General features: G+C 41.6%; 1 protein-coding gene across 1 annotated transcript; it reads left to right on the top strand.

Annotated features, from left to right (window-relative positions):
- The first annotated feature begins 38,476 nt into the window (after positions 1 to 38,476).
- meis1b (Meis homeobox 1 b) lies at positions 38,477 to 117,707 on the top strand. The gene is made up of 13 exons (XM_079362478.1): positions 38,477 to 39,207; positions 40,916 to 41,136; positions 42,147 to 42,288; positions 42,578 to 42,628; positions 43,153 to 43,203; positions 44,439 to 44,585; positions 53,479 to 53,590; positions 75,505 to 75,650; positions 93,349 to 93,425; positions 107,891 to 107,953; positions 109,639 to 109,724; positions 110,523 to 110,620; positions 115,844 to 117,707. The coding sequence occupies exons 1-12, from the start codon at positions 39,196 to 39,198 to the stop codon at positions 110,579 to 110,581; spliced, it is 1,167 nt and encodes a 388-aa protein (XP_079218604.1). The 5' UTR covers positions 38,477 to 39,195; the 3' UTR covers positions 110,582 to 110,620; positions 115,844 to 117,707.
- Positions 117,708 to 128,546: the final 10,839 nt, after the last annotated feature.

Genomic DNA, 128,546 nt, shown 5'->3' on the forward strand with positions numbered 1-128,546 from the left:
TCCTCCCGTCCACCATCTCCAGACATCATTAAAGCCCGGCTTTAGCCCCGGGCTGCACATGAACCCGTTCTTCAAACTGTACACTTTATCCATAATTCAGCCATCTTCCCTGAATTATTCAAGCAAATAGTGGGGAAAATAATGGAGTTCACCGAATCTTACTTACACATAAAACTATTTTAATGTTGATTTGAATTTTTGAGGCGCTCTGATGCGGTAAGGGAGAGGGCTTAAGTAGCACACATGGCCTCCTTTGCCTCAGTCCTGATATGGGGAAGGGGAGGGTGTGCTAGCTTGTAAACACATTAGCCAAGGCCTTGTGGTATAAATAAATGCACATTTGCAATTGCATATATATGCATATGCATCAATAAATACAGATCAAATACATATAGAACTTTTAAATTTTATTTTTGTATGAGCAACATTTTTAAAATGCTGCAGTTTCTGACTGATAATATATTAATTAAAAAAAACTTCCCTTCCTCACAAGCTGACATACCATCTTCAGATCTAAATATTTACTGCTTGTGATGACATGTTGCGTGACACGGCAGGGCTCCCTCATTTCTGCCCCTGTATAGCCTCTCCACATATTAAAAGGGGACAGGAGGGTAAATGTATCAAAGCCCCTACTTGATACCATATCAGAAAAAGGCTGAATTAACATTAGCTGCTTGCTTACCATACAGTGAGCCTTGGTATTAAATCATTTACTCCCTTTTGAGTGGGTTAGGCCATGCAACTTTTATCACGGGAAAAGAATCAGAATTCCCGGGATAGCAGAAGGGTGGCTCATGCATAAATAAAGCATACAGTACATGTTAGCACTATAACCTTGCTCAGGGGTTTGGCTGGAAGCACAGAGCACATTACTGAGAGGTTTTATATGGTATCACATAAAGGCTGTGAGCCTATATGCTTTATAACTGGGTCTGTGGGGGAAAATGCAACTGAGGCAAACATGGGAACTTGGGAGGACACACGGGAGAATGTCCTCTGGTCATACACACCAAAACACTCCGGCGTATGCCGCCTTCTGTTTACCCTCTCTCATAATCTTCGCTATCTTTTTTCCCCCCTCCATCAATAACACATACTAAAGCACACAAACAGACACGCAAACTGTAGGCTAGCCCCACCAGTGAGAGAATCTGGTATCATTTGATTTTCATACTTTTTCTATAGCTTTATCAAAGTGACAATGCAAAATTAAACACATGAAAGTCATCTCTAAAATATTCTGTATTGTGCTCTGTAAACAAGCACCAATTACAGATGGCTCTTTGCAATCCTGTTATCCTGAATTCAAGTTTTTTGGAACTAAATGTAATTTATTTCAAAGCATATTGCCATCTAGATTGTGCTGTTAATTAACATGGGACACAAAATCTATCTATCTGGACATTATACACTGCCTTTCAAAACTGCCATTTAAATGTTGACACTTACAAAACTTCTGTCAACAGTATTTAATTTGTCACCTCTAGCATTTACTTGAAGAACAAACAAAGATAACACTTACTGGCTGTCTAAAAAATGCAACTAAATCTAGGCATGAATGTCCTTGCTCAGAATATACTTTGAATCAAACATACTTTGTTTGTTTGTTTGTTTGTTGGTCAGTGATTAGAAATTCATCTCTTTTGTCCATTTCACACATGCACTAAGATCCCAAATGTATCTGTGACTTAATGAGACACATTTTTCACCCTGATCTCATCCGCACTTTTTCCCAGCCCGACCCCCTGATAAAATTTCCACAAGAGGTCAGGGGTGATATAGTGGGAATGCAGCAAGTAGTAAACCGTTACATCAACTTTGAGCGAGTGGATGATAATGTTTATACTGTACTACAGCAGAGAAACCAATTCTTTATGAATGCAATCTGCTGCTTCATACTCTTTTATTCTTCTCAGTGGGTTCTTTTTCACTCTTGTTTTTGTAATCTGTCCCAAAGGAGACATTCTGCAGATGCTTCAAGGTTCCCTCACTAGACTTGACCAAGTAGAAGGTATCAACATGACGACTGTGAGCCATGCACATTTTTTGATCAATGTTGAGACACAATTTACAGTATGCCAGCTGATAAGATAAACATGTTTTAGTGGATGGATGCAAGTAGAACATTAACCCACTAGATAACTTGTAGATTGTTTTGTAAGTGATGTATTAGATCACATTGAAGAAAGTCTAATACTGTACAGTAGTTACCTGCTGAAAAGGAGCGTGTCCCCACATACTGTAGTGGCTGTAGTGGAGTGGGCCATAGTTTAGTCCATAAATCGATTAAATTCAATTAAAAGTCCTAATCCAGCTATAACTGTTCTCGAGTTAACTGAGACTTTGGTACCGCTTGATTCATGTCATGCCCTGCCTCCTGAGATGATAAAATGAAAAACACACAACAGAAGTTCTGATTTAGTTGGCATGCAGACAAGAAAATTATCCTTTTTATTGTTTGACAGTGAACTGTGGTGACCTTGCATCCCCTTCAGTATCTCTTTTTCCTGTTTTTTTTTTTATCATTTAAGCTAATCCTTCTCTAGCTAAGTATGGATGTATAGGAGGAGCGAGAACTGAGGGACAGGGTCACAGGAAGTATGGAGCAACCTATGTGGGAGCATGGATGGATGGATTGACTGTGGGGTGTAAAGAGCAGTGGAGAGAAGGGAGCAAAGGATCACAGTAAGGTGGAGAGGAATGAGGCCCAGACGTGAGAACTAATTTGACACATTTGCCCAGAATTCCAGCACCGTCTGCCACTATCAACACATTTACCCTCTTTGTCTTGTTATCAAGGGAAATGAGGCCTCCAAGGTCTAGCATAGGTCGAAGAAGGCAGATCAAAGAAGGGGCTTCTTCAATAGAGGCAGTCTTCCAAACGCATAGCCTTTCTGACTCTTCATTCGTGTGGAGAAGAAAGAGAGATAAGCTCAAAGAAAAGTGAGACTGACAGTCATTTTCCTGTACTTGGCAGGGGGTCGAATGTGAGTTCATTGTATTTCAAAATATTAGAAGCATATGAGTTTAGATCATGGTGTGTCTATTTCAAGCTGATTTTTCCAACTTTCTGAATGTCTGTATGTCACTGTAAGAATGGCTTCTAGACTCCATTTAAAGGAGACATTATACCAATATCTCTTTCCCTCTTTATTATCACTCCTAGCTTCAGTTTTAAACGGTTCAGGAGAGTGCAGTGTATTGAGTCCCCTTAAAAGTCCCTTTGAAGAAAGATAATCACTGATATACTGTATGTTTAACCATCAGACTTCTGCTCAGATTTTTACATGTAGTCAGCTTGGACAACAACAGACTTAAACTCTGTGCTGTCTAACTGAATAACATTTACCTGCAAAACAGACTTTAAAACTCAGTGTCTACACTGATGGCGTACACTTAACTCTTTCAAAAGAAAACCCTTCATCATGAGGTCTTTTGGGTCAAACAGGCTAGGCTAGCAAAAATGTATAAATGTATGCTTAAAATGTAAAGAAACTAAACGTCTCAACCCATTTATAGCAGCCTGTTACTTGTTGTCAAGCCTTTTTGTTTTTATTTTGTATTGCTGTTAGGTAAAATCACAATGGTCAAACCAACAGCAAATAATATTCAAGTGAAACACCAATAATGGATGCACCAAAGTTTGCATAGCTTTTAAAGTTAAACAGCAGCCAAGATTTCGTCAAGCAAAGAGATTTAAGACAGGACTCATACACAAAGGCACTATTTTTTTATTGAAATTTGGCAGAAGAATTCAGAATCAAATGATCAATACTTTATTCACAGTCTCATACCCAGCCTCTGGGGGTTAAAACAATTTCCCTATTGGACAAGTTAACTATGTTTGTAGGGAACATTAAGCTAGTACATTACCAGCCGCTTCTGTGTGACTGTAATGCTGGCCATTTGAGGAATATAAACTTTGATGTAACAATGGTGCTAGATAAAGTGTTTGGGCTTCATTCACTAATATCTTCTTAAGATGTTTCTTGAGCCTATGTCAGATTCATGATGTGCACCTCAACAGTGGAGTTGTACACATCTGTACTCTTAAACTGAAAAAGGCAATGTCTTTGTAAACTGGAAGCTTGTGCGCGTCTTTCTTAGTAGGATGGCAAACAACCATTTATGCCCATATAAGGGTATGAGACCGCAGGGCTGTGTACACATTGTACTCACAGAGATGCCATGTCTGATATTTTTTTCTAAATGAATAAGTTTTGACTGAAGCTTGCATTGATTCTAAATGCTGACACTATAAAATGATAAAAAAAAATGTTACACATTTGTCATTTATCAAATTAAGCTGTATGAGTGAAGGTAGGTTTTTCTGTGAGTAAGTGTTTTATTACTAAATTGTAAGTACTAAGTTTATGTCATAATTAAACATTTTTCACTTAAGAACCAACATTGCATGATTAAAAACAGTTGACATGTATTGATGCATGTTATGTCATAATACAACTCCACAATGAGATATAATTTTTACACTAGGGCTTAAAAGTGCAAAAGAGTGCACTCGAGTACTCTAAGATTTTGCTCTTGGCTACAAATAGCTAAGAGCAAATAACACCAACCTGTAGTTGTTGGGTTATTTCAGTGTGGACAGACTGACCAACGTTACCATCTACAGAGCTGCTAGCATAGCTAAAAACAGACTGCTACCACAGAGTGGATGTTCACAGAAGCAATATAAAGATTTATCAAGACTTGTTAAAAGATTTTTTATCATCATGATAAAATGATTGACGGTTTAAAAATCTAAACAATATACCATATTTTTTTTCCTGCGAGCATTACACGGTTGAATTATTAAGGAACATAAGCACATACAGTTCTACGCAGCTACTGGTGAATTCCATGATTGATTCCAGACTTAAACTAGGGGGGGCTTTCTTTGTGGCTTCACATTTTTTCACTAGCCGAGCCTCCATTAGCAACCTTTGTCTGCCGTAATGAGATATTCACTGTGAAATGTTAATTACTAAACAGGGGGGCGAGTGGCTTCCAGTACTGACCCCATTCTGATTGAACTTAATAACAATTACTGTAGTTCTCAGCAAAAGTGGGTTAGGAGAAAATTAGGTTGTACATCAAGAAGTAACTTAACTATTGAAACAAAGGAAACCCCTCCATTGTGTAAGTAACATAAGAACCTGAATCATTCAAAAGAGTAAATCAGTTGTGGTTGTGTATTTTTTTATGCACTGAATTTGTTTTGAGAGAATTTAGAGACATTGTTTCTTTTTATTCTAATTGCCTAAAGAAAAAAAAATGTATGTGTGTTGGAGATAGAGGATGTGTGTTTGCTTCCACACATATAGGTCTTAGTGAAGTTGTGTATTTACCACCAGTGGATGAGCGACAGCTATTTTCTCCTGTTTGTATGCCTCTAAATCCACACGTATCTGCATGAATCCGGCCCTGTGTGCTTCTTAATGGCAAAGACCTTCTCTGTTGGCTCAGCTATGAATAACAGTAATTGTTCAGCCCCACTCCCCATCTATTCCCTTTGTGCCCCTGCCAGCTGGCATCTGGTGCCCGTCGACAGTAATATTCACCCTCAGACACTTACACACACACACTTATGCCCACAAACACACCCAGTATCACAGCAATGCACCCTGCTATACGTTTTCAGTCACATGACCCTCCAGCTGTGTCCACACAATTCCTCAGTAACAGCATTAGCAAAGAAGAAACTTAGCTAATGCATACACACACACAAGCATACGAACGTTTACACACCAACACGATCTATATACAATCATGTTCTGTAAACACGTACACACACAAACAGATACCATAAAGCGTTTTTCTTAGGCTCGATTGTCACAGTAGAACACCTGTAAATACACAGACTCATGCATACAAACACACTGATTTCTGTAGACACACACAACTTTAACACAATTCACTCATGCATGCATACACACAGACCTCCCCTCCTGTTCTCTCAACCCCCAGTCCAACGTTTTCCAAATGATCTCATCAGATTAGCCCCAGATTGCTACCTATTACAGCCTCACTACTTATTTAGCAATTTAGCTCGGGGGGAAAATTGCCCCCGCTTGATGGCTAATTTTCAGAGGTGACACTTTGCCACATTGGGCTGCAATGCTGAGGGGCCTGTTGTTGGACAGACAGGGGGTCCGATTGTGGTGTAGCCATTAGGTCTAAATGATCCCCCCTGACTTGATTTACTGACAGAAGGATCCACATTGTGCAGTGTGAGAGATGAGGGAGCTGAGTAGTGATGGTTGTCGATGATGTGCTGTTTGTAACGGAACATGTGTCTCTCATGTTTTTATCCTGTGATGGGATGATGTTACTGCCACATAAAAACATTTCCCTATAGTGAAGTAACAAATCAGATGTAGAGAAGTTTTAACATGTAACACTCATGGATAGCATCATATAGTTTTACAACTTATCATAAAACATGAGATTGCTGATAACAGTTTTGAATAAATAAAAAGTTCAGTTTCCCCTTTTTGGAATGAACATTACAGACAACCGCTGCTTGCTGCATGCAAAGTTATTTCCTCGCACGCGTGCGCAGAATGTGCGTCGTGGTTGGTTGCAGTCTTTGCGGTGTGTCAAATTCCAACTTTTTTGCCAAGGCAACGCGAGGCGACGCTACAGTCGGCCTACATCGCCACTAGTTCTTGGCAGTCTGCGTGGTGTGTCAGGGCTTGAAGTCAACAAATGCAAAACGTTTTGTTTGGCATGGAGAACAATAAAAAAGACTCTTATAAAGGGATTATGCAAAAGTAAGGGGCAACGTTCTATCATTTACCTGTTTTATGTGTCCTTTGTCTTATGTAGTAGTGATATTATTTACTTTTATTCTATGTGCATCTGTGACAAGACACAATTTTTTATGAATATCATGTATTCAATTGAACAGTCCTGTATCACTGGTGCCCTGTTTCTTTTCCCTGACTGTCATTTAAGTACCAATGCTGCCAGTTTTTAATGATTTGATAGGCCCACTCTGAGAATATATTTAATACTGTAAGATGCATTGGCTAATAGCATCTGCTGCACCAAATGGGATATGTAATGCTGATGTGAAAGTGCATCAATAATCCCTGGTGAGTTATGAACTGACCATGATTATGGCCCTTCAACTGCAGGAAATCTGTGCTGGGCTGTAAAATAAAAAAACATGACATTATAAATATGCAGGCAGTTAAAAACATCCAGCTGACATTGCCAAAAATAACCCTGACACATTGTAGAAATATGGATTATCGCCTAATGCAACACAATTCTCTTTATATCTGTCATGATCTGGAATACTCCCTCTGCGCTCATTTGTATTGAATGGACAGACCTTTTGTACAGTTGGTTTTATGCTATTCTGATTATGTCCATGGAGGATGGCTTTATTCTGTATGTGTTTTTCTCTTTTGTCTTGGATTCCATTTTTTAATAGGGATGAAAGTTAAAATGATGGTTAAAAAAAAACTATAGTTTGAGGCCAAACAAATAAAACAACCACACCAACATTGCCGCACATCTGTGCACTTCTTTTAACCCTGCATGATTTAGTTGTCACACTTGTGTTTATTACAAAATGCAGTCAACAGCGAACGCTTAAAAGAAAACTCTGCACCGCCACCAGATATTGTCACTCCCTTGGTGGTCAAGAAGACAAAGACATAAAATTTTATATTGTGAGTATGATTTGTTTTATATGCAAGATCCAGTTGGTGCAATTGTTTAGTTTTATTAAAGGTACTCATACCCTGTTTCGAAGTCAAATAAATAATGTTCCATGGATTTGTTCTTGCAATATTATAATATTGTGAGATTTCAATATCATACCATCCCTTGATGTCAACATATTGTAATGCTTAACACTGGGTTCTGTTCTGATCAATCAGTCTGCTTAAGTTTTAGCCCCCAATACTGCTTAGCAATCAAGGTTTTGAAAAGCAGTATATAATATTATAGATAAGGGAAACTTTAAAGGAACAAATCAAATTCAATTTAGACACATTGTGTGTTTTCAGTCAGTTAAAAGTACGCCAACTGAAAGTTTTGGTGTATAACTAGTCTGCTAGATGGATGTCCCAGGTTTATTTTTACCAGTTTATTCACCCAAAACACATGTTTCTGTTGCAATTTGTCTATTTAGTCAAGGCCCTTTGAATTCATGTAATCTTTGCTCCATAAATACTATGGCCTTCAGGCATCACCAGTTTCATGTACGTTTAATTTGTTCCACCACAAAGAGATGTATGCAAATAGTTAAGTAGAACCCTTCTACAACATAACTAGGCTGCCAATGATAAAAGTAATCTAAAGAGTGGACGAAACCTGAATCCACTGGTTCAGAACATTGATTGTATGAAATACAGACATAGTCTCAATGACGTGACCAATTGGTTTCTAAAGAGGCGTTATGAAGTCCAATGATGGCGACATACCAGAAATCCAATGATGGCGGCTTACGTTTTTCTTTAAAAGTCAGAAATGTCAAATTTTACTCACACACTTAATCTTTTGCCTTTGTATGGGCTCAGTCATATTCGGCACATTTTAAATATAAAGTTATACAAACTGCAGACAAAGGTGGGTAATCTTTTACTTTTCTGAGGTCTTATGTCTAGGAATTAAGGCAATGAAAGACTGAAAAACAGAGACAGTAGCATCCTTTTTGCACATTGATGAGCTGCACTGAGGCATTAGTTGAAGCAAAATAACAGCATTATGGCCCTAATGATGACCAATTTTAGGACCCCTGAGGACTCCAGCTGTGTCCAGGGCCTGATGTATTGGCCCCTGATGGGCTAAACTAAGCCTATTTACCCTTGCTCCCTCCGTTCTGCCTGTAACAGCCAGCCACACACAAACACATATGCATAATGGAGAAATAATGGAATCTTCTAATAATTTGTTTTGGAAAGTGGAGGGATGGAGAGTCAGAGGCTGGCTTTCTAAATGACATGCCCCTGTGGCCTAACACGATTAGAATTTAAACTATGAGACCGCTGAGCCCTTCTTCAGGGGTCCAGATGAAATATTGAGATTGCTGCGGTGGCTTTTGCTCTCTTCTCAGCTCCCTGCGACATTCCCTCACTCTGACACTTGTCTGCCAATCAAAGTGATGGACAGCTTACACGGACAGAACAAAGATGAGGTCTGCTGAGCCAGTTTGTTTTAGTTGGTTTGGGGGTGAAGGAGGTTGAGTGACATCTGGACGCACAGAGATACAGTTCCTTACTAAAGTGTTGTTCTGCAGTTTGTTTAGAGGCAATATCATGTGAAGAAAGACATTAACAGCCTAAGTGTTGACGGCCAAGGGCGACTGACCACCATATGTACGAGAGAGAGCAATAAAATAGATCTTCTAGTCTATTCTGTTCTATTCTATTCTACACTCTAGTGTCTGTAATAGTATGACATTAAATCTGTGTTGTCGCAATTATGACAGTGTAACAGATTTACAAAAAATATGTAATAATAATAATATAAACAAAATAAGCAAAGATATTGTCAGTATAAACGTATATACAGTACTAGATTCGATAATGGTGTCAATAAAGTAAAAATTTATAAAAAAAGATCTTAAAAGATAGATAGATAGATAGATAGATAGATAGATAGATAGATAGATAGATAGATAGATAGATAGATAGATAGATAGATAGATAGATAGACTTATATTACGTTTTGTTTTCTTAAAGTTAATTAGTGTTTAAACTCTCACAGAATGACGATACAGCGACTCATGACTGCGGACGCTGCACAAATCCTGTCATACAGGGACCGGACAGCCCTTAGCAAAGGGCCCCGGACTACATCCCCAGTTGAGGTCAGCAGCTCCTCATATTCACAGGGTAAACAATGCTTCCCACTCCTGAGGCGACGGACGGTTTGCCAGAATTTCTTCAAGAGCATCCAAAAGTCCTCCTCCATATCCTCCCCGAAGTCCTCTCAGGCCTGAGTTTTTGCCTCCACAACAGCCTGGGCCACGGCACACCTGGCCTGCTGGTATCTGTCAGCTGTCTCAGGAGTCCTATGAACTAGCAACACCCGATCGAACGCCTTCTTCAGCTTGACAGTCTCCCTTACCTCCGGTGTCCACCACCTGGTTCGGGGATTGCCGTCACGACAGGCACCAGAGACCGTTCGACCACAGCTCAGAGCAGCAGCTTCAACAGTGGGAGTGGAGACCATGGTCCACTCGGACTCAATGTCTTCAGCCTCCCCAGGGATCTGTGAGAAGTTTTTCCAGAGGTGGGAGTTGAAGACCTCACTAACAGAGGGTTCTGCCAGACGTTCCCAGCAGACCCTCACGACAGGTTTGGGCTTGCAGAGTCTGACCGGCTTCCTCCCCTGCCAGCGCATCGAACTCATCACCAGGTGGTGATCAGTTGACAACTCAGCCCCTCTCTTCACCTGAGACACACGGCATGAAGTCAGATGATATGACCTTAAAGTCTATCATCGACCTCCAGCCTAGGGTGTCCTGGTGCCACGTGCACTCATGGACATCCCTGTGCTTGAACATGGTGTTCGTTAAGCACAGAAGTCTAATAACAAAACACCGCTCGGGTTCAGATTGGGGAGGCCGCTCAGCCCAATCACCCCCCTCCAAGTCTCACTGTTGTTGCCCGTGTTGACAGTTCAGCCCGGCCCGGCCGCCAGGCCCTCTCCTACGGGCCCAAACCTCAGGCCTGACTCCAGGGTGGGGCCCTGGCTGCACCATGCTGGGCAACGTCACAGTCCTTGTTGTTTTTCTTTTCTTCATAGAGGTTTTTGAAAAACTTTTGGTCTGACCCGTCACCTAGGACCTGTTTGCCTTGGGTGACCCTACTGGGGGCATAAAGTCCCCGACAACATAACTATAGGCTCATTCAGGGACTCAAACTCCCCCACCACAATAAGGTAGCAATTCAGGGGGGAATTAATGCAATTTTAAAATATATATGGACAAACTAATGTCAAAAATAGAAGAGGATAAGGTGCTCTCTTTCCTTTCTCTCTCTCTCTCTTTCTTTCCTTTCTCTCTCTCTCTCTCTCTCTCTCTCTCTCTCTCTCTCTCTCTCTCTCTCTCTCTCTCAGTATGAAACACATAAATAGTGTTTGGCACAGAAGCAGAAGCTCATAATTATTTGAATATTTTCTCCCTCATGAATAATACAAAATATTGCCTGCTTGCTGGACTGGGTGTGTGTTTGTGTGTGTGTTAGGGGTGGGAGGGGTGGTGTGTGTGTGTGGGGGGGGGGGGTGTGCTTGTGAGACTGCATTCACTGTTTGTGTGGTCTGTGGTTATGCATTTTCACCTGTACTTAAGCATGCACAAGAAATCAAGAGTATATGTTTATGCATGTGCATACTTACTTTTGCATCCAGTTTGCCCATGTGTTTGTGTGTTATAATAAATATATAGATTAGCGCGTGTGAGTGTGCAAAGGTTAAAAGGTTGCCAGCCACCATCCTCCAGGGTTCCAGGCTGCCAGTGAACATATGTTTATCTCTGTGATCTCTTGGCCCAGCAGCCTTACACTCTCACAGTGTGTGTCCCCTCAGACGCTGCACCTGCCAGCAGAGCAAACATGTAGATGCAAGGTCTGAGTGAAGACCAAGAGAGGCTGTTGAAGCTTCTTGGTTACATGGAAGCTCGAGTTTGTTGCTGTACAACATGAACTTAATCAGGATGCTCTGCATTAAAATTGTGGGAAATGTGTAATGCATAAAATCCAGATATTTTTTATTGATTATAATTGGATGTGTTCATAGCCTTTGATTGCAATATAGTCCTCAGATTGTTGGACAGATTGCTGCTTTACACAGTTGGGTGGGTCAGGCTTTGACAAGTCATCAGCATGGTATTTCACCCTGGTTTGAACTTTTTTGATGGAAAAAAGGTGCAATTTGACCTTAAGAGTCAGCTCACATTAAAATGGATATAGCATGCTATGTTCAACAGCTGACATTTGTGCTTGTCTGGAAAAGTAAAGTTATCATTGCCTGCCATGTCTCTGCAATGGTTGGTTGGATCTTGACATCTGTACTCTGAAGGCTAATGTAAAGCTGACTGTGACAATGTCAGGCTCTTCTGAAATCTGAAAATGGTATAACAATTGAAACTCATCCTGTCCAAAAAAAGCTGAACTTATTGAATTTAAAAGTACTTTAGGTTTTGTAAATTCTGTACATTACCTTTCTGCTTTTCGATTGCATCCACAGTACAACATTGGTAGCCAATGGACATTTTTCTATGAAGATAGCAAATGTGAAAAATTCAGCAACTATAATTCAGAAATCCATAATCATGATATGGAGGCGACAGGTCGCAAGTTTATTTAAACATCCCAGTGCATGCACAAGACTCAAAATGCTTTACAATGTGTACAAAAATAGACTTACATTAACATATTTTAAGGCTAAATTATACTTTGCACATTCAAATTGTTCCTTGAGATGAATGTTTTTTACTTCTTGTTTTACTGCTTAGGAGATGTTAGAGATCAAACTATAGCTATAGCAGAGTTGTAGCAGTGGGCAAGACTTTTAAATGCAAAAAAGTTTTGTTTTTTTAAATGTAACAAAATAAGTACCTGTATACAATGTTTGCCTTTGTGTGCTGGCTTTTAATTGCTTCAAAGCAGACAGCTGTACAAGAAAGTAAAGGAGTACAAGGAGGTTTGGTGGTGTCTTTAAACCATTGAAACTTCTTCCAATATTTTTAAAGTCACATAACACTTTCGACTATAGCCACAAGATGATAATCAGTGTATGTGCTGGGATTTCTCGTGTTGTATGATCCTTCTTGACAAACTAACTGCTCATTTTCTGTTCATCATGCTGCTCTTATTACTCTGTAAAAACTGCTGATCAACACTTGCTTTCCCATAATATGATGGCTCTGTGGTGTAAGAGGTTATTAGATTTATTTTTATATGGTTAGAAATACTTCAACAGAGATTTCTGTTCTTAACCGCCCTACAAGAGAACGCTTGGGTAGTTTAGTTGACCACTTACTGAAATGTGGTCAAAAAACAATCCAAACTTGCTTAAGACAGGAAATAAACCCCACCAACATTTTGTAAGTTAGCTTAAAAGACCTAGTTGTTGTTTTTACATCAACATCAGCATGGTTATTATAGATGAGTTTACTATAGTCACAAAAGAACTCTGATATGAAGTAACAACAGTTTTCCTCTCCCAGAACTCCTTCCAAACTAAGGCCGTCGCCCACTCCAGAGAACTGCTTTCAGTAAAAATCACGTCACATATGTGCTAAATTGGTCTCAATATGATTAAAGAAGGGCGGGGAGGAATGGAGGCCTCAAGGAAGAGAATGATGGAGGGATGGCAAAAAGACAAGTAAGAAGGAGTTGTTCCTTATTAATCTGATTCTAATTTTGATGTATATTGCAGGCTGATGTCACAGCAAAGCGGTGTGTTTGTGGATAATTGCAATGGAATCCAATCCCCAAAAAATACTGCTGGACAGGTGCTCAACAGAGCCTTCGTTTTTTTCTGCTCATCTATCTCCCACACAACAGAACATGCAGAGGTGCTTAGTGCCACTCGATCACTGTAATACAACATTCACTTCAATCTGAAAGTCAGGCGTTATGGTCAGCTGTTACAGAAAAAAGCTTTTTTCTTTTCTTTCTTCTTCACTGCCATCCTTTCAACCAAATAGCCCCACTTCTTGGCTTTCACGAAGTTTCACACAGTCAATGTGCATTAACAAACAATAACCAGCAGCCAATGTACATGCAGGGCCGAGACATAAATGTTGATGCGTTGTTTCCGGCTTGGAAAATAGTCAGACATTTCTTTCCCGCCGCACATTCCTCCATCCTGTCCCTTACTTGATGATGTCAATGGATTTTGGGTTCCTGGGGGCAGCATATAAGTAACTGCAAGAGCCCTCAGTAATCCCTCTGTTCAGGATGGGGCCCGCTGGGGCCCAATGTAAGATGTAATAGGATCCTTCTGTGTGCCGACTTGCCCTGCAGGGTTAGAGATTAACACTAGTGTCGTATTCAGCCCTGTCTGCCAGGGCTGGACCTCTCTGTCACACTCACTAACAAGCCTAAACATTTCACAGGCTTTAGACCGAACATATACATAGATTATTGTACAGTTCATACAGGATTTTTAATGATTAAAGTAATTTCATAGCGACAAACCTATAACACAAGAGTTTGGGCATAAACATAGAACACACCAACTTATATTTTTGACTTGTATTTTTTTTGTATTTGAGTGTGCAGTTGCATCAGTTAGAGTATCTTGAAAAGATTTACTGAAATTTAGAGAGATTCAATATGGTACTTTCCAAAACAGTAACCACCAAAACCAAAAGCTTCCCTTCTGTATCTACATTATTAATCCAAGTCTGCCTTCTCAGAGAGCGAACAAGGGGCCTCAGGCATCATTTCCTTCAGGCTGATGACGTCTGTGGAAAACCTACAGAACAAATGTTGAAGAGAAAGGCGGTGGTCAACGTTGGCTGAAGCTGTGTCAAATCCCAGAAAGAAACACGTCACAAGGCCGAAAATGGAGGATGGATTAACGCAACGTTCAAACTATCAGTTAGTCGGGAAGCGTGTGAGGGGTTGCAGTTCAATATTTAAGATTCCACTGACTTACAGACGCCGGCATGAGGAGAAATAAAAAAATAAGGAGACACAAGGCTGCCAGCAGTCACTGCCAGCAGTTCTGGAGCCACTAAAACATCCAGCTCTGAACAGTTTCAGTAAGCAGCAATGACAGAGAGAGGGAGAGCTGTGGCTTCTGAGTAGAAACCCAGTCTGCTGCAGTTTGGCAAACCCCTGGCCCTTTACAGTGTGTGTGTGTGTGTGTGTGTGTGTGTGTGTGTGTGTGTGTGTGTGTGTGTGTATATGTGTGGAGTCTCCAGAGTTGGAAAGGCTTCAGAGAAAATTGAAAGTGTGTGTGTGTTTGTGTGTGTGTATATTAGGGCATTGCCACAGTAGTCTGGCAAACCAAACGTGCAACGTGCACATGGGGACTTTGCGATGGGAAAAGTCCTCTAATACGCACACAAGCATACACACACACACACACACACACACAGGCATGCACACACACACAGTCAGGAGTCAGCTGTCTACCCCTGCTTCTCAGCTCATTAAACCAAATCCCAGAGACTGGACTGAAGAATTTAAATGAGACCTTTGAAGTGTTGCCCCTTTCAGCTCATCGTATAGCCGTAGTTGCACTTCAAACCTCTTACAGGTACAACACGCCTACTTTGTCATTGATCTGTGCCCCTTCCTGTGGGTCTGCGTGTGGCCTCTCCTGCACCTTTGGGCGTCACACTGGCAGCCTAAGCCAACACTGATGGCCCCTTTTTACTTGGGCTCCGACCTTGGGGAGGGGGAACTAGGTTTTAAACCCTGAAATTGAATATATGTGTAAATCCGACAAAAATCCCCCTCGCCCAACACTCCCACCAAGCCCACGTTTGTCTGTGCCTTGTAGCTTTAGGTCCCCACAGAAACTGGATAACAGCAGTGTTTAGAGGAGTATTTGGGATAACAGGGCTCTACTGACAGGCCGAGGGACTGGCCATGGTCTCTTGCAACAGTAACCAGAGAGACAGGGGTGAACGAGAGAGCAGATTAAGGAGTTTGAATGGAAGGACTTGAGGCAACTGTTTTAGAAAAGAGGCTGATTCTCTTGTTTTCCTCACTGCCTCTATCCCTGAGACTAAAAACTGCACACAGAACTGAAGTGCTTAATTTATTTGGGGAGTTGGAGTGCATTTCATTACCCTTGGGGTAGCAGAAACCTGTTCACACCACTTCATCCTGTTTAGAAATGTAATCGAAGTCAACAGAAAATGATGTAGAACATTCAGAAATGGGTCATACAAATGGATTTTCTTGTAATTTTAAAGTCTGTATAAATGTGCTTTGGTGATGGTGATGTTTTGATAGCTGTAAAAGTTAGCTGTTTTATTCAAATGTTTAGAAAGACCCTTGCTCGTTTACCTATGCATCACAAAATGGGACACTTTTCCTGTCAGACAGAAGAGGGGGTCTCTTGAGGCAAGCCAGGATGTAGAAACAAGAATGTGGAACTAAAAAAAAAAAGCATCAAAATTCAACGTTATGATGACATATTTAGCCTTCAAATCACTGCTTTATACAGTTCAACGTATTCACAATATCAAGAAATCCTCATTTAAAAACCGTCTCACTTAAACCCACAGCTGTCTCAAAACGTACATCTCTATCTGAGTTTTTTTTTTCTTCCCCATGAACTTCCTAAGACATCTATTCCCCCTCCCTTTCACCTGACCTCCAACAGAACCATCATTCTCCCTTTTTTACTGTTTGCCAAATTTTTTTTCTTTTGGAAGAAACCATCCCTGGCTGTTTCTCTATGGAATATCCTTCTATCCCCGCTCAACCCCCCCCTCAACTCAGCATCATCCAGCAGCCCTCGCTCTGTGTATCAGCTTTTTTGTCAAGGATTTGCCTCCTCAATCCCACAAATCAACAGAGGATAGATGCCTATTGTGCCTAATCAAAGCACTTCCTCCTGGGGTAATCCCTCAATTTGAGCAGGAAGAAAAGCCTAGTGAAGGGGGGAATGTTCTGGATCAATCCTATGAAGGGCCCATAATATACACTCTTATTTAGATTTCACCAAAGAGACACAGCATGCCAGCAGTCTTAATTCCCCCACCACCACCACCTCCAACTGCTCTCCTTTTCTGTTAGTGTTTATCTTTATTTTACTCCCTTTTTTTCTCTTTATTAATCTGTTTTTCCTTCGCTGTGATTGTCAGCAAGTGTCCTGGCGTTCAGGGTGGTAAGCACGTGGCAGCTCTGTCAGCGCTGCTTGTTTACCAGACGAAGGTTGTGGATGATTGACTTGTTGCCAGTGGAAGCTTGTTCGTACATTGGATAAAGGATGACGGAATCATCCATCTAGATGTTACTGTCAGCCAGGACACAAAAGCCTAGCCAGCTTTCATCTAAGAGGTTGAGATGCAAAGACATTGTCAGGTTAGCTTTTCGAGGAACTTAGGATATGTCATTTTGGTCATTCATGCTCAGATAGAAGATATTGTTGGATTGGTACCATTTTGGATGGTTGTTTACTCCCTTTCTAAACACATGAAGGATTTTTACCATTTCATATGTGTGGGGAAAATGTGACCTGAAATCTGTATTCCACAAACGTGGTTGACACTTTTCCCATTAGTGCAATCATTAAGATGCAACCATGTTAAGATGTCCCAAACACTGATTGAGGAATTCAATTCAACCAATATGTCACTGAAGTTTGCACAATCATTAGCATCCAGTGGAGAGCTTGCTGTAATAATGAGACCGAAACAGACAACATCTACATGACAGTGTGCACACTGGGTATTTATGGATCAAATCAGTGATGCTTGCTGTTTTTTCTTTCAGGTAATAGTTAGTGGGAAGGACTGCCTCAGATCAAACAAAAATCATAAAATATATTATGTTTAATAACGCTTTTTTAACTTGAAATGTTGCTTACCAGTCAACCACCAAAATGAATCCCTGAGAATAAGTGTCACTTCTTAGAATGTGTCCTTTTAATGGTACAGTGAGGCTTAACACTGTCTTCAGAGGAAATATACTCAACAAAAATATAAACGCAACACTTTTGTTTTTGCTCCCATTTGTCATGAGATGGACTCAAAGATCTAAAATTCATTCCAGATACACAATATTACCATTTCTCTCAAACATTGTTCATAAATCTGTCTAAATGTGTGATAGTGAGCACTTTTGCTTTGCTGAGACAATCCATCCCACCTCACAGGTGTGCCACATCAAGATGCTCATCAGACACCATGATTAGTGCACAGGTGTACCTTATACTGCCCACAATAAAAGGCCACTCTGAAATGTGCAGTTTTGTCTCACAGCAAAATGCCACAGATGGCGCAAGCATTGAGGGAGCGTGCAATTGGCATGCTGACAGCAGGAATGTCAACCAGATCTGTTGCTCGGGCATTGAATGTTCATTTCTCCACCATAAGCCGTCTCCAAAGGCGTTTCAGAGAATATGGCAGTACATCCAACCGGCCTCACAACCGCAGACCACGTGTAACCACACCAGCCCAGGACCTCCACATCCAGCAGGTTCACCTCCAAGATCGTCTGAGACCAGCTACTCAGACAGCTGCTGAAACAATTGGTTTGCATAACCAAAGAATTTCTGCACAAACTGTCAGAAACCGTCTCAGGGAAGCTCAACTGCATGCTCGTCGTCCTCATCGGGGTCTTAACCTGACTCCAGATCGTCGCCGTAACAGACTTGAGTGGGCAAATGCTCACATTCGATGGCGTCTGGCACGTTGGAGAGGTGTTCTCTTCACGGATGAATCTCGGTTTACATTGTTCAGGGCAGATGGCAGACAGCGTGTGTGGCGTCGTGTGGGTGAGCGCTTTGCTGATGTCAATGTTGTGGATCGAGTGGCCCATGGTGGTGGTGGGGTTATGGTATGGGCAGGCATCTGTTATGGACGAAGAACACAGGTGCATTTTATTGATGGCATTTTGAATGCACAGAGATACCGTGATGAGATCCTGAGGCCCATTGTTGTGCCATACATCCATGAACATCACCTCATGTTTCAGCAAGATAATGCACGGCCCCATGTTGCAAGGATCTGTACACAATTCTTGGAAGCTGAAAATGTCCCAGTTCTTGCATGGCCAGCATACTCACCGGACATGTCACCCATTGAGCATGTTTGGGATGTGCTTGACCGGCGTATACGACAGCGCGTACCAGTTCCCACTAATATCCAGCAACTTCGCACAGCCATTGAAGAGGAGTGGACCAACATTCCACAGGCCACAATTGACAATCTGATAAACTCTATGCGAAGAAGATGTGTTGCACTGCATGAGGCAAATGGTGGTCACACCAGATACTGACTGGTTCTGAGTCCCCAGACCCTCAATAAAGCAAAAACTGCACATTTCAGGGTGGCCTTTTATTGTGGACAGTCTAAGGTACACCTATGCACTAATCATGGTGTCTGATGAGCATCTTGATGTGGCACACCTGTGAGGTGGGATGGATTGTCTCAGCAAAGCAAAAGTGCTCACTATCACACATTTAGACAGATTTATGAACAATGTTTGAGAGAAATGGTAATATTGTGTATCTGGAATGAATTTTAGATCTTTGAGTCCATCTCATGACAAATGGGAGCAAAAACAAAAGTGTTGCGTTTATATTTTTGTTGAGTGTATATACAAAAAATGCCTTTTATGAACTGGAATAAGGCCCTTCCTAAATTACTGTCCAACTGATGAAAAGTGCTGCTAATATAAATAACATTAACATGCAGCTACTTTAATTGTCAGGGTAGCTGCTGCAACCATGCCCTTCTCAAAGCACTCCTTCATGTGTTGCTTTGTCTGGGCACCAACTGATGTCTGTTTTGTCTGTTAGATCTTTAAGTAGTTGTTGTGTTAAGTCTTAAAGACAGCTGCTGTTGGCTTCTGCCTTGATAAAAAAAGGTGTCTACATCCTGAGTTGGACCAACCAGGCTATGTTTAAGGTACACATTTAAGATACCTACTACCAACTATAAATTGCTTATTATGACATTTCTCTGATTTTGAACGTCTTTGATGTTGAAATCTTGTTACTGTGGAATGCCTCTTTTCTCCACTCATTTGATGCTGTGTAACCAAAACTCAGGGTTTTGTTCATAGGAGCTGCATCAATAGAAGTCATTGAGCAGAGCTGACAGAACATGACCTTTACCGGAGTTCTGAGGTTACCGTTCTCAAGCAGAGGAAGTCAAAATAGACGAGTGGATTAAGTGAGAGTCGGCGTCCCCGGAGACTCATTAGAATGGGAGAGGAATAAAGAGACAGAGAGAGAAAAGGACTGATCCCAGCTGGACCAACTTCCCCTCACATCTGAATCCATCACCAGGAAAGACGTCATGGTTGTCCATCTGGTCAGAAAGTTGAAGAAGTATGTGTTTCATACTGTAAAATCATCATTTTTTATTTAAGTTTAAAGGCTTTATACACATTAACATTAAATATAATTTAATACTGAATATAATTTTGTTCATTACAGTTTCACTTTATCTCAAACTGATATCAAAATCTTAGTTTGGTGCTAAGAGGTCAGCCACTGAAACTACTATCAAGTCTGAATGACACCAATCATTTTTTGAATTTAATTAAATTCATGCTATTTTTTGCCAGAGCACACTGTAATCATGCATCAAGCTGGACAGAACATAATGACCCACACAGGAAGTCAGACAAGGAAACGCAGTGAGCATCTGTCAATTTCAAAATATAACCCAATGTGCGGACTCTTCAATTGCATTATTATCATTAAGCCAAAACAAGAACCACATGAACCAGAAATCAACCTCAGAAAGACTAAACAAAATGTTGATTTCATGTTTCCAGGTAAGGTTGGATGTAGTTTTAGCCTCTTCATTCTCAACTGTCATCATTTTAATCACTTTATAAAAGACACAGATTTGTGAAAAAATGTGTCTAGTGTTTGCACCAGCAAAGTAATTATTTAATTAGCTAACTGACTAAGAAGAGCTGTCTTTGATGTTACTGTTCACTTCTACTTCATGTAAGTTAAGTTCATAAGTACAATGTCTACATTACAGTACGTGCAGATGCTGGTGGTTTTACCTTCAACATCATGGACAAAAGCCTCTATCCAGTTGCTTTTTCCTTTTCTTAAATCCTTTTTGGGAAGCCCGTTTGATGATTAGGTTAAATGAAAGTGCTGGTTTGTGAGTAAGGTTTTTTCTCCATTTAAACATTTTCACATAGACTTCAATAGACACTTGCTCAAACGTCCCGCCCTGAGTACGACATCATCAGAAAATGGCCGCAGCGTAATGCCAATGTTCTGAGAATTTAATTTAATTTCAATTGCCCATGAACATGCTCGGCCTTCACACATTCACACATGGGAGCTCATGTAGACTGTGGAACCACAAACCAACTACTTTTGGCAACTGTGCAGCTCTAATTTTAATTAACTCTGAGTCAGTTCAGCAGTGACTTTCCTTTCTGTAGGTTCAAGAGCAAATAAGGACAAGTCTCTTCAAAGACTGGATGTAAAGACGTATATCTGTGGTCCTTTTTCTGTTAATCTTCAGTGTGCAGCAGTTGTCTGGTGTGAGATGGCAGCCATGTGTGGCCCATATTGTGATGATGTGATGGACGATGTGAGTAATTCTCATTAACTGGGAAATGGCACATTAACATTTATTACTTTTGAAAGGGGCATGATTACCTGAAGTAGCAGCCCTGCGTGCAGGCACTTCAATTCCCAGATTACGCTATCCTCATATATGCGCCTTGTGAAACAGAACACACGGCTGCTTTATTTTCCTGCTTGCTGGCACTTACGGAAACTGCTGTAAATTTACAGTCCAACTTCACTCTTTACTGCAACTTCTTTCATTTGGAAGTGTGCATGTTTTCTGCACCAGCAACAGAATCTAACCTCTATTTTCTGTCTGTCTGCCGCTACATGTTGTGCTCTGTGAGTATGACTTTCTCTGCTTTCTTAGGCCCAGGAGTGTCCCAGCCCCTTTCTCCGGCCTTGCTTTCTAACCTAGATCAAATGTTAGGGTTTAAAAAGCTAAAGTTTGATGTGGATGAGCAACTGCCTATGAAACACTTTAATCCGCAGTGCTGTAATGTATTTAATTTCACACCCTCTGATGGTGTTGCCCCTTCTTAGGATTACCCAAGGGAAGAAGGGGGGGCCTTGAGGGCAGCCACTGAAGCCCTCCGTGCAGAGAACAAGACTAAAGATCAGAGAGTAAGAGCATAGACAGAGAAATAAAAATACAAACAAATATACAAAGGTGGAGGGTGAGAGAAAACAACATAAACAAATTAAAGGAAGAAGATAGAGAAATGTATGTAATGTGACAGAATCAGATGTAGAGAAAATAGCGAGAATGGGGGAAAAAAAGGAGTGATAAGTAAGGGTAAAAACCATTTTAAATGTGAGGAGAAAACTGGCCACGGACTCGACTTCACAGAGAAAAAGAAGAATGCCACTTTACAATATTGAATGCTTGTATTCAAATAGGAGGTCGCAGCTTTGGAGCCAGAAGAATGCAGTTATATCTGCATTGTCACACCCCCTCTCCCCACTCCTGCTTGGATAAGGGGAAAAGACACCCTGGCAAATCTCATTGTAGAGCTTGGGAGCTTCATAAAAGTTAAGGAGCGATGGATATAGTCTTGGTCTCCTTATGAGATGAGGATCTATCTGGCCTGGCTTTCGGAAGCCGAGACGCATACGCAGGGATATTGGAGGCAATAATTCCCCGGGACGGGAGCACACACAGGCTCCTTTATATCGCCCCCTAATATCCAATTTACGGGCTCAGGCCCTCCGCCAGAGCAGCCCCCGAGAACTTAGAATGCACAAACGCCAGCGTGAGATGGAATTAGGGCCAAGTTCTCTTTTCTTCTGTTTGCCAAAAGTTTGAGGCTTACAGAAATATGAAACTGTTTTTTTCTCTCCCTCCCTCCCTTCCTTCCCCCGCATCCCTCTCCCACCCCCATTCCTGTCCGTTAACCCAATTCACCCAGTAAATAGACAAGGAACTGAAAGCAGTAAATAATTGTGGCAGGGGATGGAAAATAACTTGATATTGTGGGTTATGTTTAACATACGAAAAGCTTTTCCAACACAGTGTAGGAAATGGTGTAATGAAAAAGCTATTCTGATTGGATATTAAGATAGTCGAAAAATCTTTTGGTTTTCTGTAAAATTATCAGACGTGTATTTATTCTGTTAAATAAAAGTTGTTTGATTATTTCGAGGCTCTACAGAGGGGTAAGCGGGAGTCTATCATGCTAAGATGAGCGAGGGATTTATTTAGGTTTTGAGTAAAAAAAGGTGAAAGTTAGAAAGTGTATACAAGCTTAAGAGGCGTGATATTCCCCCTCTGCTGATCTCCTTATCCTCTCCTTAGCCTCCCTAAGCGCTATGTGGAGCAGAGCAGACGCACTAACACACACGCATACAGACGCGCTGACATTCCCTCTACTATTGCTGGATGAATCTCCCATGAACCTTGCCAGGCTGCCTTGCCTGTGGATGTATTTACTCATAACAAGGGCTTAGGCCAATAAGAATATATGGTGATTTATACTGTGACCAGCAGGGGATTGTGTATCGCTGATGCTTTAAGTATTTTACACTTTGCTAAACTCTCTGACACCTCCATGGAGAAAATCCCCCATTTGTACAAGCCCCATCTCCGCCTGAACACAAGTCTGCAACAAAGCCGCAACAAAACAAAGCTGTGATTGAATCTCCAATAAACAGGGTTGCAAGAGACAGCTCACAAACCGATTACACTGGTTTCGAGTTAGGTGTCCAGGAAATAATGAAACATGTGCATTCAAACACTATATATATATATGCAACAGCATGAGTAAAATGCAGTTTCACCTCATGATCGATTCACTCCAACGTCTTCAAAAACAACAACCTAAATAATTTTTCTTTTTTATACGTTCAAGTGACAAGGCCCCCTTGTGGCTGACATATTAAAAACCATGTTAAGACACAAGTCAAGTGAAGCAAATTAACGAGCTATAAAGGGTATCCCTGGGACATCACAGTACAAGTTAGATCGCAGCAGTTACAGCTATAGCACCTGCTATTACATTGAGCTACTGTGTATTGAAGTTTTAGAGCTGAACTACGTGTAGTTGAAACATTGCAACAAAAAAAAAAGGAACAAAAAGGTAACAACAGTTTAACAAGCATTCAAATTGAGCTGGATTTTATTTAAAAGTATGCCTGTGTATTTTGAACTTACTTTGAATACACCCTCATTTTGTGCTTTTGACAGATCCGAACAGATTCAACCAACACAGCGCCGATCTTTACAGACCACCGAAAGTAAAGTAAAAAAAAAGTTGAAGTTCTGCTGAAATATGGAGAAATAACTGATCCAAAACTCTAAAAAATAAAAAAATTAAGTTTGACCTCACTGATCAAACCAGGCTTATGTGTGGCTTTAGGCTATCATTGTGTACTTTCCTGGTTTTGAAATCTGGCACATAAAAATGTCATGAAACCTGATTCCTGGCCATAATTCCATTGTCTACTTCGTCTTCAGTGAACCTAAATGATCTCTGTCAAGTTCACACCTCCTTGAAGTGAGTGGACACTATTGCAGTGCCCGTTCAGAATGTGCTTATTGGTCATGTGTTTGGTCAGAACCTGGCTGGTCAAGAATAGCTATAGGTGCAATGTGTAGTGTTGTGCTCAGTGAAACAACTTCACAGGCGATATAGTACATCTTTAGGCGCTGGAAAAAAAACCCTGCCATGACAGTTGTCTGTTCTAGCAATAGTGAAGGCTATTTTTCCTGGCAGCACAGATGATTGGGGTTGCTAAGAGTTAGGTGCAGTGACAAAACAACAACCTTAAGACAGCCTTAAGACAGAACTCTGTCCCACTCTGAACACTAAAGGCTGGTTCACATGGCAGGTTTTTAAAATTGTCGGCCGATTTCCAAAACTTTAGAGACCACACACATGATCACATGTGTGTGGTCACAGATTGGAGCGGTCCCGACATTCTTCCAACCAGACGAGAGCAGTCTTAACACACCACACACGGCAGGATGATCGTATAAGATTATTTTATGATGATCGGGGCGTCCTTAAGATTATCAGAAGGGGAGAATCGGGGCCAAAATCGGCGTAATTATCCTGCCGTGTGAACCAGGCTTAACATTTAACATTCAAAGGAAAAATGGGACAGTATTTATAGTCAAACAGAAAATCGGAGAGTATGTAGTGAAGACAGTGTCCATTTAGAACTTTAAACTTCCATATAAGATAAGTTGAACCGTCGTTGCCTCTGTGTCTTTTCCAGTCAACTCAGTGACACATACAACACTGACCAATTGTCTCGGGGAACAAATCTTTTGTACAAATCTTTTACTGAACTGAATATAATGACTCAGTACACTGACAAGAACTGCTTTGCCTTCCACTGCTCTCAGCGCGTGTAGTTTCCGCTCCTCTGGTCTTTCCGGTGTGATATGCTTCAGTGGGATTTCGCCATAGTAAAACTATAAAAATATTGTCGCCATAAATCTGAGCTCATCTTAACTTCACAATCAGCACTGCACTTTCTTGGGTCCTCAGCAACAGACAAGTTAAGTGCGCAGTCTATCGGATGAGCGGTTGTCAAGAAACTCGACAAACACACACCTACACACACACACACACACACACCTACACACACACACACTCCAGTCTTCATTGTTCGCCCAAGCTGAATGCAGCCGTGTCTCAGAATGTTTTGACACACTTCAGTCTGTAGAAAAGAGAATTCAATACATATCCTCTGTCCAGAGAAAAGAGGTCACAGGTCAACAAAGTGTTACGATTTAACACAGTAGAGCACTGACCTTAAATTGTTTGAATGACGGTGCCTTGCTCTAAAGAGAGCAAAGGTCTGCCTATCCCTAACGAAACAGTCATGTCTGTCCAAACCACCATTCACTGTTCAAAGTGATTTTCTCCTGACATTCAGAGCATCGAATTCATTCTAAAGGGACCAACTATTTGTAGTTTAAAATGTTTTGTTGTGTAACTGCAACACGTGACTCTGTATATAACAATAATGGACAGTAAATTTAGAACTGTTTTACAAGTTTACCAAACAGGAATGGTCTTTTTTAGTGCATTTACTTTTGACAATTAACCCCATGAAAGCTGTTTCTACATGGCCATAAATAAGTTTTGTAAAAGACTAAATATTCAATCTCTGTCTCGAACCTGAGCTGTAGCTCCCCTCATTCTCTGATGCTAAGGCTATTCATCTCCATCTTATTATCTGTCTTAATCTACCAGCTCATTCTAGCCGAATGGCATCTCATCGCGAGCCTGCTGCTATCATCAATCCACCTTCAGCAAAAGGTCAAGAAGAGTGTGCTGGAGTCATAAAGCCCCTCGTCTCATTATTTGAGCATTTCTTTGGCCGGTGGCAGGGGTGCAGTGCAGGGGAAATGGAATGATGTATCGGAGCTGGTCAATAGTCGATCTATAATGACTGTGTTGTTGGGCTTTCACTTTAAAATAATTTATATCTGGGCTGATCAATAACTAATCTTGGGCATAGTCAGCGCTGAAATAAAGAGGAGAATGATGATGGTAAGGGTGTGTGTGTGTGTTTGTGTGGGGAGGTCTTCTAGAATGTGATGTGTGGGAAACTTCTGCCCCTTACACACACACACACACACACACACACACACACACACACACACACACACACACACACACACACACACACACACACGCACAGACAGTTTCTGCTCCACCAGGACAGAAAGTAGATAATCACAAGGCTTCATAGTGTGCTTTTTTGGGGGCATGCTATTAATTTAGTGTCAAACTGTAATGGTTCAGTTTGACATAAAAGTCAGGCTTTCATTGAGTCTTTTTCTGCAAGGTCATACACATATGTTTCCTTGCGTGGAGGCGCATGAAAGTGTAAATGTCATTGTTGTATACAAGACTAAATTTTACACCTGTTTTGTGTGTGCGTGTGTTGGCCTGTGGAGCTGAGGGGGCTGAACCCTCTGCCCTCAGATTAGCCCCTTCTTGATAGGATTAGGCTCTAATGACTGGGACTTGGAAGACAAAGGGAGTTTCTGCAAAGAGGCTTAGATATGGAAGAATTAGCAGCAACCTTCCATTGCTCTTTCTTTCTCTCTTTTTGTGCCTTTCTGCTGCCTTCTTCACCCCCTTTTCTCTGCCTCTCTTCTTCTCTTTATGACCTTTCCTCTCATTGTCTCGTGCATAGACATTGTCTTGGAATCTCTTGTAACACTCGAGCGCTTTCTTCTGTTTTCTCCTACAGTCATCTGACCAATGTGTGTGTTTAAACACCTGTCAAATATACCCATCATATTTGTTCATAAGTAAACAGTCTCAATAAGTGGCCATGGTATTTCGGGAACAACCTTGAAGAAGAGAAATGTGCTGACTCTTTACCTCACTGCTTCTTGCTGCAAGCGGCAGTCACATTTTTCAATGTGGATATCAATCAGGGGCTTGCAAACTCGTGTGTGTCTGTATTTTGCAATTTTTTCCCAGTTTGGTTCATGATAAAAAAAAGGATTTTATTTTTAATGTATGCATTTTTACAGCTGGTTTTGTGGCCATTTCTCAAAACGAATTGTTACAGAATAAAGTGCCATGGGCAAAAATACTGTTCTTTTAAAGGATACTTAAATAAAGTGAATTGATTGAATTAATTTTAAGTCAGAGAAGATTCCTAATTTCATTCCAGAAAACAACCCAAACGTACGCTCTCCCAGGGAGGCATCAAACATCCTAAAACTTTCAAAACCATTCTGTTCAACCTTCAATACCAAAAAGTGCCGCAGTGCCAACTGTTTGGGGTTTCTCCATTGCCACCCTTATTAGCCTCTATGCTAAATGGTCTGATGCCCAAAGGCCCCGCTCAGGTTCTAATTGTCTCGGTCTCAGATGCTCCTGGAGAGCGGGCACCACCCGAGACGCAGCACAACAACGGCAAGAAAGAGAGGGATTTAAGAGATTTTCTGCCAGCTTACATAAGAAGAACAAGAAGCTGCGTGTGTGTTTATGCTGTAAAGATAAAAGCATTGGCGGATGAAACTATTAGAAGAGTACTGCTCAATAAGCCTTGGTATTTTAATTTGGAGCAGAGGGGGTGTATCTGTTTGCAGAGCAGAGCTCAGTATGCACGAAAATGTGAAAAACAGCTGGGGAAGAATTACAGAGGAGGCTAAAATAAAGACAGGACAGGATTGGATTTAGAGATTTGTTGGGGAAACGGTGTACGCTGGGTGTGAGTCAGAGGGCCGAGTGTTGGTTTACTGAGCCCCAGCTGGGCTCTAATCCGGCTGACGTTCATAAACCTGACCGGGCAGAGCAGAAAAACTAGAGGCTTTTGCACGAAGGAAGCACTGTGTGGTTGTCCACAAGCCAATGTCCTGTCAGTCTTAATCTAGTTATTGAGCTTTTTGTAAAGTTGAGTTTCACGCCAAAATGATCATCTAAAGATCATGATTTAAAACACACAGAGGTATTAACGTGTTACATTCGTATAAGCGAAGCCATCTTCTATCCTGTGAAAAATGGAACATGTCCAATTCAGCAAATTTTTTTTTTGCTTTGCTGTCGCCTTTTTCTTTCATTTGGAAGCAAAACTTTCCTTTGATTTTTGTGAACTAGTATGAAAACACACACACTAAATGACTGCATTGATTAGATGTGTGAATACCCTGCTTTGACTCACAGTAAAAAATACAAAGCTTGGATGTGGAGGTAAAATCTGTTGATCAGCCTCGGGACATTTGTCTGGGGCCGCCACGTTCACAAATCCTGAAAGCCGAATCAACTGCGTTTAAGGAGTAATAACGGTGACATCATACCATTTTCCTAACTATCCACGAGTTATGCTGAGTCCAATTTGCCCTAAAATGCTTTCATACATACACACTCTCTCACTCACAGACACACACACAGACATACACATCCACACACACACACAAAGTGGAGTGCATGAACACACACACTTTCCTCCCCTGCATTGTACACTCTCAGTCTGTCTGCTTTTATCTTGCCCTGGGCTCTAGATGAGGACCATATGCAGCCTCAGTGCGATTATAGAGTGCTGAATTGGTAGAACAACAAGAAGGCGTATTAACCGAGCAGTAAACGCAGGTAAGGGTCTTTGTTAAGCCGGATCAGGTTGCACTGATGTTGTCAGCCATAGACTGGCTCTCTGATGGGCTGTATTTGTTTGTAGGTGTTTGTGCATTTGCATGCAGGCTTATTTCGTGCACATTCTTCGATAGACCTAGTGCACTGAAAATCAGGAGAGATGTATAGCTGTCTTACTTTTTTTGCAGATACAATGTGACTCCAGCATAAGAGGCACAATTAAGCTGTCTTAATGTCTGAAGGAACTAACATGTAATCTATAATGATTTTGGACATGTCACCCCCTCAGACTCCATTTTTGTCAAGCCTCATAGGTTAAAGGTCAATCTCTAAAATGTTTATGCAGAGCTCTGTGATGTTGACTTCCTCAGGAGTCTCAGATAAACCCACACTGCTCCTAAATCACAGACAGGTTTTGTATTTACACTGGTAGAAACAAACAGATGTTCGAGGCACAGGTCAAAAATAATGAAACTTTTTTTTTTTTTTTTTTTAAGTACTCTACCTAGATTTCTGTCTGAGTCGCTACAAATGTCCAGTGACTTGAAAATACTGACATCATTAGCTTATTTAAAAAAATAATGTCAACACGCCATTTTTCTGTCGTGCACGTTGAAGTTTGCACAAAATCAATCGAGTTGACACTGAAAATATTTTTTACAAGAACTATTGTCTATGGAGCCCCTGACGTCCCTAAAAGGGCTACGCAATGATCATAGGTGTTTATTCTTTACATTTTATAATGTTAACCTGGGGTCACTTTTCATACTGGTGGCTGATTAAATCTATCATACACAACCAAATGTGCTTTGCACTGCAGATTTTTTGAGATTATCCTTTAAATTTAGTGTATTTATTTCAGGTTTTTTTTTTGACTTACAGTATCTTATACTTCATCTAAAACAAAAGCAGAGAAATATCTTCACAATAGCCACAGGTGTATCCACTGCTACCTGTCAAATGTGGTACCACAAAAGTCAAGGGGTGAGATTATGACTACACGGAGAAAATCAGAGTGCAGGTCATATTCCAGGAGTTATAGAAAATAACTAAGCAGTTGGAGCCGTGTTGTAGTGGAAGCTCTGGCGGCTTTGGTGGTGAGGACAAAAACCTGGGACAATATAATCACTGCTAACATGTCAGTCCACACTTATTAGCTCTGTCACTGTTTCTACACGCAAATCCTGTTTTTCCCCTCTCAGAAAGCTCAAGTGGTCAGCCACTGTCACTCGGTTTCTGCCCTTTTTTCTACAGTCGTCTTCCTGTTTGGTTCAGTCCTTCCGAAAAAAGAAAAAAAAAGAATTAATAAATTAAAAAACAAGCAAAAAAACTGAAGTAAAAAAACCCACTTTACTTAACTTTCTTCAGTGACACTGAGAAAAAGAGTTTTATAGCAAAGTATTGTCCTTTTTATAATTCATTTTCTAAATGTAGTTTTGGAGCCTTTTTGCCTTTATTTGATAAGACAACTGAAGAGAGACATGAAATGTTAGGAACAGAAAGTAGGGGATGTCAGATTCCAACCCACAGCCGCTGCAATGAGTCTACTGCCTCTGTACATATCGCCATGGCGACATAACCACTAGGCCACCAGCAGACTGTTTTTAATTTCTGAGATCAAGAATTTTCTTAACCTTCGATACAAATCATGACTCACACAATGTAGAGCTCAACATTTGCAGTAACAGTAGCTTTTTTTCACAGTGTCACTGTACAGGTAACATAATTTGTCCAGTTTCAACTGTTTGTTGTCATAATATTTCAAACACTTCTGATCGTTTAGTAACAAACAACTCATGAATTGAGAAAGAGTTATAGATTAAATAAATTAAACATGCAGGAAAGTACATCCAGAACAAAACAGATCATCTGCATTTGTGCAAGTAAAGCTCCCCAATATATATTTATTTTTTTTACGATAATTTAATGACATTTTATCACCCCCAAAAGGTTGGGCCCCAGCAGGTGCCTCTTTGGAAAGAGAAATCTTTCAATTCACAAGTTGTGGGTGCATTCAGGAAATCAAGGACTAAGCACAAAAAGTGTGAGGGAAGAATAATTATGCCAGACAGGTGTGGTATAATGTGTGATAAACAAAGGAAGGAAGAAAGAGCGACAGAATAAAAGGTATAAAGATAGAAGTGTCAAATGTTAGCGTGCGTGCCGGTCGTCTGTTGTTTTCTTTTGATGGTTTTGACACTTGTGATAATTAACAAAAGCTAAGTGGAATAAATTTACAAATAATCGTGTTGCCTTGATTCTTGTGACAGTTAGCGTGTGGGCTTTAGAAGAACTTTTCATGGAAAACAAGTTTGTGTCTCATTGTTTGAAAATCCTTCAAGGATTTTTTTTTTTGTTACACAGCAGCAGTAGAATAATTGCTTCCATTTATTGCAGCAGAGCCACAGTTAGCGTCGTCTCTGCCCTCCACCGTGCCTCTGACATTTACTGTTATGACAGGAATTCATGCTTTGAAAGCTTCTTTATAGGATACCGCAGGGTCGTCGAGCATTTAAGAGATCTTAGATGAGATGATTTGACCGCTGACCCCTTTATGAACTTCAGTAAAGATAACTTTGTTTAGGAGAGATGACTGCAGGTTCAGTGGTGGCCGCTGTAGTCAATCAGTGTGTTTGGTAATCTGATTCTGCTGCTTGGACGGACGGACGGACGGCTGCCCCTCAGCTGAACCTCTGATATCCAATCTCATATATATGTGTACAGATATCTTTTATTTTGAAACCTCCAACTTAACAAAAAAAGAGTCTGGGATTCTCGAACGAAAACCTTAGCCATGTTTGGACTGACTGACAATTATCAAAACTGCTGACCAGCACTATTGCAATCTTTTTTGAGATTTTGGTTTTCAAGTCAGAAGCAGACGTGACGTAACCAAGAGTCCTTCTTAAGTTTCTTCCACAAGCTGAGAGTAAAACCAGAATGAAGTAAAGTACAGGCTCTCCACTTCTTCTTCAGCAAGCCAAAACACACAAAGGCACCTGAATCTGATGGTATATCAGTGAAAGCACGTCTTTTGAATTTTTCTGTCATATTGCAGTCCTTTATAATCCCTTAAAGCACTGCATTATTATTGGTACATTATTTTTTTTTAAATTAGATTATTGAACGTTAACAGAACATGATATCACTTGAAGGATAAAGTCTGAGAATCCAACACCCTGCACTCCTTCAATTATCAGTTATCTCAAAAGAAAACGTGATTGTATAAGAATACTTGAATAATAAATGTTGTTTCAACAGAGGGAGTTTATATTTTCATATTTGTACTTCAGTTAAAGTTTTCATGTTTTATTACCTGATTTCATAAACATTTATAGAGACATACTGTAAGAGTCCTTTAAAAAAAAGCTGAACGTGATACCTGGAAAGATCAAGGCCCAAGTCCGTCACAGTGAATTGAAACTTTTCCTCTCTCTCTTTTTAAGTGCAGTTTAGTTTTTCATAACAGAAGGACTCAATCAAAAAATCCTCTGAAAAGCTTGATCTTTAAGTCACCTCATCATCTACATATCACTGAGCTGTGTGTGTGTGTGTGTGTGTGTTGCACCATACTATACCATATGTTTATGGTAGGCAGGATGATTTGGTTCAGCCACAAGACATTTGCTGGTCATGGTTTAGCTTTTTACAATCTACTAATAGCCCGGTTAAAAGAAACCTGCCATCGTCATCATGTGGAAGAATGATTCTCTCATAATTAGAAAGAGGTCAATGTGGCACAGTTTGTTTTTAGAGCCTGTACAAAAAAAGACACAAACAATATTTCTTTTGACTTGTTTTAATTACAGAAGCGTCTAAATTAAGGGACTGAAAAGACAACATTGTATACATTCTAGATTGTAAATTAAAGTTCTTCTGACCTTTAAGAAAAAATCTGGATAATATTACCCAACTTTAAGGTTTTTTAATTTTGACAGTAAGTAAGTCTTAGAGTCATCACCTCCAATTTAAATTAGTGTATTAATTTATCAAATAAGGCTTATAGATATCAGATAGTTTGTCTGTCTTATGAATAATTATCAACCTGTTAGAATAATACAATTCTTCATATATTTATTTTTAATAAACCTTATGAGATGCAGTCTTGTAACTCTTCTGTATCTGAGGACGTTTTTGAATTATTGAATGAAATGTGAATCAAACCCCTTTATATTTCTTTTTTGTATTATTTTTCTTTTGTCTCCGGCGGGTTTTGCTGTGTTATTACCGCCCGACCTCCCTGGCCACGCTGCACTCCAGCCCTAACTCACACCCATCCAGGAACAGATGAGTCTTCACACCTCCTCTTCATTCTTCCCGTTTCTTCCCCCTCCTGGTTTTATAGCTGGGCTCTGACACCCAGTTTCTCTCGTCATCGTCATCCTTCATCTCTCCCTTTTTCTCACTTTCCCTCCCTCGCTCCCTCTCTCTTTTTTTTCTCTCTCTCTAAGGTGCTGATCAATTCACAGTCTCCCTAGGAGGTGTGAGAACCCCCACTCCTCTCCTCATCCTCACCCATCCACCCACTGCCATCCATACCCCTCCATGGTTGGCATCCCCTTTACCCTTTCCTCACCCAAAACTCCCATAACCCTGGATATTTGGTGGAGGGGGGAGAGAGAGAGGAGTTTATCTAATGATGATGAAACTCCTTTCCTTCTGTCCTTTTTTCAGTCCTTCTTTTTTCACTCCATCTACTCTCTTCCCCCGTCAGCTAAAGTGTCTGTAACACCATTAGCACACCTGAAATAATAGCAGTGGTGACAAATGCTGCTGTAAGGGGAGGGCGAGAGACTATGAGAGAGAAGGGGGGAGAGAGAGAGAGAGGTGTGTGTGATTTATCTATCTGTGGGGTTAATTCAGACTCAGCAGCCTTTCAGAGTAAAAGTGTGGTTGCTGACCCGGTGGCCGGTGGCACAATGTGAAAATTGACTGGCAGCATTCAGCCCAAGCTATAATCACAGGCCTCTGCTTTGTGCGTGTGTGTGTGTGTGAGTGTGAGAAAGACAGGGAGATTCAATGTACACATTTATGCCTCTATATGTGTGCATCTAATTTCACACACTTCTCACCATATAGGAGAGCAGCTGTTCATCACATACGTATCTATAGGTGTGATGCAGCGACGTCAGTGTGACTGTCACATCCCAGCAGCTCCTGGATCTGCTCGGGTTCAACCATTAGCAGTTCTTTATCATCAGTCCACATGTTCACATTAATGCTGCAGCTTAGAGTGAAAAAGCAGTGAGGTTATACTCAAAGGTCAACAACAGAGTGATTTAAATAACATTTTTCTTAAAAAGACGAGGATTTTATTATTTTACTCAAAACAATGTCAAGAAAGGATATATTATTTAGATGGCTGTTGCTTGAGGATTATTTAAATCCTCCATCTTTTGAGCTTACTACTACGTCTTTATCTTGAAATGTCTTTTCATTTGATCTCAAGAAACGTATTCTCAGTTTGTGTGTTACATTTATTTATAGTTTCACATCAGTCTTCAAATGTAAGAAAACCATAAGACCATAAAACACCGGAAGTTTGCATTAACAAGAAAAAGATAACTGGCTATATGTTTACATTTGGTTATTATGGCATAAACAAAATAAACAAAGATTAAGAAAAATAAATTAATACAACAAACTATCAAATCAAACCGTATGTTCTGTATTTTGTGCATCATATTGAACAAAATAAAGGTGAAACAAATACCACTGACTGATGCAAGAAAAAATCACTCAGCATTTACATTTCACGTTTGATACTTTTTAAAATCCCAATTACCTGAACAAGATCTCTTCCTCTGCCTCTCTGAGGCTCGTGTAATTCCCATCCGCTCCGGTAGAAGGCGCACATGATTAAGCATTAATGTGTGTGAGAGTGGAGAGCAGCTCACACAGCAACACTTGGGCCGAACTGCAGCACCCAGCAAAAAAGAAAGTTCCCAGAGGAAAGAGTTACACTGATTTCTTTACAAAAAAATGAAGAAGCTCCAACTGATTTCAAATTAACACTACGATACTTTACATTATTTACATGATACTAAAGCTGGGCCTTTACTCAACTAACAAGGAAAACCCAAGATGTTGTATTTGCCATGGAGTTCTCGGTGCCGTAATGACACTCCCAAGATAGAAAAGTAATTTTGAATGATCATTTACACAATCGACTGTTATCCCCTGTAAAAAAAATAAAAATAATACCGTGTTAATAATAATTTCAGACAAACTTAAAAGTCTACTTTCTACTACATTTTATTTGTAAACGATGATGGCGAATCATTGTATATACTGTACAATGTAAAATACATTTTTGACGTGACGTTTCAGGCCAATCGCTAACTTCTGAAAACATTTCTCCAAGGAGACAGAAATCCCTTGCTTGTACAAAGTCAAACATCCTTTTCTGACTGAATAATTTCAGTGTGAATCTCACAGCCTCCTAACGCACCTTAATGAATCTGGCTGGTTATCCTAACAGGCGATAATATACTTAGTAGTAGTTCTTTATAATTAGATAAGCTGTGAAAACATTGCAGCAGGTCTCTATCGTTCTGCCTGTGCGCTGCAACACTGACACAAAGCAGAGAGACTCGGAGGGGCTCAGTGGCCTCTGCAGATCCCAACACGTTTGCGCGCAGAGCTGCGGGGCTGCAAAAAGTTTGACCTCCGTTTGACTTCTCGAGCTGCCAGTTGCTCCTTGTTTCTTCAAACACCAACAGGCAGGCAGAGATAGACTGTCACAGACGATAATATAGCTTCTCCTCCCTGGAGTTAATTATGTTAAACCAACTTTCGCGTCAAAATGAATATTCAAATAGAAATTAGTTGATATTTTTTCTTAGGATAACTGAACGTAATTTTTCATAGTGGCTACTATGTTCAAAATTAACTAATGCACATTAAAAAAAGTGAATATCTGCTGGATTTTTTAGACTAACATCCAAGCTGCAACTTTATTGTTTCCAAACAGCAAAAGTCACGCACGTATTGATGGCGTCCAATAACGTCCATTTGTTTCTGCAGGCAAACATGCTGTCAATTTCCATCCAGCCATTTCAAAGTAATACCTGCTGATTTTATTGAAACGACTCACAGCATTACCGTCAACGCAAAGCGGATTAAAGAGAAATGATGGTATTTGCCCCCCTGCTCTCTCTCTGAATGCCAAAATGCGCTGACCCTCACGGGAGAGCGACTTCAGGAGAGAAAGTGCAGCCCCGCTTCACTTTTATAGACGCTAATTGAAGAAGCTTAATTGCTTTATAATGCCATTGTAGTTATTTTACAGTGGTCAGGTGCTGATGTGTGCTTCTTTCATGTTAATTTGGCTATAGCTTTTTTTCTCTATGACCCTCTAAAGTGTAATGTGCCTTGTGGTTTGGTGAGTCATAAAATCCTGTTTGCCTTTCACTAAACCTACAAATTCAGCCGAAAGTAGATTTTAAACAGCAGAATTTTCTTTAGTTTAAAATGACTGTCTTGAAAGAGGATATATCAGTGACGATAGTACGATTTAAATAATTCAACATGGTAAAAAAACAAAACAAAAAAAGAGTATGAGAGTTTCTACTCACCAGCTAATAATTAACAAGCTCGACGGGCACAAGTTAACCAAGTTTATTATTTGATCCGGCGTATCTGTGCGTAAAATTCCGTGGTTCCCGCGCCGCTTCGAGGCTTTTCTTATGTCCGTACCCCGGAGCCTCTCTGTCGGACTGCAGGAGGCTCCTAGAGTCTTTCCATGCCTGTATAATGTATCCCTTCGGATCCCAACGCTCTCGTTTTTACCACAGGAATCACCGCCGAATGTGTGAAGCCACATTATCATGTTATGACACCATTTCTGGCACCGGGGGCAGATGATCGATGACTGGACTTGCTGCACAGGGGAAAAAAAATCAAGCAAGCTGTCACAGAGCAGCAACACCTTTGAGCGTAATCAGGAGATAATGTGGCTCGTTTGCACAAAAGTCGGTTTGTGTGTAAGGGTCTGAGAAATAAACAAAAGTGATAAAAGAGGGGTTACCGGGTCATCATGTTTGAACGACCTTAAAAATGAACAAAAACTATTGGAATGAATGGAAAAACTTGACATTTGCGTTTTCCTTCGACACTAAACCTGCCAGTGAAACTTTTTCTTAAGACAACTTTCTATATCGGGAAATATATATTTCCTGCAGATTTTCAGTTAGCTCAACTTCTTAATTAAAAAACTTTGATAGACGAAATGAAATAAGATTTGCACCACATTGCATTCGGTGAAGGACTCAAATATAAAGACATAACGCAGTATATTAACTCCTTTGTTAATTTAGATCCACGCATAGCTCTGACATCAGCACCTTCCCAAATGACTCAAGAATCCAAGTTTCCCCTCCATAAATTAAAGCTCATCAATATTTGATCAAACGTTACTGTCTCAGGAACTCCTCTGAACTTCTTATTAAAAGAGAGACAAAATAAAGTTAACAACTTTTCTGAGAGAATACATTTGACGAAAGATTGATTTGTATAAAGTGTAGTCAAGGTATGTGTGTGCATTTATAAGCAAGGGATTTAAGCAATAGTGTGTGTTTGCGTGTGTGTGGGGGATAGCGAGAAGGAGACGGAGAACGTGTAATGATCAGACATTGTGTTTTAATGTAAATTTGCAGCTCGTGGACGCTGACAGAAAACGCTGTGTGTGTGTGTGTGTTTTCTACTCGAGGATGATGTTTTGTTTTGAGCCTCCTTGCAAAAGTTCTAAAACCGATCAATCAACCCCGGATCGATCAAGTGGGGAGCCAATAGGGGGCTCCCATCCCTGAGCCTGTCTGCCATTGGATAGCCCGGGCAGACTGGAGCGACCCATTCAGCGCTGCTGTGGGGGAGAAGGACGGACGACATGGGAACTGTTATTTAGACTGAAAAGATGATTTGAGGAGCCGCAGTAGGGTTTTAATGATAGAAATCAGTATGCAGAACAACATTCAATGACAATATTTTCTCATATGTCACTGCGTTTTACTTAGAGGTAACAACCTTTTCATAATAAAAGCATTGCTCAAAGATAAAGCAAAAGTTGTAGTGATCTTTTTTATCAGCATTTCAAACTTATACAGACATGTTTAGCCTATGTTTTAATATGAAACGTATGTGCAGTGATGCATGTAAACATGGTAAACAAGAAGCCACTATGGAAGTAAAGGTGACGTACCAGAGGCGCAAAACCTGCAAGACTGGATTGTCACACTACACCCTCGATATCTTAAAGCCAGCAGAAGATTAACTTCCTATTAAACTTTTGGAATTCATTTGTTAATAATATAAAGTCAATAACTTATACACGGTCCAAATTTAGAATTCAATTCAGAAATTAAGACTCTTCACAACATACCTGATAATATCAGTTTAAGAGTTGATACCCCTTCATTAACTGTTTACAAGGACAGACAGTGATGTCGGATGTCTACTCCCCAAATTTCAGAAGTATCCGTGATAACAAACGGCTCCAGACTGCAGAATAAATTCACTTTCTGAGGATGAGACCTGCAGCAGGGGTCATGGTTTGATATTCCGTGTTTATCCCAGTGTTGTTCCAGCTCGCGCTGTGGCTTGCTGGCTCTCGCAGGGTCCTCCCACCCCCCCTCCTCTCCGCACGACTTGCTGCAGCCCGGTGCGTTGTGTAAGACGCGACCTGTTATGGCCACCACTACTTCCGGGTTTCAGCAGTCTGGTCCAGATCCTCCGCTCCTCCTCAACTCAACACACACATCCATTGTACACAAACGGGGCAGGCGGCTCATGCATACACACGCACTCACACACATACAAACACATCCACACACACTTCTACGCACACACGCTCAGCATCGATCGTGGCTCCTTTAAGAAAGCCTAAGCCAGAATTATCACCCCACCTCCTCTTGATCTCCTCTAGACGCTTTTGCATAAGAAAATCAAGCCGGGAGTCGAGAGTGATCAAAGAAAACGAGAGGAGAGCTGCTTCATTTTTTAACTCTGATTGTGACTATTAACGTTTAGGTGGTGCCGATCCCGTGGAGACGCGCGTCGGACCATCATTCATCCGGTGCTTTTGACAAGCCCTCGCGTTTTGACTGACAGGCGGAGTGGCAAAAAGCCATGAGAGTCGCCACTTTTGTTTGAGGGGCTGTTTTATTTTCATCCTGGTTTTAGGAGAGGAGCCTGGCGCCGCTGCCCCGAGGAGAGGACAGCCGAGGACCTTTTCGCCGCGTCTGGGCTTAAACTTGCGCAGAGAGCGGGGGCTGGCTGCACAGTTCCGTGGAAAGAAAAAGGCATACGGGATTTTGGCTGAAACATCTTCAAGTTTATTTGGATTTTCTTTCTTCATTTCGTCTGCACCCTGGCCTCTGAGGGGATTTATCTAAAGTGAAAGGACGACCAGGGAGTCAGGAGGGTTATGGCGCAACGGGTACGTAGGGCAATCCCACGAAAAAAGTTTCTCTAAGTCTGCTATGTCTGCTTGAATGCAATGCTGCGCTGTAACGTGGCTTAGTGACACACATACCCACACGGACGCATACTCGCGGCGAAAGTTTCTGTCGTATTCCTGACACATGGAGACGACCGTTTCATTTTTGGCGTCGTTTGGCACGTTATTACGCACGGCCGCGCTCGTTTGACTTCACGAACCGGCCCACTCGGGGACATTGGATGCGTTATCATATGTAAATCGGCTATGTTTTTTAGATTAGTTATGACAGCACGGTTACTGGAAGCAAAATGGGGGAGGGCATAAGGCAAAACAAAACTCCACATTTCTACTTTGACTGCAACAGGATCCCAGCGTTTACTAACAAAACCGAAATCAGCTCTGTTTTACTCCACATAATGGACCAAAACTTGCAATATTAGCATAATATCATGTGAGGAGGATTTTCTTAATGAGCTGATGACAAATTCTTTGATTCATACACGCTCCAGGACAGCTTCAGAACAGTGCTGGGATCTTCCCACGGACAGTCACCAGTGTAAAGCAGAGATGTCCGGGACACATTGAGCTGCTTAGTTTGGCTCTGGAGCTGCACCACGCTTGGGTTTGCACATCTTTGCCTTTAGGGTCGAAAAGCTCAGCTTTAAGTGATAATGCTTTTTACTCTCTGCCCGACACTTGTTTGACACTTCGAGAGAGCGCGATCAATAATTCAAGCCCCTTTTTAATCCGTTTGAGGTGCAAACATGAAGCAACGATTTTATTTTAGGCATTTAAAAACTTGGATTTGCATTCCTTGGTTTGACACACACCAGCAGAGTATTTGATTACTGCCAAATAAGAGTGTAAAGACGACACAACAATTTTATACTGCAACACGAGACGTAGAAAAGTTTCAATATATGCAGCTCCAGTTTAAGGTCTTCTCAAAAGCACAACATGCGACTTTGTTCCAGCACTGATCCCAGTATGTTGGAGAGACCACGCACAGCAACACAGCACAACGTGCTGTACAGTTATGAGCCTTTAAAACCAGTAAACACGGCAAGTAACACGTTTAACACATTTGTTGTTGAACAAACTGATGGTGTTAAAATCTAAGTATACAGCTGGTTAAAGATAACAATAAAAACTACGCCAGTGGACCAAAGACTTATTTCTTTGCACATATTTTTAAAATGTTGAATAATTCAAATCAATTGTATTTATTTCTGAACAACAAAGTTGACTGTGAAAAAAAGTTCAAAAAAGAAAACTACCACTTGTTCTTGCTTAATTAATATGTTTTCCTCGCTTCAAACTAAATCATTTTAAACAAGTCAATAGTGTCTATTTTTTTGTACGTTGACAACCACTTAAAAAAAAATGACAGCGCTTTTATATATATTATCTAAATGTGAGGGTCAGTATTATGAAGAAAGCTGAAAAAGCAACTCAGTGCAGGAGTATCAGGAAATCCCTTTGAATAAAGAAAAACGTTCAAATATGTCCTCTTGTAATGAAAATTAATCATACGTTTTGCCCTGTTTGTTGATTTTTTTTACTTTCAAATGAAATACACAACCGGTTTTAATTTCAATGTTTTTGTAAAGTATTCCTCACTTTTGCTTAAAGTAAAGTTGTAACCGACTTTAATTCACTACTCAACTTGTGTATTCATATGGTCCCGTGTGTTTGTTATGTGCAGTACGAAGACTTGCCCCACTACGGGATGGACGGGGTGGGCATCCCGACCACCATGTACGGAGACCCGCACGGCGCCCGTTCCATGCAGGCGGTGCACCTCAACCACGGGCCCCAGCTGCACTCGCACCAATATCCGCACACCGCCCACACCAACACCATGCCCCCAAGTATGGGCTCCTCCGTCAACGACGCTCTCAAGAGAGATAAAGACGCGATATACGGGTAGGTCCTGCGGGGAATCTCACGCTCTGGCGGGCAGGCCTGGATGGGCTAGGGTGGGTTCGAGGTTGCAAAGTTAGTATCGTAGCAGGAAAAACACCAGAGCACTAAGACAAGTTATGCGGAAAAAAGCTCAAATAAAACTTGAGCTCAAAACTGCTGCAGAGGCGCAATAAATGCTGCTCTTTTTGTTTCACATTAGCATAACTCAGAGTTATGTTCTTTGTTTGTATAACGTTTGTGTTGCGTGAACTACTTATAAATACAAAGTTGACTTGTGGATTCTGTCTCACTGATGTCAGTGTTTCACACAAAACAATAGGCTCAAGAAACTTGTTCCACTTTAATTACAACACACGTTATTTATTTAAAAAGTGTGTTTAAGTTTTTGTGTTTATTATATGCAGAATAATTAAGTTCTCTCTTTTCAAACGTTTTAAATGTTTCCTATGATGAGCAAGATTTTAACTAATTAAATACATATAAAAGTTGTTCAAAGTAAATTCTAAATTTACACGTCATTTATTAATTTACACAGGAGTTAATTAAAAATCCTCAGCTTGATGTTTTCACGGTGCTCAACACCCCAGGAACAGTTCGACCATCTTGCGCCATTTTCCTGACACAACTTTAAGCACATAGGCAGCCTGCACATGTTTACTCTGATGACTAAAACACTTAATAATCCACAAATACGTGCACACTGGTTTCAAACACACACAGCACACATACGCGCGCCAGGGAACCAAAGGAAGCCCTGTGCACGGAATTAGTTAGACTGACTCTGAAGCTTTTATGCTATTAGGCACGTCTAGATTTAATCACAGAAGTCTGTCCGCTGTTTGCAGCCTTTCTCAGAGCCTCTGCATAATATAATAGCAAGCGGGCTGCAGCAGCGGTCCCCATGGGCGAGTTGTTGAAGAGTAGCATGGCTGGCTAAATCTAGCCTGGAGTAGTCTTGACCCCGGCGCTGTTCTCTCTGGTGACATTTGCTATTGTGTGTGTGTTCCCAGGCACCCCCTGTTCCCCTTGCTTGCACTGATTTTTGAGAAATGTGAATTAGCGACGTGCACCCCCAGAGAGCCCGGGGTGGCGGGAGGAGACGTCTGTTCATCGGAATCTTTCAATGAAGACATAGCAGTGTTTGCAAAACAGGTCAGGAAAGTTTGACTCTTTGTAATCCGCATGCTCGGGCTGCTGGAACTCTTACTTTGAAAGCATTATGTGGATGTTTGTGCACCAAGTAAATTCTGGAGAAAAAGAAAACAAAAAGTTACTTGAAAATAAAAAGTTATTTGAAAATTTAAAATGCACAGTGTGCTGTGTAAATGAACAGTGCACAATTATACATCAATACTCGCATGTCACATTTAATGTCTTATTATTAATAATTGCTTATAATATAGAATATTCATATTTTACATAAAATTATGTTTGTTTTTAGATTCGGGCAGAAAAGCCTTTATTTTCGTCGAATCCAGAATTGGATAATCTGGTAAGATACATTTAATTTATTTTACTGTCTTTGCTTCAGCAGTGGTTGGGCATGTTTATAAGCGGGCTGTAGAAATGTGTCAGAGTGCCATGTTGTGCTGAAAAGTTTGAGCAGGATTGGAGGTGAAGCTCCTCTTTTTGGGCTGTTTGATATCATGATGGCCCCCGGTCGTATCAGCAGATGAAGGGCCGCTGTTAGACAGCTGTCACAAACCTTTGAACTCAGCCTGTAAAGTTATTTTATTCAAGCTTTTTCACTTGTACAGTTTGATACTGTGGGTGTGATGTGAGGGGAACGTTTCCCTGCTAATAGATCTCTGACTCTGAGGCTTATTGCAGCGCCAGGCTCTACTGTACGCCTGCTCTCCATATTGCAATAACGTCCAACTTTAATATCAGCCCCACATAAAATCCATTCACATGAATATTTTTCCTCGTCTGCAATTCCTGTATTGAGAAAAACGTGTCTGTTTAATATCAAGAGATGTGTGCAGCTCATTTTTTATTGTGATTTTAATTTTTCAGATGATTCAAGCCATTCAAGTTTTACGATTTCATCTTCTGGAGCTGGAGAAGGTAATATTCTCTCACCGTGACTGTCCACTGTGCTTCACTTCAGACCTATGGGCTGTATTTGCGAAAATGTATTTTTGCTGGTCGGTTATAATTAGTGTCAAAATCAATCATGGGACAATTTTTCTCCGCGTTTAATCACGACGCAAGCTGTTACAACTGGAACGATATCTGTGTGCGCAAATCTCCCAGCGTGCTTTAATGAAGTTTATTGCTGGCACAAATTGCATGCAAGGTGAAACATATAGGCGAACTTTGTGGAATTTGCAAATGTTTTTTTTTTTTTGTGGAGGGCAAAAGGCCTCAGGCGGCCATCTGTAGTGAGAGGCAGTATTTGGCGTAAAGCTCTGATCATAAGCTGTCAGTAGCTTGTGAGATCAACTTTGACCTCAGATTTATCGTTATGGATCATGGTCAAAGCCGCTAAAGTTTGAGTGTTTTACAACTTTCGTCTAATGCACTGTCCTCTCTCTGAAATAACCATGTTTCAGGCAGTTCACAGTTTTATTTACCTTTTTTTCTGGCATTGTAGTTTCTCGTGCGTCATGCAGGACGTGCCGCACAAGCAGTGATAATGTACTAATCAGACGAAATTAAACAGTTTACCTTAAATGTCAGTCACGCGGGTCACACTCCTCTAATGGCCACTACCCGGGGCACCCATGATGAATTTAACACGGCTGTTGAGTGCGTTGTAGCCCCTGAGCCCTCTTGTCACTGTCAATTTTCAACGATATCTCTATTTTGAGAGAAGAAAAAAATTAAGGTAAAGATCACCGCCCGGACGGATCACACTGCTACAATGGCACGGCTTGGTACTGCACGGGAACTGGACACTGATTAGCCTGAGGAAATCCAAATGGATCTATTTTCATTTTTTTATACTTTCAAAGTACAGATGAAGAATTATGCCAAATACTACTTTCTGTTGGCAAAATCCTTCAAAATAATAGTTTTTGGCCATGTTTAATAATTGCACTTTTATCAAAGTGATGTATTGCCTGCATGCTCTGTGTAAACCTATACAAAAAAATCCCTATTTTTAAATCCGACGATTGTTCTGTGATTTGGGGTTCGCTAAATTTCCCTTTAAGCCTTCAGGGCTCTTTTTGCACGTCAAAAGCTAGAAGTGTGTGTGTGTGTGTGTGTTGTGGTTGCACATGTCAATTTTGCTTGATGATGTCCATTATTTTTGTTGGGCTGTGTTTGTGTGACGCTGCTTCCTCCTCTCCCTTAAGGTGCACGAGCTGTGTGATAATTTCTGTCACCGGTACATCAGCTGCTTGAAAGGCAAGATGCCCATCGACCTGGTCATAGACGACAGGGAGGGAGGCTCCAAATCAGACAGCGAGGAGATCACGAGATCCTCGGTGGCCCTTGATCAGGTATCTATCTCTCTTCCTCTGTGTGTGTGTGTGTGTGTGTGTGTGTGTGTGTGTGTGTGTGTGTGTGTGTGGTGTGTGTGTGTGTGTGTGTGTGTGTTGGTGTGAGTGTGTGCGTGTGTGTGTTCTTCCTGCTGGCTATTCAGCTATTCTGGGTCACTCCTCCGCCGCGCTGTTATTTGCATATGATTAAGGCCGTTTTACATTCCATCCATCGGAATGAGAAATTCTTCTGAATAATGTCGCTATTATTGGCCCATTAAGACATGAACCTGGAACCGACCTGCGGAGATTAGCTGGAAAAAGCATCGCCATAAACTTGACCTGCTTCATGTCGATTTTAATTTAACCCCTTTTTCCATTTTTCTGTGTTTTTTTTTTTTTTTATAAATCAAAAGTCATTATCAGCTCCTCTCTGTGTTGTTGTGCAGCAGCAGCAGCAGCAGCAGGAGGATAGGCTGCAGACTGGTTGAGGTGCCTTGCTTTCTCCACTGTGCAGTTCACGGTTCATTACGCGTCTTGTCAGTATTTTTCCTTAGACATGAGTGCACATTGCTTATCGAGACCCCTCATCTCCTCTTCTTTTATTTCTCGCACAGATTAAGCGCCAATAAGGCGGTTTATTTGTCTAAAAAGCTATAGAAGCTTGAAGCATTAAAGGTAGACCATGGAGTGTTTCCCTATTGTGCCGATATGAGAAACAACCACAGCCTTCATTATGTGCTCCAATGACTGTTGGCACTCCGGGGACATTGTAGTGCGCGCGCAGGCATGACCCTAATGGCCCATACACTGCAGTTAAATAATGATAACAGCAACCCATGATTAGAATTATGCAAATCTAGATTTTCGGCCATTAATAGCTAGAGTCATTTGTGCAGTAGACAGGGTTGCAGGCTATGAGACAATGATTCAATAAGTAAAACTATCCCTGAGTTTTAAAGGACTGGTTTATAACCCATCCACGCCAATGAGGGAGGACGAAAAAAAATCAAGTGTCCAAATTAAAGGGATTAGTTGGATAGTCCGACATAAAAAGTAATGAAGCGATTAGACTAAATAATTTAAATCCGCGGACTTCCATATGGTTGAGTGGCTGGTCTGAGGACTCAGAGAGGCAGCCACAGGCTTTTATGTACCGGGCTGAATGGCAGGACTGGGAGCAGACTGTGAAGACCCCCACTCCTCTGCTCAGGCCCCCTTATGTCTGATTATGGAAATGAGAAAGATCACCCGGAAGATAATACTTCATTTAATCCAGAAGCAAAATTAAATAACAGACGCCACTTGTGCATTTAAGTGTCTCTTTGAACGGTGTGTTGTACTCTCCTGGGAATTCAGTTGTCAAAAGTTTTTTTTTTTTTTTTTTTTTTTTTTTTCAGTTTATGAGGTCAAAGCTTGAGTGAAGCCTTATGGTATACATGGAAATAGAGTGTGTTAAAACCCCTGGGTTTCTAGGTATATGAAGAAAATGATATTGTGCTTGGGGCACTGATGCAGATCTTTAATTGACTTTAAGATGAAGACATGGCCTATTTTAACATAATAAAAGTCCCTACATATAGACATTTCAGAGCAAAATCACATACACTTGTGTTTACAGTAACATGACAGAATAATATAAATGACCTTTGGGCACAGTTTGGATAGAACAACTTTTTGACAGCAGTGTAATACTGAGGGATGGGATAACATGGAGCCTGTCCTCAGGAGCAGGCTGTGTGTAAATGGGCATATCCAAACAGTCTCTCTGCTGAATACTTACATTGTCAATCTAATGGCACTGTGTTTCATAACTTACTTGCAGCTGAATATATTTTTTTTTTAGTTTTGTGGGCTATTTTTGAATGACATCTTATCTCCAGTTGTTAGGGAATGACATCCTTAACGAATTAGCGTTGTGTGTGCATTATCTCTTTCCATATGTATTTTTAATATATGCCCTCGGGCATAAAGTTGAAGTGGACTGGAAAAAAAATGCTGAAAATTTGCACAAAAGAACAATGTTAACAAGAGGGAGAAAGCAGGCTCATTTATTCATAAACCAATTTATTCCAGTAGGGCGACTGTAGCAGAGGAGAAAAAAAATGTCAGAGGAAAAAAAAAAATACTTTGAATTTATTAAACTCAACAATTCAACAGCGCTGACTTTTCTTGCTGCATTATGCACTCTTGCGTCATAACCGTAATTTTCGGAATATTCTTTACATGTCTTTACATTGTTTTGTAAGCCGGCCTGTGCGGGCGAGTGCGGAGGGACGCTTAGCCCCTTTCAAAAGAAAGCAGAGCATAGCTGAGAGGTGAAAAAGTCAGAGAGGCTCTGTGCTGGCTTGTGAATGCAGCCCAGCCAGTTTGGGCTCACCCTCCTGTGTTTGTGTGTGTCTTTTTGTGTGTGGGGGTTTTGTGTATGTGCGTGCACGAGCTGTGTGCATGCATCTGACTGCAAGTGTATGCATATATGTGTATGTGAGTATGCTGTTTGTGTTCAAACTGGCCTGATAAATGCAACACCCCCCTCAGGTGCTATGTGAGTGGAGTGACTGGTTAGCACCAGTTGGACTTTCTTAACCCTTTCCCTGCTGCTCCCTGAAGAGCTTCCCACCACGTTTGCGTAATTTCTTCACTTGAGCTGCCCTTCTTTCCCCCCTTAGATGTATACATCCTGCTTTAACTCAGCTGTATATAAGCATGAAATACAGAAACATTCCTTTATGAGTATATTTTGAAGGGGACTTTAATGTCGAGAGCTCGTGTCCACACTGAATATGTCTGCGTCCATTGCAGTTGCCTTGCTGTTTTTGAAATGTGGCAGCAATCGCTCAACTGATTGCTTCCCCATTTGATGTTCACCTCAGTTTAAAGAATCGGCGCGGTATTTCCACGCCGCTCTACGTCATTTGCACTGTTGCCTTTAATTGCGCAGAGAGCACAGGGAGGGGCGAAGCAATTTGCTAATGAACTCTGTGGACCTGGGCTCTTCTCTGTAGAGCAGAACACTACTAATAGTGCTGAGGACTCACTCCAAGTCTCAAGAGCTCCTTGTCTTGATTGAGCCATGCACACTGAAGTGGGGCTGGAAATAATTGAAATTTTCCCTTAAAAATCTTCTCCGCCTGCCTTTTTCGCAGATGTGAGAGAATCTTAAGTGATTCTGAACGCTCAGCAGTTGATCTGTTGAGTTAATTCAGTGAAGAGGTTCGAGTGGCTTTGTTACATTTTTGGAGGGTGGCTGTTGTTTTTGCTGTTGAATTCATGTAAAAAGAAAAGCAAAAAAGCAGACAATCTGACATATCATTTGTATGTTCAGCGTCTGATGCTCTTCCCCTACGCCCCCCCCTCCATCTAGCCTATAAAGACCCTGCTTCTGTGAGCTCAGTGTTGTGGTCACTGTGTAAGAATTTACTGTGGATAGCGCTATCGCTGTATCTTTTCCCAACAATTGGCACTGTTATGGCATACAAGTGCTGGTTTCCAGGTCAGAGAGACCCAGCAGTGTTGGTTTAGGTAACTCTGGCGGTCAAAGAGTGACCCCTGCCCCCCTCTCTTCGCCAGGCCTCCTAACTCAATGGAAACCCTGACCGCTGGGGTCAGCCACTATTTTCCTAATCAGTACACCGCTATCGCTAATCTATCTGCTTCTCGTTGAAGTATGGATCGCGTTACACCCGACTTAACAGCCGCGCACACTCTCGCTCCCTTTTTTTCATTCCCCCTCTCTCCTACAGTGGCACGCTGCTGATCTTAATACAAACTTTTCAATCCTGCCGCTGATTGTTGGTAATAGCGGCTTTTGTAGTTGAATAGAGGAGAGGTTTGACCCTCACTTGCCCCCTCCCTCCTCTACACCCGCTCCTCCCTCCCCCTTCCCTCGACTCCCCTTTTTTCCATCAGGGAGTGAATGCGAGGCTGCTGTTAAGGATTCAACAAGTGATACAAAGGAGTGACCACGTGACTCGTGTGTTTCTTAGCCTCTTCATTTTTGTGTTGGAATATCAAGTAGGGGTGATTCTGATTGTACGAATCAAGGCCAGAGTGACTTCAAAGAATAACATGTCAGGAGCATCATATTCTTCCATCTGTGTTACATCTAAGTTCTGGGTTTTTTCAGGTGGTTTATTTTGAAGTTTTTTAAGGATAATGTATTGCTGGAGACTGGTGATTATTGGTGCTACAGGTGTTTTGTGAGATCCCGACAAAATCCCAAATAATGTTCTTGGCTTGTGTCTCGTGTTACTTCTGATGGGCGGCCATGTCTGTCCCTGAGGCCTGCTGTGGTTTCTTTGGCTAAGTAAACAATAACCTGGGCTTAACACATGTGTACTTAGCTAATGGAAAGTTCCTCTCCCCCCTTAACCCCCTGCGAGCCTCTGACAATGGCCGCCATCACAAACAGCCCGTCTCCAAGGGATCCTCCGAGAACATCCCAGCTTAAGCTATGGGCTAGGCTAGGCTAACATGGAAACCACAGGAAAACATGTCATTAAGAAATGACGCCTGCCTTTTCATTCACAAACACAAACAAAGGAATATGCTTTTGTTTGGGGTAAGATAGCGTAGAGGAAGGGGGGGGGCACTCAAGTTAATGTTTTTGTTTGGATTTCAGCTCACAGAGAGTAAACAAGGGAAGCCTGAAGTGGAAAAGGCCACAGAGAGAGGAAAATCAGTTTGTCAGTTTCCGTAAGTGTCTTTTAAATGGACTTTGAAAGCTTGGGTAATTATCTCAAACATGTAATTATCTTTGGTTGCCTATGAGGTGAACCTGCTGTGTTTTTTTGAAAAGCCGATTGAAGAGTACCTTATAGCTATTCACTATAGCATACTTTACTTACTCAAGAGACCAAATCCAGTTTTCTCCCTCGCCCCCTTCAGCAATTATAAGGTTATTTCTTCTTTCTTTGTCTATTGTGGAGAGTTATGGAGGAAGGGGAGTGGATAACAGAATAGGAGGGAGGGAGAGTAAAAGGGGGGTCTTTTGCTCTCTCGCTCCTTTTTTTTTTTTTTTTTTGCACCACGCATACCATTACCAGCCCCTCTTTTCATTTCGGAGGCACTAATATTGCAGCGAGGGGAGAAGAGGGGTGGAGAGAGCAGAGAAAGCAGACGTAGTTTGTGCGAGCACTTGCCTGGCCGGTTATCAGAGAGGCAGATCCTGCTTTATCTAGTCACAGTGGCAAGCAAAGTAAACAAGAGTTTACAATAGCTGGCCTTTCAGCCTCTTTCACTAACAGCTTCCCCACCAGCACTCGGCTGAGTGCGAGAATGTGTCCACGCTCATTGCAGGCCATCTCGCTGCAGCAACACATGGCATTCTCGCAGATTTCAACTCCAGGAAGCAGCGCTGTTGCAAAAGGTCAAAAATGGTGTTAAAGAAAACAACCGCAGAGAACACATGCACCAAAGCATTCTGGGGGATGGAGTAGCCTGACTGTCATCTTTGATTCAGATGTACCACCACTGAAGGGTGTTCATGTGGGGGGTTATTTGGATATTTATGTCTGTGCCGTTAAGTATGCACATATGATTATTCCTGCACGCTCACTGGCAAAGAGTGAAAGTAAATATCCATATCATCACAAAAGATATTACAGAGTGAGGATGGTGGAGGGGCAAAAGCACAACAACCTTAACCATTTTTTCTTTATTATTGCAAATGAATTGGCAAGGCAACATTTCTTGCATGAGCGCTTGTATGATATGGGGGCCTGGCACAGACAGAAAGGAAAGCCCCCCCCCTTTGCATCTTAGACGCAGCACAATGAGAATGCATCGGATTGGAATGCCTCACCGATCATAGCGGAATCAGAATTTCCAGCAAGGAAAATCTTTTCATGGCGAATTAGGGTGGTGGAGGGAGGAGAGATGGTAATAAAAAAAAGGGGGAAAAAAAGGTATGCAATGCTCGCATACAGGGTTCCCTTGGCTTGGCACAGAAGATTTAAGAACTTTAAGTAAAGCTATGCAGAATAGAATGTGGAAAATTGAATTTACTAAACAATTAAGCAGTGAATTCCTCTACATCCTAAACAGGGTAGAGGGAGAGGTGGAAAAGAGAGAGGGTGAGAGACCATGGTGGCTTATGAGGGGGACATAGAATAAATCAAGTGTGTAGCTGTGTGTGTACAGCTTTCTCTCGCTCTCCATTTTCCAAGCTTTCCATTTATGTAGCTATTCATCTTTTGAATTTACATAACTCTTATTTTCTCTCCCCTACATTGTGTGCTGATGTCTTGTTGGCACAAGGTGTGTGTGTCTTGTGGTCAAGGTGTGCTTTTGTTAAATAGGCACTGCAAGGATGGCAGTTCTGAGTTGTGTTTGCAAAAGGTAGATGAAAAGTGTTTGCATGAAGTGCCAAAAAAAGAAGCGTTTGAGTGTGTTTGTGCATGGGTGTGTGCATATACACACATGTGTGACCTGCGTGTACTGGTATGTGTGTTGTGTGATCTCAGCCGTGTGTGTATTAATTGCGTGTTAGATCACTACCGAGGCCTGTTCAGTCCAAGGGCGGCCTGTGATTATAAATAAACTCCCCGTCCCCGCGGAGATGCCACCAGGCCCTGTCTCAGCCCCGCCCCCTTTCCCATGGGGCCTCAGCAGGCCACCTCCCAACAGGCAAAGCACTCTTTTGTTCAATTACAGCTAATGCAGTAGTTTGCCATTTCCCCCTGCACTTTCTAATTATATTTTCAAGTGGAATTTGTTTCAGAATTAAAACAAGAAAAAATATCCTTCTTTTCAGGCTTAGACTCGAGGGTTTTTGAGTACTTGCTGTTTTATGTCCCCGGGGTGCTGTCCTATTCGTCTTCACAGAGCTCTGAATAAACAAAATTCTCCTCATTTTTTAAAAGTACTTTTAGAGAAGCTAGCAAAAGCTCGTGTTAACTGTTTGCGTGCTGAGCATGTGGTCTGGATTACCTCACTTCTGATGTTCTCTGGAGTTTTCTCGGTCATGCTCGGGTGTTTCATTTTTCTGTGTTTAGAGCTCAGCAAAAAAAAAAAAAAGAAAAAAGAAAAAGAGAAAGGAATCTGTGAGAGGTGGAAAAAAGCCCCTCTTGGTATCTTATCCAAATTAAAATCAACGTTTATCTACCCAATCGCCATTCTAGTCATGCCTTTATGCTGTGGCTTTCCTCTTTATTGCAAAGCCTCAAAGCTTAATTTGGAAAACAACGATTAAATCGTCCATGTAAGCACTGGATTATAATTTCATAGCTCAGAAACATCAAACAGCTCTAATAGAGCCCAAATGTGTTGGATTTGCTGACTTGTATTTTCTTTTTTTGTTACTTTATTTCATCTACATTTTGTTTTAACAAGTCCTGTGTCGTGGATAAATCCTTTATTTTTTTTATTCTCAACTCGACTTTAAACACTCCTCCCATGTGCAGCACAGCTATGAGTGTCCCAATTGAAACCAGTTGTCCCCCAGTGTGTTCCTCTCCTCTGTGTGGCTTTCTATCACTCATTTCGTCACGTCGCCCTAAAAGTGTGATGCAGACACCACATTGCACCCTTGATATCTGCTTCATTTGATTTGACAGTGCAAAGATAGACTCATGCAGGCGATGGATCGGGGCAGGGAGAAGTGTTTGTATGTGTGTGTTTGTTTGTGAAAGCTAGCTGCGTGTGATAAGACATTAGATTCCATTTCCTTCTATTTTCAAGTCTCTCTTCCCCTCCTGTCCTCAGTGCTAATGTGGCTTTTCAGAGGCCCGCAGAGATAAGAGGTTACATCTGGTTTGGTTTCAATAATGTGTAGCAGCTTCGTATGGGGCAGTGTGGGACTTGTGTGTGTATTGGGCAGTGTGTAAGTCTGTAGCACTACATCTGTAAATGTGAAGATGTGTAAAACTCTGTTTCTTTCTCTGACTGTGTCTGTGTTTGTACTTGATGTCTACTTACCTTTGTGAGTGAGTGTGTGTGTGTGTGTGTGTGTGTGTGTGTGTGTGTGTGTGTGTTTGTGTGTGTGTAATTCTTCTGTCAGGACCATTTGCTCCCTACTGTTCCTTGAACACACGCGCACACACACACACACACACACACATGCACACACACACACACAGCCTACTATATATAAACTCATGTCTCCTGTGTCTCTCAAGTCTAGTCAGCTGCTTGTGTTTATGTGCAACTTTGAAGTCACAGAGAAGGGAATGAGTTCCGTGGTAATACAGAAACCTTTTTTCTTTGTCTATGTGAAGTTATAAAGCTTCAGGTTGGTCCGTCATACAATACTTTTGTTTCATTTTGTATATGAAAAGGGACTGTGGGAAAACTTCAGCTTATTTGGTTATGTCTCCGTCTTGGCTCTGCTTCCTCGAAATGAAATTTAAATCCACATTAGTGGGATTGGTCATCCACTTTTTGTTTCATTTTTGGACAAAACACAGTATTTATATGAATGTACCAAGACTTTGAGTTATTTACCTCTTTCTCTCTTCTTGGTCTGCTCCGCTTGGATGACATCACTCCCTGGCGCAGGCTGCGGCCTATCTTAAGTTGTAGCTGTTTTGTATTTTCATCTGCTAGTGGTTTGAGCCAAATGGAGGCAGCCGTGGATTGCATGCCTCAGAAAGCTGGGAACTAATACAACATGTTCACTCGCTATTTCTCTCAGCCTTTCTCTACATTGAGCCGCAATAATTCACATTCCATAATCATGTTGCAGGGACACACACGCTGCACAACTGGCAAAATGATGAATTAAGTTTGAAGTCTGTTTCGTGCGTTCATTTTCCTGGTTACTTATTACAAGTTTTTGCATGCAGAACTTTATGCCTACCAAAAAATCAGTTTCCACACGTGAAATGATAACAATGTAACTCATTGACGGAAGAAGAACACTGGAGGTTAGAAATTGATGATTTTATGTCTCTCTCTCTCTCTCTCCGTGCGACAGACGTCCTGGAACAGAGATCACGATGACACAGCGTCCACGCGCTCTGGAGGAACGCCGGGGCCGTCCAGCGGAGGACACACATCACACAGCGGCGACAACAGCAGCGAACAGGGTCAGTGTCTGAATCTTTTTCTTACTCTCAGATGATGGAGACGTGGGAGTTCAGCAATGAGAGATTGATAAATATTGATCATGATTACTAAAAGAAAAGATTAGAAATTTGAAAACAGTTGATGAGTATATGTTTTTGCACATCATCCATGTACAAAAACATGATGTGCACAGGCTTTTTTCAAGCTGTTTGGACTTTTTGCTGCTCAGCAAAACATTAGTAGGTTAGAAAATGAGGGAGCAGTTTTTTTTTCTACCCTGGCAATCCATTATTTCTTACTACAGTTCTTAACCATGCAGTTTGCTTTACACCTGAGCGTGTTTGGTTGTTTATATGTGCTCAGTGTTTTTATGTACTGTTTGACTACTTAGCTTGCAGAACTACTAACAAGTAGGTGGCTCTTTCTGCTCTTTTTTATCATCTCTGTTTCGATGACATATTTTATGTTTCAGTATTAAACGGCTGCATGCAACTGTGCTGGGATATTCAGGCCTATTCTAAGTGTTACAGATTCCTCAATGGATATTTAGCTGTTGAAAAATCATTCATTCAGATCATTCAGATGATCATTCATGTTTACTTATCTTTTTTTAAATAGCTATTGAGGTCCCTGACATCTTTGACAGTCACTTAATCTTGTGCACAGAACATGTAGCAACATGTAGCAGGGATCTGATTATGATTTACTTCATTTATTTTTCATTGACATTATGTTTAGCCTTAAATTGAAATGACCTGACACATTAGTCTGCACTGTGTATGGGCCAGACAACTGTGCTGTGTATGCATTATACAATATGTGTGTGTTTGAGAAAGAAGCAGTGGTGGGAGAATGGGATGGTGTTGATGGTGTTTGGGGGGAGCTATGCTGCACACAAACTGTAGGCAAAAAAGCAACTTCATATATTATTGAAGGCATTGTCAAGGCAAGCGGTTTGCAGGGTTGCTAGTGCCAGGAGGAAGAGTCTGGGTGGGAGCGGAGAGCACCGCCATGCCTTCCACTCCACTGAGCAGCCATTTATACAGGCAACACATATATACACACACACACACACACACACACACACACACACACACACACACACACACACACGTGCACATACACGTACACACACTCTGTGTCTCTCTTTGTCTCTCTGTCTGTCTCACACTGTCTCATCCTCTCCTTTTCTGTCTTTCACACACATTATCTCTCTCTCTTGCTCTCATACACTGTTTGTCTTTCTCCAGAGAGGAGCTGAGCGAGCGAGAGGTGAGACATGAGACGAGACAAAAATAAAAGATGGACAGAAAATGTGGAAGAGGAGAACAAGAAAAAATATTGAAATTATAGTTAAATAGGGGGTGGCAAAACAATATTGTGTGTCTGTGTGTGCACGCCTCTTCCTCTGATGACTAATGGTCTGGGGCAGCCAGGCAAGATCTGATTGGTCGCTCTAATGAGCGTGCTCTGTGCCGAGTCTGAGCTCCTGCTTCTGTGACCTTTACCCTGTATTGACCAAACTGACACTTCATTTTTCACATCTTTCCAATTATAGGCCCTCTCCTTATGAAGGCCCGCCTCCTCTCCTCTTTGTCTCTCTTATCATATCTTGCTCTCCATCTCAGCACAACTCTCTTTAAACTCCCCTCCCTCGCTACTAATCTGCTATTGTAGATATTTGTTTGTTGTCGAAGTTATTAGAGGATAAAAAGTGAGATAGAGTGTGTGTAAGTGATAAGCAACACTCTGATGGAAACAGTTTTTTTGTTGTTTTTTAACATCAACAATCTTGGTAAGAGACTTTCAAGCTTTTAAAGTAGCATATTACTTTACATTATTTGACTTTCTGCAATATAGTTATAGTAGTTGTTGGTATATTGTTCAGGCTTCCATATACTTCCCGCGTATGTCATATCATTTGAGCATTTATGTCCACTGAACACTTTTTCATCATCGGCCTGAAAACACACATATTTCTGCATGTATATGTGTGTCATTGTTTTGTTTTTTGTACTGTTTATATCAGCACACAAACATATACACACAAACACGGCAGCGCAGGATGCTGGAACAACAGTAAATACCGCGGGACATCTTGGACTGCATTCAGGTTTATATGGGTTAAGAGCTATCACTTGCCACGTCATTTTGGCTCTGGCAAATTGTGTGCCAGTCACTCTGTAATCCCAGTAAGCTGGTTATTTATCTGTTTGGCACTTTACTCGCTCTCTCCCTGACAGATTCACCCTGCTGTCTCTCTCATCCCTCCCTCTCTCTCTGTTTCATCTGTGCACTCCCTCTCTTCTCCAGTTTTCCCTTGTCGCCCACCTACTCTCGCGTCTCCCTCTTTCATTTTTTCTCTCAGTCGGTTTCTCTCTACAAGTGAACCCCCGTGCTTTCCTTTCTCTCCTCCCCCTTTTTTCTTCTATGCCTCCCACACGCTGTAAAACACTACCTTTGTTTATTCCTCTTCTCTCCCTTTCTCTTACCTCTCTTTGTTCCTTTAGCTTCCTCCCCTTCTTCCCAAATGTTCACATTTCTTTTGTCACATCTCAGTTTTCTTTTTTTTTGTAATATTGACATATTTTTCTTCTTTTCACTTTTTGACTTTTCTTTCTCAATCTTTTTATCATGTTATTGTTGACCCTTTTCTATTTATTTTTCTCAGTTTCACTCTCTTACCTCCTTTCTTATTTCCTCCTTCCATTATCCATGTTTCATCCTTGTATTTTTCCCAGCATCCTTCCTCTCTACCTCTTAAAGATTACTTCCTCCCTGACCTTTCCCTCCCCACCTCTTTTGATTTTTACTTTCTTCCACTCTCTCATTTCTTCTTTTCTACCCATTGAGCTACACAGCTAATGACCATCTTTTTCTCTTCTAAATAAACTCTTTGTCCTCTCTCATCTATCTTTCACTCCTCCTCCTCAGTCTGAAGTTCCATCCTACTATTCTTCCACGACTCATCTTGCTCTTCGTCTTCCTCAAATTCCTCCCTGTTTACCTCTCTATCTTTTGCCCTCTTCTTGCTTGTATCCTCCCCCTAAAGGGGACGGTAACAGCTTAGAGGATGTATGTTGAATGGTTAAGGCCTTCAACAAGAGAACTTGGGTCTCCTCTATCAGCCCTTTTCTTTTCTGAGGCACAAACACATGCTACACTGCGCCCTCTTCTCTGAACGGTTCACTGCCCATCGGTTCAAAAATCCCCATCTCCACCTGGAAACACAGCATTCACTCTCAAAGGCGAGAGCTGAAGGAGTGGTGGGAAAGCTTAAGCTCAAAATTGCGTAAGATTGGAGGACTGTGTGTGTTTGTGTCGTCAAACTTGATTGCAGAAGTAGAACTTCTGTTGGAACCTTTTTTTCAGTAGCAGGTGTTATGAGTGATTTAGCAGTTTTACTGCAAGAACGTGAGCAATTGAGTAAAGCATACAAAATTATTTTTGCATGTGGTGATAATGCTGACATGCTGATTCCTTAGTTATGTGTTTATGCTCTGACCACAATGCCGGTGGTATTTTTTAGCACTGAATTCCATTGGCAGCCATAAAAAATGGAGGGAGGATCACATTTGCTTCACACATGTCATTAAAATCAGTTCTGGGTGTCTCCTCTTTCCGTAAAAGAGCAGACAAAGAAGAAAGCCTCTTATTTTTCTCCTCCCATTCTTCGGGAGATCTTTGTAAACATCCAGCAAGCTTCGACAGGGAGAGTTGGAGAGAGCGACCCTGTAGTTAATTAGTCCCACTCTATTAGCCCAGCTGTGAGCTAGCTCCTACCAACAGGCCCTTTTGTTTAATACCCAAAAGCCCTCTGGAATAGCCTCATTGTAGCTGTTGTTGCCTTGGATCATGCTTTCTGTGAAGAGTAATGCTCAAAGGGCAGAGGAAAAGCTAACAGATCATATATGCATTGCAATAGAGGGGGGTCCCTCATGGACATGAGCCGGGCCCTCTCTTTTTCTCCCAGAATAAAGTACTCTTCTTTGCCTGTGTGAATTTGTAAGGACACCCCTTGGCTTCTCTAAGGGAAACAGAATAACATTCAGGCAGGGAATCGGACAGCTGCAGCCGTGTGGATGCTCGCTGAGCAGAGTGTTTGCTGTATTTTTTTTAGCAGCTACGGGGTTACCCTCTCCACTCGTCAGAAGCATCCAGGGAGTGAGGCGATGACTGGCTTCATTAGATATGTATCACCAATTACCCAGACTATTTGTAAGGAGTACAGTGTTTTGCGCCAAGTCAAATAGCTCCCTGTAAGGCAGTGTGTTAGTGTCTGCATACATCTGAACATTTGGGATTTTTAGTTGTTGACGAGATAGCTATCTATCTGAGGTTGTTTACCTTGGCTGGTGGGTTTTGAGGAACGTTCACATTGAAATGCATTCAGATATTTACCACTAGACTGAACTAATCTATTTGTGGCTTATTCCCTGGTCTTATACAGGGAAGTAGTCCACTGCAAAAATAAAGACGTGTGTTGCCCTTAAAAACCATATTCACATGGTGGACATGCCATTTGAAGTAAAGTTACACTGCTGTATATCAGATTGTTTGTCATATAGTAATGGTGAAGTAATCGCTATTTTTATTTAATTGATTCTCAATGAATCCTGAACCAATATGTTAACCAGGAGTTTGCCCCTTTCCTATTGTATCACTTTAAGCTAGGAAATGCTTCTGTTAACATCCAGCTTCTTACTTGACTACATCGGACATATTTAATTAAACCAGCAGCCTCTGTGGTAGGCAGCAATTATCACCATTCCTATTGTATTGCTTTACACTGTCACATGCTGACGTTAGTTTTCAGCTATAGGCTACCTCAGCTTAGGCCTACTTGATCTAGAAGATGGTTTAATTAGATTGCGTCTGACAGTTCGCTTAATATTCCGATTCAGATAATATTCATATATACCCTGTTCCTTGCATTTACAGTTGCAGATCAATCTTGGTGTGCTGAAATAATTACAGCGTTTGAGCTTCCTATGTTGAGGAAAATGACAGCCGTGTGTAAATGATAAAGTGCAAAAGGAGAAATTCTGATCAGTTGCTAGATTGAGGATGGGGAATTTAGCCTGCACTCCTTTTAGGATGTTGCTCTACAACATTGGGATAGAGATTTTTTCTGTTTCGTCATGGTTTTGAATATCCTAACTCAGCTTCAGCCCATTCATTTTATCTCAAGGTATGTAACCTCGGCTGGCTTTAAATCCCCATCGATCAGGCTTGAATATTTCTGATGCTTTCATCCATCCATCCACCCTCCAACCTCTGTGGCCTCCAACAAGGTCAGGCCACAGACAAGCTGTTGCTTTCTGCCTCTTCATTGGCCAGTCTCCAGATCCGGGGCGAGCAAACGGGGACATTGACAGGGGTACCAGGCAATCAGCAACCAGATCTGGCCCAACCAATCGCTCAGCTTCACATGGCCCCTCAAAGTCACTGATTAATTGGTCCGATTGTCCAGTAGACTGGAAGAGAGAACTGTGGGTGTTTGTGTGTATGATTGTGTGTGTTTGTATGTGTATTACCCTCTCCTGAATAGCTTTCTATCCCAAGAGCTGCTCTTTAGAATGCTTTTTGCAAAATTAGAGACTCATCATGAAGAGAATTAGATACACCTACATAAGTACATCAACTTTAAAGATTATGTGTGTTGCATTGGCAACAACTGTAAGAGTTTAACTCTGACAACTTGCAGTTTCAAAAATCATAAATATTTAGTGGGGGTCTGATGTGGAATTTATGAAAATCTTTAATTTCTCCACAAATTGAAAGTTCATATTTGTAGCCAAAAATTAAAGATGGATAATCAAACCAGTAAGAGAAACATGACTTAGTTTTTGCAAAGATTGTCTAGACGTTGTCTAGACGTTATTGAGGCAGATCCCTAGGCCGGTAATTGTCTTTCTGGTGTCCAGCTTTACTGGTAATCTGTTTAAATGTGAGGCTGTGTGGGTAGATAAAAGGTATGTGGTTCCCTTGATTAGTCTAGAGTCTGTATTACTGGAGGTGTGTGTGTGTATGTGAGTAAGTACAGTAGCTGGCAGACAAACAAGAATCTCTCTTTGATTTCCTATAAGCGTGAACACGGTGAAACAGAGAGAGGAAGGTGGTGAAAGTGGAAGAAAAAGACAGAAAGAAGCAGTTTAATGAAAGCCTACGATAAGGAGGAATGAAGAGAATCCCAGAGTGAAAACAATTTGATGCTGACTGGAGCAGTATATGTGTGTATAAAAATCCTGAAGTGAGGGAGGAAAAGGCAATGTGCTGGTGAGGGTTGTTTGGGAGTCTATTGAGGCGTCCTGCTCACTGTCAGCAAACAACAGTCTTTTTTCGCCAGTTCAGAGGTGTGTTCCTTGTTGGGTTTTACCAAAGTTTGTGTAAGCATGTGTCCATGTGCAAAAATCTGTTTTGTATTAAGAGCATAAAACTTTTGTGAAAATCAATATTTAAAGGCATAAAATGTAATTTCATCCAAAAGGGCTTGAGAAATCATGCCATGACAGCTCTGCGTAGCCAGTAGGAATGTTTATTCAGCCTAAACTGGATTTACAACCTCTCAAACATTATTATCTGTTGTTACCTGGGAAAGAGATGTTTGGTGTGTCAGCATCCAATCACGACACTCCCCCCCCCCCTCTCTCAGATTCACTCACATCTTTACAACCTAGCTCTATGGCAGTGGCCACAACATGTAGCAACTCGCCCAGCAGAAAGTGATGGCCGTGGATGACTTTTTATTGCCTTGTTGGCAATGAGCAAACTCTCAGTGGCCTGAGTTTGCCCCTATTGAAAAAGAGGAAATTGTATCAGGTTCCCACAGTGAGGGGCCAGTTTGCTTTTGGATTAGGCCTGGTGTCACAGGCAGAAAGAGTTAGGAATACAAGAAAACAAAGTGACTTCCTCCACCTCCTCTCCTCTCACACATAAGAACACGTCTGCTTAACCAACCATGTTGTCAGGCTATGAGAGATTTTGAGTCATAAAACAGTATGATAAACTGTCATAAGTTATATGTTTCTCTCTGGATATATCTGCTTTTTGTTGATTAGCATGTGTGCACATCATCAACTGGTTCATATTGGTTCATATTGGCTCATATCTGTGATTTGTCTCACGGGGTTCCTCGTTTTGTTCCTGATACGAGTACTTTCAGAGGAATGCTGTGCACATTTTGAAGGTGAATAAAATATTTGCCACAGCCTCTCCATTACTTAATCCCCCCTGCATTTCCTGTCTGTCTCTCTTCGTCTTCTGATTGCACGTGGGCATGTTTGCATGACCAAAAAAATGCAAAGTCTCGCCCCGACCATTACAATCTGCCTTGCATGCACAATTTACATGAAATACATATTCATTCATGACGTGCTTGCACGCAAAAAAAAAAAGCTTTTCTTCTTCCTTCATGCTCTTCCTCATGCTTTCTCTCAGTCTTTTTACCTTCTCAGATTGTGGTCTGTTCATAAAGTCTTTCGAATGAGACACTTGTATTATTACTGTATCTTATGTTGTTCAAAGTTAAGCTCAATGTTTTACTTGTGAATATGCTCAGATCACACCATGTAGTTTCTTCTGATCCAAGAATGAGTACAACAGCCGCTCATCTAAAAAAAAAAAAAAAAGGGTTTTGCTTAATTTGCTTCACTGAGGGAGAGAAATTGTATCTTTAGCTCCCATGTTATAATTGTGGCACGCTAATGATGTAGACACATTCTCACTCTCTGTTTACAGGAAGCTCTCTTCTTTAATTTGCGACTGGCGTGAATGCCAAATTCTATATCTAATTACTGGTGTTTGGTAAAAGATACTATTTACACACGTTTTAGCCTCCTAGAGGTCTCTTGTGTGTCGAGGTGGGGAGATTATCACACTAAAAGTTAAATGTGTAAACGTGGTAAAGACTCAGTCTCTTTCTGTATTTGTTATCGCTGTAGCATTTCTCTGTCTCAGTGTGCAGACAGTAAAACAAAACATAAAAGAGTTATTTACACTAAAACGTGAAGATGTATTCATTCAGTATGGAGAGTTTTAAGATGCTGCGCAAGGAATCCAACCCTTTTTAGTGTAATAATGTCCTGAGAGCTTCCTATCATTTGCTTGATAAATCTTGACATGAAAGTATTTGTCTTTGATTTAAAAATGTATACAAGTTTAAATATGGTAATACTCTTAAATAAAGAGGATAAAAAAAGTTACTCATGTTTGTGTATGTGTGGACAGTTTTGTGTTCTTGTCGCAGTAAACTTGTCATAGCGCAGGATAGTGACACATTTTTAATTTGTCACCAGTTTGCACACCAGTTTAGTTTGCACACCTTATTGTCTGTTTCAGTTCAGCTCCAAATTGCCTTGATTCACACAGGGAACACATGCACGCACACACGCACGCACGCACACCCACACACACACACACACACACACACACACACACTCACACACACACACACACACACACACACACACACACACACACACATACACACACAATACACCATGCCTTTAATCATGGTCAGAACAGGTTCATAGGGAATCACAGCGACTCATCAATGACATGTCACAACAAATTACATCTTGCCAACAAAACAGCTAAACTAAAACTCCTTTTTCTCCCTTTGCCTTTCCATTCCTCTTGACTCTGACTCTGCCTCCACCCTCCTCCCTTCCTCCATTCCCCCTTCTTCTCCTCCTATCTTGCAGAGGAGCTGAGCTCAGGGCTCAGGAGGTCTATAATCAGATAGATGTTAACTTTTCAGGGAAAAAAAAGTTAATAGCAGGCTGGAGAATTTGTACAATAACCTCTGATAGCTGATTGGCCACGGCTTTCTTACAGGAAAAAGACACTATTAACCCTTTTATTAGAGTAACTTAGATTGATTTTAATGAGATGAACTGTTTGCACATTCACTTATACAGAGGGAACATGAGGGAAAAAAAAGAGAGGAAAGGAAGGGGGGAGGAAGAGGGAGAGTAAAGTGACAGGGCATTAGCACTTTGTTTGGTTGAGAAGCATTGTTTGGCCCCTTGGCACAGATACAAATAAGCAACTCACACACATGCAGGGAGCAGCAACGTTTATTTAAGCTTTTGATAAAGAGATTAGCCCCATCATCCTACGCTCTTAAGCTAGCCGAGGGGGTCCGTGTTCAGGAAATCCTGGCTTTCCTGACACATGGGCTTACAGGGGAAACCTGAATCAGGCAACGCTTATGATGATATGATATTGATGCAATTCCTAATGGACATATTAGTGTGGTTTGATTGGGAAATGGAAGGCATGTTGGTCAGATTGGAATATGTTATTGGAGATTATGACGAGATCGAAGAAAAAAAGAGAGGATTTGAATTTAGTAAGAGAGAGAGAAACTGAACAAGGAGGTGAAACATGTGGTGCAAAAGAGTTTTTTGTTTTTAATTATTATTAGCCCTATCAGTGTGGTTGGATTCGAGCTTAGAGCTACAAACAGTGAAGTGCTAATTTTAGCCTCCAAAGAGGATAAGGATAAATACCCTGTTGCCAGTTTGCCATATGGTCCCCTGACGATTATATTATGTCAGGAATATTTTCACCCCACCCCCTTCAAATACACACAATCACACTCGCATTGTTTTGACATTATGGAGTTTGGAGTTGGGTCGATACTATCTATCTTATTGTTTAACATATTTAAGACACATTTCAAGCTTAGAGGGTTTTAAAATCCCTCAGTATGATTAGTTTTTATCTTGTTCATCATCTCTTTCTAAGAATAGAGGGAAATGTCACACTGTCTTTTTCAGACAGGAATTTTTTTTTATTGTAGCCCTTAACAGTGGCCTTTTTAAAATCAACTATAGCTTCCAGCTGCATGGTAACACTTGGCCTCTTCTGTAATCTCCTGCAACTTGGTTTATATTCTCAGTTTTAAATGTGAGCCCCGTAGAGGAATAAAAATGAGCCCCCCCCTCTCTCGGTCTCTCTTTCTCTCTCTTTCTCCATCAACACACATGCATATGGCGGTCACATGTAAATGCAACACACACTCACACAGCCACTCTCCATTATTTCCTCACCCTCTCTCCCTCTCTCTTCTCTCAAATTGAAATAATTCAATTTATGGACACAGCTCCAGACCTCCCTGGCTAAGACCATTATGCATGGACCCCCCCCCCCCCTTCTAACAAAAGAACAGGAGAATTTACCAGCCGGCTCTCCAAACGACAGCCACACAAAGCCAATTTCATGCCAAGAAAACACCAGAAGAAGCGCCATCTTTGGTCAAAACTTGCATCCCTGTGGATCATTGAATAGGGAAATTGGGTCGATGTGACTTTACCCTGATGTGACACAAACACATCCCTTAAACCTTAGGACCTGACTTCAGGATAGTGGTGTGTTCGTGTATAGAATTCGGCAATTTAGAACCATTCATGGTTTTCAAGCTTGCTGAAAAGTATAAAGTCATGAACATCACATTTAAAAGTGAATTGTAGTGTTTTGGGCCGAGGTAACCTGGGATACAGAGGGTTGGAGGAAAATGTGTGTTAACTCGGCTAAAACTTGACCCAAGGCTGACCCAGACCAAACATGCAGCCCCCTGAGGTCCACCACCGCTTAGTCCTTTTGACATGGATACCCGCTTTAAGGATTCTACTACGAGATAAAGACCTCGGCCTCTTTCTAACAGTTTAGGTAGATAGAGAGAGAGAGAGAGAGAGAGAGAGAGGGAGGAAGGAAAGACAGAGCTAGATAACAAATACCTGTAGGTAAACAAAAAAGCAGCAGGGTGGGCCGGAGGGCAGCACCCAGCGTTTATTTTGTGTGTTTGCAGAACAACACAAGGCATGCCACTTAGCCTACACACACTCATGAACACACACACACACGCACATTTGGATGCAACCTGATCGTCCCTTTTCGCTCTGAGCCAGTGAAACTCAAAGAGATGAGCAGGGACTGGGGGTTCAGATTTTCACTTGTGATAACCTTTGGAGCAAAGGCATGAGCGGTAGTGTTAAATTCATACACACACACACTGCATATATGTATTGTACACACTAGCTCCCTTAGCTCCCAGGTCTTTGTTCCACTGAGATTCTCTTCAGAGGGGTCATACTTTTACAGGAAGTCACCCCCACAGAAGGCTGCTTATTTCAGGAAGTGACTCGGTGGGACCGTGTGGCGGGAGCGGCTGGCGTCCACGGGGGGCATATCAACCCCGTCCACACGGGTTCATGCACCACAGGAAGAAGGCCTGCTGTAAACCCTCTAACTTCCTCTTCCTCTGCCTGCGTCCCAAACCCTTATCAGCTACGTATGGAGTGACTGATAGGACTACAAATCCCCACAGCAACACATCCTGTGCCTATCAACGACACTCTGACTAGTAGTAGGAAGTGAAGCTGCAGCTTTACTTTGGAAGGAAAATCTATAATTTAATACTTAACTTGAGAAAAAGAGGAGGTTTGGTCATATCAGAAGAGGGGATATCCATGTTTGCTCTTTAAAAAACAGCTAAAACCCTCAACTGTAAATATAACAACTAAACAGATTTAAATAGAGTAGGTTGTTCCCCTGACTATGTCTTATCCTGTTTTCCTAACCTATGCTCGTGGGAGCAGGCCATATTGTACTCCTTCATATACTAAAAAAACCTGCTGTTATTCCGAAAAAAACACTATTATTAGCCTGCTATTATTAACCCACCGCAGGGTAAACGTGCCAGTATTATCTAACTACATGCTGCTGTTTGGCGGGTGCTGATAGGTTTGCATGAGTGGGAAAATCCTTGTGTATTAAAAGAGTTTATCAGAGGCTGTGTCATTCAGATAGTCACCATGTGGAAAAATGCACACACACACACACACCTACACACATACATACACACACACACACACACACACACACACACACAGAGGCGGGACATGAAAATGTCAGCACTGAAAAATAAACAGGGAAACTCAAGTTTGCTTAATGGAACTACACACCAAACAGAAAGGCATGATTACAGACAGAGGAGACTGTTGGTTGGCACTGAAATGATACGTTTCCACTTAATGTTAGTTCATTAAACTGCTGGCTTTGGTAGAATGGTTGAAATTAAAATAGACACTACTCCAAGATGTAATTTAACAAAATGTAGCTCATCGGAAAAGTTGAGATCATTCAATGGAGCGTTTTTCATCCCAAAGAGGCTACTGTTTATTAGTAGATGGTGACTAAAGCTTAACCAAGTGCCTAGAAAGATGAGTTTACACTTTGAGTTTATTAAAAAGGACATTGTGATGGTTGATTTAAAAGCTTCTATGAATAGCTCCAGTTTCCTAAAAATCTGTATTTAATTTTTATGTGAGCTGAATGAATGTGTTGTTAGGTAGTCCTTAAAGTCTAATCGTCTAATAGGATGTTTTTTCTTTGGTTTAGCTGGAGGTCTCCTTTCTTTGTCCCATGTCTAAATTACAGGACTTTTGAACGCCCTTCAGCACATCAGCTGACTTTTGGAAAGGACCTCCGTGCCATTGTGCTGTTAAGTGCTCTTAGCTTTTGTTAAAGTCCTTGTCCTCACTCCCATCCCATACCTTCCCCCCTCTCCCTCCACAGTCCATTCCACTTTCTCTCTCCTTCTCTATCTGGCCTTCTGTGACTGTTGTGCATTGAGTTTGACTGAAGCTCTGCAGGTGGATTCAAAGGTGTCAAAAGCTATCAGAGAGGCCGTGAAACAATCAAGAAAGTGAGAGTTAAGAGTGACAAAAGTGGGCACGATTTCAGTAATCGAGCGTGTTGTGTCTTTGTGTCTGAGGACTTCCCTTTACTGAGGCAAAGAATCTGTGGGTCCCCCTTTACAAATGCTCCCATTTGAACCGGGGCTGGCTCTCTAGCTTCAGGTTGGGAAAAAAAGAAAACGGCAACACAAAGGCAAGAGGGGAAAAAATCAATAGTTACACAGCAAAAGTGTTCGACATGAAAGGGTGAATTCATCACCCTATACTTTAATTTTTGCTTGGACCGTCTGCTTCTTTTCCCCTTATTCTTTCTCTCTCGACTGATGTGGAAGTGGGAATAAAAGGTGAACTGTGTGTGTGTGTGTGTGTGTGTGTGTGTGTGTGTGTGTGTGTTGCAGTTTAATGTCGTGTCGGTGCCCTGCGCTTGAGGCAGTTTCCAGCGTGTCAGGCAGCCTGTGGTGATGACCCTTTACGAGAAAATGGCACAGAGAGAGCAGTCACATTTACACTGACATTTTTGCCATCACCTATGGCTATGTCAACAGGCCTGATCCCCAACCCCCCTTTTTCTCTCACAGACAACAGTGTATAGGCCTCAGCCACAACACATGGAAGCACATGACATCTTTGACAAAAAACAATAACCAGTAAAAAAGACCTAAGATTTAATATTTCTCTAAATGAATATCATCTTTGTGTATAAAATGTCAGTGGACAAATAGCCGAACTTCTTAAAACCTAATGCAAAGTCTTATGTTGTTGATTGTTGTCTAAAAGTGAACTTTAATCCTTTTAAACTTTTAAAGAAAACTGAGAAGAGAGGCGCTCTTTAGAAGCTTGAGAAGTTTGTTTTTTTGGTAGCTCCATGACTGGAATCTTTAATTTTTTTCACTGAAATTGGTACTCAAAACTATTTTTTTTGTCCAAGTTGTGTGTGTTTATTTGTACATTAAAACCCAAATGGTAAACCCACATTTCTTGAAAGTTGGGTTGACATTGTGCAAAATGTCACTAAAAAAAGAGTTGGGTGATTGACAGATTTAAAGCACGTGTTGATTGAAATTGGCACAAAAACAACATTTGAGATCTTGAAAATTTGAAATCTCATATTTGATTAAATTTTATGTCCAACAATGTTTCAAAAAGTCAGCTAAAAGGGGAAGGGACCATCTGGCTTGTTATCAGTGTAAAGTTAAAGAGCCAGCATCTGTGTTGGTATGGGAGTGCATTGGTTCAAAGGGCAAGGCTCGCCTGCACATTTTTGAGGGGACTATTGATGCTTTACCACATGTACAGGATTTGGAGCAACATACGCTGCCGAACGGACAACTTCTCTTTCAGGGAAGGTTTATTTCAGCAAAGACAAAGTCAAAGCACTTTCTGGGTGGAAAGCAACAGTATGGCTTTGTAGTCAAAAGTCCAGTTAATAACATGACCCTGCTGCAGTCCTGACTTTTCATTCATATAATGTTGGGAGTAATGATGGGAGTATTATGTAGAATAGAACCATAGGTGTTGAACAGTTGAAATCCTGCATTAAGAAGCAATGTTAAAAGGGCAAAATGTTGACTTCCTAAAATGACAGAAATTGATCTAGTCAATTCCCAATACCCTTAAAGAGTATGGTTAAAAGAAAAAAAATCTGGGTAAACATGACCCTGTCCAAACTGTTTTAAAGTGTTGCTGGCATCAACTTAAAAATGGGCATATCATTGTCCTGAAAACAATAACAAATTCTCAGTTTCCACATGTGATATATTGTGTTGTGCTATTTTTGATTAACGGCTAGGTTTCAGTGTTTTACAAATCATCACATTCAGTGTTCATTTACATTTTATGCAACTTCCTGACTTTTTAGGGGTTTAATGTTAAATCAAATGAAAGAGCATGCATTTGCTTGGATATCTAAAAGAATGTGCTAAAGTACTTCATTACAAAACCTACAGCCTAACTGAGCCTTTAGCAAATACTTTACAATAGCTTATAAATTAGCTAAGTGGCCTGTGTTTTTTTATTTTCTTTTGCTGTTGGTTAAACACGTTCCATGTCTCCGGCTTCCTGCTCTCTCTCCTCACCAGATCCCTACAAATGAAACAATTGCTCCTAACTCTGGTCGGATTTGCGCAACAACTTTAATTACAAAAAAAGCCTTTAAATGATTCACCAGTTGTGTGTCATTATTGAATCTGTCAGCACTGATCCACAAAACTGTCATCAGTCAAAGTACCTGGCTTTGTAATTGCAAAGAGCTCATTATTTACTGTAGTTACTTGAAAGCGATTGTCTTTGGTTACAGGAAGTAATTACTTAGCCTTATTTATTCTTGAAAAAAGACACATTTCTCTGATTGTTGTGTTCATTACATGGTGTTTAGTTCATGTTCTTTAAAGCTCAGTGTTTGCTTTTGAGCGATACGCTCCAAATCTATTGGCTGAAGTTTAAAATTGCTGAGTATTTCTCTAGCAAAGACAGGAAGAGAAGTCTAGACTAGTGATATTGTTTTGTCCACAGTGCATGTCATTATGCACAGAACAGTCGAGGGGATTTTTCTCACTCTGAATAAAAGAGAGCCGAAACAGCATTGGTCACAGAGAGTGTTTTGTATTGAAATGAGTGTGTGTGTGTGTGTGTGTGTGTATGTGTGTGTGTATATGTGTGTGTGTGTGTTGGTTTAGAATACTCTAGTCAGTATTGGAAAGTTGCCTCATGGAAGATCCTCAGAAACGGCTGCATGCAAGTGTGTGTTCAAGTGTTGCAGAGAAGGGAGAGATGCGTTGAAAATGTGTCCCTAGTTGGGAATTGTTTTGCAAGGAATTCCAGCATGTCCAGAATATTTGGTGGTGGGAGGGGCCCCCAGAGCCATGCAAAGGGAACCCCCTACTGCCTGCATCTCCCCTCATTCTCCCCCCTCCTCCTGGCCAGAGCTTATGAATGGCCTGAATACAATAAACGCCAGTTTTTTTCTTTACTCGCTCCCTCTTGCGCGCCCTTCTTTACCTCTCAGAGGATTTCTGGGAATGCGATGTATGTGTGTTTTTGTAAGTGTGTGTGTGTGGGTGTTTGAGCATCAGAAAAATAGTGAAAAGGAGAGCACTTTAGTAAATGTACAACGGCATGTGTGTGCATGGTTTTTGTATCGTGTTTTGAGTGCATGTGTGTGTGGGTGTATGAAATTCTCGCCTGCCAATTTAAGATGTGTGTATCCCATGTGGAACAGGATAGCGGGTCCCTGAGGCCTGGGCCTTGCCTGGTGCAGCCAACCTAGGGTCATGTGAGCTTTCTGGGGTGTGAAACTCTAGGAGCAGCCCATAAGAGATCAGCTCCAGGTCACTCGCACTCACGAGAGAGAGAGTTTCTTTTTTCGTTTCTTGCAACAGCAGCCTGTGGAATAAAGGCACTGTCATAAACTTAAAAGACCTATCCGCATTCCGTCGGCCTATTTGTCCATCCACGGCCTGTAAAAACATCTCATAGTGTCCTCCAAAAACATTTAGCCATCTGTGAGTGATTCCTGCCACAGGATACGTCTCATGACATCTGGCACAAAGCTAATATTCATAAACCTCTACTCCTTTACTCATCAATCCTTCTATGAATGAACCAAACAGAAATATTACAAAAGCAAAATGTCATTATTCGTAGCGCTAGGAGCGACGTGTCTGACAAGATCACAGTTCTCAGATGATTGGTGTATTCACGGCTGTTAATTTGTCAGGCAGCAGAAAAATGGCTGACACCCCAGAATGGCACGTATGCCCATACAAAGGGGGCAGGTAGTACCAATCTGTGTCTTACACTGAGAGATTGCTCATAATAAGATCATAACAGATTAGCCTAGATACAGCTTGATAATGTCAGGGTTTGCCTTGAGACAGAGCGATGTACAGAAGTGATGAAGAAAGAGAGAGATGAAGAGACAGAGGAGATGGAGCATCATTAGGGCCCACTAGTTGAAGACGAATACTGAAAAATATCCAGACTGTGGATATTGAACCATGCTCGCCTGGTTTGCCTTAATTTTATGATGTTTAATTAGCACTACATTACTGCTGTCTGTTTGGTTTACAAAGAAAGAAATATTAAAACCTGCAGTGGAGGCACACAACATTTCCTCCTCTTACATCCCAAACATCTTCCATACAACCACACACTCCAGCAGACAGCGAAAGAGGAGAAAGTAATGAAGTAGGAAAGCGAGGGAGGCAGGAATGAAACATGAAGTGGCGGAAGGACTCGTATAAAAGCCAACGAAGCTGAATGAGCATGGAAGCAAGTGTCTCTTTAGCTAATGCTAACGAAGCTTGTGGAAATGCATGAAGAAAGCTAACCTAGTTTTTACGTCATTATCTGTTTGCTCACAGTTTGTGTGTGTGTGTGTGTGTGTGTGTGTGTGTGTGTGTGTGTGTGTGTGTGTGTGTGTGTGTGTGTGTGTGTGTGTGTGTGTGTGTGTGTGTGTGTGTGTGTGTGTGTGTGTGTGTGTGTGTGTGTGTGTGTGTGTGTGTGGTTTTTTTTGGAGTGTGTATTTGTACATACAGCGTGTGAGGGGACTGATAAAATATTCCTTCCCTTGGTTGGCCCCGGGGCATTTCAACTGCCCCTGGCTCCTTCCAGTCACTGGCCTGCTCCCTAATTGCCACATACACACTCTCACTCACACACACACACACACACACACACACACACACACAACATCCAGTGCTTCTGTGGCTGGAAACACACATGCATAAAGAAAGACAGAGATAGACACACAGACGTACAGACGAATGCACATCCATGCATGCATGCATTCTTCGCACACGAACATGAACCCCCACCGTCCTGCATTGATTCCACCCCCTCCCCTGCCCAGCCCCTCCTCCAGTTGCAAAGATGTTTGTCATGACTGATCAGCGGGCCAGGCTCGGAGTTGTGCCAATGGCTTTTCCTTGTGCGGTGACTAGAACTTGCTAGCCTAGCCTAGCACTGCTGACGCTCTTAATGAGCCTGGAAGGCTGTATATAGTGAGTGTCGGACTGATTCATTGGCTGACTGGCTTCATAGCTGCTCTGAAAGGTTTTTTTTATGACTGATGTGGTGATTGGTTGAAGGTTCACTGATTAATTGGCTGACTGACTTGGTGGCTTTATCACCTCAATAGCCTACTGGCTAACTTCCAATTCGAGCATGCTAGCAAACCTTCCTGAAACAAGATAGTTTGGTCTATTTCGTTTGCCAAAGATGCTTGGACAAACGTGATGACACACAACAAGAAAACGATCAAAACCTGCACCACTAAGTCACAATTTGGTTTTACAAGAATTGTGACATCATGGAGACATTAAACTGTTATAAAGCTTTTTTTCTAGAAATTAATGGCATTTTAATAAATGAAACTTTCTTTGTTTTAAATGTATTCACTACAAAAACCTTTCTTAGTAGTTTTTGGCTGAAAGAAATTTTAAAAGCAAAAGGATAACAACATTATAGTAGAATATGCCAGGCTTACTTTTTTGCTAGATATGATTAAATAACACAGCCATCACTCCTCTTTCCTCAATTGTTCTTCCTTCATTGCCTCCTTTAGTGGCTTGAGTTTTCTCTGATTTTGAACACTGCATCATTTGATCCGCTCCCTTTTTTCCCAATTTTCACTACCATTTTTTTCTTTCCTTGTTTTTCACCACGTTTCTCTCACGAGCAGAGGTAACACCATTGACATTTCCCAAGCATGGCTGCCAGACACAGCTTCATCACCTTTCCTACTTCACTTCTCCTCTCTTCCCACAACCTTCTCTTCTCCTGCCTCCCACTCTTCCTTTGCTTGTAAGTGCGAAAGCAAAGCAGAAATTAGCCCCAGAGCCGACAGAGGTGATTGGTATCAAATTGCAGTGAAAATGGAAATGCCAATAAAATTGATATCCTTTTTCTAACTCCACTCCTTCCTTTTGCTCCCTAGGTAAAGTCTGTGTCTATAGGTCAGACTTACTTAGAAGTGTCTGAAGGAAGAGGAAAGAAAGTGATATATGTTGTTGGTTAGGTTTTCCCTGATGGCTTATGATTGGCCTACAATGATCAAACAGCACCGTTTATTTTGTTCGTATGATTGGAGGATATATTGTAGATGTCGAACATGCAAATCATAAAAGAGATATTTTAACATTGTTGGACAGAGTAAGGCATTCTGATGCTCTCACATTATACATTTTTTTGGTTTAATTATTGATTAGCCAAAGCTCTTTGGGGTTGCTTTACATTCAATATGTTAATGATTAAGACTCTAAATTTACCATGTACTATTAGATATAATGTACTGTAAGCTTCTGTGGGGCTGCTATGATGTTCTACTGTATGAATCCATGGCAGCTTACAGGTTAGATTGCAGGCTTTGGAGTTGAAGCTCATAGGTTTGATTTCTGAAAAGAGAAAAAGCTCATGTTATTAACACATGGATAAAGAGTGTCATTACCACACCCATATTCATGCATTTTCTCGGCAACACTTTTATTAGTTAATTTGTCATTTCTCTCCCCTTTGTTTCTCCATCTCTTGTTTCCTCTTCTCTCTCTTGCCCCCTCTCTCCATGCTTCTCACGATTTCTCACCTCTTCCTGAGCCTGCCTGCTGGCCCACTCTCTCTGTCGCTCACTTGCATGCATACTCACCCCCTCCCTCACTAACTCTCTCTCTCTCTCTCTCTCACTCAGTCCTGATCTGAGCGGGTATTCCGGCCGTTTGCTTCTGTTTTCCCAACTCGCATGGGACGAGCCCCTAGGTTTGTTATTGTAGGCTTTGCTGAACATGAGCCGGTCTTTACGACGGATTGAAAGCATTTGCTTCCAATGAAAATCTGGTCTAAGATTACAGGGCCTCGACTCAACTCACCCCTTCTGTACAAGCAAGCAGAGGGATGTAGTGGAAAGAGAAAGGGAGGGGTGTGTGGATTTTAGCCCTGAAACAGTAGGCAGAAAAAGCTGACTTGTTAAGCACAGGCTGCATTTGTCCCGGGCTAATGATGTAACTGAAGCCTGCAATGTGAGGGAGTTTTTGAGACAGGAAGAGGTCCAGAAGCTGAGTGTAAGGAGCGGATTTTTCCGAATTTGTTTGAGGATTGAGATGAGTGTTGTGCATATCTGGGTTTTCAATCAATTGATTGACCAATAGGTAATAAACAAAGGTTATTCATAAATTGTTGAAGTTGTTCCTGAGAATGTTTCCTATTTCCTCACAGCTGTGCCTTTCTTTTTCTTTTCAACACTCTTGTCAATTGAATATCTTTTGAGTTTGTTGTATTTCCCAAAGTTCTAAAACATATTTTAAAGAGCCAAACAGTAGATTAATTGACTGCAAGGTTTATCATAACAGATCTATATGCAAATACTTCCTGGTTTCAGGACTATATAGGGACATTGAAAAATAACATCATATGTGAAAATGCTCTATAATTCTTTTGTCAAGAGTTTAGGAATTAGACACGTTTGCACGCTGTAAGATGTTAGCGACTCTCAAAGGCACTTGATCCTGCCAGATCCAAATTTTGGACCTTTTGTTGCTGTTACAGCCAAACCCTGTAAGCTGCTTTACATGCATTTGTGCATTTTTAATGTGCATTGGTTGGTGTTTGCATGAGAATGGCACTCTATGAAAAGCAAGCGCATGTTTTATCCACCCCCCACCCTCTGCTGCAGCGTCACCTCCAATTCCACACAAGGTTCATTAGCAAGCCTTCAATATGTGTGCATATGTATCTCCTTCTGCCAGCACAGTCGGCGCAAGAGCGAGGAAGCGAGAGAGAGAGTGAGAGCAAGCAAGCCTAGAGTGTTGTTTCGTATGGATCGTTGAGAGCCTCTCTCTCCTAATGGTGTATATAATTCAGGTGCCCTCCAGGCATGCTTTCAGGAATTCTTTTGCCTGAGGTAATGGGGAGCAAAGGCCTGGGTTTTAGGCCCTTGATTATTCCATTGATGTGGCAGGCTGGAAAAAAGTCATCTCCAACCGGATTAGCACCAACATCCCCATTAATTATCGATGAAGCGAGGGGTTAGGGTTTAGCTAGGTGCTGGGTGTCGCCCTCTGTAAGTTAGCGGAGCACAGGCGTGCTCAGATGCAGTTATCTTCTCTCGCTACAGTGAATAGACTGTGAAGCTTTAGAAGTACTTTGTGTGTAATCAATAAATAACTGGATCCAATTCTGTGCACAGCTTCAGCGTCTCTTATTTTTCTTCCTCCTCACTTCCACTCGAGGGGAGGCGGTACGGGACAAAAGTCGGTTATCAGCCGCTGAAATTTGCAGCAGTGTGGTTACCGCTTGTTTACCTCACCTCATGTTTATTTCCTGATTACCGTCTTTATTGACAGAGGCTCACATTTTTGAATAATGATAATAACAATTAGGCTTTTCCCTGCCACAGATGGGAAGAGCCGCTTTCTCTGCACTGGAGCTGTGTAGAATTCATACAGTAATTGGGTAGTTTGACTATGTGCAATATGTGTGTGTGTGAATTCATGAGTCTGAATGCAGAGAAAAGGCCCATAGAGTGCCTTCCTTTCACTTTTACTCTCAGTGTTCAAATACTCTAAGCTGTCTCCCCTTAGGTGAGGTTAACTGGCCTTAATGGAGCCTTATCGAAGCCCTACAGGTTGCTGTAAGCAGCCATGACGCTATTGTTATGAAAAGCAGCTAGCTTTGTTAGCGCTGTTTGTGCCGCTGACTTCCTTTTTTCCTTTCATTTTCCCGCTTCCCCCTCCCCGCAACCTCCCCTTTTGTAGTGCCGTGTTACTCTTTCCACCTCAGGTAAAATGGCAGAATGCGCTGGGGCGACGCTTCAATAACTATTTTCCCCTCAGGATAATAAAGACTAAATCTCTCTGTCATTTTCCATTCTGCGCGGGCTTGGATGGGAGAGTGGGGAAATGCGACCTTACAAGTCCTTTGTGCTCCCCTTCTCCCTCTCTTTCTGGCGGAAAGATGCAAGCGCTTGCTGTGTTTTCAAGTGAAGTGGGAGAAAAATGAAAGGCAGGGTTATTTATAAATGTATTAAAAATGAATGCATTTATGAGGTGCTGTTTTCCAGCCATTCTTTGCCTGCCATTGTTGTCTCTATAACCCTCCATCTGTGCATACAAAGCCCTCCAGAATTCCTTCGAAATCGTATTTATTCGCTTTGAACGCAGCGGCGCGGCGAATGCTGGAAGTAAACAAACTGTGTGTCTGATCTGCGCTGTCTCTTCCTGTTTCTTGTCATGTGACAGGTGATGGCCTGGACAACAGCGTAGCCTCGCCGAGCACGGGGGACGACGATGACCCGGATAAAGAGAAGAAACGGAACAAGAAAAGAGGAATCTTCCCTAAGGTTGCCACCAATATAATGAGAGCATGGCTCTTCCAGCACCTAACAGTGAGTTGAAAGAAGCAACATTAGTTCTCGGTAGCTCTCACTTTCATATCACGTGTGCACACTGAACTTCTCTTCACAGCCACAGGCTTTCATACTCTTCTACACACACACACACACGCACACACACACACGCACACACACACACACGCACGCACACACACACACACATTTTCTTTCTTGCTTTGCTACTGTCTTATTTGACACAAAAACACTTACACACAAAGTAACACGGTGCACACACAGACTCTGACATCGAAACACTTATTGACACTCACATAAAGAGACATCACGAGTTACCCTCCCTCTTCTCCCGAATGTATCCCGGCTTGTACGGTGAGCACTTCAAAGACAGAGGTCTGAGTAATCTTCCAGCGATCTCTGCAGCCTGTGTTCTCGCTCCTAATCTGCCGAAACTGAATAAGGTTGAAGCTGAGGAGAGACGCCCCCGGTCATAACTGCAGATACATAGAAGAATCTTATTAAGAACAAATCTGTCATTATTTAACAGATGCCTGAGATGCTGTAGAAGCCTGTGGTTTTGGATTTACAGTCTGAATTACTGCAGGGAATGCCAATGCCGCTAGCACCAGCTGACAGCATCTGACATGGTTATAGGGTGGATATAGTGTGGGAATATTATTAAGACACATGAATCTACCATGAAGAGAATACTCTTACTTTACAGTATTTACCATTTAAAACACTGTCAAGTCAGCACAATGCCAACATCTCCAATTAATATCTCTAAGCAAAAAAAGGGCAAAAGTAGGAGGTAGACACTCCATCTGCGCGATATTCAAAGTTCATCATGAAATTTGTTTGATAGCTTACATCTGAAAAATGGCATACACAATCTTTGAAACATTCTCTGTGCTAAGTTAGCATCAAATCGTAACAGTAATCCTAGATTGTATATCTTTTTTGTAGGAGAATTACTGATGTTCAATCTAAATCAAGGATAATGCTATATACAGATCACATCTACCTTTAAACATTTTAGGTTTAAATTGTTTTTTTTTCAGAATGGATAGTTTGATGTAAAAAATTTTTTACAGATGTTTTTTTTTATAAAAAAAAAAGTTTAGGGGCATTTATTGCATAAATGGTGGAAAATACACACTGTTTAAATGCCCAAGTTAAGCTTTTTGGCTGACAACGATAAGTTTGAACTTGAATAACGATGCTATTGCTGTGTTGGAAAGATCCCTGAATTCAAATCTGAAAGCTATGTGAAGGAAAAAAAAGTTGTAGAGCTGCCTTTGCTTCTGCCTGTGTCGGGAGTTTGTGAAGAACGGGCCACCGTTTGACTGAGTGGGTGTTGGTTACCAACAGAGGGGTGACGGAGGAAGTCATTTTGTTGTTGAATTGTGAAGACAGCATCTCCACTTTTTAAAAAGATTATTCATATGTTGTCTGTTGTCAGTGTTACTAGTATAAATGGTATGCATTGTACAATGTCAGAGACATAAAATGAATATCTGCGTAGAAACTGCACACATACACCAACATTCACATCTCACAAGGCTTCTTATACTTTTTGTTTCAAGGGCTCTACCTCTTCCATCTGACCCTCGACACCTTCTTCACAAACCACCAACCTCTCCATCAACCCAAACACACACATATACAAAAACACACATACACATTATTATCACACATACACGCTAACCTCTCCTCCAACTCCCTGACCTCAACCCATACACCTCCCTGAAACCTTTGGGGCTGCAGGGGAAAGGTGTTTGAAACATACACACATCCTGTCTGTGGAAACACAGCTCAGTGCACACTCTCCGATTCAAACACACACACACACACACACTGAATTACACACGCAACACACCTACACCTAGTGTCATACTACACCAAGAGTTCGAGCTTATGGGAGGCTTCAGCTCTGTTAGATCTGAAACGGTGGGAAGGATATAAGTGAGTGTTAAGGGAGCGAGTGGGGAGAGAAGAAGAGGAGGAGATGGAGAGGAGGTGAAGAGAGAGGGATAAGGAGGATCCAACTTTTTCTTCCTCCCAGTTGTGAAATAGGAACCAAAAAAATGCACACATAAGAGAACTCAACGGCACATTTTGTCCATTGTTGCACTTACCATTGCAGATGTTTTCAGAACTGTGAATAAACTTAGAAATTGAAGGAAAAAAATCACCTCCAATGGGTTTATCCTCTTCAGGAAAGCCAAACAGAAACAGCCTGAGAGGACGAACATCCTCTGGGTTTATAGGAAATGTGGTCTTATTCTAAGAACCACATGCATTAACAAGACCACTGGTAACAGATAAATGCTGGTGGTGGACTGATTTGTTTAAACTGATCATTCTTCAGTGTCACCATTAATTCATTTACCATATGTCCTTGTGTGTAAGTGCCACACGTATTACCTATAACAGAGAAACGTTTACAGTGTCTGTTACACTGGCAATATGTCTTGCATAAACATGGACAGCTGATCCAGGAACAGGCACGGCGTCCTCAACTGGCTTGCCTTTGTTTCACAGAGATGGAGGATGTGAGTCTGGCTTCTTGGAGATAGACACAATGCCAATTAGCCACACGTATACACACACACACACACACACACACACACACACACACACACACACATTCATGAAAGAGTGCTGTGGAGCAGCACAACACTGAATAGGGGAGACTGGTATTTGTTAAGTATGATAAACATGCTGGAGTTTGACAGTTGAGAGACAATAGGACACAACAGAACAATGAAACAAATGGGGTTGAAGTTTGTGTACCCACCTTTGTGCATTTCCTGTTTTTTGGGGGGGTTTTTTCGCCCTCACACTTGCTCCCTCAGGGGAGTTCCTGTTGTGCTGGAGCAGAAGGAGAAGGTGGGTGGCAAACTCAGGCTGCATGAGGAGCAACCCAGTAGGGTAGGTCGTAGGTGGTACATACTTAAGGATGTTTTTTTTAGAGTTGTTTTGAAGTTATTTCCTTGTTTTCATGTATCCATCAAGGGTGCTAATTTCCATTGTTATGTTCTGGAAGAAAGCAGGAGGTTTATATGCAGCTGTACCATTTTTGGTTTTTAGAATTGGACATAGGCAGTAGGGAAACATAGTGATGCCCTGGTATCATAATATTGATCAAGAAATAAACTGTGAAGGGATTGTGTCTGTTCTCTGTTGTATCCAATGCCTAGAAATGACGGATAGAGCGGTGGTACAGAATATTTGAGGATGACGACAGTCGCAGCTCACTGACTTCTCTCTAAAAGCTCCAACACACCCAATGAGCTCATATGTTGTGAGCAGCGCATGTGGGACAAGTTCATTGGAAGAATGTGTCTGCCCTGGTTTGGAGTGACTACAAAACATTAGCTTTCGACCGCCTGTCACCGATGGCTGACCCACACAGCTCTCTTCCAGCTTGACATGCTGCCGTAAACTTGGTGGGTAGGGCTTTTCCACTGGTGTCCTCATCGCAATTTTGTTTGTTTTCTCATGTTAATTAAACATCTGGTATGACAACAAACTGTTATTAAACTGAATGTGACTTTCAATTAAGAGATAGCAAATATGCTTTTGCCCATTTATACACACACTTTTTTAACTACAAACATCAGTGAGGATATGATTCAATTTATACTTACTCCCCCAGTGTTCTTATGTTTTTGTTATTTTCAAAAAAAACAACAAAAAAAACATATTCAATTTAGTAATTTAAGATGTAGGAACTGTAACTGGCTATCTCGCGCACAGCTTTGTATTACAAACAAAGTGACAACCTGTGAGATAAAGAAATAGCTATTATTCCCTCTGTGTTTCCCTGAACCCTGCTATTGTGCAGTTAGAATCCACTTACCCCCCACCATTGAGCCCCCCCTTCACACAAATGGTATTTTCTTGTTTAATTTAACAAGAAATGAGTAGTAAATGAAAGCTTAGGCCTCAAATCCCCATTGCACCCTGTGCTCTGCTCCCCACTCCCCTATGAAATGCCAATTTGTGAAATTATGTGATAGAGTAATTAGATGGAATTCACCCCCACCTCCCTGCTACACACACCAGCCATATTCCCAGTTAGATTGTTGCCTTACTGAACTGAAGTAGGTGTGTGTGTGTGTGTGTGTGTGTGTGTGTGTGTGTGTGTGTGTGTGTGTGTGTGTGTGTGTGTGTGTGTGTGTGTGTGTGTGTGTGTGTGTGTGTGTGTGTGTGTGTGTGTGTGTGTGTGTGTGTGTGTGTGTGTGTGTGTGTGTGTGTGTGTGTGTGTGTGTGTGTGTGTGTGTGCGCGTACATGCACGTGTGTGTGTATGTGTGTCTGTGTATAGAAAGAGAGAGCAGGGGGGTTGGCATTCAGAGTGTTAGCATCGGTATATTAGCCTGGCAGACTGGGACACACACACACTCTCATACACATTATCACTAACACTCTCATTCTGGCTCTCCTCCCCTCCTATTTGTACACAGACTCAGTGTAACGAGGGGCAGCCGTGATCGCAGCTCATAAAAGGAGCCAACCCGCAAACCCTCAATGAGCTTTTTTTTTCCTCCCCCTCCTCCTTTCTCCACTTAAAACGTGTAAAATGTCGAGAGAGAGAGAGAGAGTATAAAAAATCCAACTGGAAGGCATAATCCCCCGTTAATACAATTAGAGGCTAATTTAACCGCTTGTGTACGCAGATGTAGCCGAAGCTGGGGGAGCGCTGTTACCCCCCTTGGAAATGTTATTTCTTTTCTTTCTTTTTTTTTTTTCTACACAGCAGCGTGCAGCAGGGTTTTGAACAGAAACAGGTGTGAAAGGCAATATAATTCATTTCTGCGCTGGCAGAGGAGGCCAGGAGCCACGCTGTTGCTGGCCCTGGGTGGTGGAGGAATCCAGGGAGAGAGGGGGTGAAAGGAGGTGATGGATTGATGCATTAAAGCATGGATAGGTGTGCTTACTATTAAAAGGAACCTTTCCCATGCATCTTCATATCTTACCTTTGATAGTTGGATAGGTTCTAGGTAGAAGATGCGAAGGGCAACTTTTAATGTTTGTCTTTTAAGTAGCACTTTTATTTTGCTGAAACAACATCCCATTTCAATGAATAATACTAAAGCCATTATTTTTATTTGGTGGTCATAAAGTGACTCACTATTGTGTTGTCAATTCCTAATAAAGACCGCATAATCCGAATGAGAACATAGCTGATAATAACTGCAGCATGGTGTAAAGACTTGTAAGTTCCTGAACTTCTCAGCCAAACACAAACCAGATATGAAAGCCTCCACTAAACAACAGAAGTGAGAGGGGAAAAAAACCTTTTGAGGTCAGAGTTCAATATTGCCTCAGATGCCATTAGTCTTCCGCTGTTTATTGCTGGAGCCTGGATATGTCAGCACCCTGGTCACTCGCTGCAATCCTGACCTGCTACAGCAGGCCTTTAGGCCAGACCATGGATTCAGTCAATTCTATTCCTCCCAAACGTCCCCACGTCCCCTCCCCAAACGTTCTTTAGACTTTAGGCTTTGGACTGTATCTCCTTTGTTAAAGTTATGTTTAAAGGAAGAAAATGGAGAAGACAAGTTGTTTCGTACATCGTTGTTCTTGTTCAGTGTAAGACATGAGGCTTCTAGATTCTGTGGGAAAAAACATAATCAAAATATCCAGCCCATTTTTTTGCAGTAAAGTTAAAAGGATTTCAATGAATCCAGAGCACATGTGAAGATACATGCGTTATCTTTCTTTTCATGACTGACTTTGTCATATGATTGTTGTTATACTATCAAGCCTTAGTTGTTTGTTCCACAGTTTCTCATGAAAAATCCTTCCAATAGACAGTACGGGCCCCGCAACGCCTTGTAAATAACTTAGAATAGACATCAGGAAGGGAGTTTAATAGGGAAACTACTGCAGACTTTTTATTCATTTATTCATAAATGGGAACAAAAACATGATGGCCATTCTGATACTATAAAGCATTACAGAAGTATATGTGGCCTGGTGTCTCAGATTAGGTCTTAATTTAATCTAAGTGGCAGTCAGAATCGGAGGCGCCACTGCAATAAGGATTTCAAAGAGGTCCTAAGAGAGGACAGACAGATAGACAGATCTGCCAAAGGCCTGGCGTGACTTCATGATGAGACAGAGCGGCACAGGAAAACAAGAAAATGAATTATTCCTTTTTTCAGCATTTTTATTTGCTTTAAAGAGTTTAACTCTGGGAATGGATTTAGCTTTATGTGTGTTTTCGTGTGTGTGTCATTGAGAGCTTTTCGTGTGTATTGGGAAGAAAAGACTTGTCCGTACCAATCGCAGGATTTTTTTGGTGTTGAAGAGAAGGCAGCTGAGTCAACCACACTTACACGCACACACACGCACGCACACACACACACACACGCACGCACGCACGCACGCACACACACACACACACACATTGCACACCACAATACTTTGCCCCAACCCCCACATTAACCCACACCTTGTAATGAAAACATCATCAATTATCCCTCTTGACAGGCCCCAGGGACCCAAGGCAGACAGCTCTCTTTTGGGGCTTCTCTTTGTGGACTGACCCTTACAGATACACACACTTGCTACTCACACACTCTTTGCACCCATTTCTTGTTTGTTTTTTTTGTTTTTTTTTCAGAGTGTGTATTAAAAGCTGATAACCAGATGACCCATCTTTTCCAGAGTGAGTTGATAGCGGTCTATGGGAGTGGATGGTAGATAATAGAGACCAGGCCATGTGGTGGAGGTGTAGGGGGCAGGGGGGGTGTCTGTACGTGTGAATGTCTGTGTGTGTGTTGTGTTGGGGGTGTTGGTGGAAGTGGGGTAATGGTAAGACCAGGGCAGAGGGAAGTCATCAGTTCTGACACCTGAAAGGCCATCTGTTTCATGATTGATGGCTGGAATGATGGATGGGTGAAGAGATCATTGAAGAAGGATTACAGTGGGTGGATAGAAAGAGAGCTACATGGCTGATATCACTAGTTTAAAATATTCACTTACTGGTTGCAAGAGATATTGGAGTGGCATTGTTGTCTTTTTGTCAAATATGCTAATAATCGTCTTTACTGTTTAGAAAAATCTATACTTATTTGCCTTTTTACCTTTCTGCATTGCAAATCAGTATGCTGGAGTTTTCTCTCATTTTTGAAAGTTCTAGTTTCTATTGTATGTACCCTGCAGACTTAACCGTCCTCCTGAAAGCAGCTCATACATTTTAGATTCAATAAAGGATGTGTTCAGAGGTTCTTTAAATTCTTTCTTTTATCTTTGTTTAAATATCAGATGTAGATTGCTTTTTCTCTCTTCTCTTCTGTCCAAACATCGGCCTGCATAAAAAAAGTCTTATTGGTTAAGTCTTGGTCACATGCTTCACAGATATAATTTATGTAACTTGGTTGGAGTTTATCACATGAAGTCAATTGAGAGTCCAAACACATGTCCGATGCTGAAATGTCAAAATAAAAGTGTCATTTAGTATAAAGATCAGAAGAAGAACATTTCCTGAATTGTGTGATGTTCAATACTGAAGAAGAAATAAGTCCTCAGTGAAAACTAATGGTTGGCTTCTGTGTGCATGGATTTGAGAATACTCTTTTCTTCTCTTCGCTGTTAACTGCACATAGAAGTACATCTAGATGAGGCATTTAAAAAAGTCAGTTTACATATCTGTAAACCCTTTATTTCATCTTTTGCTCCCACTTTCCTATTCTGCTTCTAGTATCGTTTTACTCTTCTGTTTAAAAGCCCTCACGGGCAGTTAAACTTTTAATTCCTATCACCTTTGAACTTCTCCAAAAGTCTACCATAGATCTGGAGCAAAAGCCAGTGTGTGTTTCTCTCTGTGTGTGTGTGTGTGTGTGTGTGTGTGTGTGTGTGTGTGTGTGTGTGTGTGTGTGTGTGTGAGTAAGTTGAGTCAATGAGCAGGTCAATGTGTTTCCTTGAGAACGTGAGAACTTTACAGACCCTCAAGGTCGGTCAGCAGCCCTGGAGAGGATCACCAGTTGCAGGAGATCTGACATTGCTCCCAAGAATACACAAAACACAGAGATACACACAAGCTTCAATGCATCTTCTCTTATTAATGCATTTTTTTTTGAGAAAGTCTGAGAGTTTCAACCTCAGGTGTTTTCAAATGCACCGTGTTTAAATGATTAAGAACCATTGTGCCTGAATATTATATATCAACCTTCATTTCTCAATTAACTTGTCACCATCCTTTTTGCTTCCCATTTTTCTTATTCTTTCTCACACCCCCGCTTTGCCCCCGAACATTCATGTAATTTCATAGTTGGGAAACTATGAATCACTTAAGTGTGTGGTTTCATTGTTGTACATCTCAGTGATTGATGGCGCTGATGCTGATTAGTGTTTCGCACTACTTCCATTTTTCATTATCAGCTGTATGTCATAAGTGTGGTTGTGTGTTACAAATGTGTGTGTGTGTTCAGTGCGGACAAAGGCTCACAAATGTTGATGTGTGAAGTCATTCTTGGTTTGGTACCCACTTATCAGTTTACAAAGATTTGCAAATCCCAAAGAAGAGCCCCACTCTCAGAGTTTCAACATACGTGCACGCACACTCACATGCAGGCACACAGCGGTGACGTCAGTGCCCGGGTGGGGTGTGGAGTTCCCCACCATCACTGTGGTATTTATTGGAGTGTGAGTGGCATATTGACGTGTGAAAGAGCCAGGGAAAAATATCATCATATGTCTGCAGTTGATTTGATTAATGATGGACTCAAAGATTAGCAATGCTAGCAGTTTAGCCTGCCGTTGTCACTGGAAAAAAAAATGTGTTGCCACCAAAATACCCACTCAAATGAGACTATTTCTGTCAAATGTTGACCACCCTTCTAGAAACAGCATTAGCTTACATTTGGGTTATAGATTCTGTGTAGCATGATTTTGTACTTTGTACGGGGAAGTATTGAATCTATTGTGTGTGAAATCACATTGGTGTTAGGTGTTAGCCATTATCCATTAGGCTGTGTTTGGTGATCCAGAGGATTGTGGGATCTTTTCTGGCTGGAGTCAGCAGCTCAATACCTTTTACTTACAGCAGCTGCAGCAGCCTGCCCTAGATACATTTGATGTGTGTGTGTGTGTGTGTGTGTGTATGTGTGTGTGAGAGATGGCATATGCAGTTGTACTATTATTTGTATGTGTCAGCCTCGTGTGTCTTTTGTAAGAGTGCGTGGTGTTTGAGTGTGTGCGTCTGTCTTTGTGTCTCATTCCACGCGTGTGCTCGATGGATCCTGCGGTTCTGCCGTCGTGGTAATCAGTTTGCGCGTTGGCTGAACTAATTTATCAATTCAGTTCCTCCCACTTGTATTCTCCCCCATGCGTGAACATTCTTTCACTCCCCCCCAACACACACACACACACACTCACTCTCTATCTCCCTCTCAGACAAAACACTTCTTTCTGACAAACTATTAGGGTTTCTATATCTTTTATGCATGCCTTCTGCCTCTTTGAGTCCTCTCTCCCTCTACTCTTTCCTGCCATGACTCCCTCACACTCATTTCTTTCTATAATTCACTCTTGCATTGCCTTGCGCTTTAATGGCCTTGAACCATGATATCATAGCTATATTGGTGCTCTGTTTCAAAGGCACTGGGGAGAGCGCTATGATTTATAGATGAGATGTCTTGTGATATCCATCCATAACTCATCGTTTTACACCTACTTGTCTCATAATGTTTTGATTGAAGTTTTCTGTGTAAAACACTGTGAGGTTCATGATGCACTGAAGGCAGGTGGCATGGGAGGTATCGTCATAGACTGGTTGTTAGTTTACAGTCCACTAGCTGACCCTAGGTGCACCTCCTTCAGGTGTGTGTTTGTGTGCATGTTGACGCGTGTGTGTGTGTGTGTGTGTGTGTGTGTGTGTGTGTGTGTGTGTGTGTGTGTGTGTGTGTGTGTGTGTGTGTTCGTCCTTGGTGTGCATATTTGTGTCAAGTGAAGTGAGAGAAATCCTAGCTAGTGAACCAAGTGGTGAATGCAGACGGCCAATAACTCATGGTAGAGGAGGTGGAAGGAGCTGAGGGCATCTAGATGAAATTTGGTGGGAAAAAAAAGCACACTTACATCCGTTTTTTTTTTTTTTACTTTTCCCTTTTTCTTATTTAAAAAAAGTTTGTTTCCCTCTCATCGTTTTGTCTTTCCTTGTCTGCATCACTCAATTATTACATCTCACCCTCGCTATAATACGAATTGTACAGTGCATACCTTTTCTATCTCTCTCCTTCCCCTCTCTCGGAGGCGTTGTTGTGGTGTTAGCGATGGCGGGGGGAAGTGAACAGTGCTGAGGGTGCTGCTCACTTATTTGTTACGACAGATTAAGTCATTGATTTGTATAAAGCAGTGCACTGATGGAGAAGGCCCTCCACTATAGTGAAGCTGATGGAAGAAGAAAGAGAGGAAAATAAAGGGGGACAGGGGGAAGCATTTGGCTGAGGAAGAGGAGGCGAGGATATTAAAATCGAAGAAGTGAGATAAAGAGAGGAGTTAAGCGGAGGTGGGGGGAAGGGGAGGAGAGGAGGCAGCATGAGACAGTTAAGCAAAATGCTAAATTTAGAACAGAAGGATGGAGGGGGCGAGGCGGGTAAGGAAGACAGGGAGATAAAAGAATGAAAGGAAGGAGGGTGGTGTACTTTGAATGACAGAGATGTCAGAAAAAGTCAGAGGAGGTAGAGTGAGAAAGCTTCATCTTTCAATAGCGCCCGCTGTGTCCTCCTTCCCTCTTAAACTTGCCGCTCAAGAGAGCATAAGGGAGCAATTGTGAAATACCCTCACCTAGTTTTCAGCGTTCCCCCAATCTAGATTCTTTCTACCCCCCCCTCGGGGCCAACGGTGAGTTTCTAATTAAAACGTTGGGGGCAAAAGGGTAATTATGATAATAACATAATAATATCGCCAGGGTTATTAGAATGTTTTGTGGTCCCCAAATTGCTTCCTCAGAGAGATCAGATTTCAGTGGCATTACGTAAAGTCAAATTTCCTTGAAAGTCAGGTGAAATGAAATGGATTCCCCAAGGTCCAGGCATAATCTGAGAATCTGATTCCCTCTTGTATCTCACAGAGACCGAGTCTAAAAAAAGAACTTTAGTTTCTCATCACAATGACATATCCAACCCCTCCTCCTCCTTGCTTACTTTCATTTGAATCAGAGTAGTTTATGTGATTAGGAAGTCTAATCATTTGTTTAATTGTTTCTGTTTTGTTGCTCTGAACTCTCCCGTTGCAGCAGTTAGTCTCTCTGCAGTCTCAGTAACAAGCTCCGTGTATTGTAGCTGAGTGTAACAAGAAAACATTTGTTTTCAAACTTGGAGATCACTGCTGGAAAGCTAGCTCCAAGCGCTGTACCTCGGAGCTAGCGAGCATGCTGGTGCTCCGAGGGGTGTCCTGCTGTTTTCTTTCAGCTTTCTATGCTACCTGATTGGGATGAAGCTTTGTGGTTCCCTCCTACTCCCCCATTTACACACCCCCTCCATCCCAGGCAGCCCTAAGGCAGCTCACCTCCAGCTGTGGCTGCTGTTCACTGCGCCGCTTGGTGCGAGTACCGATTGCTTTGGAGTGCCTCCCCTCGCTCAAATAGGCAGTAATTACGGGCTTAAAGAGGTTTAGTGGTCCAGCAAACTACATAATCACCCCCTGAATTAGCCCCAGCTCATCAGCCTCAGTCCAACGAACAGCGCTTACCACTAGCACCAGCTAGCATGCTGCACCCCCTTCCCTTTATTGCACAGAGGGAAGCACAGCAGCAGGTGTTGTGCAACATCCGGCCCCCTTAATAAATTTAGCCTCCCCTGAGCTGGAATGGGGGAGGACTAATGAAGCACACCCTCACTTTTAGTGAAAGCCTTCAGACAGAGCAGACTCCGTACATACACACAGAATAAGATACTCTTCCTCACTTCCAACAGACTTCCCCCTTTACATTCATTGCTAAACACAACAGTACAGTCTTGTTAAGACTTGGTCATGTGCATATAAGCATCAGTACACACATACTGTAGGCTAGAGACCCACCCATGTGTAAAGCACACAGATCATCGTTCCCACCCTACAGGAGCACTGGCTGCTACCCTGGAATTTTCCGGGGGTTTTTTTGTATTTTTTAAGAAAGGCCATGCATGATTCTAATCGTCAATTACCATAGTGGAGAAGCTGCTAACGCTGTACATTGTCTAATCCACTTTGTAGTAGCGCTTTAATGACATATTTTTCACCCTTTACCAGTTAACTAGACTTATCTCATTCCCATAGGCAGGAGCACTGAGAGGTTTCCCTAAACCAACAAAAGCTGTTTTTTGAGGGGGGGAAATGCTCATTAATGAATGAAAAGCCCAAGAACATCTGTTTTCTTCCTCTACATTCTTTATCTCCAAAGAGATGGAGAGATTTGATAACAAAAACCGTTTGAAAAAGGGGGATTCTTTGCCATTTCTGATGCATATATCAAGGTTTCCAAAAGGCTGCTGAATTATTCATGCATGTTCAAGTGTTGAGTTGGTTTACCGTAGGCCAGCACCATGAAAGAGGCTGTTTTTGCTTTTTTGGGCTATTAAGATGAAGATGGGGGCATTTACTTTGCGCAGACTTTACAGATGACTTGCATTGTGTGTAGTTGGTTCATTTTGAATCTCTCAAAAGATCTGTTTTTGCTCTGTTTTGTTGTTTTGCATTGAAGATGCCCAAAATCAGGGGAAATTAGGTTAGCGGTGCTTTGTTTTTCTGTTTTTGTTTTGTTCGCTCTCACTCTCATTTCTTTTTTCCTTTAATCCCCCCTTTTCTCCCAGAGCCAGCTCTGTTGCTGGGTCCCTGCTCCCTAATGAAGTCAAAGGGATGTCAGTCGATGCCACCTACACAGAAAGGAATTTGAAATTGCGTAGCTTTGCCTGCAAAGCACGAGCACACACGTAGACACACACACACAGGATGAAACTTGTATTGAATGAGAAAGACGTTTTTGAAATTGGACGCTTGTTGCATGAGATACAGCAGGCTTACAGTTCAGAACGCTTGTTTTAGGGTCTGCTTGTGCTTAGGGTTCTGGCCATTTGTTGTTAGTAAAACAATGTGCTTGCCTCCACAAATATTTAAGGTAACTTCATACACTTCTGGAAACGGCAAGGCTACACTTCCAGTAAACTTCATGTTCCTGAGTGAATGTGTGTGTGCATGTATTTGTGTGTAAGACAGTTTGGTATGATACTCTGATGCCCTTCTAGCCAAAAAGGCCCCCGGATTAGCCGTCAGGCATTCCTGATGGGCAGCTCGGTTTCCACAGTGATTTGACCTGGGAACAGTTTGGGGAACAGTCCTGGCAAAGTGAAGGTTTTTCACTTTTACCTCAATCAACCATGCATAATGTAGCTGTCACCTGCTTATTGTATCGTGTGTTGGGTTAAGTATGTCAACTCCTTATGCTGAAAAAAAGTAATTCATGCTATTGTGCAAAAGTGAACTGTTTCTCTCGAACAAGTTGTTTACTGTGATTCACTGCATTTTATGGCCTCGTTGTGCCTTGTGGTAAACCCCAACCATCTGGTGTTAAAGTAAGCTAGCTCAAAATATCATTGGCCCATGTGTGTTATCAGCAGATTGTGCAGTATCATGGCCTCTTTTTAAGTCACATGACTGTGAAAACATATGATTTTCCACTTCCTTATTCCTCCCTCCATCACGTTTCATGGTTACACTTTTTATAAAGCTAATGTGGTGTGTCAAGCTTTTTAATGGAATGCACAGAGGCTTGGGAAGCACGTCTTTAAATAGAAATGTTTGCAATGATAACACCATCGCTGCTATGGTTAAAGAAGGACAGAGAGGAGCGCACAATGCAGTGAATCTGTTAACAATGAAGGAATCAAAGAGTCACATTTGTGAAAGGTAGTAAACATGTTTTAAGATATACAACACAAAGTTATTTTTTTTATTTGTTACGAAGGTAACAAGTATGGCTTAAGCATTCAGAAACCAAAACACTGAAGTGTACCTTCATTTGTAAAGCATTGTTTTGTTGCTTATTTTAAATTGCAATGGACACGTGAAAATGATAAAGTCAAAGTATAAGTAGCAGGGAAGGAGAGAGACAAAAAAAAGAGAGCTGGTTTTGTAATGAGGCGAGATGAAGAGAACAGCAGCGAGATAAAAGACATTTCTCAAACGTTCATTATGATTCTCCATCAGAATCATAATGAAAGGTTCAAGAAACTTAGAAGTCCATAATGCCCTTTTTCATTTCTTTCTCAATTTCTTACATACTATTATATGACAGTTTGAAGTCATTTTTGGATTTGTTATTCTCATGACAAATATTGTGTACATTATACATTATTTTTTGGCCTATGTTATGGTTGAAACTATTTGGTTGCTTTGTCTTCAATAGTTCTATCCCAGGATGAACAAGGGGTTCTTGCATAATATTGCCCCCCCCTGAGATTCAGTTGTTCATTTTCACTTCTCCTCCCCTCCCTCCTTTTTCCTTTTCCCTCTGTCCTTCTCTCACTCTATCTATTCCCCCTTTCTTGTCTGAGGGGGTCATGGAGAAAGACAGACAGACAGGGAGGGGATGTTACTGATGCTCTGCTACTCTCTCTCTCTCTCCCACAAACACACACACACACACACACACACACACACACACACACACACACACAAGCACAAGAGAGCAATGAGCAAGCAGGGTGGAAATTCTCATGAAAGGAGTTGTATATTTGGAGAAGACATATCATTAAGATAGGCGGAGGGGAGAGGGAAGGGAGGGAAGGATGCGCAAAGAAACTTTCCATCTGCTCTTTTAAAGAACATGTTATTGCTTTTCTCACTAAAGGCCTTTCTCGCTCGCCCTGGCTCTGTTTCTGTCTCTCTCTTAACCCGCTGACGCAAAGCCAAAAGCCGTTAAGACATAAGAATCACTGACAGACAGTATTAAAATGGTATGACTTGTTGCTGCATTGAGAATCTAAATCACAGTGTTTTGACAGAGTGGAGATTATTTGGCGGTTTCGGGAAAAAGGGAGGACAAAACCAGTTTTGAGTCCTTGCTTTCTGACCATGCCTTCCTGACAAAATCTTCCATGCAGTGTGTTTTTTGTTCGAGAAGCTCATGTACCTTTTAATGTGGGGATATATCAGGGCAAGGAGCAGTGATGGAGGTGATTTTCGATTTTTTACCTTCTGCATAAAAACTGTCTCTGGTTAGAGTCATATTCATTTTGCATTACTTTTGAATACACACAGCTCATTTATATTGCAGCAGGTACAGTTAATGCTATTTTTTTCCAAGACGCAACATCTATATGTCTGAGTGCATCTTTTGAAACCTTTAATCATATCATAAACTCAACAACCACAACTGTTTTCTTGGTTAAATTTTACTGCAGGCAAGATTGTGACAAACACAGTCTGGGATTTAAGTTGCGTGAGTGTCTGTCTGTGTGAGACTGGTTTTGTATAGCTGTCTGTCTGCAAGTGTTTGCTGGGAAGCTGGAGTTGGCGACACACTGATACAGGGTGTGTTTGTGCTTGACTGTGCCCCCTGGCGAGGCCGCAGCTCCCCAAACTCACGAGGCAGACACTCCTGCTTCCACGATTCTGCAGTTCGTAGAATGGACACATTGATCTTCTCCTGTTCAATCAGCTCTGTATGTCAAAAAGGCAAAGTTTTAAGATATGTTCACATGATTAACTGTAATGTGTGAGCTGTGAGTGTGTGTGGTGTGTCTATATGTAAAGTACGTCAACAAATCAGATGACACAGGCCCTAGAGAATAATGTTTTCTTACTTTACACACACACACGCACACAGGCAGCTGATTGGCGCCCCAGATTTTCAGATTCTGATATTATCTAGTCAGTGTATAGTATGGAGAATCCTTGTACACATGCATACTATATGAATAGACTTACACGTCACATGCAACGATGCACACACACACTCATGCAAAAACACACAAAAAAATGGCTGTGCGAAAAGAAGTGGACACCAATTTGGCCAGAGGCGACAATGCAATTATAACTAAGCGCATGAAATTAGCCTCCTTGTGTTCCCATTCCCCACAACCAATCACATGGACAAGGGCAGACTGGAAAAAAAAAACTGTCTCCTCTCTCTCCCCTGGCTTGTCCCAGCGTTAAACACAATCCTGTTCATTATGCGCTGGAAAAACTAATGAAAAAATGAAAATGCTGGCGCCGCACTGATTTTGCACGTCTGATTGACTATTTAGTGTGTGTGTTCTTGTTAGACTCGAGCAAAATATGTGTGGCGCCTATTGTTGGTCAACATTACAAGGGGTTATAAATGAGTAAATATCAGGGTTTTTGTTTGATGTTTCAGTGACTAGCATTAATCAGTCAGTTTTCTGTTTGTTAAGATCGACCAATATACAATGTCTTCTGTCAAAAATAAATATTCCAGGGAATGTTCTCTATTGCTAACACTATGCAGCTGCTTCACCATCAGTGTCATTTAATGATGCTCTTTTCCTTTTTTTTTTTTTTTTTTTTAAGAAAACAAACAAAAACTTCAAATAATTATTTAATTTTTATCATTTAATAAACAGAAAATATAGAGAAATTAATCCAACAAAAGTATTTGTACTTATATAAAAGTGAAGTTGGCGAATTTACCATTCAGTGATTCTTTATCAGCCTTCAAAGTTTTTTCAAACTGATTCTTCTCCTTAATGTAAACACGTCATATTGGATTATATACTGTATGTAACATTTCCAGTTAGTACTATCTCTCCAACAATCTATCTCACCCCTCGCTCCCTCCTTCTTCTGTTTTACAGCCTGCCGATGGTGTTCAGCACAGTCCATGTCTTGTCTCAGTCATGAACAGCACATTGTCCTCAGTCAACAAGGCTCCGTCTAACTGTGATAGCCCCCCCACCCCCCTCCACTCTAATATAAATCAACACACTCCCTGTGTTCACATTTATCCAATTTATTCCTTCTATATATTTAAACAGGTGGCATGACTTTAACTGTTCTCAGCTGGCTTCTAGAGGAGCGGCCGCAGTCAGTCGTTCACTTTAAAAGAACAGGCCTGCAGTTAGTTTCAGACATTTTTCACACAATTTAACTTTTTTCATTCATGTAATATATTCATTACTCTTCAGAATACTTGAGTATAACATGATCATAGCCTAATGAAAGTGGCAAACTGAACAGCATCATGCTGTTGTACCAACTGCAGTGAAGACAAATGCAACCAGCAGATATAAAGAAAAGAGATCTAACCTCCTCTTGTCTGTATTCCATCGGGTTTACGCTACATATTCTCCGCTCTCTGATTACATATTCAGCGAGGTGAAAGGGGGGCCATCAACGCGAATATATTTGTGTAAGAGGCTGCCTAATTACCAGAGCTGGTTCTCCACTTCACTTAACTTTCTAATTGGCTCGCCTTTTTGGCTGCCATTAATTACAAGATTTCATATTCCATTAATGATCGTGGGGGAGAGAGAAGGAACGTTAACGTGCACAGATACTCACACACTTTCATGATACATACTGACACCTATGCTCCAATAAGCATTAGCTTACAGCTCATTTTCTACCTCTCATTATGCACTATGGTTCTGTGTGTGTTACTTCTGCCCTGTAACAACTCTTTATTTTATTAAAAGGCACATGAGATCCTTTTGCAAAAACATGAAGCGTCATTAAACAATTTGTGGTCAGCCTTTTCTAATACATGTCGTCTTTTCTCTCCTGCAGCATCCCTACCCATCAGAAGAACAGAAGAAACAGCTGGCACAAGACACAGGTCTCACCATCCTACAAGTGAACAACTGGTAAGTCGTTTCTGAGTTTACACGTAGTCGATTTCAAGGGTTTGCACCCCGAGGCTATCCAAGTTCTTAATGATCGGAATTAATGCCTCCACTCCACCCATTTTTTCAACCTACACACAGAAACACACACACGCATACGCGCGCGCACACACACACACACACACACACACACACACCACTTACCAAATCATCCTCACCTAGATCAATCCAGCTAAAGAGATATGGCCTGGAGTGATTTTCCAAACCAACAGCCTAACTCAGCCCAAAACATGAGCATCCATGTTAATTAAGAGTAAAACTAATATCTGAAAAACATCCAATAAAATCATCCAAAATGTAAGCTGGAGGATTTTATTGGATGTTTTTCCCCCAGTTAAACAAGGGTGATCAGTAGAAAAGTAGTAGCTTTGAGACTAATTATAGGGTTTAACTTTGACTCACTTATTTTAGGGGTTAGTGGTTTTTGTGAAGCACCTTTAACTGTAATTAACATTTGTTAAGTCAGTCAGTGAAAATGTCAATTAACATTTTTTTTCTCTTGGTAAAAAACTCTGTGTATGCACTTCAATATACTCAAAGATATCGTTTAGCTAATTTACATTGTGTCCTTCTCTTATCTATACTCAACAAAAATATAAACGCAACACTTTTGTTTTTGCTCCCATTTGTCATGAGATGGACTCAAAGATCTAAAATTCATTCCAGATACACAATATTACCATTTCTCTCAAACATTGTTCATAAATCTGTCTAAATGTGTGATAGTGAGCACTTTTGCTTTGCTGAGACAATCCATCCCACCTCACAGGTGTGCCACATCAAGATGCTCATCAGACACCATGATTAGTGCATAGGTGTACCTTAGACTGTCCACAATAAAAGGCCACCCTGAAATGTGCAGTTTTGTCTCACAGCAAAATGCCACAGATGGCGCAAGCATTGAGGGAGCGTGCAATTGGCATGCTGACAGCAGGAATGTCAACCAGATCTGTTGCTCGGGCATTGAATGTTCATTTCTCCACCATAAGCCGTCTCCAAAGGCGTTTCAGAGAATATGCAGTACATCCAACCGGCCTCACAACCGCAGACCACGTGTAACCACACCAGCCCAGGACCTCCACATCCAGCAGGTTCACCTCCAAGATCGTCTGAGACCAGCTACTCAGACAGCTGCTGAAACAATTGGTTTGCATAACCAAAGAATTTCTGCACAAACTGTCAGAAACCGTCTCAGGGAAGCTCAACTGCATGCTCGTCGTCCTCATCGGGGTCTTAACCTGACTCCAGATCGTCGCCGTAACAGACTTGAGTGGGCAAATGCTCACATTCGATGGCGTCTGGCACGTTGGAGAGGTGTTCTCTTCACGGATGAATCTCGGTTTACATTGTTCAGGGCAGATGGCAGACAGCGTGTGTGGCGTCGTGTGGGTGAGCGCTTTGCTGATGTCAATGTTGTGGATCGAGTGGCCCATGGTGGTGGTGGGGTTATGGTATGGGCAGGCATCTGTTATGGACGAAGAACACAGGTGCATTTTATTGATGGCATTTTGAATGCACAGAGATACCGTGATGAGATCCTGAGGCCCATTGTTGTGCCATACATCCATGAACATCACCTCATGTTTCAGCAAGATAATGCACGGCCCCATGTTGCAAGGATCTGTACACAATTCTTGGAAGCTGAAAATGTCCCAGTTCTTGCATGGCCAGCATACTCACCGGACATGTCACCCATTGAGCATGTTTGGGATGTGCTTGACCGGCGTATACGACAGCGCGTACCAGTTCCCACTAATATCCAGCAACTTCGCACAGCCATTGAAGAGGAGTGGACCAACATTCCACAGGCCACAATTGACAATCTGATAAACTCTATGCGAAGAAGATGTGTTGCACTGCATGAGGCAAATGGTGGTCACACCAGATACTGACTGGTTCTGAGTCCCCAGACCCTCAATAAAGCAAAAACTGCACATTTCAGGGTGGCCTTTTATTGTGGACAGTCTAAGGTACACCTATGCACTAATCATGGTGTCTGATGAGCATCTTGATGTGGCACACCTGTGAGGTGGGATGGATTGTCTCAGCAAAGCAAAAGTGCTCACTATCACACATTTAGACAGATTTATGAACAATGTTTGAGAGAAATGGTAATATTGTGTATCTGGAATGAATTTTAGATCTTTGAGTCCATCTCATGACAAATGGGAGCAAAAACAAAAGTGTTGCGTTTATATTTTTGTTGAGTGTAGTTGCAAGTGTATTTTTTAGTGGTGTCAATGACACATTTGTACTCAAAATTACATATAAATAATATAATAAAAATATAATAATAATAATAAAAAATAATAATAATAACAAAAATAGTTATGGACTTCCTCTTGCCATATTCCTCATATGCTTTATTTGTGTTACTTTTTCAAAATGAATTTAACACTCTGGATTGTTCTTTAGCATAATTTAAAAGTGCACAACCTGGCCACTCGCTTGGATTTACAGATTCTAATATGTGTAAGTGCAAACGAGCCTGCTAATTAGGCTCAAGAATGACTGCAGCCGCAGCCATAAAATAAGCTTGCTAACTAGCTATTTTAACCTCAGGTTGCACTATAAAAAGGTAGAAAGGGGCCCTGTGTCCTTGTGCGGCTACCTCTTATCAGAGAGATGGCTATCAGCACATGCTTAGCGTTATTAGCCGTGTCTAATTAAAGGGGCTGGAGTCTGGCTAACTGAGGCACAGTACAGGCAAGAGGGTGTTTGATGTGAGCGGCCCTTAAAATTATCCTTGAAAGTATCAGTCAGTTTGCAAGGTACAGTCATGAAAGTGGGGAGGAGAGGAGGAAACAAGCAAGAGAAGAAGAAGGGAGAGGGAGAGAGAGAGAGAGAGAGAGAGAGAGAGAGAGAGAGAGAGAGAGTTAAAGAGCCAGACAGAGTGAAAAATAGATGAAGAGAAAGAGAGGATGATAAGGAGAGGGGGAGAGAAAGAGATGAGACACGATAAATCCCCATTACCAGCAGACTAATGATGTTAACATTATTCCCCGCCATTGTTCAATCACAGACCTCAGAGACAGACAGAAGTTAGATTAGGGTATGGTGTATCAGTCTATGGAGAATTCATTTAATACTATGCCAAAAATAATGCACACACACACACACACACACACACACACACAAATACACATACACTCTGGTCGAAAAAAAGGCCTTCTGACCAGAGGGAATCCTGGAGAGGTTATCAAATCACGTGACCCTTCCATGGGGGATCAATTCTTACAGCAGAGATAAAGCCAAGCTGTGTGTGTGTGTGCGCGCGCGTGTGTGTGCGTGTGTGCGCGCGCGCACATGTGCAAGTGTGTGAGAGAGAATCAGACAGACAGTCACATGAACAGTAGCTTGGTCACTTAAGGCTAACTGTGTGCTCTCATTCTGTTTGTTGTTTTTTATTGGTAGTGGGGTTTAGCAACACACCCTGAAGATCTCTGTGTGTTTTTGTGCATAAACAACGCACTGTGTAAATCGTGGGAGGTTAATCTTGGTTTGTGAAAGATGTCTGTGTGTGTATGAGTTTGAGAGGGGAACCGGGGGTGGTTAATCTAAGGGGTATTAGCTGTTAAACCCTGCATGCTGCGATCCCTCTGCCCCCTCACATTTTGTTGTATACAAGTGTGTTTGTTTGCACTTGTCCAGAGGCATATTTCCAAGCATGGTTGTTTGAATGAGCCAGCAGTTCATTGTGGCATGGGAGTGCGATTGAGACGGAAAACAATAAAGTGAAATGATGGAGGGAAAATAAAAAAGAAATTGAGAGATAGAGAGAATGTGTGTTGTAAGAAAGATGAAGAGAAGAAAATACAAAAGGGAGATAGATGGAAAGACAATCATTGAAAAAAAAATACTGTATATATAAGAGAGAGAGAGAGAGAGAGAGAGAGAGAGAGAGAGAGGAAGGTTATGTTAGGGAAACTGCCATTTCACAGGCATGTTGATGTGCTGGACGGGAAGCCCCCGTCATTGGGTGTCTCCATAGCAACCCCTGGTGATGTTACCTCCTGACCCACTGATTTGGTGAAGTCAATTTCTCCTAGCTGTGATTCTGTTTGTTAGCGAACACACACACACAAGCTCTCAAACACACACACACACACACACACACCCGAATACTTGCATGTCTAAATTTAGCCAGAGTAATACACACACATTTCTCATGGATTCACTCGCATTAAATCAGGTCTATAAGTGTGACATCAAGTCAAAGAAGACTTCAGGTTGGACAAAACACTTAGTAGGAGAGGGTGTCTCAATCATACTGTAGCCATGGACAGTGAACTGAAGTGAAATGGCCTCAGATGATGACCCAAGGATCATTCATGTTTGTAGTCCCGAAAGTAAAAGCAGAATACAAACAAGTACAACTGACAATAAACACACTCTTTTTATTTAAGTGAGCAATTTGCTTTCCTTCACATACTACAGATCCTTCTCTCACTCTCTCTCGCCCTCACACTCACCAAAGATGTGTTAACACACATGTCGGTGTGTATTATTGATGAGAAAGCACGCAGTAGGGCTCAGCAGATTAAATAAAAATGCTAAAGGCCGGCAAGGGGCGCAGATCACTCATGAATTATTGGCAGAAATACGCTTCACCAGGGAATCTCAATTTGAATGAAGAAAGTGTTCCTGTGTGTGTGTGTGTGTGTGTGTGTGTATGTGTGTGTGTGTGTGTGTGTGTGTGTGTAAGAGAGAGAGAGAAAGAGTTAGTATGTGTGCTTACTTATAGTAGACAACAGGATCATATACTGAAAATGTACACACCCCAAATGCAAATAGTCAAACACATCTCTACATAGTAGCCTATACAGTGTACAGGTAAGGCATGTTTTTAAGCATGCACATAAACACACACTTACTCTAACACGTTCTGCAAAGGATCAGTCACCCCAGTTTTAGGAACCCAGTAGGGCCCTGCTGGAGGATCTAAGGCTGCAGACCAGGGGGTTAAAAGATCACAGAAACTGGGTTGGATTAGCCATTTTAAGGCTTTAAAAACAAGCAATCACATCTCCAAATCAATCGTTAAACTCTCAGTAATCCAGTGAGGGGAAGCAAGGACGTGTGTAACGTGGTCACTTCTCTTGCCGATGCCTTAAAAGCCTGGCAGCAGTGCTTTGGTCTTTGGATGTTACGCTTGTCTATGTCGAAATAAAGTACATTACAATAGTGGAGTGTGGAAGAAATAAATGCATGGAGTCACTAAGCGAAAGGAATGATATGAATGTGGTTAGTTGTCTCAGTTGAGTATTTCGGGATTGCTTAATCGTTAACATTTGATTATTGTTTGTAGTTAAAAGGAAACAGTCTATATTTGGATATAAATTCAAGAGTTTATATTTGGCAGAGACAGTTTACAGTACAAAGACAATCTAGATACAGTGTGCTAAACCTGTAGGAGAAGGATGTTGTTGTTGTTGTTTTTGAGTCTAACTAAATAAAAACCATTTCATAAGTGACCAGTCTTTTGACTTCGACTTCATAATTAGTCATATTAGTTAGCTCTAGAGGCATAACATATTCAACCTTTTCATAACGTTCTCTACAAATAAGGATGAATGTGGATCAGAAAAGACCGGAGTCAAACAGCAATCACATCAGAAAAGTAACCAGTTTTTCCAGGTTAAGGTCTATTAACAGTCAGAGTAACTGAATGTCCTTGAACAACTCCACCCCTCACCTGCTCACACATTGTAAACCACTTCGAATCAGCTAAAAGCTCACAGCGCAACATATAAAATGTCTTTCTCTCTCTACTTTCTCTCTCTCTGGCCACAGTCAGTATCTCTCTACTAAGTTCTCCTAACGCTCTGCTGATGTAAAAATCGATGACGAGGTCATCAGGTTTCCCTTGTTGGCTGCCCCTCCCCTTCCTGCCTGCAATTTAATAATGCCCCTTTAAAGGCAGTGTTTAAGCCTCGCCGAGCGATTGTTTTGTCAATAAGACCTCCTTTTACGAACGTCTTAAAAGCATAGGCCAGGAGAGAGCGAGGGAGAGAGGACGAGAGAGAGAAGGAGAGAGGTAGTATTAAAGAGGGCAGAGTGGACGGACGTGGAGGCTACTTAGGAAAGGGGCCGGGTGGCACGTCCGTATACGAGGCTTATCGAGTTTCAGAAAGGACAAATAAGAGGGAGAAGAAAGGCGAGATGGGGAAGAGGTGAGGGATGTAGAATGTGAAGGGAGGATAGAGTGGAATCAAGAATGCCTTTTACGCGATTGAAAATGTCAAACTTTTTGAACCCAGCGTTTTACAAAATTGGTCTTTTTTCATGCCTTGGTTTTGTACGTTTATTTCCCTGTTTAAGATCAACTCAGGGCAAACAAAAAACACAGTCCAATGATCACAGAATTTTTAATACACCAAGGCAAGCATGTCAGAAAGAAAATATTGACAAACTAGGAAATGTTCCCTTAAAAGTCTGTTATCAGTTAAACTATCAGTTAAAAGACTAGAAACTTGTTTGAATTGTGTTGTTACTGTAAAGTTGTGCTTGTGCAGCTTTCCCTTGCTATGATAGTAACAATTCTTGTGCATTCACTTTTGAGTTTTGCCGCAAATCTTCAAAAGTTCTGGTTAGACTATTTTATTTATTTTGTTTGAAGCACTCAGATCTTACACATCCAACAGTGTACATCCAACAAGTGTATCCAATGTTGATGACTTATTCCTAGTTTTTGTGTGTATGATGTTATAATGAATCTTAGAAATCCTAAAAAAAACACACACATCAAGGAAACCCGAGTTGTATTAAACCAGAGCCACGCTTTAAATGCTACATGTGAGAGACAAACAGGTAAAGTAAGATGAGTTGTACGCTTCAGTATGTTGACACGCTGCATAGAGAGATGCTGGAACTTGTTCGTAGAAAGCTTTCTGAGGTGTGTGTGTGTATTTTGGAATTAGCAGGCCCAGTTTCAGTCCATGCCCTAGAGCCTGTTTCATACACTCCAGCTCTGTCGAGTTACTTCAGCCTGAAACTCCCTGACATTATAGCGAATACCACACACACACACACACACACACACACACACACACACACACACAGGTTTCACTATAGATATGACCTCACCCCAAGATTTCAACACTGAGTTATAATGTGAAAATAATTTCAAAAACAATATTTTCTTCCCTCAGTTCGAAGTCGGTTGCTACCAATAAGCTTTTACAGGAATATTTGGCCTGTGCAGACACGACCCTGTCTTAACTCTATTATGTCAACACAAGTGTGTGCAGAGGCGTATGAGTGTTCTTACACACATATAGGTGTCCATGTGCAAAGACACACTCTGATCCGAACACCATTTCTCCTCCCCCCTTTCTTCCTCTCACTCTCTCTGTTTCTCTTACATCACAGCGCGCCGCCCCAGGCCAAACCTGCATTTCTCTTCGCTCGCCTCCCTCTCAAGTCTTTTTCATTCCCTCCTCTTTTCTCCCCACTCCTCTCCCTTTGCTTTTCAACCTTCTCTTTCAGTTGCAAAGGTGGGGGTCCAAAACATGAAAGCGGCGGCAGACTGTGAATGCCAGGGTTTGTGTCCAAGCACACATGGTTGCTGCCATGCTTGGACCCATTAGTCAGTTTGTTGTTCTCACACTGACGTTTTCTTGTGTTGGTCAAATGTTGAAGTGAAGTGAGGCAGCTGGGATGTGGAGCAAGTGTTTTGCACCTAAAATAGGACACCTTGCCCTACAATAAAAACGGTCAAATATATATTGGTTTTAATGCAGTAAAGATAGGAAATGGTTAACGCAAAGAATCAGGGATTTAATAGAAACATGCAGACATATTCACTGTTGTAAAACATCACTGTAACTCAAATGTTTGACACACTCTCTCAGCTGGTTATGGAAACGTCTGCTCTCCATTTAATCTGATTTACAGTATATACAGGTTTTGAGACCTTGTCAAGCATTCTGTTTTACAGTTATGCTTTGCTGATAAAAATTTTCCAGTTCCTGAAAACATACATTATTTCACCATTTTCCCACTTCTAAATGTTTCCCACTGTTCCACAATGCAACGTCTTTGCCGTTTGCTGACTGTTGAAGTGTACTGCTTAAAACTGCCTCCTCTAGTTTCTGGGCAATCGGAGGGATCCCCATAGCGATGGCTGCTGGGAGCCAGCGGGGGGAAGTGACACGCACACAGACAGGATATGACACGGGCAGTATGGGGGGATTTAGGTCAACCACTGTGTGTTTGCAGCAGTCCCACACTGCAAGCCCTGTCAGCAATCCTGGCTCTATGTGACACTGGTCATCTGCGCCTGTTTGCTTGTGTGTGTGTGTGTGTGTGTGTATACCCTTTTTTTGATGTAGGGAGTCAACAGAAACCCACGCTTTGTATTTGCATAAATTAATATGCAAAATAGCTCAAAACCTAAAAATCAGGAAGAGGCGGTATGCCAACAGAATTCTACATGAACCCTATAGTGGACACATTTTGATCCAAACCAAAGGGCGAAAGGGACACACACTTCTTCCAATGTTGTGTTTGTTGAGTGGGCAGCACAGAGCAGCCATGTTGTTTCTGGCTAAAACCAGGCCTCAAGCCATACCCTGTTGTTGGCATTGATGGATTACTGCCTAACAGAGCCCAAGACAGCCTGAATATGTGTGAGAGGAAGCAGGAACAGAGATAATAAGAGCGACGGAGGTCACATGCTGCAGCTACACGCTCCCTTCCAATGTCCTATTCTTCTTCTCTTGCCATTATTCTTCTTCTTCTTTATTCTTCTTTGTGTCCCCCCCTTCGTTTGTATTCGGCCTTTTGGCGAGTCCTGTTTAGAAGTCAGTGAGTGTTGCAAAGTCAGTGCCAATGAGTTTATGTGGCCAACATTTCCACTTTATAACATTTTAACGTTGGTGAGCACCTGGTTGTCATGAACACATACGTGCAAACTAAAACGACATATACACCGAGCTCTTCTCTTGTATGTGTGTGTATGTGTGACACAGAGAGTGTGAGTGTACTTACCAAGCCTGTCGCTCCACTCTGTAAAACCAGCTTTAGTGGGAGATTCATGGCTCTCCTAATGGACACTTGGCTTTCTGTGGTAGCGAAACAGCGTGTGTGTGTGTGTGTGTGTGTGTGTGTTTATGTGCTTGTATTTTATGTGTGTGCAGTAATGGGGATTAGGTGACCCCATGGCTGCTCTCAGTCGAAAGCTTCTTTTAAATTTCACACTGTTTTCTTATGTTTCCCTCCATATGTGGCACCAGATCCAGCTAATCCACCTCATGTTATTAGAAGCTTGATCAGCAGACCTGCATGTACCAAGTGTGTGAGTGCTTGCGTGTGTGTGTGTGTGTGTGTGTGTGTGTGTGTGTGTGTGTGTGTGTGTGTGTGTCAGTGGGTGTGTCCGTGCATAGCTGTGCATGCATTTGGAGATGGTTCAGGAACTGTTTGCCCTGCCAATAAAGACTTAAATGTATTGCTGACTCAAAAAACAGGTTTAATAAGAGCCTGGCTACAGCACTCAGACTTGGTCATGCGACTCCTGCATGACCTCACCTCAACCTTACATGTCCACTGTGTGAGTTTGCAGGTGTGTTGAATATAGTTTTTACGTCTGTGCATGTGTGTTCATGTCTATCACAGTGTAACGACAAACCCTATGCGAAACATAGGACCACGCCTGCACACAGCCCTTTCTATAGGAAGTTGAGAAGCAGAGAGGATCATGGGAGCAGGATGTCTGTATGTGTGTTTCAGACCTAAGACATGTAGCTATTTGTACTAGCAGTTGGTTGGTCTGGTTTAAGAAGGGTGCTACACGATGACAAGTGAGTGTGCATGGAGCAGTGTGTTTGCCTTAAATACGTTTGTAATTGTATGTCGGCATCAAGTGTGTGCTGGAGGCTGCACAGACAAAACTGTATTTTTACAGTCTTAGGTATGACTAACATTAAGATAACATTAAGATGGCTGCAGCTCTTTACTGTCAGCTGATTAGTGTGTATGTTTCTGTCGAAATCTGCAAGCACCTAAAATCATTTCTTTAAACTGTTCTGAAGAATTAAATCCAAGCAACCAACCTTAGAAAGACTCTTAGCTGGAGAAGTCAAGGTAGATATGTCTGGTAAAAAGAGGGAGGTGATGTAGTTGTAAACATTTGCAATGAGGAAACAAAAGGAAGAAGCTCATGATTCCCCTACACACCCATGCACAGTACTCAAAGCAGGCACAAGCACACAAAGGGGCTGTAACCTCCTGCAGTGCGTAGGAGAATAAGTGAGCTCTGTAATAAAATATCTACTTAGGAAGATGGATAAGTTCAGGGACATGAGATGGAATACAAAGTTTTGCAGGGGTATCAGGCGTGACGTAAGAATTGGAATAGGATCTAAAGTGTGTTTGTGTGTATGAGCGCAAATATCCTGTGCTTGTCTTGTGATTTATGCCTGTTAATTTTGTGCGTCCGTGCACAAGTAAAAAAACGGCTGCTGTTGCGTTATAATGACAATTTTATACCACTAATGTGTGTCAAAATTACTTTTACCCAGACATTATTGGTTAAAACGTTTTCAGACAAATAGTGTGTGTAAGAATAGGAAGGATTGTGGTTGAACATCCGACAATTGACGGTAGCTGCGCCGTGACAACCTGATGATAAGCTACATGATTCTACCCGTCTGAGCTCGCTTCCTTTTGAGTGCTTTTAAATCACATTGATTGGCAGCCAGGAGGAGTTAGTGGTTACACAGTTATTTTAAGCGGCTCCTACATTTGAATATGCATCTAAACCCTTGTCTGTGTGCCCTGAAGTCTACCACCGGGTCCTAATGTATGTCTATGTACGTGATGTTGTAATATCCAGCTGTGCATAAATGTGAGGTGTGTGCACGTTCTCTCAAATTACCAATGTCAAATTGGTAGTGAGTGCGGAGAACATGTGTATATATGCACATGCACGTGCGTGTATGACTGTGTGTCTCATATTACTAATATAATATTGGCAGTAAGCTCAGGAGATGTGTGTGTTTGTGTGGGTTTGTGTGCCATAGTCACTGAAAACTCCACATGAATTTAAATGAATGAGCTCTCACAGTAACCTTTTGTATATCCAATCCGCATCTTTCCACCACTCGTTATTAAATTATCCCCTAATTGGTCACGCAACAAAGGCAGCTGATGAAAAAGACAATTTCTTGCTTTTAATTGGGCATTTCACGTGTGCTTCGCGTACACCTGTGTACGGCTGCCTGTGCTCACTGTGCCTCCGTGTATGGGAGTGTGTGTGTGTGTGTGTGTGTGTGTACGTCTCGGGTGTAATGAGAATAGGACATTAGCAAGGGCTTGGCAGACGCCGTCGCAATCAGTTCCAGTCTTTCCAGAGAAGGAGGGGTACTCCAGACATTAGCAATCTCAGAAGGAGAAATAGATTGTAGGCAGAGCAACAAAGACAGAAATTCACCCAGTTTCCTTGTATGACTTAAGAGCTGTGGCATAACTTGAGGATTCATGCGAATGAAAGCATGTGTGGGAATCATGCTTACACTCCGGTTTTCCCATCCTGCCGGATTCCCCTGAATTACGCAAAGCCACATTATATTTCAATTAATTTTCCTGTCCTCCTGCCTCACTTTTGGTGTTTTCTTGACCAAATTTAGACATACCACCATTGTAGTGTCAGGCCAAAATAACCCAGCTATTGTTGCACTGAGCCAGTCTGAATAGTGCGGCTCATTGTGCTGTGATGGGAGGCAGGGGAATGAACAGGCCATAAACACTGGCCCTATAGCACCCGAGGGGTCGTGCAAAGGTGAAGCCTCACCCCCCTTAATAGAGGAGCTCTCTCCTTCTCTCTTCCTTCGCTGTTTCGCAATCACTCTTTATCCCTAAAATATTTTTCTCATTTGCAACTTCTTGATTCCCTTCCTTTTCCTCTGTCACAGCCGTTCTCTCCATCAGCTTATTAACGGTCACAGTAAGAGTGTCTGGTTTGCAGACCAGAGCCCCTTGCCTTGTTTTCCCCACTCTCTCACGCCTCCTTCCCTCCCGTTCTCCCGCTCTCCATCGCTCCGTTCCCCTGGCTGCTATTATGAGAGGCATTTTATCCTTTGTTCCAGCCCCCATGGTGCATCTGGCCTCAGATATGGGGACGACGGGGACAGGAAACCGACAAGAGAGTTTTTGCGAGGAGGAGGGAGGGAGGGAGGGAGGTTTGGAGTGTAGGTTTGTCACTGGGAGGTGGTCAGCCAGTTTCCACCATACAGGGAAGGAATGATAAGGAGGGAGCAAGCAGGAGAAGGAAACAGATACAGAGAAGGGCAGAGGGGGAGGTATGAGAGGCAGAGTATTGGAGTTGTTCTGGTTGTAATGTTGGCAGCACTTGTAGTAGCAGCAGCAGTGATAGTAGGATTATTACTTCTATGATACATAGTCTCTTTAATCCTCAGAGTAAATAAGCACTGGTGCCATATTTCTTGGAGGTCACAACAAGTTATGAGTCTGTTACATTCCTCCCTGAGCTGATTGTAACAAGAACAAATGCTTGACTTTCTAGGAGGTGAACACCTATTTCCAGCACAACCTTCTCTGTTGCATCAGTGCCTTGTTTCGCAGGAGGTTTTGCAGAAGAGAGTTTGAGGGGCGGGAAATAAATGTGAGCGAACAGAAGCGAGAACACTGCAGTGACAGAGGAGGTGAAGAGAAGGAGAGGTCAACAGTTAGCCATGCGCTGGCCTCAAGTTGACCTCATCCTTCTATAAAGGGCCTGGAGAGGAGAGGATAGGAGCGCTAGAGGAATGCTTAGGCCTCCTCAACCCTCCTTGCCCTCTTTCGCTCGCTCCTCCTTCCATATCTCCCCAGCAAAACAGGGAGGGAGAGGGCGTGTTGGTGATAAAACTCCAGACGTTCCCTCATTTGATGGTGCTCTGCCATGTCAGTGCATTCTTGCATTCCTCCCTAGCTCTTTTTTTTTTTTTTTTTTTCATTCTCCCCCCCTGAAAATCAAGTCAAACATACTTTATTGTAACATATAGTTGGCAAAATTGTAAAAACATAACACTGGAGAGGGGTGGATGAGGTCGTTTTTATTCTTTTTTTCTACAGAAACCTCCATGCATGGTCAAAAATGATCAGTTTTGCCAGAATGAATTACAAAATATGACAAAGAAATCGTGAAAAAAAAAAAACATCACGATGCTGTCAATACTACTCTCTATCTCCTCATTTCCTCGAGCTCCATCTTCAGAAGGTGATACAGTATAGATAGCATTCAAAAAGACAGTAAATCCTATAGCGCAGTAACAGCACAAATATTAAAGTGATAAGAACGACAGTCCCATTCGCAGATTAGGGGTCAGACAGAAGCACCTGCTTGTGTCCTTTTGTTTCTCCTCCTCATCAGCGTCCCTAGATCTCTTAAACACTCCTTTTTCCAGCTTTAAAGGCATGGCCATCTATTGTTTCCTTTAAAGTTAGCCCCCCCCCCACCCCCCCCCTTTTTTTTAAGATGAAATGGAAGTGTCCGGTGGGGAAACAGCAGGAACACATAAATCAAGTCAGAAGCCCCAAGAGCCCTCTCTCCCTGGGGTCATTACAGGTCAAAGGGTCATTTCACAATGGCTTAGGATGAGCAAGGCCAGAGCACAGCCTGTGTGAGGGCGTGGATCTGTGTGAATGGATGCAGGAGAGGGAGAGAGATTAAAAAAGATTGTGTGTGGCAGAGGATGATTTAAATATGAGTAACTGTGTGCACACTAAATGGTGTGCTTTTATAGGAGGTCACAGGGTAAAGACGAGGCTGAATCTACCAAAACCTGCTCCTGTGAAAACACACTAAAAAAAGCTCCTGCTGTCACAAAGTAACACATGGTCACCTGTTTTAGCAGAGTATCACCCAGAACAATGCCTCTCACCAGTGGCAATATGAAATGTTTCTGTCAGCAAACACTTTGCACACCGCCACCGAGCTCCAAGCCAAGTGTGTAAAACAGTCAGCAAATCTCAGCTCGCCGAGAGGTGGAACGTCTCCAACAAAGTGAGATGCGTCGACGTGTTTCAAACAGGCAGGGAGAAAATCCCAGTTGAGCCTCGCCCCACAAAGACCCCAGTGTTTTCAGGATGATGAGACTGTGTGTAAGCAGAGGCGGTGCGAGTTTGTACAAGTTCGGGACTTCTGCATTACAGACAACTTCCTTGGTTGTCAAAGATTTTAACATGTTACTTTTGAAGAGGCTCCTTTTGGACTTTTCCAAAGCTAGTAGTTGCTTGGAGGAGAATAGTGTCTACACGTAACTATTATGGTTTACTAAGAGAAAGAGACTGGTTTGGCAATGTGTTTGTTTTTGTGCTGTATGCCAAGATTTTCAAAGACTTAGTCGGCACTTTTAGCCTCATGATCTTTGAATAATACACTGACTTTGTTTCACTGTTTCTTACTCCTTGTTTTTCTTCTGCTGCAGGTTCATCAACGCCAGGAGGAGAATAGTGCAGCCCATGATCGACCAGTCAAACCGTGCAGGCAAGTCTCCTCTAGTTACTGTATTCAAGTCTCGCAGGCGAAAGCCGTCCATACTCCATGCACCCGGAGGCCCCTCGGCTGGTAAATACAGGACTGATGCCCCCAAGACTGGAATGTTCAAATCCTGTATGGGGTTTTCCCCTCTGCTGTGTACTCTGAACTCACTGCTAAAATTAAGAACCCAAATTTTAAAACATTAACAGCAACCATTAATCAACTTTGAAGTGGGGTGAGAGAGCATTTATTAATTAAGAGATGTAATAATTTGGCTGTGAAAGAGTTAACGACAAGTGGATTTATTTGTTCTATCCCGCCAACAAAACTAGCTGTGTTCTAAGTAAAGTTTGCTTTTAACACCTTCCTCCCCCCTTTGCCTACCAGTAAAAGAAAAAAAAAACATTCAACCCCTCCTCCCTCTCAAACCAAAACATAAAGTGAACACACTCATTTCTTTTTTTGGGTGACCGTTGTTTGGCTCTTTGGCTCCAGACCTGTTTTTACCCCCTCATCCCTTGAAACTACCCCCCTCTTTTGAATCGCTATTTGTGGCTGTTTCAGGGAGCAAGGGGAGCGAATGAACGGTCCCCCTGGTGCATGGCTTGGTTTGGACTGCCGTAAACTTTATTACCTGTAATAGGGGTCAGAGGTCAGGGTGGCATTAGGGGCGCAGTAAAGTTCAAAGGCATTCAGTGGGGCTGAGTTCTTGCTTTTGCTTGACTGACCCCCAAACAGCCTGAATCAAAGGTAAGTGGATTTCTATGAGCGCCGAACAATGGAGGGCAGCGAAAAATAAGAAGTCTATCAGGTTTCACTTAGCTTCACTGCTCAGTTAAAGGCAGTATTTATTAGATAAAGCATTCAGGTAGGGCAAATTCTGAGGCCATTTAGCAAGAATGAGTTGACCTTTTTAGAGCGTCCGCCTGGAGCTCATTTCTTTTCGTTTGATCATGTATGTAATCGTACATCTATAGGGGCACAACGTCTGAGAAATACAGTGGTTTAAGTCCACAAGCGCTGTTTTTGTACATTATTATCACAAGTGTTAGTGTTCTTTGTAGCTGTATCTCAGGTTGGTATTACAGGCAGCAAATTAGCCGTGATATATAACTTAGAAAAGAAAAAATATAGAGTTGTTAAATAAAAGCTCAACCCGACGTCCTTTATACAACCCCTTTCCTTCAAATTTCCTTTCAAATTTTCTATATTGCTCAATGTGGGACCAAAGAGACATACAACAAGAACAAAGAATGAATACAATAAATACAATTTCCATCACCAAAAAAGTTAGGGTTAGGGCAACGATGAAAAAAACACATTAGGGGACATTGAAAATAAAATAAGTATCCATTAAAATCAGTCCAAATCCACACTAGGGATAAACTTGATTTTAAAAAAAAAACAAACCCTGAAATGTCTTGTGTGTCTTAAATGCACCATTGTTGACCACTCTCAGTCCTATCCCTGTCAGAGAGTTTAGATGCATTAAAGTCTACCAGAGGCTTACAGTGCAGAATGGGCTGTTCAGACACGGAGCACAGAGACGTTAAAAGACTACAGCGGCTGCCTGTGCGTGCACAGGCCGACAGATGATCCTGCTTCGGCCACTGAGCCTTAATTAAAAGCACTAATTGACCACTCCGTCCCCTCCCTGCATCCCTCCCTCTGTCTCCTCCCTCCATCCACAGTAAGTCAAGGAGCTCCCTACAATCCAGATGGCCAGCCGATGGGGGGCTTCGTCATGGACGGCCAGCAGCACATGGGAATCAGACCACCTGGTAATGCTTTCTCTATGTCTGTCCCTTTCGTTCCTCCCATCTCTCTTCTTTCTTTCCTCACTGTCCTCCTTCTTTGCCTTTAAAGAGTCCTGCCTCATCACTCTTTTTCCCTCCTCTCTCAGCATATTCATCCCTTCTTTCTCAATCTTTTTGCTCTCCTTTTTCATCTTCTCACAGTATCTCTAGTCCTTTTATATCATGGTGGTGAAGTAAAATCTAGGTTCCATTTCCACCCTTAAACCAGTCATATAGATGCACATATTGTGTACAAATGCACACAGCCGCTTCCCCCTCCCTCAACAGAACAGGTGTGGTCAATCACATTACACAAGCATCTCCTTCCTCCTGCACTCCCACTCCCTCTCGGCTCTTGGTCGGTCCCTCTCTCTCACGCCATCAGGTCTAATCCCAGAGTTTGTCCTTAAGCTTCTCTCCTCCTCTCCTCTATCCCCTGTTTTCTGGGATTCTCTCAAGTCTCTAACCCTATCTCACCCTACACTCAAAGTCAGCAGGTTTGGATAAACTGCCAGGCTACTTAACCCCCCCCCCCCACCCACCCAACTATTACCCTGCCCTGCCAGATTAAAGCCAGTCCACGCCTCTGCTATGTTGTCTGTTAAATTAGTTTCACAGGGGAAAAAAATCTCGGGTGTGTAGCTGTGTTCCGTTTGTAAACGTTTTCCAGGTTGAACTTGGTTCCCATGACTTTATGAATGTCTTTAAAAACTTTTTTTTTTCCTTTTCATGTCCCTTTATTTTGGTTCACAAATTTAAATCCACTGTATCTGTGTTTCTTAGGACCCATGGGTGGCATGGGCATGAACATGGGCATGGAAGGTCAGTGGCACTACATGTAGCCCTGCCCCAGTCCAACTGGTCGCAACACAAAGGAGGATGTAAGTACAGATTGACACACACTACTGACCTACACTTTCAGTTAAAAAACAATGGTGTAAAAATGGGAGCATGTGTTGATATGAAACAAAACAATAATGAAAATTAAAATGTACAGGAGATTTTAACAGTTCATGATCCTGTATTGCAAATGGAAAATCTCCAAGGAGTTTCTTTGCTTGTTGCAAACACAGTTCCGTTTTTCCAAGGCTGATTTTTCTCTGTTATTCTCCCTGTAACTGTCCCACCCTCGCTCTGGTGATAAGAGCCTTTGATCACAACCTTGTAACTCTGTGTATGAAAAGTGTGTGTGTGTGTGTGTGTGTGTGTTTGGACCTGTTTTTCTCTGTGACATATCCAATAGCTACACACTTCATATCAGGGAGGGAGAGGAAAGAAGAAGAAAAAACACATGATGACATGATGTTGTGGAAATAGTATTGTACAGGCAGCAATTTAATAATGATAAGCAATGACAAAATTTCTGTTTCATGGGTTTCAGAACATGTAAACTCTAATATTTTAAAGTTGTTCTTGTTTAACCATAATGCATTTTCTGTGCCCGTTTGGTACAAATGTTTTAATTAATTACTTTCTTAAAATGTTTGTGTGTGTGTGCATGCGAGTGCGTGCGTGTGTGTGTGTCTGTCAACATATTGGAGAAGAAAGAGGGCGAATGGGGCAAAGTATGGAGAAGGAGGAGAGTCTTGATGAGAGGGAAAGAAGGCGGGGATGGGTAGGGACAGGGGGGCTGGGTGGGGAGACTGGGTGTGGGGGTGGGATGGGGGGGGGGCAGGTAGGACGTTTCCATGGCAACAGACTGATTGGCAAAAATGTAAGCAGTCTTCACTGATGCAAGGAGAGAGAAAGGCAAGTGAGCGCCCCCTAAGTGTCATAAATCTGCCGGGTTGCTATTGATGCATGAGCCACATTAATACATACACTAACCAGCTAGAAGAGTGCCCCCTTCTCTCTCCCCTTATCCCTCCCCCCCTCTCTCTCTCTCTCTCTTTCTCTCTCTCTCTCTCTCTCTCTCTCTCTCTCTCTCTCTCTCTCTCTCTCTCTCTCTCTCTCTCTCTCTCTCTCTCTCTCTCTCTCTCTCTCTCTCTCTCTCTCTCTCTCTCTCTTGCACTCTCGAATTTTTTTTTAAATACATGCTCTGTCTTACTCCTTGTTTGGGGTTTTTCTCACTTTCTCTCACAAAAACCTTATTTCTTTTTTTCTTTTTTTCTTTCTTTCTTTCTTTCTTTCTTTCTTTCTTTCTTTCTTTCTTTCTTTCTTTCTTTCTCTGCCTCTCTCTCTTTCTCTCACCTCCTCTCCCCCTCCATCTCTCTCCCTGTCCCTCTTGCCCCAGGGCCAAATAGACTCCCACATAATTCTGGATGTATACTAGCTTAGTGTTGTCTTAGTGCACTGTAGGTTTTAAAAGTGGCTAGGGCTCCAATTGTTATGAGATATAATTGTTGTGTATTTGTCTGAATTAGTGTGTTGTGGAAACATGTGTATACAATATAAAAAACTAGTCATATGTGAAAATACATGCTTTTGCCCATATATGTGGGTCTCTGTACAGACAAAAGTGTGTGTGTGTATGTGCATGTGTGTGTATGGTAATAGGATTACTCCTGGCACAGGGAGGGGACACAAACTAGTGCAAAATGGAGGAGGTAGCCAGCAGGGTATGGGGCTTAGCTGGGCCTAATTGACTAGATCCAAATTAAATATGCCATCATCAGAGGTGTGACCAATGGATTTGACTTATTCAGTTTACAAAAATAGAGACCATTAACCCTCCACAAAATGTGTGTGTTAGTGTGTGTGTGTGTGTGTGTGTGTGTGTGTGTGTGTGTGTGTGTGTGTGTGTGTGTGTGTGTGTGTGTGTGTGTGTGTGTGTGTGTGTGTGTGTGTGTGTGTGTGTGTGTGTGTGTGTGTGTGTGTGTGTGTGTGTGTGTGTGTGTGTATGTGTGTGTGTGTGTGTCACAATGAAAATATGCCACCCTTGTTTTTATCCCCAATGTTCACATCAACCAAAGCCAAGACAGAACATTTCACACACAGTGGCATGTTTTAGGGTTGAAATGCAGGGAGACATGCTAATAGAGAGCCTGTGCTTTCAGAATAAGACTTGAGTGTGCGGGTCTGTGTCTGTGTGCGAGTGTGTAAACATGAGGACTGGTTCTCTGTGTCCAAGCTGCCTCTTTCCAGCAGCTGCTAGCCTTCCCAGCAGACCTTGCTTTAAACAGCCTCAATTTGCCTGCTGAATCTCGTAATTGGGCCACCAGAGGAATCCTCTGCGAGACGGGCAAAGCACAGAGACGATGAGCAGACAGCGGGGGGGGGGGGGGGGGGGGGTTGAAGAGATGGTGAGCAAGGGAAGCATGAACACATGGGGAGGGGTAAGAGGGAGTAAAGGAGGAATGAAGAAAGGAAGAAGAAGAAACAGGAAAATGTACTCTTCCTCTGTACGAGCTTCTATACAGCTTTATTAGCCAGTACTTGCTAGCTGCTAGCTTGTCTCCGTCAAAAACTGCTACTTTCCTTTCTAGGTCAATTAAATGTAAGCGTTATATTCTTTCATGACCAATTAAATTAATAGGTTATTACAAGAGGGGGGGAAACGGTTATCCTATTTGATTAAGAGAGCACAGGTTCATTATATTTTATAAGCAATTTTCATTAGTAGAGTTGAGGTTTTGTTACCGCGGGGCTAAATTGAGCGGTTATTGTACCGAGGAGTGCTGAGCCTTGATACTGAAGGTGTGCCTAGCAGTCACACTGCAACATTAGTTAAAACTAAAGCCAATTAGTCGTGCTTAGTGAAAAGGGTTATGCTTTCCATCCAGTGATGATTACAGAGCTTAGATCCCCTTGCGAAACAATACACCTGTCAGCAGAGATGAAGCCCAGCAAGTGAAGCAGAAGCAAGCCGAGCCTTTGATAGCGGACCAGAATGACTCTAGGATGACCCTTACCCCCTTTCCCTTCTTCCTCTCTTTCCCTGCTTTCCCTTTTTCCACTGAATTAGCCAGGGGTGGCCTGCTGAAAAACTGCAATTTCCAGATTCAGGACAATAGTTATCACAGGGTGGAAAAATTAATTATGTTACACAGTGTATGGATTTTTTTCCCCAGCCCTCCCCACTCTCAGCTTTTTCCCCAAAATGTTGGGTAGAACGCTCGAGTGAACGCTGCCTCTAACCCCTTTGCTGCCACTCTCGGCTGGAGACCCTTTGTCCCAGGATACCCTGCTCCAATCATTAAGCGCAAATTTGTTAACCTTCTGCTAAGGGGTCAAGATCCCTCCCCTCGTCCCCCACTAGCACACACCCTTGCACCGTCACCCCCACTCTCAACTTCTCTTTCTGGTGGATGAACTTTTACTATTAACGAACATTGGAGAAACAGGTCCCGATGGGGATTTTGTGCCCCTTGGTATTGTCCATGTGAATGTGTGTCCCTGTTGTTTGGCCCCATTGGAGTTCAAGAAAAGAGGCCTACAGCTCAATGTATTGATTGGCTTATTAAGTGAAAACCCTTATTAGCAACATGTGCTCTTTCAAGCGCACATAGTGTTTATTAGGAGCTTTTCACTGACTTCCTTTAGTTACTGTTTTTAGGTTTGAATGTAGTCATAAATGATAATTACACTGCTGGTACTTGTAAATCAACCAACCAAGTTAAAATTTTTGTTTGTCTTGCAGCAATAGATATTTTGTTGTACAGACTCACAATGAAAGATTACTTTAAATGTTAACACATTATCCCCTGGTTTTGAACCACAATAGAAAGGTCACCGTTTTGATGCCATTAGATCCACAAAGCTACGTAACCCCTACCACCTTGCTCATTAAAAGGAAGCTAATTGGAACATGTCCAGCTCACATAATAGCTCACCTTCACTTCTGTAAGTCGCACCCATTCACTTCGGTAGCGCAGCTGAAAAGTGATGGAAGAGGGAAATAGTGATTAAGTTGTCCTCCTCCTGCTTAACGTTATTGTCCTTTTCCCTGCCCAGCCTTTTGGCAAACGTGTGGACGGGCCCCTGGTGCTCTCAGGTGACATGTGGTTGTGAGCTTCACCACTTCGCTTTGGTTTTGACAACAATGGCTGTGGTCCCTCAGTAGTGACTTTCCACCTGAAGAGATGGATTGTGGCTATTGTTGGCTTTAAAGAGAGGCATGCTTGGAGGGAACAGGGCAAAGATGGATTTCTTCACATCATTTTTCATTGTATGATTTGAGAGAGGATTAATGACACACAGAAGATTGCATCAGTTTCAGGTTTTTGGTTGATTTGTCACATAAATAAGGCAAGTGGCAGTATTGGAAGGAATTGCAAAAGAGGAATGGAAACTTTTAAGTCTAGATTGAATTGTGAGTCGTGTTAATATTGACCTGTAAGAGTTTCTATACCAACTGGAAGTGATCAAAGAATGAATCATGGTCTGATTCTGAGTTTTCTTGTGACTGATTATCCAGGAAATGTTAAGTGCTGGATCTTGATATCACTTCAAGTCGATCGTGTGTGTTTGTTTGCTAAGTCCTCTCCTTCTGTTAAAGAAGCATTACTGAGGGTGTCTGATTAACTCGCTAAACCCTGCAGTAGTCTCTCTCTCTCTCTCTCTCTCTCTCTCTCTCTCTCTCTAGAGGTTCTGTATTTTGATCCAGATTAGTAACATGTTGTGTTTGAAGAGGTTGGCACAAACTCAACTTCTCCTCATCGACTTTATCAAAAGCTCTTGCTATATTAAGGTGCTATTGGTCTGAAAATGTAATATGAGAGTCTTTCTTCTGGAGTCTAGTTTGGGCTATTGTTGTATTTATGAATGATTAATAACATCTAAGTCATTCTTTGTTTGTTAGATACTTTCTGCCCCAGTGACTGAGAAATACACGTTTTCAAGAGATTATTATTTAAATGACTTTGTAAATATACTGTATTTTTGATTTGTTGCATGTTAATACAGTGACCAAATGTAATGTAACCCAGATCAAATATATCATTACGTCTCTATAAACCTTGTTGTCTTAAGAGCAATAGCACTGACTTGCTCTCTGCTGTGTAATTAGTGGATTAGGTTAAAGGCCTTCACATAACAGAGACAGTGTCTGAATGGAAACTTTAAAAAAAAATCACAACAGACTACAATCTGTCCAAAATGAAATCTCTCTTTTTATCTGTGCAAATTACTAATTGGTTAACAATTTTGATCTCTTCTTTCCATAGAACTTCAGGGCAAACCAGAGCATCATGGGTCTCACAGAGGCCTACGCGGCACGGCAACAGGACTTCTCGACTTCCTGATGACTACAGCAACCCCCTCTGTCTGCCTTCAAGACTCAACGTTTTCTTAGACTGATATCTGCAACGTGGAAACTTTCCATGACTGCCTTCTTTACTTTTTCTATGTATCCAGTGCTGGTGATGCACGGAAGAGCCAGCCTCATCCAATCCAGATGACCCCCTGTCCCAACAGACCCCTGCTTCTACTCTGGTTTGGCACTAGACTCCGCCGTCATGCCTCTGCCCAATAGGATCACAGGGATTCCTCCATTAAAAGTGATTGCGATTGAAAGCATTGATGACACACAAGAGACACACTGTGTTCTTTGCCTGTACCTTCGGTGAATGCACAGCTGGTGATATATTCTAGACTCTTTGGAAAACAAAAGAGACTTCCTGTGAAGAGCACTTCGCTCTTTGGGATGATGGAATTGGACCAAGGAGAAGCCAATGTCTGTATCTGACAGGACACTCACAAAGCAAAAGAGGTGCCCTTTAAAAAATATAGCAGATTGAAACATGAAAGGAGGGAAGGCAAGACAAAAGAAATTAAAAGTATAACTTTATCAACCCTGGTTTGAGAAGTGAGTGGAGAAAAAAATATACTGTATACTGTTGTAAAATTACGCTGGACTCTCACAAGAACTGGGAATTTAAGTATTGTAAATTCTATTGTATTGTTCTGCATATTATGTTGTTTCTAATAGATTTTTTTAAAAAAGGATGTGAACTTTTTCTCTTTTTTCTCATTTCTTTCCACACTATGTGTGTGCAGTCTCTCCATTAAATTTGACTTTTTGCCCCTCCCTCCAATGAATCACAATGCATTTTTAACAAGAAAAAAAAGTGAATAAATGGACAATTTCGATCAGTCTGTCATTTTCACAGGCCTTTATTTGATTGGTAAGAGTTTGACAGTGATACACGCACAGTCCATCCACAAAATACAGGGTGCAGCTAACTTGTGTCACGGTTGCCGTGATGTAACCTTTTTACTACAATTTGGTGATTTTTCTTTGTAGCTTTCCATATCAGATTCAGTTAAATATGTGTTACTCTATTGGTGGGAAGTTTGTTCTTTTTGGTACAAAAGATCCTGAAATACTCAACTCATTGAAACAACTCCAAAAACAATAAAATCAAGCTTAACACTGTTTCTGAGGAGCTAACACTTTGGTTGTTCAGGTTTTACTTGATCCAATTGTTCAGTTTCACCTTTTATCCATGACAGACACATAATATAGGTCAACATGGCTGAAAAGCAGACTAAAAGACATAATAAAAGAGCTCTTTAAACAATCTAAAAAAATCACCGTAGATCAGCGATCACAGCAATGTGGCCCACAAACGTTCCCTCTGCTTCCTCTCCATGTTAGTCTGTGATCAAGAGCCTCCGAGTCTATGAAGTGTCCTATTGATGTGTTTTAAGTCACAAGGCCGAGGACTAACATGGCCAGTGGATTCTCTTCCCCTTCTTTGTTTGCTGGAGTCTGATTACAGGTAGAGGCAGAGGCAACAGGAAAAAAGCATTTATACTACAATCCATTCATTTTTGAGTTACCCAGATGTAATGCTGATTAGCAGACAGGAGAGAATGTAAAAGTCACTTTGTGTGCGTGTGTGTATGTTTGTGTGTGTGCATATGTGCTTGAGTGGGTTATCAATGCATTCATTATCCATAGCTTCAAACATGTATTACGCACATCTTTAAGATTCCTTTGAAGACAAGTCATGTTTCTTATGCTTTTCCTTTGAAGGGTATATATGTACATCTGTGTTGTAAATAAATACTTTTTTTGTTGAAATAACAGAACTCAGAACTAGTCTCACAATATCTTCCTACATGCAGATATGAAATATAAACATATACATGTTGCTGCAAGTAAAGATATATCAGGCACAAACATGTTGTAATGTAGACAAATGCCCATTGCAGAGAGAGAGAGTCCATGTATTCTTAAAGAAACATGCACTTAAGTCAACCTTTCTCTCTTCTGCTGTGGATAATGTGCAGCTAATGCATGCGTTCTGCTGTCATTTTCTCACATATGGAGAAGAACAGTCGAGGCGAGGAAAGAAGAGCTCGGCAAGAAAGCGAATTATCCTTCATTTAGCATTAAAATTAATTTAGGTAAAATTGCGACAAACGTTTAAATGGGAAGATTAGTTCTCCCTCACGCCTTGTTGCCCGCAGTCAAAGAGCTCCGCGCTCTGCAGCCGATGCTGTCTCCGGGTTACACTGCACGTCAGGAGGCAGAGGCTGAGCCGACTGAGGAGACGAAAGGAGAGGACCTGGGCGAGTTTTGTCTAATTGATACATTTCGGAGTGCAACCTTAAAGCCTGTCTTTCTTAACACCAGCGAACAAGTGAGAGTCTGTTTTATCCCAAACAATAGGCGCGTGTAAATCAATACTCTCCTCTCTTTATCTGCTTCGTGCAACAATTGTGTTTTTACTGCCTTTGCCAAAGTGAATGCTATTTACACTAAAGGAGAAGAAGTAGGGGAAAAAAGACACGCTCTTAGAAAAAACTCGGCGACGTTTTAATTGCTTCGCCTCTTCACCATTGCTGGAAAATGCGAGGCTGTGAAATGTGAATTCCTGAGCCTGTGGCCGCTGGGAGCTGTGGAGACTGTGGAGGAGAAAGCCCATGCTTGACTGCCCTCTTTAGGGAGGCCTGGTAACTGTCCGGGCAGGGACGTTTGGAGACGGCGCACTGCAACGCCTATCTTTTACGCACGGTCATAAACGACACAACAAGTCGTTTGGAAGTTTAATAAAAGTACGAAAGCTAGGACGAGAAACAAGGAGAAGGGAAAGCAAAATTAGACTGCCAGAACTGCTTAAATCCAACACATTTTTATAAAACATTAAGTTTTTACATGTGATCAAAACAAATACATTTTATTTTTTATTGCTAAGAACACAGGGATAGTTTATCTACAAAAATCAATAAAGACATTCAACTGATTTAGACTCGTGTACTAACTTTTAATTTGACCCACAGTATGCTACATGACTGCTTTTAGAATGAAGTTGGTTGAATGATCATCCTTAATAATATTTAGTAGGCCTACTGTAAGTCATGATCAAAAACGGCTTTAGTGTTTGTTCTTTGCAATTTTGTGATAATCTAAAGTTTTAAAAGACAAATCCGTGCTTGTGATTTTGCAGCTTGAGGGACATTTTGATCACAACTGACCTATATTTCTGATGAACTGGGAATACAGCTTTTACATGTTTGTCATCTCAAGTTTATACAATTTTAAACTCTAATTTATCAGAAGTTTGACTTATTCTGATTCCAAGACTGAGAGCTCAATAGTAATTTGAAGTTAATGATGATTCTGGGCCTTTACCCTCCCCTGGTTACGTTACACACAGAAAAAAAAAACACACGTATGTTCTCATTGTGACCGCGGAATGAACTGCCAGGGTAATGAATGGAGCAGAAATGTGTTCCAGAGCAGTGGAGGTGCCCGGACAGGCCTGTCTTCCTCCCACAACAACGCAGATATTTATGTATCTTTATGGTGGAAACAGGGAACTTGGACCAGAAACCATGCGCCTCGTGTTCTCTCTAATCTGCACTACAAGCCATGACAAAACACAGCGGAAATTTTGTGTTCTAATTTATTCATTTAAACCACCAGTTTTCACTGGTTGCTGAATGCAGGGGCCTGCTGCATGTTTCATTTTCTTTTGTGTTGATTTTTTTAATGCAAAATCCAAACGTTACGCCCACCATTTTGCATCAATCATTTGCATCTTCTTTTCATTGCTTTTTTCAATTTTCGAGAACAAAATGTATTTACAATTTTCACATAAGCTATAGAACACTGGCTATTTGAGTTAAGAGTTAAACACGTGCAAAAAACGACATCAAAATAAGATTACTGACTAAAACCGATAAAACGCAAAGAAAATAAAATCTTAATTTGTAAGTAAAATGCTCACCGTAATATTTGCAAAGTGTAAATCAAGCAATGCGGCCTCTATATCGCCATGTTTGCAGAAAACGTGTAAAAGAAAGGTTTAAGGAGAATAAGCAGCATAACAATACACCACCGATTCATTTCCTGTTATTCCAATCCCAAAATCATTACACAAGAAACAGGCATGTGGCTGAGATGACATGTCAATACCTTGGCTACTTTATAAAATCAATATGGGCACACACATAAATTAAACAGCAGTGCCCAAGCACCACACAGAACAAACTTTCTAAAGCTTAAAAAACATCCAACTTCAAAAGGTCGCGCGGCAGCTGGTTCGAAACAAAAGGAGGGAAAAGGAGTGAGAGAAAAACAAAAATCTGTTGGGGAAGAGAAAGAGAGAGCGAAAGAAGAGAGGAGGGCTGTTGAGCAGGGGCCATTTTGGATGTCATCTGTCTCCTTAGCGACGGGACCCCGGCCCTCTAAAGCCCCTTGGGCGCACGGATTGTTTGAGAGGAGCCCGCTATTTTGCGCAGCATCATTTATCACTGTCACCACATAATGATTCCCCTCGCAGCTCCTTATTGATGTTTGTAATTGCATTATCTCATAAGGGGGGATGATCAATGGAGCCGAGAGGAGCATGGAGGGGTCAGGAGATGTCGGATTGCTGTTTGTCCGTTTAATGCAACCAGGCTCTCATTATCTGCAGCCTCTCTGCGTCCAGACTAAGTAACGTTTGGTCTGCTCTCCTCTGAGCTTTTACAGAGAGGAGAGGGGAGGAAGAAGAGAAGGAGGGGTGAAGCTCGTTTCATTTGTTCAACCCCAAAGCCACTGCAGATAAAAAAAAAAAAAAAAAAAAGAAATGCAAAGAAGGGAGAAAGGCAAGTGAAAGTAAAGTGATTAAGTGTTGCGTTATTAGTTCCATTACGTCTGAAAAACGAGAGCCTGGATTAAAACACACAGCTTTAGGCTCTTAGGCATCCGTCTTGTAGTGGTCGTATAACTTGTGATGATTAAACACATCTATAACACTGTGCCCTCGTGGTTTAAGTGCTTGAATTGCATATCATATGGACAAAGAAACAACAGAAAAACTATGTTACTCCGGGATTTTTTTTTTGTTGCGCCTTCGAAAAAAGTTGTCCTTTTGGGAGTTGTAAGATATAGAACATTTGCAGAGGCTCGTGGTGTGGCGGGATGAAGTCATGAGATCCAGTTTCAGAGCTCGACTATGGCCCGCGTTAAACAAAATGTGATACTCTCGCTTTCCAAACGACCATAAGGAACACCGACGTAATTACTATGACGTTAGTAACATCAAATGCCCCCCACACACCAAACACATCTTTTACCACAAGAATGTATCCGTCACAATCAATAACACGGACACGATGGCGTATTTGGGGAAGAAGAAAACGTAATTTCATTGTATAAATTGTGTTTCCATTATGATATGAACTATTTTCATGACTTGCTTTTACGTGACCCTATTAACTAAATGTAACAGTTTTAAACAGAAAAGGAATGGCATGCATACAAAGCAATAGTGCAAGCACGAGTTTTAATAAATAAAAACATAACATGTTTGAAACTTAAGATTTTTACATGTGTTCCTCCTTTAAAAAAACAAGAAAAAAAACAATATCTTAAGATAAAAAATGTCTTAATAATTTCAAGCGTTCTTCTCAGCACTATAACTATATAACAGCACTATATGTTCTTGTGTCGCTCTTTAAATCCTGTAGTTTCTGTGGTAGAGGCGAAGGCTGCGTCTGATGGCTGTCGGTCTGCAATTTTGCAGGCAACACGCTGCGCGTCATGGCGCACACGGGGGCCTGTCAGCAGGTACGAGTGGGGATTTGAGAAACAGCAATTGGATACATGCGTACAAGTATGTGCCAGATAAAGGCAGCGAGCGACACCAAGCCTGCTTATACAGATACACTTGGGGAATAATAACAGGTAAACACTCAGGAGACCGGATTGCAGAGAAATCACGTACAGAAATCCTCAGCTTTGGATGTTTTGTGGGCACTCGCGGTGTTTCTCCACTCCCCAGCTTTTGACCATAGACATCCGGTGCTTAGGATAACATGTTCTTGGCCTCGCTATTTTCCCTGCTTGCTGCTCCAGCTGCGGGAAGGGAGACGCCGCTGGCAGTGCACCTTTCCAGCGGAGTGAAGCAAACCGCGGCTTGTTCGCAACTAGAGATGTTTCTGTCAGCAGCCCCCTCTCTCTCTCTCTCTCGCTCACTCTTTCTCACACTCAATGAAAGGTCACCTTGGCAGCGCGAGGCGGGGCAGGAGAACCACGGGAGGATGTATGCTTCTTTGCTCACCTGGTGAGGCTGGATCATCCAATAGTAGCGACCTCCTCATCCTCCCAATCTCAATCGCACACGCATCACGACCTGAGCCACTCCTCCCTTCCCGCCCACCTGCCTTTTGATAATAATTAAATAATAATACAACTGTGCACGTAAAAACAATCTTGCAACCCCTCATCACTGTTTTATTTATTTTACATGGTCTTGCATTTCTTCCTTTGATTGTGTAATCATCGTATTATAATTCAACATTTTAGTAATTCAAGATTTCTCCCAGAGTCTTCACTGAAGTTCGACACAGTTACTCACCTGTTTAAGTCCGAGACCAAGAGGTTTTGGACACCGTGATGGTTGTCAGCCTATATGGGAAGATATGGCGACCTCGTTTGCTCATCTGAAACATTTATTTATATGTATCTATGTAAAAATGTAGGCTAGATTTGTATTTCCTAATATTGAAACGCTTCAAAATATCCTCTTCTCTCGTTATCAGTTCCATTCAAACATTAAAACTGTAGCACTGGCAGAAATAATCATCATGATAAGTATTTCAATTGCATTTGACTAATCTGCACGTTTAATCTCACAATAATAATAATAATAATAATAAAAAGATTAAAATCCTGAATACTCCTGCAGATGTCAGCCTGTGCGTCAAAACCAGTCGGTGCCCCGATGCAGCCCTTACTAATGAGGTCGTGGATAACTGCATGGCTGAGTTTTAATTGTGCTGTCTCGCTGCTCCCTCTCTCTCTGCACCGCGCGCCTTGCAGCGGCCTCTAAAAGTAAACAGAGAGAAAGCAAGTCGAGACAGGACAGAGGGGCTGAATTCCAGCCACAGCAACATACTGATAAAGTATTGGCCCCAAGCCACGGCGTTCATTAGCTCTATTTATATGTGGAGGCATCTCCGACATTCATCATATTATTAAATCCGAAAATGTGTTTTGGGTTGTGGTGTTGATTTGGAGTGTTTTTAAAAGACTGATTGGCCTCTGAAAAGTTAAACAGATTCATTAATATTATAAAGTGATGCTCAATTTAGAATAGAAGCTTGAAGGTAAAAGAGCATATTCTTTCATAAGCTCCTAAATGTGACATGTCTGTTTAAAAAAAAAAAACCCACAACAACACATGACTCAGTCAAAAAGACAAAAGGAAAGAATAAAAGACAGAACTATTTGTCATTTTTATATATTTCTGCATGATGGATATGCATATTCATATTTACAAAATAAGGTTCTTTTTTTCTAAAAGTGGTCTCATTTTTATATTCTGGAGTCATCGTGACAGAGCTATTTTGCATCTCGAATCAAGTCTAAATAAAGCTGGAATGTGAAACTGTTCGTGAAAGATCCCTCCTTCTCTTTCTCACTGTAGAAATTGATGAAACTGAGACTGATGAATGTGCACTCATCTCACACATTCATCAGCCTCACATCAGTGACAGGGGAAAGAGAAAAATGTCAGCTCCACGCGCTCTCACCCTGTCAGCCAGATCCTCCCTCCAACTGTGACAATGTGCGTCTTCATCTGTTGTTTAGTCTTTGTTTCTCTGCACCTACTAGATACACAGCCCCAAGTGAATGTGAGTGTGTGTGTGTATGTATGTGTTTGGTAGAAAGAGAGCAGGGGTATTTGGAACAATGAAAGCATTAACGTTTATTTAAAGTCCAGATCAATTTTATGAATGTGGGTGAATATGAATAAGCAATTTATTAAGTAAAAAAAAGTCCACAGTGTTCTCCAGCAGGCTATTTTCTGTCCATCCCCTGTGATTCAACTTTCTTTACACTTTCCTTTAATTAAGTCAAAGTTTGATTACTGTTAAACTTTCAGTAACTTCGGACTCTTGTGCTCCAGTTTGCAGACAGAAGTTGCACAATGAGGAGAGTTACTTCTCCTTACTTTTCTTTTATGGTGTCAAACAGCTCTTGTGCTGCATAGTTTAAGAGTTTATGTAATTGTTTTGATATGGATGTGACAATAGTCCAAACAGCTCTGTTTTTAAGCAATAAGGTCCTTTTAATATCCACTTTGAGGATTAGAAGTTTGCATGATTTATTGATGTAGCCTTTACATTTTACAAACACTGTTCGGCATAAAACATGTTTTTTTTTGGTAATCAGACGTATCGTTTGCATCTGTTTATCTTTTAAAGGGGGTTCATGTCATGCACCTTCGTTGCTGACTTTTTGTTATGGACCACAGTTTTTACAGATATATGTCTATATCTTTTTTTAGGAAATCCATATTATTGTTGAAAAATGCAACAATCCGAGTGACAGTCCATGTGTTGGCTTTTCATATGTCATTCTCCGTGTCTGAGAGTTTGATCCGTGAAAGACGCACTGTTATTATTTTTTTCCCTCTGACAAAATATATTCAAATCCTGACTGTATTCCATAGTATGACAGGATATGGATGAGCAAACAGGCGAGACAGCAGCTATGTTGCATTTCAACCCAAGTTACGGGGCACTTGTCATACAAACTGTGACATATATAATCTAATAGTATGCAATGTCCATGCAACCCCCTTACAATTATGAGCATTTATTTAAAATCTGTTAAAAAAAAAAAGATTTTCACACCTGATACTTTTCAGCTTGTAAGTCTTGAATTTAAAATAAGGTGTTATGAACATAGTACAGAAACTACTGTACATGGTCTGATTTGTCATGTTTAAATATAAACTGTACATGTGAATATATGTTTAATCTGCAGAGTTGACATGGAAAGTTGGCATTGTCAAAACCTTTTTCAATGCACATTTTCATTCTTTCCTCTAAAGCCTGGGTTCCCATCGCGAAATTTCCTTAGAAAATCTTAGCCTGAGTATCAAAAAGAGGAGAGGGAGGGCTGAACTGAGTGTGCGTGTCCCTGCAGGCCAACACTGTGTAGTGTTATGCTCAGCGCAGCACAATTTATGGACCATGGACAGTTTATAAGAAGCAATGTAGTCTATCAGAGAGGCAGGCGGTTTGAGGACGAGGGAGGGGGATGGTTTCCATGCAGGAAGCAGTGTTTTGGAATAACATACGCCGTGATAGAGATGTTTCCCCTGTGACGTAAAACAGCAGGGAGCACCAACGGCCACTTACCATTTCAACCAAATATGAAGACTCTTTGAGCTGCCATATTTTTTTTTCTTCCTCAGTGAGCCTTATGTGTGAGATATTGAGATGTTAAGACTGTGGTGATTGTGGCCACTTTATCCCTCAGTTCAGTTTCCAGGAGAGGTTTTCGGTGATATTTGAGTCAAAATGTAACTGATGACGAGTGAAAAGAGCATGGCATTATTATATAGTTGGCAGTGGCTGTGTTTGGATGTTTGACTGATGAAGATTTATCCCCACAGGCAAAAAAGAAGTAGCTTCCAGTACTGCTGCATGGTGCCATATGCTAATCACTGCTAACATACCTCCTCCAAGTTACAAAATACAAATATAATTTAAGTATTAGTTGATCTTATTGTTTTATCCTGTTCTATGCAAACCTATTAGTACTGAAAAATGTGGTTGAATTACTTTACTTTCTCCATGAAATGGAGTTTGTTTCAAGTCTAAGATCATATCTCTATACTTTTCAAGCAAGAAAAAATAGTACAAAACCTTTTTGCAAATTTGTGATTTAACTTTTTTTTTTTTTTTTTTGTCCTTTATTTTAGCAGAAAGGACCCACTGAGACCAGGGTCTCTCTCAGACTGAGACTGTCAGTATAGTACTGATAATAAAAGTCTTGGCTTTACCAAGAAAACACTTAGAAGCTACAGTTCATCATGACATTTATATAATCTTTTTTTTTACCAACATTCACTTCTTTGCTGTAACTAAAATAGGATATCTTTCATGCCAATAAATTCTTGAATGAAACGTTATACTCTCCCTCAGAAAAATGATCCACTTTTATTACGTCTTCTACTATTTATGACTGCTGAGTGACTCCTGAAACACTGAGACAACTCCAGCAAGGCCTCGATGGGACGTGAGTCACCTCAGAACAACAATGTCTGCAGCAAACATGGAGAAAGAGCACGAACAAAAAGAGGGAGAAGCCAAGAAATGATAGAAGAACATGGACGACCTCTGTCGCATCTGACATCTGTCGAGGCGTTGGTGTCATGTGGATGGCTTGTTATGCAAATGGATGCAGCCCCGTGAGACACTGACAAGCTTAAGGGCTAGCTAGCTCAACAGCATGAAGATGTCATTCTTCTACTACTTTGTTTAACTGTCATGTGGCCTTTTTTAATAACCCAAAGTTGTTGTCAGAGAACGACAGAGTGGAATATTATGCCATCTTTCATAAACTCTGTTTATTTAGAAGTAATAACAGAACTCAGAGACGTATGACTTTCAATGATGTTCCTTCGTTAACGCCAATGGTTCAGAGGTTGTTTATGCACGTGGGAAATCCACGCTAGCAGAGATATCAAACGCATCCATCTGATAAGAGGCTCGAGAGAGAGAGAGAGAGAGAGAGAGAGAGAGAGAGAGAGAGAGAGAGAGAGAGAGAGAGAGAGAGAGAGAGAGAGAGAGAGAGAGAGAGAGAGAGAGAGAGCTGCAGGCCCCTGGACACACACACACACACACACACAGACACACACAAACACAGACCCAGCAGGTCTGCAGGTTTCACATGAAAAGCTTTCAGCGGCGCAGAAGCAGCTGAGGACACAGCTATTGTTAAGCTCCATGATGGATGAAGCAGAGGTATGTTAGTGTTAGTTGACTGAAACACAGCTGAATTTATTAGGCTCTGAATAAGCAGGGTCATCGCCTCCAAATGTAACGCCAATGAACCATATACAATTTGAAGGTAAATAAGAAGCAGTTGTGCGAGAAGGTAACCTGAGCTGCAGCAACAAAGTGTGTTTATCCATAATGAGGTGATGCTGAAGGCTGAACATTTCCAAATGCAACATCTACATATTGTCTACACTTATTCGCCTAAATAAGAAGCACGTCAATGTTTCAACTGTCAAGTGAGATGTCATCCAATACAATACCTTTTTTTTTAGTTTTTATTTTAGGACAGAAAGTGCAAGACTGAAACAATAGAACAGGACATAAATGTTATGTTTCATTCAAATGCATGTCCTGTTTAAAGAATTAGATAAACAATTGTAGTCATTTGTAATGCTACTCAAAGAAGTACTGTGTCCACTTTAAAACTGTGAGGCTTGACGTGCGCGTGATGATGATAAAATAATATGTTTTAATCTCTGACAACTGATCAGAAAAGCAGCCATTTTGCTTCCCAGTGTAAAAACCATGACTATTTGTGTCTGACCTTTGTGCACTGGTCTCCAGCAAATGGTTGTCATACTAACATTTTCAGGAATTGGTATTGTTTTGGCATTAAGCACCCCTATGGTTTTCTGAGTGTAGTTCAACCTCTCAGCAGTAAGTAAAAGCAGGTCTGGGATTCAATCTTGTCCTGCCTCTCACCCAGTCACTCTCTCATTTTCTCTTCTCCCTCACGCTAGTTTGGGTTTCTTTGACTCTGCCAGGACGTCTGTTTTGAGATCATACCCGTCAACCGAAGTAACATAGTGCAACAATAAGTGTTCAGTGTGCAGAGTAAAAAGGAAAGAAATTCTATTCTGCCTATGAAAGTCAGTGTACCATCAAACTGATTATAAAGTTGTTATTTTAAGGTTTAAAAAGTAAAATAATGTTAATTGTGATGCCAGGTGTCTGTAAAACCAAATTAAGCAGTTTAGGGTGTGCATCAGGACAAGCAGTGAAGTCAGCAGTGGATAAAAAAAAGAATGTCCAGCAGGGATTTTCTGGTGAAATGGGTCGTTATTTATGCTCTTAACTGGTTTCAATTTTCAACATATTGTGTAAAGAAGTACACAGGCAAGTATTTTGAATATTTCCGCTCACATCCCAGCCAAAGATCTGTGCGTAAGTAGGTAAAAGTATTAGGAGCCTTACACCATCAGACAGCCGCGATGCTTGCCTTCTGTCCCTTCTAATTGTACTATCCATCTACCAATTAGTCCATCTTCAAAAACAGGTGTAAAACCCCCGAGCCCACCCAACACCCTCCCAAGCATTCTTCTTTTCTGCAACCCTGAGCAGCAGCCGACCTTGGCTTCCCTCTGTTATGGTAGCCAGCCCTTTAACAGCGGCCGTGAGTTGTGGCCTGGCTTTAAACCGTGCTTCAGCCACAGTCAATGTTTATGTCTACCAATCAAACGCAATGTGTTTATGTTATATGGCATTATGGACAAGGAGGCACTCTAAAACACACAAGTTGAAGGAGTGTGGTCTAGTACCAGGGGTTTATGGTCTGTCGAGCATTGCAGAAAAATGACGTGCTAGTTGGACACAAAAAGCGGAACAGAAAAGCCCATTTGATTTTGTGTTTGA

This window comes from Symphodus melops, assembly GCF_947650265.1.
Source record: "Symphodus melops genome assembly, chromosome: 15".
NCBI lineage: Eukaryota > Metazoa > Chordata > Actinopteri > Labriformes > Labridae > Symphodus > Symphodus melops.

Excerpts from the sequence above, each read along its gene's own strand:
- meis1b (XM_079362478.1), top strand. Across the intron at positions 75,651-93,348 it reads GGCTCTTCCAGCACCTAACA|CATCCCTACCCATCAGAAGA; the intron begins GTGAGTTGAAAG and ends TCTCTCCTGCAG. Across the intron at positions 93,426-107,890 it reads ATCCTACAAGTGAACAACTG|GTTCATCAACGCCAGGAGGA; the intron begins GTAAGTCGTTTC and ends CTTCTGCTGCAG.